General features: G+C 41.0%; 6 protein-coding genes across 16 annotated transcripts in view; 1 reads left to right on the top strand and 5 right to left on the bottom strand.

Moving 5' to 3' along the window:
- Nucleotides 1–18,132: 18,132 nt before the first annotated feature.
- Nucleotides 18,133–36,476, bottom strand: ints4 (integrator complex subunit 4). The gene is made up of 24 exons (XM_079677257.1): nt 36,127–36,476; nt 34,802–34,996; nt 34,281–34,398; nt 33,673–33,779; nt 33,328–33,442; nt 32,605–32,690; nt 32,469–32,519; nt 32,132–32,220; nt 31,465–31,585; nt 30,903–30,974; nt 30,622–30,796; nt 29,940–30,145; nt 29,563–29,705; nt 26,863–26,978; nt 26,348–26,481; nt 26,109–26,263; nt 25,403–25,496; nt 25,046–25,126; nt 22,861–22,991; nt 22,688–22,747; nt 20,229–20,388; nt 20,003–20,146; nt 19,300–19,420; nt 18,133–18,776 (listed from the first exon to the last, which is right to left on the bottom strand). Exons 1-24 carry the CDS (start codon nt 36,178–36,180, stop codon nt 18,562–18,564), a joined length of 2,943 nt encoding a protein of 980 aa, XP_079533383.1. The 5' UTR covers nt 36,181–36,476; the 3' UTR covers nt 18,133–18,561.
- Nucleotides 36,477–39,901: 3,425 nt separating this feature from the next.
- kctd14 (potassium channel tetramerization domain containing 14) lies at nt 39,902–64,830 on the bottom strand. Its single transcript, XM_079673616.1, has 4 exons — nt 64,717–64,830; nt 43,496–43,720; nt 43,087–43,221; nt 39,902–41,473 (listed from the first exon to the last, which is right to left on the bottom strand). Exons 1-4 carry the CDS (start codon nt 64,768–64,770, stop codon nt 41,159–41,161), a joined length of 729 nt encoding a protein of 242 aa, XP_079529742.1. The 5' UTR covers nt 64,771–64,830; the 3' UTR covers nt 39,902–41,158.
- Nucleotides 64,831–65,723: 893 nt separating this feature from the next.
- rps3 (ribosomal protein S3) lies at nt 65,724–71,817 on the bottom strand. The gene is made up of 7 exons (XM_079673615.1): nt 71,660–71,817; nt 70,598–70,728; nt 69,608–69,701; nt 68,462–68,556; nt 67,132–67,319; nt 66,377–66,580; nt 65,724–65,797 (listed from the first exon to the last, which is right to left on the bottom strand). The coding sequence occupies exons 1-6, from the start codon at nt 71,687–71,689 to the stop codon at nt 66,381–66,383; spliced, it is 738 nt and encodes a 245-aa protein (XP_079529741.1). The 5' UTR covers nt 71,690–71,817; the 3' UTR covers nt 65,724–65,797; nt 66,377–66,380.
- Nucleotides 71,818–78,867: 7,050 nt separating this feature from the next.
- Nucleotides 78,868–81,389, bottom strand: LOC307037246 (uncharacterized protein). 2 transcript variants are annotated; one of them, XR_013807639.1, is made up of 4 exons: nt 81,288–81,382; nt 80,556–80,680; nt 80,319–80,455; nt 78,868–79,432 (listed from the first exon to the last, which is right to left on the bottom strand). XR_013807639.1 is itself a non-coding variant. In XM_079678028.1 (3 exons), the coding sequence occupies exons 1-3, from the start codon at nt 81,345–81,347 to the stop codon at nt 79,054–79,056; spliced, it is 576 nt and encodes a 191-aa protein (XP_079534154.1). In that variant the 5' UTR covers nt 81,348–81,389; the 3' UTR covers nt 78,871–79,053. The 2 variants fall into 2 exon arrangements, 1 of the variants encoding a protein (XP_079534154.1); XM_079678028.1 differs by lacking the exon at nt 80,556–80,680 and having other exon boundaries at nt 78,871–79,432; nt 81,288–81,389.
- Nucleotides 81,390–84,639: 3,250 nt separating this feature from the next.
- Nucleotides 84,640–106,893, top strand: LOC307037928 (uncharacterized protein). 10 transcript variants are annotated; one of them, XM_079679148.1, is made up of 8 exons: nt 84,640–84,790; nt 92,447–92,512; nt 96,843–96,924; nt 98,214–99,063; nt 104,566–104,895; nt 105,071–105,164; nt 105,295–105,413; nt 105,760–106,893. In XM_079679148.1, exons 5-8 carry the CDS (start codon nt 104,703–104,705, stop codon nt 105,966–105,968), a joined length of 615 nt encoding a protein of 204 aa, XP_079535274.1. In that variant the 5' UTR covers nt 84,640–84,790; nt 92,447–92,512; nt 96,843–96,924; nt 98,214–99,063; nt 104,566–104,702; the 3' UTR covers nt 105,969–106,893. The 10 variants fall into 10 exon arrangements, 5 of the variants coding, with proteins under 5 accessions (XP_079535274.1, XP_079535277.1, XP_079535273.1 ...); XM_079679151.1 differs by lacking the exon at nt 104,566–104,895 and having other exon boundaries at nt 98,214–98,358; XM_079679147.1 differs by lacking the exon at nt 96,843–96,924.
- A 36,209-nt stretch (nt 106,894–143,102) lies between these two features.
- Nucleotides 143,103–144,179, bottom strand: part of LOC307036844 (E3 SUMO-protein ligase ZBED1-like) — a 2,091-nt gene continuing 1,014 nt past the window's right edge. Inside the window, exons 1-2 of the mRNA XM_079677463.1 lie at nt 143,996–144,179; nt 143,103–143,827 (exon numbers count right to left, since the gene is read on the bottom strand). The exon at nt 143,996–144,179 is cut by the window's right edge and continues 1,014 nt beyond it. Of these exons, the coding sequence (XP_079533589.1) occupies nt 143,423–143,827; nt 143,996–144,179 (589 nt within the window). The 3' untranslated portion in view covers nt 143,103–143,422. The remainder of the gene's footprint in view (nt 143,828–143,995) is intronic.

The raw sequence follows: 144,179 nt of genomic DNA on the forward strand, positions 1-144,179 counted from the left end.
GAGAAAGAAAATATTGTAATTGAATCACACTAGGACCACAGCACACTAAATATGTAATGACACATAAACAATATTATCCAGAATAAGAAGTCTACCTGGTTTGCAGTTTTTATAAGGCTCCAAGCATCCACGGCAGACGTCAATGGTGTACATGACGTGGAAATCCTGCTTGTATGAAGCAGAGAACCAACTCCATGTAGCAACACCTGTGTAAAACAAGCATTTCAATAGAGCCAGAAAAAATATGCATAGACACCACAGCTGTCGTATACTGCTGCACCTTCACTGAATCACTTACTCTCAAGCCAGCGAAAGTGGGCCCCTCTTCTGAAAGACACAGTGGACATTGTGTCTCTGAAGGTGGTACACACTAGAGCGAGTGTTGAGTACGCTTTGTCACCTTCCTGGAGAACCATTTCCATCAGAATGTCCGAAAGAAGACAGTTTGGCAGCTGTGAAGTATTGGTCAGACTAGATCAAACATATTTAACAACACATTGACTAGACTGTTGCCAGCACAATCGAAATACCAAGATTCTTTGGGCTTCAGGTAGCAAAAATACACATTTTTAATATTAATGTTGAATATATCACACACATTTTTCTTATGTTTTTTTATTCTTCTCCTTGAGGTAAAAAACAGCTATCAATAAAGTTTAAAAAAGCAGTGAGACATAATAGTTGGAAATTCTGCCGTGATCACAGGTCGTTTTTTAAACAAAAAACAGTTACTGCTTAGCTGAAAAGATATTACCTCCAATATGAAGCACATGTTGGACTTTTGAGACTGGACCTTTGAAGGAAAATATAAGGTGTGGGTCATGTCATTGTTTAATTACATGTGCATACAATTATCAATATTGATATGTATGCATGTGTTAAATAATCTGGATTGTTACATTTGTTTATCACAAACAGGAGTGTGCCTATCGGCCTCATGCTCACCTCATCTTTCGTTTCTTTGGGACCCTGTACACTGGCTCCAGTGCCCCTTTGAGCAGCTCTCTGGCCTCATTGGTCCAGTAAGAAAACCTCTGTCCGTGGCTATAAAAATCACATAATATCAGGATGAAAATGTAAATCAGTGTCAAAGAAACTGTTGTCTATAAAGTAACATTTAAAAGGTAAGATTTACCCTTCAATCTGGTACCGTTCCATCAGCATAATGCACCACCATTTCCGGATCTGTGCTACGTCCCGCTACAAGACAATGTAACAATAATAAAGTTGAAAATGAATGGAACCTCATCATTTGTCTACTCAATGTTAGCCCCCTCTTCCCCCTGAAATACTAACTCAGAGGATAAATACTGACCTCGGTAAACCAAAGTGGAGCATCTGTGCTGAGGTTGAGTGCATACTGTGAAAGGATAAAGATCTGTTAAGTTATGTGTTTCAAAAATTAACAAAACCCCTTAAAAAAAAAGTGTCAAGAGAGGAATTTACCATCAGTATGAAGACACCAGAGTCATTGCCCGTGGTTTGGTGAGGCAAACCCTGTAAGAATTGGGAATATAACAGTGATGTGCATGGTCAAAGGGAAAATAAAGACATGTGAAAGCAGGTGTATGAGATGGTGGAGAAATGTACCTCGACGTCGATGCCAAACTTTACTGTCCACTGACCTGGAGCAATGCGGTGCGCTAGGTCACTGTCAAAATAAATTATAAGACATGGGAATTGATTTGTTGAAGGAACGCTATACTCAATATAATTCCTGTTTTTGGAAAAGCCACTGAACGGGGCTAAAATAAAACAAACAAAAAGACGTTTACCAGCCTCTGAACAAAGCTGAACTTTAAAACAACCTTTGAACAAGGCTTATAACAAAATGAACATTATAATTCATAGCATCCTGTTGCAGACTTTTTTTTTTGGTTCCACTAAGGACACACCAGACTTTGTGGAAATGGAGATATATTGTAAATGAATTTGATCAGATTCAGATCCCTGGTCTACAAGATGGTTACTGCAGTATTAGAATACTATAAACTATTTAGAATTCCCATACAAGCCACAGAACGGGGCTGGGTAATCATGTTACAAAAACCTAAAGATGTCCTTGTAGGAACTGTCACCAAAGCCATCTGGCTTAAGAGGGTCGAGCAAATACAACTCTCTCTTTGCTGGCTTGATCACCTGTCAACCATTCACAAAACAGCTGAAATTAGACATAATCCAACACCACAAGAAAACCACACAGCACAACTTGTGTTCATTTTGTACCAGCTGGTGAGATCATTTGGAACAGACTCACGCAAAGCAAATAGTGATCTGCCTCTCCTTGCCGTCGACTCCAGGCAGGGATTAAAACCATGTCCTTGGTGGCCATTTTGTCAGCCTAGTATTATAAACAAGGGATTTTAAGTTGCTGTATATCAATGTCAAGCAACATAGAAGGTCTCAAGCAACAGGAACTTACTGGAAAACTGGCCAACGCGTCAGCTGTTTTGGACTTCCAGGTAGGAACCACATACATGTCCACGATGTGTATATGTTTGCCCTATATTGATAGTTTTCCAAAAAAAATGAAATCTTCATAGAAGTATGTTCAACAACAAGAGAAAACCACACTTCACGAGATTGGAGTTTCACCACTAAACAGCTATTTAGAAAATATGTGTTATTCAAAAGAAAAAGCTGGCCAATGATGTCTGTTGAAAACCGTACATGTCTTTGGCTGGCTTCTTGTACCATCTTCAGGCACGTGTTTCCAATCTGAAACAGTAACAACAGTAAGTTACCTGTGCCATTTATTTGAGACAAGATAAAGTTGGCAGGAAAGCTCTAGTATACCTACATTTGACTCCATGCACTGAGGAAGACCCAGGCTCCAAAAGTCCTCTCTGGTCAGGCACACATCCCCTTCCTTCACAATGACCTCTGCTCCAGGCCTATCGTGGTCTAGCACATAGCTGAGCTGCATATAACAGATTGCAAAACATACTTCAAGCCAATAGAAAACATAGAAAAATTAAAATCAAAACAATGCACCTCCATCACTGTGCATGAAGTAAACATATATCTACCAGCTTGGATTGAATCGGATGTAGATCCTTTGCGTATTTCGCACCAGAGAGGGCATACTGGTGGTCAGCAACCGATCCCTCCGAATCCAACTTCGGTTCAGCTCTTATTAGATAGATAGACAAAAAATAAACAGTATTATTCAAGTACCACACATGAAGTATACCTAAAATGTGTCCTTGTATTGATAATCGAAATACCTCTCAACGTAGGCTGGATAAAGGGCTTCAGCTGAGACACATTCACACCCTGTCTCAGCTGAGCTCCTGTTGAGCCCAACAGGGTTGCCACACCCTTGTTGGTGATTGAGGAAACCACATAAGGCCCAAACCAGTTGCACTCCAGTTTTCCACCTTTTCGGCCCTCCTTCCTCTTATTCGCTCTTAGGACCTCATCTCCAACATTAATCAGGAAAGATTTTACATTCTTTCGCTTGATTGTTTCAGAACGGATTTTTTGTCTCTGTTGTGCAGTTTGAATGTTCTGGTAAATCTGAGAAAGATATGTAACAGTTATCATTTACAGTCTTTAACATACGCTTGCATTTTTTAGGAGTTATTATGTTTTAAATATTGCCATTTTATTCTCACCTTCGAGTGCAAATCTGCAACGGTTGCAGCCTTTGCCTCAAGCTGCTGTTCTGCCTCATCAGCAGGCACCAAAACAGAGGTATCATCCCCGTCATTGTGTGTTGCATTTATTGAACCCGGGAGGCGAGGGTGCCTCCCAAACTGGGCAAAATAGGGCGTGCACTTGGTTGACCTCTGAAAACATAAAAATTCCTTTTACAGGGTATATGCAGAAATCCTTGGGTCAAATGTAATACCTTTTAAGACCTTTTTTAAGACCCTTTCCATACATTTTAAGACCTCATCGCAACTTTGAGTTCTAACCGGTTACATTGGCGACACACTTTACCTCACATTGACTATATTGATTGTAAGACAGCAAAACTAAACAGAGTGCAGACAGACTACTGAAGCCTCCTCTCCACATGAACTTCAACCTCTCTGTGAAGGTCAGGTTTAATGCAGTATGCTGCTTTGTTGCTTCTGTACTCTGTGCTCTTTCATTCCAGTAAAACTCCTCAGAAAACATTAGAAACCAGTATTTGACCAATAAATGAAACAATTGACAAAACTTTGAACTATGAATTATATTAAACTTTGGTGAGCTTCAGCGGGGTAATGCCATATAGGAGATCCCTCACAAATACCCAGGGGTTAAATTGGGCTGGGGCTGTCCGGGGCTAAGCCCTGGCACATAGGACGATGCTCTGACGTCATCACCCTCACACATTTGTCATATGTTTACAAAAAACGATATACAGGACTGTCTCAGAAAATTAGAATATTCTGATAAAGTTCTTTATTTTCTGTAATGCAATTAAAAAAACAAAAATGTCATACATTCTGGATTCATTACAAATCAACTGAAATATTGCAAGCCTTTTATTATTTTAATATTGCTGATTATGGCATACAGCTTAAGAAAACTCAAATATCCTATCTCTAAATATTAGAATATCATGAAAAAGTATACTAGTAGGGTGTTCAACGAATCACTTGAATCGTCTAATTAACTCGAAACACCTGCAAGGGTTTCCTGAGCCTTGAAACACACTCAGCTTGGTTCAGTAAACTAAATCACAAGTATGGGGAAGACTGCTGATCTGACTGCTGTCCAGAGGACCGTCATTGACACCCTCCATCAGGAGGGTAAGACACAAAAAGAAATTTCTCAAAGAGCAAGCTGTTCACAGAGTGCAGTTTCAAAGCACATCCACAAAAAGTCTGTTGGAAGGGGGAAATGTGGCAGGAAACGCTGCACAACCAAGAGAGATGACCGCAGCCTTAACAGCATTGTGAAGAAGAGTCGCTTCCAGAATTTGGGGGAGCTTCAAAGACAGTGGACTGAAGCTGGAGTCCAGGTATCAAAAGTCACTGTTCACAGACGTGTCCAGGAAATGGGCTACAATAGCCGTATTCCCATGGTCAAGCCACTTCTGAACTCAAGACAACGGAAGAGGCGTCTGACTTGGGCTAAGGAAAAGAAGCACTGGACAGTTGCACAGTGGTCCAAAGTCCTCTTTTCAGACGAAAGCAAGTTTTGTATTTCATTTGGAAGTCAAGGCGCCAGAGTCTGGAGAAAGGCTGGAGAGGAGCAAAATCCAAGTTGCTTGAAATCCAGTGTGAAGTTCCCACAGTCAGCGATGGTTTGGGGAGCCATGTCAGCTGCTGGTGTTGGTCCACTGTGTTTCATCAAGCCCAGAGTAAATGCAGCTGTGTACCAAGAGATTTTAGAGCACTACATGCTTCCGTCTGCTGAAAAGCTCTATGGAGATGAGGAATTCATTTTCCAGCATGATCTGGCACCTGCCCACAGTGCCAAAACCACCAGTAACTGGTGTACTGACCATGGCATTACTGTCCTCGATTGGCCTGCAAATTCCCCTGACCTGAACCCCATAGAGAATATGTGGGGTATTGTGAAGAAGAAGCTGAAAGACACCAGACCCAACAATGCTAATGAGCTAAAGGCCGCTATTGAAGCATCCTGGGCATCCATAACACCTCAGCAATGCCACAGGCTGATTGCCTCCATGCCACGCCGCATTGATGCAGTAATCCGTGCAAAAGGATTCCCAACCAAGTACTGAGTGCATTAATGGACATTTTCAAATGTTTGATTGTGTTTTGCTGTTATAAATCTTTTTTTTTTACTTGGTCTGAGGAACTATTCTAATTTTTTGAGATAGGATTTTTGAGTTTTCTTAAGCTGTATGCCATAATCAGCAATATTAAAATAATAAAAGGCTTGCAATATTTCAGTTGATTTGTAATGAATCCAGAATGTATAACATTTTTGTTTTTTTAATTGCATTACAGAAAATAAAGAACTTTATCACAATATTCTAATTTTCTGAGACAGTCCTGTATATGTTAAGACTTTTCTCGTTCTTAATATAAACTATATTTAGGGTCTATATGTGTTGACTTTACTTTAAAATAGCAGATCTCTGTGACCGTATATAGTTTGGCTTAGACCCCGGCCCCACGAGGACGCATACAGTAAAACGCATACGCAAACGCAAAAAAGTTTTCCGTTCATACGCATTTGATTCATTAATGTGTCCGTTCACACTAGACCGCTGGAAATGCTGGAAACGCTGTAGTACATATGTCAGGCCTGTAAGTGGCGCTGCTGCCGCCACAAAATACATCAAAGCAGTGAAGAAGACCCCGGAGCATGGTTGCCCTTCTGTTTATTCTCCGTGGTGGACGACGTGTTCTCCTGCTGTATATCTCTCAGGTAGTCCACCAGCAGATGAAAAACACCCACCTCTCCGCCTCTTCCAAGGGACGAGGGAACCGTGCGGCAGTTTCCGTTAAAAAAAATGTTCCGCCGGTCAACATGTCCGTTAAAGTTTAAATCTTCCGTACAAAATTAGAAAAGTGCAGATCAGAGGTCTTCTTTGTTATTTATTGAGCTTTAAAACAAATTGATAACGACTCTGTTCTCTGTATAATAATATTTAATAAACGGTGCCTGCCTCTCTTTTCCTCCCCCTCTTCTGACAGCCCAGCAGCAGCAGGAGACGTTGGGAGAGGGAGGCGGGCTATTTCATCGTAATCAGAAAATGATCATATAGGGCTTACACACGGAGCCGTTGGACCCCCAGAGCGTTGCGTGGGCCGGTCTACCCACCTTGGGACCCCCCCCCCCCCCCCCCCCCACAGAGCGGAGCAAGGCAACGAAACTTAAAATAAGAAGCAGCATTTTACGGCGCACTATGCATGGGGCCGCCTTGAGGGGGTTTCCCGACATGTCATTTCAGTAAATTAAAGGGTGTTTCATGTTGTCGTTGCTGTGGGACTTCTTAATACCTTGGAAAATGCCGTTTAATACTTTTAAATACTTTTTTAAAGCCTTAAATTTCGCTAAATGGATTTATCAACTTTTAATACTTTTTAAGACCCCGCGGACACCCTGTTTTAGTATCTCTGTTGAGCATTGTTTCCATCTGCATTTGTTACAACATTGTACCTGCTTTGAGGTGTTAATGCTGGCCACAATGCCCCTCAAGTGTTCATCCCACTCATTCTGGTCCTCTCCGCAGTACTTGGAAAGTGCTTTTTTGATGGTTTGGTTGGTACGCTCATCTTGGCCATTGCACTGGGGATGGTAGGCTGAAGTGATGCAGTGTTTTACACCCAGTGCATCGAAAACACCACGGTTGACCTGCAGGTGGTTTAGTGTACACCAATTACCCTGATCGTATTACATTGTTACACATAACACATACACTGTATTAGATAGATTATTGTACCTCATTCACAAATTCCCGTCCTTGGTCGGTAATGATCTTCTCGAAAAGCCCGAAATCGAGAAGAATGTTGATGATCTTTTTTGAGACCTCAGCAGCTGTTTTCTGGTAGAGAGTTTTTGCTACCACCCACTTGGTGAATAAATCGGTCGCTGTTAGAATGTATCTGCAATATGAAATGCAGAATGTTGTAAATACATACAGAATAACTGTCAATTATTTCCTTTCTTTTTAAACCAGAATCTTCACGTTTAGAACCTTTAAAGGAGGTTACACATACTTCAGCCCATCATGATAGTACCTTTTGCCCTTAGCAGTGGTGGGAAGTGGGCCAATGAGATCCACACCAAGGACAGTCCATGCCTCGGGAACATGAATCGGATGCAGTACGGGTGCAACCGTTTTAATGGCCTCGTGTTGCTGGCAGCGGGGACACTCATCAACCTTCGCAAATATCATACATTTTCAATCAGCAAAACAAAAAACTTTAGGTATAAAAATGATAGAACAGAGAAAACTTTCAGAGGAGACAGAATTAAACTGTTCAAGTTCTGAAATATGTTTTTAGACAGCTCTGATGTCTCACTCTGTTTCAATGTACACATACAACACATTTCTATTGATCAATAATCAGTCAGTCAAAAACTCCCACCCATTTCTTCACGTCTTCCCGCATAGTGGACCAGTGGTACGTTGCCAAAACCTTCTCGGTGGTGCGCCTTCTCCCTGCATGACCTCCGGAACACAGGTTATCATGGCACTCCTTCAGGACATCGATAATTTGGTCCTTGGTGCACACAACCATCCTCTCATTGTCCTTGTACGTGTAGTACAAATCTCCAGCTGGCACATCAGGAACAAAAAACAATCATTTAGACATGGGTAGAGATGACATTATGACTAAAAGCTGTTCAAGAAATCCAGTGGCAAATGGGGTTTAGACGTAACAACTACAGTAATAGTGTGTATACTAATAAAAAGAAAAAGGAGAAACAAGCTGTGGAGTCCTTGCGATTTACTGAAACATTTTGGAATTGCAATATGATAAACCATTAGAGGTATGATCACTTTTGCACCAAAAAACACCATTAGATAAATAGATATATACTTTATTGATCCCTAAAAGTAAAGGGATGTGATGATGTCACATGGACAGGGGGTTTATACCTCATAATAAAAACGTATGTTCATGACTTAACCATGGCCTTATTCTGTTACTTACCTTTGATCAGGTATTGTTTGGATGCCCTCCGAATTAACGCCTTCCTTGTATCAGGCTTTTCAGCGGCGATGGTGAGATCGTGGTAACCACCATTGAGCACGTAGTGCTTTATCTCAATATAAAAGCTCTCCATTTCTGTCATGAAACTTAAGAACAAAAGAAAATATGACATACTACCTATGGCGCGAAAATGTCGCGGTCATTATGGGGAAGCGGAGGGATTGAGATCGGCATGAAGGTGTTATTTTCACCATAATGACCAAGTCGCTGCACATTATCCCGCTTATTACATGGACACATTCTCAACAAAGTAACGATATGACTCCCAATATTAATTGAAATGCTTTTGTGGATTTAGAAAATGATTTAAAAATAGTTGTATGTATTGATTGAAATGTACATGCATCCGCTAAGAAAAATAGTCCGTTGTTACTGTTTGAACTAACGTACCAACGGCAACATAACAAAAGAACATATTACATATTACCTATGGCGTGAAAATGTTGTATATATACATATTTCAAAACCCTCTATACTCTATACAGCGTGGGTAAATTACCGTACAGCCAATCACAATGCGTGACATCATTGACGTCATTACGTCGTACGTCGTGACGTCACTGGTAAGAGACGGACCCCGAACACATCTGGTACCGACACCGGCTCTTCCACAGAGTTTGCCACTTGGGTACAACAAGGGATGTTACTAAACGTCATTTGTTATTTAAAAGTAGGGAATATGGAGGCCTGGGAGCCATAGACCTGGGCATTAAACAAACAAATTACCTTTATAAAAAACATCTCAGCTGCAATCAATAGGAAAGCACCTTGAGTTGAGGATGGAGAAATGGGATGGAAGAAAAGAAGAGGCAGAGCTAGAAATTGTCCATATTACAAGTTAATTTATGGTGACCTCACAACTGAAGTTCAACATTTAGGGATTGATTGGATCGGACTACCGAAGAGTAATTTTTAAAATGATAAACGATTTCAACGTTATAACATACAAAAACCTAACACCTGACGAAGGTAACAAAGTCTTAAAATTAGTAAAAAGTAAACAGTTATCGGAGAGCATGAGAGACGTGAGGTGGCTGATATCAGTCAACAGACTTGCGGTCAGAGCTGTGGTTTCATGGAGCTGCTATGTGAAAACTAGAACATGCCCCATGATTAACTGTGAGGAGGACAAGACTTTACAGCACCTCCTCATGGACTGCTACAGAGCCCAGGAGGTGTGGTTGCTCCTACGGGGCATCGGTTTAGAGTTCAATGTAAATTATGTCTCAATCATGTATTGTATTCTGGATGAGGGGATGGACAATAAACACAGGGAACCTTTTCAGCTGGTAATTTGTATAACATGTATGAACATCAGGAAGACAAGGTGCAAGATGATACTAAATCAGACGATCATAAACAGTGGCACCATCGTGAAACAAATACTTAATGAACTAAGGAGAAGAAAAACCCTGGACAAATCCCAGACTCAGCCATGGGGCGTTTTGAGTCTGTGACCGAACTGAGTCTCATTGGAATATAAACGTGCTCTCTTTATGTTATTTATATATTTATGAATTGTGCATTTTTCCTTATATTAAATATAGTCTTAATCACAACTAAAGTATAGCTTATAGGTAACTTATTTTCATGAAAGAGGGAAAAGCCTAATGGGAATGTTATAACAAGTCTGAAAATAGTCAACTATTGGTTTACATGCAACACAACGTTTGCTGTTGAGATGTATCAACGTACAATGAAAGTTGTTGCCATGCAAGTGATAGCTAATTGTTTCATAAAATATTAATACAAGCCGGGTCAACCCTTTTTTACAAATCAGTTTTTGCTACACAGCTATGAAAAAAAGCAGAACATTAAGTAAATAAACACGCTCATGGCATATGTAACAACTTTCCCTTCTTAATAAAAATTGCATTTTAAAAACATGAATTGAAGTTCCATTGGCTTCTTTAATTTGTTGAACATCCAGCCAAACAGGTTATCGTCAACTAGTCACTGCAGGTGCTTTTTCATTCAGCGATGTCATAAGCTGCCTCACAATTAAATCAAAAGAAGTGAATATTTCCCCTTAACCACTTTAAAGATTGGATTTGTCATATCAGAGGCCAACTTACGAAAATCTGATAACCAAGAGTCCTATTTTAACTATTACAAGATCAATAAAATCTAATAAAAATGAAATAATGCTCCCCTTCCTCCTTAGTTGGAGAATTTGGAGTAAAGTTTATAGTCTTATTTAAACATGACATTTAAAGGTAGGGTAGATAAGTTTGAGAAACCGGCTCGAGATACGCTTTTTGTTATATTCCATGGAATGCTCTTAACATCCCGATAGCAATGAATACATTAAATGCTTTGACAATAAATACATACAAAAAATGTCGTCTGTGGAAGCCGTAGTACTGTAAAAAGCACGACCAATCATCTGAGCCGGCCCGGCTAAAGTAACTGGATGGCCCACCTGCCTGTCAGCCTTCCATCTGTGCACAAACTTATCTCGTGCCCTCATTGGTCATGTGCGCGTTCGTGTGTTGGTGGAGGTGCTCTGTGAGGAAGTGTCAGATTTTCTCCGGTTGTGTATTTTCAAATTCTAGTGATCTCTAGCTGGTTTCTCCAACTTACACAACCTACCTTTAATGTGAAGATGCTTGAATACCAAAACGACAAACAAAAACGATTTTGTAAAAATCAACTTTAAAAATCAAATGTATTTAAGGTTACATTTAAGCTTTCATTTCATTCAACAGAGATGGGGAGGTTTTTTCAACTGTCACAAGATGGACGAGCTATCTGACTATTTAAGGTCACGACATGTGCCTGAGGAAGACATACAGCGAATGGAACAGGAGAAGGTAGTTTATACTGTATATATTTTGTTTTTATATTTCTGAACATTTCTTGTTATTGTAGTAAAGTGTCTTTATTACATGTACAGCACTTTGGCTCAACCAAAAATCGTTTTTAAATTTGCTCTATAAATAAAACTTGATTTGATTTGATATAGGAAATATGTGACAATTCACAAATAAACATAAAAAAACCCAAAGTTTGGAAGAGCTTTGAAAATAATACCTGGTGCTGTGTATGCAGGTTTTTAATTGTTGTAATTTAATTCACTTGACCTAAGAATTCTTGATATATTTCTTCATTTTAGATGGATTCCAGTGTCATAACTCTCATGACAGATGACCAGCTGAGAGAGTATCTGCCATCCTATGGTGATCGACTGGCTGTTTTTGGATACTGTAGACGGAAGGAAAAAGAACCCACGAGTCGCAAGTCAAAGTTCTTTGATCGACTTAGAGGAAAGCTCTCAAGAAACAAAGGTGATCATGTGTCTGAGACAGACCATCAAACCGCTCCAAAGAATGCTCAGAAGAATGCTCAGAAGAATCAAAGAAAGATTGAAATTGGATGGGTGCATTTCAGAGAAGGGTAATTTGTGCAGGTACGCACCAAAAAGGGTGGAGGGACCAGAAAAGAGAGTGTCATGAAGGACAGTACAAAACAGAACCTAATTGAAAAGGCCGTGCAGTTGTTTTTTCCAGATGGAAAAAATGCAGAGGGGAGCCTTACTGATTTTGACATTGATTTAACGGACTTTCAGCGGCATTCATTAGAGGATAGTATCACAGTCAAGGAACTGTATGAAAAGACAAAATTACCTCTCTTACGTTTCTATTTAACAACCAAGAAGAGAGACATTGCCAGTGACATAAATCTGGTGGAAAACAATAGTGATGCAACTGCTCAAGAAGGTGAAAACACACATGCCAGACCTAATATCTATCACCTCTCTACAGACACAACTGCAACAGATCCGGTGGAGATAAGTACTTCAGATGTCATTTTTGTTGGAAGCAGCACAGTTTTTGCAAATGAAAACATTGATAGTGTTTCCCTTCTTTACACCACAGTCAACCCAACTGATGCATCCAGTTTGCAAGAACATGAAACACTGTTTCATGTCGGTGCTTTAGATGATAGTGGCAACTTACCGCACAGACAGCATCTCTCTGATGGAGTACTCCAGTCTTGATGATACATTGCCTCTCTCTACGGAACTGTCTATTGAATCATCCATGCCTCCTTCAATGGATATGTTTCAGGAACAAGCCAATCAGAGACAAAGAGTGAAGAAAATTATTGTTCTTCATCGTGGACAGATTCTCAGAGAACTTATTCTAGTGTTTTCTGAGGAAAATATCATGGAGAATGACTTTCACTTCCAAGTTATTCTTCCCGATGGAAAGCTTGAAAAAGCTGTGGATGATGGAGGTGTTATGAGGGATATACTGTCCGAATTTTGGAATGACTTTTATGAGCAGTGCACTATGGGAAATGGCTTCAAAGTGCGATACCTGCGTCATGATTTTGGTAAACAAGAATGTGAAAGTGTAGGCCGAATAATCACATTTAGCTGGCAAAAAGAGAAGTACCTTCCTGTTAAACTTTCACCTGTAATTCTGGAGCAAGCTCTTTTGGGCTTTGTTGAGAGTGATCTTGTGGACAGCTTTCTCAAGTATGTGTCAGAGTCTGAGCGGGTAATCTTTGAATCTTGTCGTTCAGATTTTGAAGGTGTGGACCAAGAAGAATTGTTGGAAATCATGGATATCCACAACTGCCGGCGGCTTCCAACAGCAGATAACTTTGAGCAAATCTTGAAGGAGATTGCTCACCAAAAACTGATTCAAGAGCCTGCTTTTGTGATTGAACAGTGGAACAACACACTTGCACCTCTTAGATCAGAGCTGAAAGGGATTGCAGCAGTCTATGAAGAGCTACAACCAACATCAAGAAAGATCATGAGATCAATGACTTACCCCAGTACACAGAATGCCCAGGAGAAACAAATGGTCAAGTATGTTAGTGCATATCTTAGAGAGTCAGACACCCAGCACCGCTCCCTTTTCCTCAGATTTTGCACAGGATCAGATTTGTTCACAGGAAAGAGCATCACTGTCAGCTTCACACAACTTCAGGGATTTCAAAGAAGACCTGTTGCTCATACATGTGGCTGTTACTTGGAGTTGCCAGTCAGTTACGACCACTACCCAGATTTCCGACATGAAATGAACAAAGTCTTAGATAGCAACGTGTGGGTAATGGATATTGTCTAAGATACAAAGATTTCAGCTTACAGCAACTAGACTGCAATCAGAGGTTCACGTTTAGAATTTTTAGGTTTTCCAGATTATTGTGAAGGAAGTAATACAGCTTGTTTAACCTTACTGAGTGCCACCGCATCAACATCTTGTCAATATTTCTTTACGGCTTTTAGCAACTTTTGTTGAACATTGTTTTCAGTTTAAGAACATGTTTACGTTTCAATGCAGATAACTTTCTGTGAATACCTCAGTTAAGGAAGTAGTTTAAGATTGATGGTTTATATTGCTAGACTTCACTAATAACCTGAGTCTAAATCAGTTATTTCAGACAACAATGTATATCTTCCTTTGTTAAGCACTATTCTATTCAGGTGCTGTTCTTGTTATTTACCAAAAGACAGTTTGGCATTTAAACCACTCATAAACGTATCGATGGATTACGATTAAAGGCTGCTGATGCTGTAGCAAGTTAGATTAAAATGCAGTCAAAATGAAAACAGCAATTTTGGTTTCAGAGGTTTATTGAAGTCTGCCAGCTTATTGGTTGGATTCAGATAAATGGAAGGGGAGAAAGGAGCGAGGAGAGAGGAGTGTTTGAGGAAGTCACTCGCTCTGTCTCACTCTCTGCTGCCTGCTCTTCCCTGGCTTAGCACACCATTGTGAAAGCAGTGGGAGGATGGAGGGATGCAGAAGGAGAGAGGATGAAAAGGGAAACAGCTGCTGCCTTTAAACTGATGTTCTTCTTATGATACAGGACATGCTCAGTGACTCAGCCATCAAAGAGCTGCTTGGAAACAATTATATCCAGTCAAAATGAAAACAGCAATTTTGTATGCTACCTGTTTAAATAATTGAATAAATAATTATATTAATACATGTGTGTATTTTGCATTGTATCCTGTTTTTACACATAGTCAATCAAAGGGCAACACATGACTTTGTTTGTGTGTACATAAAAATATATGTACTGAGAATATTTGGTACATCTTTGACGTGTCTCAAACAGCTAAAATTATATATTCATTCATCACAGGTTAAAGTATATTATAATTCTGACAATTGCAATCAGTATATATATTTCAATTTGTCCTGGAATGAAACAGGAAACACATTTCTGAAATATAAATTGGGACACTGCCCCAGAAAAGTTAATGATCCAGTTCATTGTTCATCAGTTGTCTGAGTGTGATATACAGGTTAACAGTTTCAAATACATCATTTGTTAATTTCAGATTATACTCTGACATTAGATCCACACAGATATGCAACACATCTTCATCACATGGGAAGTCCTTGAACACACACTCATCAAGGCAGACTTGAACTTTCTCCAGGTCCACGTGGTGCAAACAATCTCTGCCTCCATACAGGTGAGGGACTGCATGCAATATGGAGGGACGTCCATGGGGTGATCGTGAGTTATGGACTTGACGGACTCTGTGATTGTTCCAAGTCAATACAACCTCATTAAGTTCTTCCTAGGAGGCAAATCATATTCAGTCAAATAGAAAATAGAAAAATACTGGGCAGTGGTGATTACTGCCTTAGTCAAGTATAGTCCTGACCCATGGTTTGTTATATTTGTGAGATTTGTCTAAAATGTAAATTGCAGCAGTGCAACTAATGTTATATCTTAACAGCTATACAAATGTGGTGGATAAACCCGAAAATAAAAATTCTTAAATACCTACTTATTTGACACAGCTACTCTGAATACCCACATATTTTTGTTAGCCAGAAACAATAACTTATTATTCATTCTATCCACGGAAAACAGGCAATTTCAATTTTACACATGGTCATTTGTGGCTATTTTAAATATATTCACCACATTCAACATTTATTTATTTCATAATGTGACAAGTACCTGTATTATTTGTAGAAAGCAGAACTGGATCAAGGACTTGTCCAAGAAGTTGTCTGAGAAGTAGCCATCTACACTCAGTTTGTCAAAAAGGTCCATCCAAAACTGGACACACTCACTTCGCAAGGTCAGCCACCATCGTTCAATATGCTGGTTTCCAGTGCTTGGACCAAAGGTTACATTGTCTGTTTCAGCTTGGTTCTCAGAAAAATGCAAAAACTGCTGCATTTCAGCCATATGGCCATTTTCTGTTCCTAAATCAAGTCTGAGTCTGGCAGGGCACCCACCAGCATTGATAACAGCATCAATAAAGTAGCCAGCGATGATCTTCGGGTCTTTGTTTGTTTTGTAAGCTTCAAGCCATATCATCTTTCTTGAAAACCCGTCAATGCATCCACTGATTGCAATTCCAAATGGCTTAAGCTTGTCGTAACCATCAATGTGCCATACATAGTTTGGACCACAGCTGTGGTAGATGCGCCTTCGTTGTCTGTTTCTTGACCTCAGATCAACACCTTCACTATCCAATAACTGTAGCAGTATTCGCACTGTTTCTCTGTCAGTCACAATTCCATGTAACCAACATTTTTGGTGCATCCATCTGTAACCATGACACTGACCAGATGTTTCCAGTTGCTGTTCAATGAAGATTGCCACCTCAGCCACATCGGTTTTATTCTTTCGACGCCAGAGCTGCTTCTTGCTTAAAATCCTTTCAAGGGTGCGTTTGCTTAGTACAACTCCATGTGAATCAGCAAGCAAATTAAGTATTTCATCTGTTGTAAATCCACGTTTAAAGTAGTCCTCAATGTACTCACAATCCATTTCCGTGTCAAGATAAATAGGAGAACTCGAGCCAAAGAGCTGCTTTATCTCATAATGGCTTTTTATCTCATAATGGCTTTTTATCTCATTATGGCTTTTTATCTCATAATGGCTTTTTATCTCATTATTTCGACTTTTTATCTCATAATTTCGACTTTTTATCTCATTATGACTTTTTATCTCATTATTTCGACTTTTTATCTCATTATTTCGACTTTTTTATCTCATTATTTCGACTTTTTATCTCATTATTTCGACTTTTTATCTCATAATGACTTTTTATCTCATAATGACTTTTCATGGGGATTTTATTTTTTTCAAGTGGCGGAAATGGTCTTCCATAACTTTCTGTATTTGTATGCTGTAGTTTAGTAGATATCTACAAACAAAGAGTCGCTATTTTTTTAAGACCATTTAGTGCTTCACATAATAAAATACAGAACGGCTGTAGCCTGATTATGCTTTAGGAGCAGTAGGTGTGTGTGGTAGTGTGTAGGTGTGTGTGGTAGTGTGTAGGTGTGTGTGTGTGTGTGTGTGTGTTGTACAATGCGTAGATGCGGCGGACAGACGGGTCTCAGTTGGTTTGGTGTCCGATGCTTACTTTTAATACTTGTACAACTTTTGGCCCGTAATTTCAATTCCCCATTTCAGCGACCAGAGAGGGGGGGGGGGGGGGGGGGATATATCCAGTCTCTGATTGTGTTACGTTATTATGAGAGTGCTCTCATACTTGTTTGATTCTGAAATTGTATATTTATATAAATATATGTGTGTGTGTATATGTCCGCATCTGTAGCCTATTATTGTCTCATTATACCGCACTTTCAATGAATTAAAAGTAAATATATATAAGTCGTCATGAACACATCTGTCCATCAGAGTGCTGCTGTGCCTCCTGTCGTCATTAATGGAAGTCTCTTTAAAATGACCGCTCAGAGGAGAGGAGTTCTCATTTCTCTAACCGCCTGCTGCTTCCCCTCCTCTCTCCTCGGTTCCTCTCCTCAGTCCTCCGCTCGCATCTCCTTTGGGCGGCACCAAGTCTCGAGTCGAGGATAGGAGTCGAGGAGGGGAAATTTGAGTATTGACAAACCTCTAGGAAGTCAGCCAGCAGCCACTAGAAGAGAGGAAGCCCACACAGGAGAGCTGTGATTGTACATCAAGAATTAATTACTGTGGTTTAAAAATGAAAATCTATTTGTCTTCTTTGCATTAGGCCTAAAAACACAGCCTCTCTTTTGTTGGTTTGACCAGTTGTCTTTAAAAAAAAGAAAAAAAAGAAAAAACCTATAAATTGTAAAAGCAGAAAAACGGATCATTATGCAGTAGTCTTTCTCAAGAGCACACACACACACACACACACACACACACACACACACACACACACACACACACACACACACACACACACACACACACACACACACACACACACACACACACACACACACACACACACACACACACACACACACACACACACACACACACACACACACACACACACACACACACACACACACCTTAACAACAGACTGATTGAGACAAATAAATGTCCAATGTAGTCTTTTAGATCAAATTGAAGATGTAATATATATTATCGTAAAGGCTAAATGTATTGAATATATTACATATAAGTATAAAGGGCACTTTTTGAACTGTCATGTAAAGGACCGATCATAAGGCGGTGTTGGTGGTGAAAGAGGACTAAATGCAACACAACATTCAATCAAAACATGAATCATCTCCAACACAGGTCTTTGTCTTTATCAGAAACAATTGTTAAGTACAAAAATATTTCCAAAACAAATGACACACCATTACTACTCTTGTGCTTCCTCATACTTCATCAGGAATTCTTTTTAAAAGTGCACAAATTCTAAAAGAAGCCAAAAGATGTTCTGGAACAGGTTTGAATTTAGTAAGTGAAGCAGCTAGAATCCTCTTGTCAGGTGCCTCTTGCTCGCGAAGTCTGAAAAGAGTTGAAGCTGTGTGTGTGTGTTCTCTCTGTGTGTGTTCTCTCTGTGTGTGTGTGTGTGTGTGTGTGTGTGTGTGTGTGTGTGTGTGTGTGTGTGTTCTGTTTGTGTGCGTGTGCGTGTGCGTGCGTGTGTGTGTGTGTGTGTGTGTGTGTGTGTGTGTGTGTGTTCTGTGTGTTCTCAGTTTACTCGTGTCAGCGCCGGGCTGGTTTGGGCATGATGAGGACTTTGACGGGCTTGCTGAACGGAATGGTTCCCTCTACGGCGAGCTCTGGGGGGGGGAAGCCGTCGATGCTGTCGCTCCATCCCAGCCTGGAGGCCGGAGAGGAGGAGAGGGAGCTGGAGGAGGAGAGAGAGGTGGAGGAGGAGCTGTAGGCCAGCAGGAGGCGCACCTCGATCTGAGACGGCTCTGAGGGAGAGGAGGACAAGATGACGTCACACTGAACACGCTGATGAAGAATAGCAATTTCAAACATTATACTCTGGAGAATCACTGTTTTTAACAAAAGTTACTTTATATGTTTTGCTTTTAGCTAGGTGAAAGTAGCATTGCTGCCAGGTTGGAAAGTAACTAAGTACATTTACTCAAGTACTGTACTTAAGTACACTTTTGAGATCTACATTTTTTGTTACTTTTACTCCACTTGAGTAACATTTTATAGGACTTTTACTTATTTTTTACTTAGATGCAATACTAGAGACATGTTCCACCTCTGATTTCTGCTAATGCGCGGAGAGAGTATCCAGCAGTTAGAGGCTTCACACAACATTTAGGACAGCACATTTATAAGCAACATTTGAGTAGGATCAATGGCTGTGCTTTGATGCAGACATATGCCTGATTCATGAGGCAGTCTTAATGTTAACACACCTATTGAAGGTAAGAAACTCTTTAAATGCCAGGTGAACGGAGGCTGAGCTGTGTGTCTGACCTGTCCAGGCGCTGTGGGACAGGTACACCTGAGTGATCAGTCTGTGTCTGTCGGGGCCCGGCTTCCTGAAGTCTCCAGGTTTAGGATGGATCACATGACTCTGGCCGTCTGGATACAGAACCTGCAGACACAAGCAGTTCATCCAACCAGCAGTTATACGTCTGTCATGTGACCAGGAACCACCAATCCCAGGCGGCTCTAAATTTCAGATCCTTTAACCAACAGAGCTGTACACCATTGGTTCTAAATCACTGTTACAAACTCAGAAGCAATGACCCACTGCCATTTCCCCTGATCGCTAAATACTTCTTAGACACCTCCAATATCTAACAGCTTGTTACAGTCTATAAAAGGCAAGATAAGATGGAGCTTTATTGATCCCCAAAGGAAATGCAGGTGTTATAGCAGCAACAGAATAAAGAGAAACACAGAGTACACATGAGAATACACACAGGGATATTAAGAATAAAATAAAGATAAATAGAGCAATAAACATGTATTAACAGTACGAAGAGTAACAACAACATTGAATTGTGTTCAACTCTGATCAGGTGAATGTTCATATATACAGATATATGAGAAAGGTTAAATATATTGTACATTTAAAGGTGCAGGTACCAGAAAGTGCTCGTTAAGATCACTGAAGACCAGATTTTTGAAGATGACAAAAGCCCACAAACTCAAGTGAGAACTATGAACTGACCTGCACTTTCACTGTGTTCTGGGGGTCCTGGACGTGCTCCAGAGTTGCATCGATGTCCAGGGCCACCACCAGGCCGGTGGTGAACTTCAGCGGGTTGTCAGACTCTCCCGTTGGCTCAATGATGGTGGCTGTCGCCCGGTGGATCTGTCGGCCAGCGGGGGGGGGATTTCATTAATAGGAAAAAGCTATTTGCTTATCAAACTTCATGACAGACTGCTCAGTGTACCTGCTCCGGCAGGGGGAGCTGCAGCAGGCCGCTCTGCCTCAGGGTGCTCTGCAGGATCCTCACCAGCTCCACCGGCTTACAGGACGACAGCCGGGGCAGCAGCTCCAACAGCTGATCCACAAAACTGTCCTGCAGGTAGGGCAGCTCTGCCAGAAACAGCCTGATCAACACAGAACACAGGAGAAACAGTAAGAGACAAAGGAGGATCATATTCAAATCTATATTGGCCGGTGAAATCCAGTCAGGAGTAGTGAATTCTTCCACAAAACAAGTTCAACTCTTTATAAAACAGGGTATATGCAGGAATCCTGAAGTCAAATTTAATACCTTTTAAGACCTTTTTTAAGACCCTTTCCATACATTTTAAGACCTCATCGCAACTTTGAGTTCTAACCGGTTACATTGGCAACACACTTTACCTCACATTTACTATATTGATTGTAAGATAGCAAAACTAAACAGAGTGCAGATAGACTACTGAAGCCTCCTTTCCACATGAACTTCAACCTCTCTGTGAAGGTCAGGTTTAATGCAGTATGCTGCTTTGTTGCTTCTGTACTCTGTTCTCTTTCATTCCAGTAAAACTCCTCAGAAAACATTAGAAACCAGTATTTGACCAATAAACAAAACAATTGACAAAACTTTGAACTATGAAATATGTTAAACTTTGGTGAGCTTCAGCGGGGTAATGCCATAGGAGCTCCCTCACAAATACCCAGGGGTTAAATTGGGCTGGGGCTGTCCGGGGCTAAGCCCTGGCACATAGGACGATGCTCTGACGTCATCACCCTCACACATTTGTCATATGTTTACAAAAAAGGATATATATGTTAAGACTTTTCTCGTTCTGAATATAGACTATATTTAGGGTCTATATGTGTTGACTTTACTTTAAAATAGCAGATCTCTGTGACCGTATATAGTTTGGCTTAGACCCCGGCCCCACACGGTAAAACGCATACGCAAGCGCAAAAAAGGCTTCCTTTCAAACGCATTCGATTCATTAACGTGTCCGTTCACACTAGACCGCTGCAAATGCTGGAAACGATGTAGTACTATGTCATGCCTGTAAGTGGCGCTGCTGCCGCCCGAAATACACCAAAAGCAGCGAAGAAGAACCCGGAGCATGGTTGCCATGGTTGCCCTTCTGTTTATTCTCCTCGGTGGACGGCGTGTTCTCCTGCTGTATCTCTCAGGTAGTCCACCAGCAGATGAAAAACACCCACCTCTCCGCCTTTTCCAAGGAACGAGGGGACCGTGCGGCAGTTTCCGTAAAAAAAATGTTCCGCCGGTCAACATGTCCCTTAAAGTTTAAATCTTCCGTACAAAATTAGGAAAGTGCCGGTCAGAGGTCTTCTTTGTTATTTATTGAGCTTTAAAACAAATTGATAACGACTCTGTTCTCTGTATAATAATATAAGAATATTTAATAAACGGTGACTGCCTCTCTTTTCCTCCCCCTCTTCTGACAGCCCAGCAGCAGCAGGAGACGTGGGGAGAGGGAGGCGGGCTCTTTCATCGTTATCAGAAAATGATCATATAGATATAGGGCACACACGGAGCCGTTGGACCCCCAGAGCGTTGCGTATGCCGGTCTTCCCACCTTGGGACCCGTTACCGTAGTCGTTTATTCCCCCCCCCCCCCCCCCCACACACACACACACAGAGCGGAGCAAGGCAACGAAACTTAAAATAATAAGCAGCATTTTACGGCGCGCTATGCATGGGGCCGCCTTGTGGGGTTTCCCGACATGTCGTTTCAGTAAATTAAAGGGTGTTTCATGTTGTCGTTGCTGTGGGACTTCTTAATACCTTGGAAAATGCCATTTAATACTTTTTAATACTTTTTAAAAGCCTTAATTTTCGCTAAATTGATTTATCAACTTTTAATACTTTTTAAGACCCCGCGGACACCCTGTAAAACATAAAGCGGTAGTAGAGAAGCCCATCTAGTCCAAATCTATTTTCAGTAAATTCAACTAATTAATATTGTAGTTTCTCTCTTAAGTAAGACAGTTATCTTAGCCCATTCAGGTTTCAACTAATATGTCAGATCATTCCTCGAGAGGCAGATTGAAAGAGAGGACTGAGGAAGAAATCACATTTCTCAGACACAAAAGTAAGGCAAAGGACCGACAGTGAAGACAGAAGACGGAGCTGTCCTTTCAAGAGACTCGTTTTCAGGTAATTCACACAGACTCACCGACATCTCCTTCTCCAACTCATTACTTCTTTTGAATGAACGCTTCTGTCTGTGTGATATTTGAAAATGTTCATTCCTATCTTGCACTTTAGTTGTGCTATAACTTGACGTGTTTTATTGGATCTTTGGCTTTTCTTTCCTATTTTACTGTGTATATTTACTGGGATATAAGATAATACCGGGACTGTTTAAATTCAAATCTCAAATGTCCTAGTTAAGAGTTTGAAAGACAAACCCAGATATATGAAGATCTTACCTCTGAAATGACTCAATGTCCTGCAGAAACTTCTCACAGCTGCTGATGAGAGGATCCAACCTGAAGAGAAATGATCAAATAAGATTGATATGAATATGCATGTGGTCCACATTAAGTATTACATTGATGTGATGAGTGTGTGTGTGCGTGTGTGTGTGTGTGTGTGTACTGACCCCTGCCTGGAGCGAGCAGTGAGGATGAGCTGCAGAGCTTTGGCCTGCAGGCGGACATGATGGATGGTGGCCACCTGCCTGCTCTCCAGACCGCTGTACAGGAACTCCAGCTTGTAGGTTTCCTCTAAGATCTGAAACACAAACACACATTCAAACACTCAAGCATCTCAGGTGATGTGAGTGAGTGAGTGAGTGAGTGAGTGAGTGAGTGAGTGAGTGAGTGAGTGAGTGAGTGAGTGAGTGAGTGAGTGAGTGAGTGAGTGTGTGTGTGTGTGAGCGTGAGCGTGAGTGTGTGTGCGAGTGTGAGTGCGAGTGTGAGTGTGAAACTTGATTTTGACAGAATAACAACTGGTGACTTCTAGAAAGGTGTGAGTAACATTCTGTTTTTAGACTTCTCTGTTTCAGTGTGTGTACTCTGTATAAATGCTCTGTAGTTGATCTGACTGAAATTGTGATTTTAAATCTCAAAACCGCTACAGTATCTGTCAGGCAGAAACTTGGGACAAGTAATTTGACTGAAACCTTAAAACTGAACTAACTGACTGCTAAGGTTAAACTTTGATTTAAACATTTGTAGAATACTAAGAGCTTTATTGAGTAGGTGTAACTGTATTAAGGGTTAAACTCATAACTTTATAACTTAGGGTTTAATGTAATTGGAAAACCATTGTGACACTGTCACACTGTACGCACGCACGCACGTTATCTCCATCAGAACTACCTTCTGGATCCGCACCAGTCTGGTTTCAAGGCAGGTCACTCCACAGAAACTGCCCTCCTTGCTGTCACTGAGGAACTGCACACGGCTAAAGCAGCCTCCCTCTCCTCTGTCATCATCCTTCTGGACCTGTCTGCTGCATTCAACACGGTGAATCATCAGATCCTCCTTCGCACTCTCCAAGAACTTTCCAAGAACTTTCCCTCCTCAACTCATACCTCAAAGACCGCACCTACAGGGTAACTTGGAGAGGGTCCAAGTCCGACCCTTGTCAATTAACTCTTCTCCTTGTACACAAACTCGCTCGGATTAGTCATTAGCCCGCATGGTTTTTCATACCACGGCTACGCTGACGACACCCAATTAATTCTGTCCTTTCCCCGCTCAGAGACCCAGGTCGTCGCACGCATCTCTGCTTGCCTAGCAGACATCTCTCAGTGGATGTCTGCTCACCACCTCAAGCTCAACCTTGACAAGACTGAACCGCTTTTCCTTCCGGGAAAATTGTGTCCCACTCTTGACCTAACAATCAACATCGGCACCTCTATTGTTTCCCCGACTCAGACTGCAAGGAATCTAGGTGTGACCCTAGATAACAAACTGTCCTTCACTGCAAATATAGCTGCTACAACCCGCTGCTGCAGATACACTCTTTACAACATCAGGATACATCCCAAGCTGACCCAGAAAGCGCCGCGGGTTCTGGTCCAGGCTCTCGTCATCTCACGCCTAGACTACTGCAACTCCCTCCTGGCTGGTCTACCTGCATGTGCCATCCGACCTCTGCAGCTCATCCAGAATGCAGCGGCTCGTCTGGTCTTCAACCTTCCTAAATTCTCCCACACCACGCCGCTCCTCCGCTCCCTTCACTGGCTTCCAGTAACTGCTAGAATCCACTTCAAGACACTGGTACTTGCGTACCATGCTGCGAATGGATCCGGCCCTTCCTACATCCAGGACATGGTTAAACCGTACACCCGCACTGCGAGGGGGACCCAAGTTCCCATGAGCAAAAACACGTGGGTTTGCTATCCTGGCTCCAAAATGGTGGAATGAGCTCCCCATGGACATCAGGACAGCAGAAAGCTTACACATCTTCCGGCGCAGACTGAAAACTCATCTCTTTCGACTCCACTTCGAGCGATAGAACTATTAACACTTATATACTAATAAAGGACTGGCTTATCTAAAGCCAGTTGAGTAGCACTTGAAATGTTTGGCTCTATGAAACCTGATGTACTTATATGATTCTGTTTTCTTCAAGTTTCTATTTTGTTGGTCGAACGCACTTATTGTAAGTCGCTTTGGATAAAAGCGTCAGCTAAATGTAATGTAATGTGTGTGTGTGTCTGTGTCTGTGTCTGTGTGTGTGTGTGTGTGTGTGTGTGTGTGTGTGTGTGTGTGTGTGTGTGTGTGTGCGCGCGCGTGCGTGCGTGCGTGCGTGCGTGCGTGTGTGTGTGTGTTGACCTGTTGAGCTGCAGCGGTGGCTGTGACGTTCTGTTTGAGGCAGAGAGGGACAGCCATGTTCCACAGCTTCTCCTGCAGAGCCTGGTCACATAAAGCACAGACATCAAGGTCCTGAAAGCAGCATCCTGTTTCCCACGGCAACATCACCAAACGGTTCAGAGCCGGGAGAATGCTCGCAGAGAGTAGACAGCATGGACACAATGGCAGATGGACTGGTTGGTAATATGAGCTGTGTATTTCTTTGTCAAAGCTGTTGGCTCATAATGTTGCATTAAATTGATGTTATGACCCCCCAATTTAAAGTAGCATCAGTCTTCACAAATGGAATTATAGTGTAATAGACATAACCACACACACCTTCATGAGCAGCAGCTGGCAGCGTAGGTATGTGGCGCAGAAGTCGGCCGCTCCAACGAGCTCCGTCTGCAGCTCCCCCAGCCGCTGCAGGTCCCTGACATACACAACACAAATTCACCAAACATTTAGCATTTTTCTAAATAAACACATCTTACATGGGACAAAACAAATGCCAAACTTTGTTTAAAGGGCTGTTTTTTTTTCTTGTGGTGGGCAGAATACATACATGGAATTAAATATCAATCACATTTAGTACAATTTACAATTTAAACAACAAGGGGAAATAGCATTAAACACAGGACTTGATTATTGAGAATGTCTTGGAAGGACAACATAAAACGTGAGATAGCTCTGTAGCTGCTCCATAAGGAAATGTTACAAAGTGAAAATGATGGGGAGCAATGGGGAGTGTCCGGGGCCTTGCTCAAGGGCACCACTTGGGACCTCTCCAAATACCAGTCCACACTCCATATTTAGGTCTTTTTGGGGACTTGAACCGGCGACCCTACGACTCACAGTCCAAGCACCTACTGACTGAGCCACTACCGGACCATGTGTGGGTGTGTGTGTGTGTGTGTGTGTGTGTGTGTGTGTGTGTGTGTGTGTGTGTGTGTGTGTGTGTGTGTGTGTGTGTGTGTGTGTGTGTGTGTGTGTGTGTGTGTGTGTGTGTGTGTGTGTGTGTGTGTGTGTGTGTGTGTGTGTGTACCTTATGGTAAAGTTGAGCAGGTCCTGGGCTCCGGGGGCTTCCAGGTTCTGGATGGTGCTGACCCTGTTCAGACTCTGTTGAAGGAAGAGCTGAGCTGACTCCACAGAACCTGAACCACAGCGCGAGTCCACCAAGTCCAGGCCGTTGCCTGGCAACTGAAAGACAGTTACAGGAGAGACGTGAGTGTGTATTTTCTTGTTGACCTGGACAATAGTAATACCATTTGTTTCAGTTCTCACCCGCAGGGGGGGTACTAGGTGAGACAAACTGTCCCTCAGGTAGGCGTAGTGTCTGAAGGTGTGGTCGGAGAACAGCGCGGGCATGGTGGGACACGACTTGGCCGCGTTGAAAACCAACACCAGCACAGCGATGTCTGAGAACAGCTAGAGTTAGGAAAGAAAACAGCTCACAGGTCAGCTTGCTGTTCGAAAGAACAAATGTCAGCAGTTTGAGGAAAAGTGTGTTGTGTTAATGCCACACAACTCATGTCAAGGTTTGTTTTTTTTCTGCATATTTAAATGGAAGTCTTGGTAAAGTCCCATGTGTGTTTGATCACAGTTTATCTTGTTCTATTCTGTTGATAAAACACAGCAGGAGACAGTTAATGTAATAACTCGCTGACACTCTTAGTTTTGTCCATGTGTTTCTTATTATAGTACTGATACATTTCTCTGAGAGTTGAGTGTCGGCAGCAGAGTGTCGATGACACGTTCTCGTCCTCATGCTGGGAGAGCTTCAGGTGTGTGAAGGATACAGGCCGGGTCATCCATGTCTGGCTCGGGGGTGTCAAAGTACGGATGTGTGCTGAGCAGTTCAGGGACCAGCGGCAACACCAGCGTTGGGTGGCGGGAACCCAGGAACTTCAGACACCTGAGGGGAAAAAAAGAAAAGAAAAGAAGAATAGTCAGTCTCAGTCATCAGTTCATAAATTAACATTTTCTATAAGAAAAAAAAATAAGTAACAATCATAGCCTCTCTCTTAAGTACCATTTGTGATGAAAATCTTAAACCAACTGTTCCCAAGACGTTTGAATGTATGACATTGTTTCATAACGTTACATAAGTGCCGTGGTAGCGGTATTTGGGTGCTAATGGTCAACCCTTATTAACATTTATTTTTGCTTTGTGTACAGTTACTTCTCTGCCAGAAAATGCAGCCCTAAACATTCGTGTCACCAATCTGCAGCAAACGGGAATATTTACCAGGGTTTTATAATGTTGACATCAATGTTTATTGTCGTTTCTTTTTTACAATAATAATTTGTATAATATGTCTGAGCTGTCTGCTTTACATGAGTGCCTCTGACCGGTGTCTGGATACTGTGAACCACCGTGTATTACGTTTTGTTACTGGATGTGGATATCGTGTACACCACTGCACTTTGCATGCTGCTGCTAATTGGCCATCTTCGTCTGCACACAGACTTTCCCATTGGTTGGGTTTTATATAGAAATCTTTTCTTGGGCTGGTTCCCTCTTATATTTGCACATATATGTGTGAAAAACAAAGTTTACATGGCTTCATGCTGCCCTCTTAGATAGGTCGCTCTTAAGAAAGAGATTTTAATCTCAATGAGACTTTTACCTGGTTAAACAAAGGATATACAGGACTGTCTCAGAAAATTAGAATATTGTGATAAAGTTCTTTATTTTCTGTAATGCAATTAAAAAAACTAAAATGTCATACATTCTGGATTCATTACAAATCAAATGAAATATTGCAAGCCTTTTATTATTTTAATATTGCTGATTATGGCATACAGCTTAAGAAAACTCAAATATCCTATCTCTAAATATTAGAATATCATGAAAAAGTATACTAGTAGGGTGTTCAACGAATCACTTGAATCGTCTAATTAACTCGAAACACCTGCAAGGGTTTCCTGAGCCTTGAAAAACACTCAGCTTGGTTCAGTAAACTAAATCACAAGTATGGGGAAGACTGCTGATCTGACTGCTGTCCAGAGGACCGTCATTGACACCCTCCATCAGGAGGGTAAGACACAAAAAGAAATTTCTCAAAGAGCAAGCTGTTCACAGAGTGCAGTTTCAAAGCACATCCACAAAAAGTCTGTTGGAAGGGGGAAATGTGGCAGGAAACGCTGCACAACCAAGAGAGATGACCGCAGCCTTAACAGCATTGTGAAGAAGAGTCGCTTCCAGAATTTGGGGGAGCTTCAAAGACAGTGGACTGAAGCTGGAGTCCAGGTATCAAAAGTCACTGTTCACAGACGTGTCCGGGAAATGGGCTACAATAGCCGTATTCCCATGGTCAAGCCACTTCTGAACTCAAGACAACGGAAGAGGCGTCTGACTTGGGCTAAGGAAAAGAAGCACTGGACAGTTGCACAGTGGTCCAAAGTCCTCTTTTCAGACGAAAGCAAGTTTTGTATTTCATTTGGAAGTCAAGGCGCCAGAGTCTGGAGAAAGGCTGGAGAGGAGCAAAATCCAAGTTGCTTGAAATCCAGTGTGAAGTTCCCACAGTCAGCGATGGTTTGGGGAGCCATGTCAGCTGCTGGTGTTGGTCCACTGTGTTTCATCAAGCCCAGAGTAAATGCAGCTGTGTACCAAGAGATTTTAGAGCACTACATGCTTCCGTCTGCTGAAAAGCTCTATGGAGATGAGGAATTCATTTTCCAGCATGATCTGGCACCTGCCCACAGTGCCAAAACCACCAGTAACTGGTGTACTGACCATGGCATTACTGTCCTCGATTGGCCTGCAAATTCCCCTGACCTGAACCCCATAGAGAATATGTGGGGTATTGTGAAGAAGAAGCTGAAAGACACCAGACCCAACAATGCTAATGAGCTAAAGGCCGCTATTGAAGCATCCTGGGCATCCATAACACCTCAGCAATGCCACAGGCTGATTGCCTCCATGCCACGCCGCATTGATGCAGTAATCCGTGCAAAAGGATTCCCAACCAAGTACTGAGTGCATTAATGGACATTTTCAAATGTTTGATTGTGTTTTGCTGTTATAAATCTTTTTTTTTTACTTGGTCTGAGGAACTATTCTAATTTTTTGAGATAGGATTTTTGAGTTTTCTTAAGCTGTATGCCATAATCAGCAATATTAAAATAATAAAAGGCTTGCAATATTTCAGTTGATTTGTAATGAATCCAGAATGTATGACATTTTTGTTTTTTTAAATTGCATTACAGAAAATAAAGAACTTTATCACAATATTCTAATTTTCTGAGACAGTCCTGTATATATGAACTTCAATGTAAACTGAAGTGTAAATGGACAGTTTTAAAATTATACAATGACATAATAAATCTAAATCTATCTAAACCCTCGGCCTGTCCCCTAAGGCCACCAGGGTCCCGCAGGATGCACCTAGGTATAATCCTGAACATGAACATCCATAATGTTTTATTTTCAGAGACCGTTAACAACCATCACTGCTCATAATGATTGCAGAAGACACACACAGACACACACTTACTTCCAGACAGAGTTGCGGTCAGTGGGATACTTGTTGAGGTTCTTGAGCAGCTCCAGCAGAGCCAGCTGAACACACTCTTTGGTGGAGACGTTGGTGTAACAGATTAATTCATGCAGAGCCTCTCTGATGTCACGAGACGAGTCCTGCACATACAGTGACCTCATCAATACGTGACTATATCAGGCATGCATAACAAGTGTTGCTCATAACTCCCCACAAAATACTTGATTAAGAGAAAAACATATTTCAGGGCTGGGCGATGGATTGTCTGACCAGTGTGTGTGTGTGTGTGTGTGTGTGTGTGTGTGTGTGTGTGTGTGTGTGTGTGTGTGTGTGTGTGTGTGTGTGTGTGTGTGTGTGTGTGTGTGTTGTGTTACCTCCAACACAGCTAGTACAGTGTCCAGCTGGTCCTCTCTGAGGGTGATGTGGGTGGAGATCTCTCTCAGCACGTGGATGGACTGCAGCCTCACTTCCTCGATCTCGTCGTTGAACATGTCCACCAGGAAGTCCAGACACTTTTCTGCAAAGCTGGCAGAAGAGCGAGCCAGCTGACTCAACGCTTCCACCGCCGCAATACGCACCTCTGAAGGAATATGAAGATGGAGAAAACACGGTGGAAAAAGCAAAGGGCTTTACATGAACATCTACAAGAGAACAAAACTAATCCTGAGTAGAAGAGAGGAAGGATAGCAAAAAGGAAAGATGGAGAAGATATGATTTGACTTTCTTACACGTTACACTGTTAAATCATGCCAAACATACCATGTGATAAAATGCCTTAAACACCTTAACCAAAAGTCTCTCTTTCAGGGGTACATGACAACATATTTAGAGTTGGAATTCTAAATGATTTAAAGAAAATAACTTAAGCGGATTGAGATAACTCCATCTTGTGTTACTTACTTGACAATAATTCAAAGTAATCATGATTAAATATCAGCATTGGTCATGAGTAGCATCCTGAGTTGGAGCGGGCTGAAAACCTTTTGTTCAGGCTCTGTTTCAGCTCTGATATTCTTTGTTGAGAAACACAGAAATGCTGCGCCATGTTTTACGTACCAAACATCTCGTCTTCCAGGCCGTGGACGAAGGCCCCGCAGGCCCCCGAGGCGATCAGGTTCACAGTGTTTGTGTCCAGTCTCTCCTTGGGGGCGTCGTCGGCCCACTTCCTGCCAGAGGAGAACTCTCCAGAAGTAAAGAGCTCTTTGGCTCGTTCATGGGCCGTACGCTTCCTCTGGACACAGGAAAGAAGAGTGAGGGGAGGTGTGCTAATTAACAATATTAGAAGTCTTTATCCTACTCACAGGCAGATATATTGTAGATTTTTTTTGTATTCTCACCCTTAGATCTGACATCAGCTTCTTATCCAAAGTCTGCTCCAGAAAGTGAGGACTAACTTGCAGCATCGAGCCCTGAGACACAAGACATTTCCCTTTACAGATATGGTACCTTACATAAGTTAAAGCATGGGTCTTCAACATAAGGTCCAAGAATAAATTGCGTTCCTCAGAGTTCCATATTCTTAGATAATATGTATTTGTATTTCTTTTAAACATTTTAATATTTTGAGGGCCACTTGCAACCCATTTTATAACCCTAAGTTTTAAAATGTGACCGTGTACTTAATGTTGTGCTGCGGTAGCTGTGATTCACTTGAAGTGTTAGGAAAACGTTATGAATGTCTGTCTATAATGACCTTTATGTTAAGGGGCGGTTCTGATATGACTTCACTATAATAAAGTGCAACTCTTAATTGGACCCTCTTGACAAACTGCTTTAAAATGAGCCAGACATGCTAGAACGTAAAATCAGTCATTTTTTGTGTCCATTTCTCTCTCAGCAGCTGTGGGCTAGATGTTCTGGAGGTGGAAACAGCTGTGAAGACTCTCTGATCCCTCTCACCAGTGTTTTGGCGGCCTGCACCCGGACCATCCAGGAGCCGTCGCTGACCATGTGACTGATCTTTCCAAACGCATCATCAACAAGTCGGATCTCCTCATTGGATGAAGGGATAGGAACAATGCTGATTGGGAAGAAAACAAACGGTGAACTAGAAGTCAGGCAAGGCCACTATAACGGGTATAGCAAATTAAAAAAGTAAAGACACTTATTTTCGCTACCCTTCAGGGTTCAAGTAGCTAGCTAACTAAATCAAAATACCAGCCATCACCATAACAAAACAGTGGCATCATGGGAAATGTCAGGTAATGGAATATGAAGAATGTCACACAATTGATTTATCTTTCAATAGACGCTCTGAGTTTCTGACTTCTGATTAAAGGGGCACATGCTATGCTAATATTCAGGTTACATTACATTACATTTAGCTGACGCTTTTATCCAAAGCGACTTACAATAGGTTCATACAATTATTTCAAATTTCTACTAGAACATTTGTACACCTTTATACGTGTATCACCCTCTTCCTGAATATCTCTGTGGGGGGGGGGGGGCAGTGTATTGTAGTGAACCTGCATGTGACTTAAGAAGGGAGCAAAATCTAAATGGTTTGTTGAATCTCATTCATGCCATTTTTTTTCTTAAAGGATGAGTATCAGCATCTTCTCACCTTTCTGGGAACAGTTGGCTGAGCACCCAAACTATCTGCACCGCTGCAGAGCGCACCTGCTCATAATCATCTGACAGCAACCTGCAAGCCTACACACACACACACACACACACACACACACACACACACACACACACACACACACACACACACACACACACACACACACACACACACACACACACACACACACACACACACACACACACACACACACACACACACACACACACACACACACACACACACACACACACACACACACACACACACACACACGTGAGGAAGGTGTTCTTTTCGTTATTCTTGCCGGTTTGAGTACATGTGGGGCTGTTACCTGGTCATAAATGATCTCATGAATCTTTATTCCTCTCTCGTGCAGCTGCAGCTGGAGAGCAAACACACAGTGCTTTGTTACTGCTGATTCTATTTGCATTGTGTGTGTTAAGGCTCTGGTGTTGGCAGTGTCCTACCATAGCTTTGAGGGCTGCCGTGCGGACTCTGGGGTCCTGGTCTCCAAAGTAATCACTGATGATACTCTGGACGTCCCTCGCTCCTCCTGGAGCAAACATGTACAATCACACAGCAGGAACATCCTAACACATCACACAAAAACTCACACAGAACAATCATGCCCGACAAATGTGAATTTAACACCATGGTAAATTGGAGGCACTGTTTCAAAAACAGTTAAAGTTTAGGGAGATAAACTTTGCAAAAGCCACCAAGAGTAAACTTGATTTTGAAAATTATCCAACTGAAAAAAAACAGCCTAATATTGCAAACCCAATTCCAATTAAAGTAGCTAGCTGCACCAGCTCCAAACATTAGTGCTTATAACTGATAAGTTAGCAGCTTGTGAAAGACTCCTGTCACGTGCACTGAACAGGCAGAGTGCATGCAGATAGGTGGGCCAGCATATTATTAATGCGGGCCGGGACATTGGTATTGATACATTGGGCTTTGTTTTAGGTGGATATCCTACACTGTGCGGCTGCCCCCCTCCACAGCAGCACATCACTTTGCTTCTGTGCGCTAACTTGTGTCCACTTTTCCAAAAGTAGACCTTGCTGCCTGCAGTTATGTAGACTACCTACACTGCCTATGATAAGTTTGATAAGTAAAACACGACATCACTTTATAACGTCCAACAGTGACAGCCAAGTCGTCTAGATATACTGAGCGACAGCACAAACCTGATGATGTGCCCTGTCCCTCGCTGTCTTTGGTCAGTGAAGTGTCCATCATGCCGAGACATCCAAGGAGCTTTAGACACTTGTTCCTGACCCCGAAATACGTATCAGACAGGTGCTGAGAGGAGGACAGAGAAAAAAAACATAAAGAGTTTTGCTGCCTTCTCCAGAAGGTCCTGTTGAGTCGGTAAGGAAGACTTCATTGTAAGTACTGTAGTAAACTCTGTGTGTATGTGTGTGTGTGTGTGTGTGTGTGTGTGTGTGTGTGTGTGTGTGTGTGTGTGTGTGTGTGTGTGTGTATGTGTCTGTGTGTGTGTGTCTGTGTGTGTGTGTGTGTGTGGGTGTCACCTTGCAAGCCATCTCTATGAGCCTCTGTCTGACTGCAGGACTCTCAGGCAGCTGTGTTCCAATGAGCAGCAGAGTGTCCAGCAGCTGGGCGAGGACCTGATGGGACTCTGCACACAGAGAAACAGATGGAGCACACACGCACCTTATTAACTACTCACAGTTATGTTTTTCAATGGGGAGGCCAAAGATTCCTAATCAAATGTAAGTTATTTTAGATGTTAAAAGATGCTATTCCGCATATTGAGTTTCTTATTCTAAGAGAAGTCATTAAAAACGTAACTCATTTATTCTTTTTTTAAAGTTGTATTATCATCGTTAATTACACATTTTAAAGGGGAAAATATTAGAGCTGTTCTCAAAAATATGAGATTATTCTGTGAAAACACAAAGCCCTGTCCAGTGTATAGAAACAATATCGCCTTTTCTTAACAAATACTGTTTATTCAGTGATGGGCGAAAAAGAGGAAAATCAGAGAATATATTTCAAGCAACTCTTTCCAAAATACACATTTTAATAATGTGTAAATATGGCTTGTTGAAGGGAAGAATTGCATTTGTGTAATTATGTACCAAATCCAAGGTTCGGACAGAGTGTATAAATATCTTACTCTCATTGTTGAGTGTGTTAATGGCATCGTCCACGATGCAGTCAGGGCTGAAGCCCTGTGTTTTGGACAGCAGACCCAGCAGAGAGGCGATCTTCAGCCTCACAGAGTTGTCCGCCTCCTGGGGAGGGACATCAGAATCAGAATTCCTTTATTAGTCCCGCAGCGGGGAAATTTAGCATATAAAAAAACGACATCCAATAAAGAAAGAAATATTTAACTTATTATATACAGAGAAGAAAACCAGACATTAGCAATACGATCTAAATGAAGACAAATAAGTACACAACCATGGCTAAAAAAAGCAGCAATTAAATAAAAAAGAAGTGACACAAGTAACTAAGATATCAGCAGCATCAGGTGTTTTCTTTATACAACTTAGCTTAGACTTATTGAGAATTTAACAGTCAGAACTTGTTAACTGTGCTACTTTATTACCCATTTGCAGAGATTTTATTTACAAAGCTCTCCATAAAGTAATGCATTATTCAAACATGCCCCTGGTTATCAGCCCAGTTCTTTACCTTGTAGTAGTGCTCCAACAGGATCCGGACCACACCCTCCACGCTCTCAACCTCCACAGGCTTGCGTGCAAACTGCAGCAGGGACTGCAGGGCGTCGGTGGAGTTGGTGGCCTTACACAGGTCGATGTGCAGCGCTGCAGACTTACTGGGTTTGGACAGACGCAGCTTCTTCGCCGGCGCCTCTTCATGGGGAATCTGTTAACATCAAACAACACAAATATATCTAACCCTAATGTCTACAAAAGCATGGGGATATTGTTTTACCTCATGGTGTGGGATCTCTTTCTTTTTCAGACAAAACCTTCAAGCTGATCTAATTGTTCAGAATTATTCCGTCATATATGTGAACATTTAACAAACATGGAGGTTTGATCCCCAACAGTGACTTTATTTATTTTCGTAGACTGTATTGAGTGCAACCCACACTGAATTGTGGCTTTATTCTTTATTGATTGTAGAGAGGATGATGACAACACATTCACAGGTTCAAATCACAGGGAGCTCTTTAAAGTCAAAACTGAAACCACTGAAACCATTCCAACCAAAGAAAATATTTCTTCAGCATTAAACTGTTGCTATCTTAACATTATCATGCCAAATAAACTGTAAAGTATCAAGCTGAAAAACGATATAATACTTCAGTGATACATAGAAGCTGAATAACCTAAAAGCAGTAAGTGCAAAGAGTGAAACTGGTGAATACTCTACTTCTGTATTTTAGAACAAACTCGAGGTAGTAAAATAATTCCATTTTATGCAATTTTGTTCTTCTTTTCCGGTACATCTCAGAGGGGTGTGTTGTACTGTTTATAACATCATGTTTATCTGACACTTTAGTTACCTTGCAGATTAGAATCGTTCATACCCTTACTGTCTATTTAAAAACGTGCATCTCCGAATGTACTGATTATGAAATAGTCCAACCATTAACATATACACCAGTTAAATACAACATGTAGATTAATGCAGGACTATCATTAATTGTAAGCCATAATTTATAGAATAGCGAATATTTTTACTGCATCACTACTCTTACTTGTGATGCTTAAAAACATTTTTGCTAACAGCTGCTATCGTAACTCAGTAGAGTACAGGTTGATATAGTTATACCAACGTTACCCGACTAACTGTCTCATCAAACAACCATGTATAATTCGTGTATAAATAATATTTATTTTGTACAAACATTACACAGATGACCTGCGTTGTTGTGTTAGCGGCTGTTAGCATTTAGCATTAGCTAACAGGCTAACTGGCTCTCAGGAAGCTGTCTCTGGGATAAGAGACTACAGAGGGGGGGGGGGGGGGGGGGTTGTTGTGCTCACCTGTACGACATGGGAAAACTCCTCATAAACTCGCTTCTTCAGGTGTGCTGCCATGTTCGGCGAAATATTGTTCGCTAAGCTATGCTTCAGCTGGCTACATACATTTGTCCCTTTTCACTTTCCGTAGCTACGGTCAAAAGGTAGAACCAAAACGCGGTTTTTTCTTTTTTTAAATGTAGGCTAACCCAGCGCTGGGCTAAACTATTACTTTTTTCCTTGTAGTTGATGTTGAAATGGATCCTAGTTTGTTTGGATACTCGTTTAAGAAAAACACAGACTTGTTAAAAAAAAACATCATGGAATCCTGATGTTATCATCACCGTGGATGGATGTGATGTGTCAGTCGCGAACGAGTGAACGACGGAGGCCGGCTCGCGCCCGCGAACGAGCCGGTTTTGTGTGTGTTTTGTTGTTGTTAAGTGAATACAAGACATAATCATATGATGATCTCCGGCCTACAGCTGTCTCGAGCATGCATGCATGCATGCATGCAGTGACATGTAATATCCAAGGATTAGAGACTTTTGGATGCTGCTGTTTTGCACATTGGCATTCCAATACATTTATTTGTGTTGGAGCTATATATCTCTTTATATTATTTACTAGTTTAACATTTATTTTCTTGCTGTTTTATAGTGTTTATTGTAAATGTATTCTTAGTTAGTCTCATAAGTTAAAGTCGTTTCTATGCTTTTATTTTGAAGGCATGTTTTGGGCACTGGGTGATTAGAGCACCTGGTGTAATTGTATATATTGGAGACAGGTGGAAGTGGAAGCCAGAGCACTAGTAGGCAAACGGTTTTTTTACCAGGGTGTTTCGAGCCACAGGAAAGGAAAGCCATAGGAAAGGTTTAAGGAACAAACCATAGGAAACCTGTTCATTGTCAATGATATTGGATCATAATAAATGTACAACGGAGAATCTTGTCTGGACCTGGATCATTGCCCTGCGTAAGATCTGCTAACTAGTGCCTCAGCGGCTGTATTATTTTAAGTTAATTGTCTGTTTTATTTCTATATGATTTTGGCCGCTACAAAGTAAAAAACCATGCCATCAAAGCGGACTTGTTTTTTGAAGTTCTTTTTTGTGGATTTTTGGATTGCCTGCGCTTGAAGTGGAGTATTGGATTTCACTTTAAAAGACACACCGGGCCCTGGACGGACTTCAACAACGGCACAGGAACATGGGCGGTATTTGAACATTTTCTCCAGTGGCTGTATAGGAAAACGGCCTCACTATTGGAGTGCTGGAGTCATTGTTTCGCCGCATATAAATGAACAGTGGAACAAGTTTAAAGAATAGTCGGACCGTGGGAACAGGTGCACACAGTGATTACGCACTCTGACGCGCAGGCATGCGCATGCAACAGCGTTTTCTCCTGTGGATAATAACATATTTGGATATTTAAATAACGCCAATCATAGAAATTATGCAAGACGCCACATCACAGGACAGAAGTGGATCTTCTGACGAGGTAAATCCTAAGGACATTGCACCACACATGTTAGGTTTAAAGAACAATGATTCCAGACCACAGAAATCGTTCAGATTATCATACCGCTCATCTGCAATAATCAAAGTTGAAGCACATTTAGCAGTCCTTAAAGAAAGCATGGCTGCATTGAAGAGGAAGCATGCATTGGAAGCCCAAGAGGAGGAGCTTAGAAAAGAAAAGACAAAACTTGCTTTTGAACTAAAACTGTCTGCACTCAATGCCAAAATTGACATAGTGAAAATCCACTCGAGGCGTGGATCGAAAGGATCTGTGGAAAATGGTAAACAGGAATCTGAAAAGATAAAGTTTCCTTCTGCCCCAAACAAGAACTGTTTTTCTCTCCAACACAACCATCACTCACAGGATACATGTTCAAGCTTCAATATGAAAATAGAAAATGAGGAAACAAATTCCATAAAGGTGGATGGATCTAGTTTTGTTTGCCCAGCTGGTCACATAATCAAAGACTATTGGAGATTTTTGAAGTGCAGTGTGTGTGTCACCAGAAGCAACTGTCAGCCCTTCACATTGAAGATGAGGAGACAGATACATCCTTAATTAAAGCACAACTTTCACCTGGACAGTCAGAGACAAGTGTTCATACTGGGGCCAGTGGACCTGGAGAGGACAATGGATTCAGCTCTGGCTGCCCTGTTACCTCTCAGCTTGCATTGGAACAACAAGAAAATATGTCCATCAAACATCAGACCCATCAGGATTTACAAGAAAAACATCAACAGTGCAATGTGAAAAGCACACAGAGTGAGGAGCAGGAAATAGATCACAAAGAAGAGACCAGCTCCAAAACATCACAGCCTCACCAAAGTCATAAACCTCAGACTGAAACACAGGATGAAGAAATTGAATCCGACCTCCAGATAGATGGTGTGAACAGTGATGGAGACACAGAGGAGCCTCCTTATGAAGAGGATTGGGATGACGGAGCGAATGGAAAAGGCCCAGAAAAGAATTTCCAACAGGAGATATTTTCTTTATCGCAAATACAAGTGGACCCTGGATGAGTGAAAGGACGGACAATGATTGGTCAGCTCTGCGAGCCCCAAATGAAGACCAGTGTCATGGAGAGACCTGTTTGAAGATCTGCCTGCTCCTGGATGCAGCAGCGTAGCATCATGAACATTTATTCTTTCTGTTTCTCTAGACTATTTTTCTTTCTCTCTATTTCTTTTCCAGGAAGCTGTTGCCTGAAGACTATAGACGATTATTTGTATGGTTAGGATAAAGATAGAGTATAGCTCCATTTATATATATTTAAGTAATTGTGTGTTTACACTGGCACAATTAGGGGCCGGAATGTTGGAGCTATATATCTCTTTATATTATTTACTAGTTTAACATTTATTTTCTTGCTGTTTTATAGTGTTTATTGTAAATGTATTCTTAGTTAGTCTCATAAGTTAAAGTCGTTTCTATGCTTTTATTTTGAAGGCATGTTTTGAGCACTGGGTGATTAGAGCACCTGGTGTAATTGTATATATTGGAGACAGGTGGAAGTGGAAGCCAGAGCACTAGTAGGCAAACGGTTTTTTACCAGGGTGTTTCGAGCCACAGGGTTTTCCAACCACAGGAAAGGAAAGCCATAGGAAAGGCTTAAGGAACAAACCATAGGAAACCTGTTCATTGTCAATGATATTGGATCATAATAAATGTACAACGGAGAATCTTGTCTGGACCTGGATCATTGCCCTGCGTAAGATCTGCTAACTAGTACCTGAGCGGCTGTATTATTTTAAGTTAATTGTCTGTTTTATTTCTATATGATTTTGGCCGCTACAATTTGTATTATGTTTTTTTATTATTAGAGACGGTTGGATTCTGATGTTTTGAGCATAATATATTTATTTTCACGACCTTATTTATTTATGATTATCTTTAGGCTCAGCAAAGATTTGATGTCAGCTGTTGCTGTCTTTACTGTACTCTTGCTTCATTTGATCTACTGTATATTCACAAGTTATGTTTTAAGTTAAGATCTGCCAAACCAAACATGAACCATTGTTACAAACTAGACTACAAAAGAGATGCAGCTCCACCTCGATCAACTACTGCAATATGTTTGAAGCTTCATGTTGTTAGCAATTCTTCTGCAGTTGTACTTCAGTTAATGGTTTGGACACTTTTTCACCACTGCACTAAAGTCGTTCCTTTTGCAGTGCTGTTACTTTTAATTGTATTTTTCAGGTGTGTGTGTGTGTTTGTGTGTGTGTGTCTAACCCCTGTAGATGGTCAATGCACAAAATAAACAACCAGATTTAAAGTTTGAGTGAAAAAGAAATATAACTGGGTAGTTTTATTTCAGTTCAAAATACAAAACATTACAATAATAAAGCAGCTAAAATGAAGTGTTTGTTTTAACAAAAAGACAGCACTAAATGTGCAACAGATACATTCATAAGATATTCTGCCAGTTGATCTCGTACTTTTCAACATGGCTCTCGCTAACAGCTTGGCTAACGATACTGAAGAACTAGAAACCCGAATCCTGTGCTGATTAAATTGGTTTTGTTTATAAGTAGTCAGGTTTGTTAGATTTATGCAATCAGAAATAATGTTTTATCTATTTGCCTTCTTTTTCCTCAACAGGGCTCTGTTTATTTTCCACAGCTAATATTACTCCGTTTTTTCTGCTACCTGAGGATAAGCAGTGAGTAGCCTCTCAGCGAACTACTCTTTGGGAGCATTGATGCAGTGTATGAGTGTAGGAGTTTTGATGTGAATGGAAGAGCGTAACGCAGAGGCAGACAGAATTACAAAGCGAAACCAATCAAAAAGGTCAAAGTGTCATTATTTTATACCCATTACATTGTGCAATCAACATTTACTACATAATGATAATAGTGACTATATAAACGTGCTTGAGCGACCCTTTCTCATGGAGGCTTAAACACGCTCCCAGACTTTAAAAGTATTTAGGAACTGTGGGGGAAACGTCTGAAGCAATAGGGAGTCAGGACTCAAAGAGACACAAGCTGGAGCTTTGATGGCGAACACTGACGGTTTATTTGGAGCTTCGGCCGGAGAATTCACAAGACATATCACGGGCCACGAGTTGACCACACGGTTGAGATGCCACAATCAATTCTGAAGAACCCTCCTGTAGCTCCAGGTTTTAACGAGTTCAGAGTGTAATAATCAACATTCTTTAATAGATATACTAAACAGCTGAGGACACTGAATCACATTTGTTGTCGCTTATGGCTCGGGGTCATCTACCCCGAGAAGGATGTGTTCCAGGTGTCCCATAACAATAACTATCTCTGAAAGAGAGCTGCCCGGTCATAAACTGGTAACAACAACAACAACTTGCTAGGGCAGCCCCTCCTTAAGGGAGATATAGCATGCTGCTCAAGGCTGGGCATCTGCGTTAGAGGGCGAAAGGTAAACATGTTTGGAAATTATTCCCTGACAGGAACGACTTGGATTAACTTGGTCTATTCCAAATTGTAAAATATCAAATTGCTGTCTGTTGTTTTTAATCTAGTTTCTTAAGAAGCAGGTAAAAGCAGCCCCTGTCATCACCACCAGGTGAAGATGAGTTTGTGGAAGTAGTCGTAGCTCCTGGTGGACAGGAAGCTCCTCTCCACTGAGTGGCGCTGGATGCTCACACTGTAGCCCTGACTCTCGATGTCCAGCTTCACACAGTCCAGCAGGTCTTTGACGGATAGCGCGGCCTTCCAGGGTCCGAACGTCACCACCGACTCCTTATTTGACTCCAGGCTGTTGATGGCGTTGTCATAGAGACCCAAGTCCTCCTCTGTGCGCAGCACGCATATCATGATGGTGGACTGTCGGGCGGCTATGGCCTCGGCTCTGGCGATACGAATCAGCACCTGGAAGGAAACAGTGACGATATGTTTATCATTCGTCAAATACATTTCTATTATGATTACATGTTTCTACTTCCTAGTAAGAGTTTGACGTAATGATGCACACATTTTTGCAAGGCTCAACTGAGAAGAAATGCGCCATCATGGATAAAATAAATGGGAACGTTCGAGGCATAATTCCCTCTGATCACAGAATAGCTTGTTTGGTAACAATCTCACATATTTTTAGGCAAATTTCAACCAACACACTTTCCCAGAAAACAAATCTAATAGCCTATAAGACTGAATAATGTCAAGGCTATCATGAGCTCTCATTTATTTTCTTTACCACTCTTTCACATCCACTAAAAGGCAGTTGCGTTTTCTCCTGGAGGTCAAGGGAAGCCAGGCTTCCCCTGTTTTTTCGGATTGTAGTTATAATTTTAATAAATAAATAAAAACACTTCGTTTAGTTTCGGAAATTCTTTGTTGTGTGTTGCTGCCGGCCCGTCTCTCCCCCATTCTCATTGAGTATTCTACAAAGAGTGAAACAGCGCCCCTCTAGATGTTATGGTGAAACAGTAGATTGCACTCTCTGTTGCGAGAGGAGGCCAGCCGAAATTTGCTTCCCTTGGTGAAAAAAAATGGAGGGATTGACCAATCAGATGAGGCTTACGTCATGCCCCTGCCAACCTGTGATTGGTCAGGGCCATGCCAAGGGAAGCCAGAGGCGGCTGGCTTCCCTTGCCTCACAATCCAATCAAATCGCATCAACTTAGTGGTGCAGTGACGCGTCCCAAAAAGCGGAAGTAAGCTGCGCTCGGTTTCCCTCGACAAAATAGCAATGGGATTTCTCCATAGGATTTTGGAAAATAGCTCGAAAAAAGGTCAGTGGAAAACGAACCTGTTAGATAAATGCACGTTTTGTTCAGTCGGATAATATCCACATGTCTACCCTACTTTTATAATTTTTGAATCATAAATCTAATCGATAAAAGATAGATAGCGTCACTGCACCACTCTCACCGCCGTTAGAAAGTAGCAAGCAACTGAAGCAAGTGCAATTATGGAGGGTGGAGATTTGGAGTATTTAATCAAAAATAATTGTACTAAACTTCCGCTGCTTCCCGCGCCACGCTACTGCTAAAAGGTGGGGTAGATCATTTTGGAGAAACCAGCTCGAGTGCGCTAGAATTTGAAAATACACAGCCGGAAAAAATCTGCCACTTCCTTACAGAGCCCCTCCTCCAACACACACGAACGTGCACATGACCAATGAGGGCACGAGATAAGTATGTGCACAGACTAGGGGAGGCTGACAGGCAGGTAGGCCATCCAGTTACTTTAGCCGGGCCGGCCGATGATTGGTCGTGCTTTTTACAGACCTACGGCTTCCACAGATGACATTTTTTTATGGATTTTTTATCAAAGCACTTAAGATATTCATTGCTATCGGGATGTTAAGAGCATTCCATGGAATATAACAAAAAGTGTATCTCGAGCCGGTTTCTCAAACTTACCTACCCCACCTTTAATGTGTAGTTTAAGGTACCTGCAGTAATTAAAGTACTCACAAAAAAGTGCACACACAAAAGAACAATGCATTACAATGTACAAGATGAGCAGGAGTGTCTGACCTCGATGTTCTCCCTGTAGTGGGGGACTCTGGAAAGGAACTGCTGCCGGCCCACCAGCTCTCCAAACAGAGGAGGGCTCTCCTCCAGGAGCTTCACCAGGGTTCTGATGTTGTAGTACACCGCCTCCCTGTGAACCTGCACACACACACACACACACACACACACACACACACACACACACACACACACACACACACACACACACACACACACACACACACACACACACACACACACACACACACACACACACACACACACCCACACCCACACCCACACCCACACACACACACACACACACACACACACACACACACACACACACACACACACACACACACACACACAGTGATGAGTCAGTGGCAGGGTTCATACAGAAAGCAGCCCACTGAATGGAACACCCCCCAACCTCCTGGGTGCTGTGTGTTGGCAGGCAGTCGGATCTCAGGAAGTCGAGGACGGCTCCGAAGTGCGACCCTTCGCGGTCGATGAAGTAGCGTCCCAGAGGGTCGGAGCGTAGTTTGGGCGGAGAGCTGAACAGCTCAGCCAGCCTGGAGTCGGGGTGTTTACGGAGCGTGCTCAGAGCGGTGCTGAACAGGTGCCCCCCCACGTTCAGCTGCACCACAGGAGAGTGCTGAGGGAAACAACAGAACATGTAAACTGTAATAATTAACTTTTAAATAATGTGAATAACATTAAAATTCAGTTTTATTTTGTCCTATCATGTTCATGTTGGAGTCAGAGGGAAAACATTTGCAAGTGAGTAAATAGATTACACCGGCAAATTTACAGTTATGTGGATCGATTTGCATTGTCCCTGACAATAAATAAACACAATATACCATAAACAGTCATTGTAACTACATATAAATTATAGCTGTGAAATACACAGATGGATAAAAATAAAAATAGATGTGAAAGAAAGGAATCGTATATTAAAAAATACCTTAATCTAAATACATACAAAGTCAAACTGCGTAACTGGGAATAGACAATAGTAAATACAATGAAATCCAGACTAATAGGGAATGTGTGTTTTAAGAACTGTGTTCTATCAGCTATACGCTTCAACAGAGTTCCCATATGGCCATTTTCCACTCACACCTATCATTAACACTATTTCTTTTTGCCAGTTCCATTAAGTTGTATTGGCCTTGTGACCATCCACCTCTATTGTTGGAGACAGTTGAGCAGGGCATTGTTAGAAATAATCTGTAGATAGAATATGTATTATAATACAGGTGAGTTACTTTAAAACAAAGCAATATATTGTGTTGTATTTTATTATCAAATCATAGGAGAACTGTTATTGTTGTGCATGACATTATTTTTTTGTAGGCCTATGCCACCAGAAAAGTGGTATCTGAATGTATTAACTCATTACACACAAACACTGAGGACAAATTAAATGAAGTATTGACTGAGTTCATCTTTGCATGGAAACTAAAAATCAGTACAGTGTTTTAATTACAGAAATTGCAGGAAATGCTGCTTTCAGCCTCTAAAAAGGAGATACTTCTCTGTCATTATGGATCAATCGAAAAATGAAGTTTTCAATAAAAATTGTTAGTTTTAGCGCTACATAAAAGCCAAACATTCATATCTAGCCATTTTTTAAAACATTCTTTCTTTTATGTCAAGCTGAAATGAATAGTTTGGGTTTAATGTAGATTCTGACCAGAAGAAAATGTTGGCTATGTTACATTATTTTTAAATAAAAACAGAGAACATAACTGATACTGCAGATCAAATTCCAGTGAAGAAGAAGATGAACCTTTATTTATCCCCCTAAATGGTATCTATAATAATAATAATAATAATAATAATAATAATACATGGGACTTGTATAGCGCTTTTCAAGAAACTCAAAGACGCTTTGACAGAGAATAAAAACAAAAACAAAAAAACAAAAACAAAGAAATACAAAAAGAGATAAACAAAACAAAAAATAGGGGGGTCAGTGGTTGAATGCAGTGTTGAACAGGTGGGTTTTGAGTGATGTTTTTGAATGCTGTGAGGGAGAAAGAATCTCTGATGGATTGGGGTAGTGAGTTCCAGAGGGTGGGTGCAGCAACGGAGAATGCTCTCTTTAGAGCTGAATAAAACAGTTTAGTGCCGGATGTAAAAAGATATTAATAGGAGGATGTGCAAAACAGACAAACTAATTAGGCTTTATTTAAACATTAAATAATACTTTAGGTTAAGGTCTTCTTTTAAATACATGTAAGCAAAAAGCTTTGGGGGTATCTATATTAAGCCTGACAAAGTACTTAACGTTTAATATATTGCATGGTTTGTTTTGGGACTTGACAATCCAACCCCGTCTCACAAAAAACACGTTTAATCACAACGTAGGACGTAGTTTCTAAAAAATTGTAGGATCCCTAAGTTTTTTTTCACCATTCATTCCAATGGCTGGCGTCTATGTCACGTGATCTTCAAATTTCTCCCTGCAGAAAAAAAAACATGGCCGAACTTCGTTTTATTCTCGGTGGAAAATGCATATTTTAAAGTTAGTTTGGCAATTAAAATGCGTTTTGATGTCATTTGATGCGAGAAATTTGAGTTGTTATTTCAGATTATGTGTGCAGTGGATGTACATGATCTTTACTTTGCTAGTTATTACGAAGATTACTTCAGGAAATTGTGTCCATACAACGTTTTCATTGTTACCAATGTGGTTGCTAGGGACGCTGCTATCGATATTATTTCTGTTATGTTGTGTAACTGTTTAATGGTGTTATCTTTATTGCTACCCCCTTCCCCGTCAATGTATAGTGTTGGTCCACAGCGCAAACGTATTAGTTTAACAAAATCCGCATCTAAAATGGTGGCATATACGTTATTTTCCCCTGTGCAATTCCAGTCTCACATCTCACATCACATCGTCATTAACAAATACCGGAAACAGACTGAAAACATGAAACAACAAGAAAAAGTCATTTTAAACAGTCATTATAAACTAGCAACACAATCTACCTGCATTGCATTACTCTAAACGTGTAATAACGTGATTTAACCAGTAGGTGGTTTGGGTTAAAAAGCTCTCAAGTTTACAGTGTTAACAAAATAAAATATACTGCTGTTTCTAGTTTAGTTTACGACGGATATATTTAGTTATTGTTTTGATATTGTAACACAAAAGCGATGGAAAAAACCCCCAGCAACACAGAAAAGATGGTCTTAACATGACCCAGCGGTCTAGTAGTTAATAAAAAACAATAATATCAAAACAAAATATTACTACTAAGTTTATTGTGAAATTGAAACTGAACGGTAAAAGAATAGTTTCCGGTCTATTCTGAGCCCGATCTCTGTAGATAAATAAAAATAAAGAACTACGACAGATGTGTAATATTTAATGCAGCCGAACCATTTATTACAATGCATTCATGTGATGACTTTCAAAGAGTAAAGCAAGCACTGCTTTTACGAAACGTTTTTTTTCATATGGAATGCAGTTGAAGGTCAACCAATCACAGAGCTTTAGAACTAATAACGGGGTTTGTCAAACAGAGCTCATGGTGTAGTCCTAGCGATAGCTGGGGATTCTGGGTAGTGTAGTGTCTTCTGCCATCCTTTACTCCGAAAAAAATTTTTTTCTCCAAATCGAAGGGGAAAAATACAAAAGCATTGCACACAATTTAAACCAATCAATGTTGTGTAATTAACAAGGATAATCTGGTGTTTTTTAGTCGATGAGTAGTGCAGATATCACTGTAAAATCAATCGACATTAAGGGGAATACTTACTTCCGGGTGTACAATTCTCCGTTATCCAATGGGAATGGACGCTCACATTGCCTTTAAGGGCAGCCGACACAAACGAATGCCGTGCTTCCATGAGCGTCAAATCCCGCCGCAGATGGGAATACATTGCAATCAGTTGAAAGCTATTTGCGTCCCTTTATGAAGCTGAAGGAGCCTAGGAGCGTCCCAACCATGCTTGCCAACCTTTAGACCTCAGAAATCAGGAGCATTTCAAAATGCAAAATTGCTGGGGGGGGGGGGGGGGGGGGGGTGCTATTGGATCGCCGAAGCTGTATTAGATTAACATTAACATGCTTATTGTAGTTGTAAGTGCACTGCCTTGCGGCCTGTAGCACCGTCCTTGATGGAGCATATGTGTGGGCTGAACCTGTATTTTACAGGAAAGGAGTGAGCAGAGAGTAGAGTAGTTGTCGATTCTTGTTCTGTTTTCTGTGAATATCTGCCTCACCCTCTCAGACTTTGAGTTGCGCGCTACTAAAGAGACGTCTTACCATGGAAACCAAACAATGGTGTAGCTGTATTAAAGTCAGAGTGGAAACAGTCGTGTGTAAATCTGATTTTGTCCGAAATCGGGAGAAATGCGGGAGAAATATGACCCCGGGAGGAAACCGGGAGAGGGCAATGAAATCGGGAGTCTCCCGCGAAAATTGGGAGGGTTGACAAGTATGGTCACAACTGCACGCCTCGGGGAATCTGACCAAGCTTCGCTCCTGGACGTTTATGGAGTGAGAGTGTGTTGTTGAATCACAACGATCGGTGATACCCAGGGAGAGGCATCTATTTTTTCAATGTCAGCATCAAGAAGGCGCTTTAACTCTGCAGAAACAGCATCTCTGACTGCAAACGGAAGCCTTCTCAATTTCTGCTGCACAGGCTTCACATCATCTTTCACTTTTACTTTGTGTACAACGTTCCTAACACAGCCCGTAAAGCTGTATTAACAGGTGCAGATGAAGTAGGTGTTGGTGTAGTAGGAGTTGCAGGTGGGGTTGTTATCTCTCTGACTGTCTGCTCTGACTTCAGTACCACTCTGTTTCTCATGATGACCATTTCCAGTGCCTCAAACAGGTCCAGGCCCAGAAGTATTGAACCTGACTTCACAATGAAAAGGGTAGCTGAGGCAGTATTTCCGTCATGGAGTGCTCGTAAATGCAGTTTCCCTAGTACTGGGATTCTCTGTCTTGAGTATGTGACTAGAGGAACCTTTGCAGGTTGCAGTGGTATGTGACTGAAGTGCAGACAGCAGTGACACTGAAGAACCAGTATCTACTATCATCTCAAATGACTGGTTAGCAGGAGAAAGTCCCAAATCTACGGTGCACATTATTTTCTTCTCTTTTGGGGCAGTATTATTCAGCAATAAAACAGTCAGTTCTGGAATAACGAAATCCCTCACTTCACGTTTTTGTTCTGAACGACACACTTTAGCAAAATGCCCAGTTTTTCCACAGGATTTGCATATTTTGTTTGTAGCAGGACATTAGCCGCATTCACACCGCTGGACTTTCCCTGGTACTTTGGTTCTTTAGTTCCGTTAGTAACAATAATGTCGCGTTCACACCGCCGGGACTACTCATTGCTGGGAACTCTTTTGGCCATTTTCAGTCCCTGCTAGAGAGGTGGTACGAACCTGGTGATAAAAGAGTGCCAATTTCTATTCTATTTGTATTGGCAGGACGAATTGCAAACCACGCGCCGTCAGTCTCTGAATTTTTTTTGTTAGGCAGCCATTTTTTTCCTCGCTACAAAACCACATCCACACCTGAGCGAGTAGATTTTTTTTGTACTTTAAAGCAGTTATGACCACATGTACTACAATACCGGAGCGGTGGAATGATGAGGAAGTGTCGGCGCTTCTGGCAATTTACTCTGAGGACGGGATGCAGCAGCTTCTACAGAAAGCAGTTCCCAACTCCAAATGTTTTGAGCAATGTTCGCAAAAGCTACTTGAGCGGCGTGATGCCGTTATTGTTATGTCTTGACTGTGCAATAAAACAAACAAACTGGCGAAGCTTTATTTATTGTGTCCCACCTTGGTGATGTTGATGCTGAATTCACTATTTAGTAGATAATCATGTGACACTTTATCTTTGCACTACGGTCTGTCTGCTGAGCCTACTTATTATATATATATATATATCATGTACAGCGGGTGGGCTTTATACCCCCTCCCCCGTGTAGTTCTTCTTCTCTCGTTTTTTTTTGTACTCGCCGTGAAGTGGTTTTGCGGCCTGCCAGTAAACCCAGAGAAGAAGAAGACGAAGTGACGTCAGCGTAATCTTGCCTCAGGGAAAGTACTGCGGTGTGAATGCGATTGGCACTAGCCCCCTGGCGGATTCAGTGCTATGGTACTTTAGTGCCGGCACTAAAGTACGGCAAGTCCTGCGGTGTGAAAGCGGCTATTGTGTGGAATTGGCCATATATTTATCTGAATCACATCTGTAATCTTCGTGCTTGCTCAGACTTTCTCTCACCTTTCCTTTGTTTACTTGCCGCGGGAAGTTTTTGTTCCCATTTTGGCACCCTGATCTCTCTCACAGGCACTTCACTGTTGGAGAACTCGGCCACGTTGCACGCCGCCGTTTCCACCTGATTTGCAATCTGAATGGCTTTATCCAGTGTCAGTTTGTCTTCTAGCAGCAAGCGTTCACGTATGCCTCCACTGTAGGCTTTTTCCACAATCTGATCACGCAGCATATCCTGTCCTGCATTTCCAAATTCACACAAAACGATCATTTCACATAGAGCAGAGACGTACTGTGCAATTGTTTCATCATGTCTCTGGGCTCGTTGGCGGAACTTGTGTCTCTACGTTTACCTTCGGCACGAAATGCGCCCGTAGTGCAGTCACGGCATGGTTGTATGTAGTTCCCGTTTCAGCCAATGTGTAGAAAATCCTCTGTGCTTCGGTTCCGACGCTGTGTAGCAGCGTAGCACGTATACGGGTATCCGGCCACTTGGCTCCTTCCACGTTGATCACTAGCAGAGTTTTCGAATTTTTTTAGCCATGTTCCAAATGGCATAGTAGGTTCTCCCAGACACTGAAGAAAGGTGTGAGGTAAATGAGTAGAAGCCACGGCCATCCTCGTCGCCAATTCGTTGTGTATTAGTAAAAAGACATTAATGAAGCAATGGACAGAGGATACGGGTACTAAGCTCTTTACTGTTGTTCATGCTTCTTCCCGCCACAGCATCAACCCCCGGGCATACACTTATTCTCTCAACATTGTATGTTACTCTGGTTACACTGCGCCCCCTATTGGCAGGAGTATATCAGAACACAACACAAGTATTAAAAGTAAGCAGAGGACACCAAACCAACCGAGACCCGTCTGTCCGCCGCATCTACGCACTGTACAACACACCCACCTACACACTGTTTACCACACACACACCTACACACTGTACCACACACACCTACAGCTCCTAAAGCATAATCAGGCTACAGCCATTTTATTATGTGAAGCACTAAATTGTTTTAGAAAAATATCAACTCATTGTTTGTAGATATCTACTTAACTACAGCATACAAATACAGAGAGTAATGTAGGCCTGTTATACTGAGTGATATATATTATACACACTGCTCTGCTTTCTGCATGGACCTCACAGCTGTTCTCACTGTAAACATCGCGTCGCGATGAAAGCAGTTACTAAAATAATATCCAGGGGATGCATGCAGAGCTGTCATTGGCTGAGATAAGTCCGGCCGTGCGTCACGCCTCCACCGTTCCCGGAAATGCGGCCGTGGAGGACCCATCAGTGTCTCCTCGGTTAGAGCTTCTCCAGAGAGCCTGCTCGATGCTCGATGCTCGTTCCTCGATGTGCATTTAGAGAAATGAGATGTCCTTCAACATGGTGCGCTGAAATCCATTTCCGGGTCACTACCGGACATGGCCGCGGGAAGGGGGGTGCTGAGGGTGCTGCGGCACCCCCTAGCGGCAGGCAGGGGGTGAGGAGCTCCCCTGTCTGAATTATTATTTGACGGTTATTGCTGCTCCCGCTGTGCATAATCTGTGTAATATGTAGCCAATAAATTCCACATTGTTGGTAAAATAATATTTTGGCCTGCCCCGAATGTTTTTTCTGTAGCCCCGGACAATTCTACCTCAATAATATAATACATTAACTGTGCTTTGCGTCAACCTCATCATGACATTAGAGAGGACGGTATGACTGTAATTTCCCGTGTTCAGTGAATGCAACAGAGGCAAGACACCAGACCAATCAGAGCGTTGCATGGAAATAAAAGTGTGCTTGTGTCATTCAAGCTTGGCTCTGTGTGTGTGTGTGTGTGTGTGTGTGTGTGTGTGTGTGTGTGTGTGTGTGTGTGTGTGTGTGTGTGTGTGTGTGTGTGTTTGTGTATGCAGGGCCGTGGGAAGTAGGGGTGCTGAGGGTGCTGCAGCACCCCCTGGTGGAGGACAGGGGATCTGCACTTCCACAAGATTAAATACAAATATAATTTAAAAAAAATGAATTTTCAGCCTTGACGTAACAACATTCATAATTAAGTAAAGATAACACCCTTTTCACCCCGGTTACATTTTCCATTTGCCCTGTACGATGGGCGCTTTAAGTGATGAAAGTGGGGGATGCTGGCTTATCAGGCGCCCGCAGCTCACAGCCAGCGAGAGAGAAAGAGAGAGAGACAGAGGGGGGGGGGGGGTGCACCTGTACCGGCGGGGAATGTTGTTAGCTTCTGCTGCGCTAACGGATATAAGAAGCTCTTTCTACAATAATGTGGAGGGAGAGTTCTGTCCTGTCAGACTGAGAGGCTCAGTGAGGTAAAGGACTGAGTGTTTAGATAGTTCACTTTAGTCTAAGTTATCTCAGTGGGTCTCAAACGTTTTGATCACAATTTATGTAAACAAATATTTCCAAGGCACTCCTTTATAATTATTAGGATAAAAAAAACAGGTTTGAAATCATTCCAATGTATACTATAGGACAGTAAACCAAAAATATCGTTTAAAACTGGAGAGATTTAAAAATATGCATAAATAAATAAATGTTATCTGATTAGATATAAGATATATATATTGGCTATGGTAGGTTATCGGTTATGTTCACATACTTATTTGATTATTAAAATGCAAACCGATCTTTTTCATATGGGTGTTTAGAGTTGTATCCCCTAGATCAGTCTCTAGTAATTGGGCGCTCAAAGTGCACCAGATTGAAGCATTTTACTTTAAAATGTTAAAAACAATCTTCCCGGGGGGGCACCCCTGGACCCCCCTAGAGGATGTGAAGTCCACCCCAAAATTAAAACATGTTCAATGTTCATGCAATACTAAATAGTATACATCTGAAGCCTTTTTATATAAGCTGTCCACCATGTCAATATGTTTCTCTGTTTGTAGTGTCTTTTGTAGAGGTTTTTCATTGCCAGCTAAAATCTTGCCTATAGGGCAGCAAATTGGTCAAAACCGGCCCTGGTGTCATCCCCACAGCACCCCCCATTTGAAACATGTTCCCACGGCTATGTGTGTATGTGTATGTGTATGTGTGTGTGTGTGTGTGTGTGTGTGTGTGTGTGTGTGTGTGTGTGTGTGTGTGTGTGTGTGTGTGTGTGTGTGTGTGTGTGTGTGTGTGTGTGTGTGTGTGTGTGTGTGTGCGGAAATAGCGCAATGTGAGGTGAGCTAAAGGACTCTCTGATTGTTTAAAATAGTTAACTTTAGTCTAAGTTATCTCAGTGGGTCTCAAACGGTTTGGTCACAAATTATTCAAAAGATTATTTCCGCGGCACACCTTCATATGATCATTATAGTTATAAAAAAAATAAGAGAATAAAGGAAAAATTGTTATGAAATACTATATGGCAGTAAAACAAGAATACAGTTTGAAAGGGGAGTGATTTGTAAAATATCCATAAAGAAAAAGAACATAGCTTACAGTTGTTTTTCATCTGGGTGTTGAGAGATGTATCCATAGATCTCTTAATGTTGCTCTCAAAGTGCACCAGATTGATGCTTTTAACTTCAATATTTTAAAAAAATCTTCCCGGGGGAGCATCCCCACTAGAGGAGGTGAGGTCCGCTCCCCACTCGTAAAAAATAGCACTTTACCCCTGCCTATATGCCGTGAGCTGATTATCGAGCCTTCATTGTAACAGGGTGTACTGTGTGTTTGCGTGTGGGGAGTGCTTTTGTGCGTGCTCTATAGTACCCGTAATAGTGTTCACTGGAGTCCAGCACCTCAGCACCCCCACTCAAAATACCTTCCTCTGCTACCGGAGGACCGAGGAGTCGAGGAGGGGAAATTAGAGTTTTGAGAAACCTCTGTGGTTTATGTTTTTTTTAACTGGGTGGGAAGGTCCTTAGTGATTTCTCGATGTCCATTAGTCATTTCAGACCATCATGGCTGCCGGCCGAGATTTCCTTGACGGACACACGAATCCACCAAACCCACACAGTGTAAAGTCAAGCTGCTTTGAGCCGCCATATTGGCTGCTGTGCCCTGAGAGGTTTCTCAATACTCTAATTTCCCCTCCTCGACTCCTATCCTCAAGATTTAGTCCCGCCCACAGGAGATGCGAGCGGAGGACTGAGGAGGGGAACCGAGGAGAGAGGAGGGGAAGCAGCAGGCGGTTAGAGAAATGAGAACTCCTCTCCTCTGAGCGGTCATTTTAAAGATACGTCCATTAATGATGACAGGAGGCACATCAGCCCTCTAGCTGATGGACAGATGTGTTCATGACGACTTATATATTTACTTAATTAATTCACAGTGCAGTATAATGAGACAATAACAGATGCGGACATATTGATGGAGATAGAAGATGTTTAAAACCAACCTCGGCTCCGCGTGTCGTTTTAGTGAGCTGGGTAAAATCATAAAAGAAGGGATTAAGAAACACCAGGATACAAGTTAAACAATAATCTGCTTTAATGATAACAGGTAACAATACAATTACAAAGGAAGTACTTCCTGCTCTTTCTTCTGTCCTACTCTCTGGTCAGCCTGAAGAAAAAGAGACCGGTCTAAAGAGAACACAGGCTTACATCCAAAAAAAAACAGGAGGAGCTAGGCTGCTCCTCCCCGAGGGGTCCTCCATTGGAAAAGACAGCCAATCAGTGCGAGCCAGAGGCGACCCTTAAATTTGAGATAAAAAACCCCTCCTTGCAAGTTTCACATACTTTTGGCATTTATAAAGATAGGTTTAAGATATAGTTATAGTTGGATTATACAAATAACACATGTGAGTTACCTTAATATCAAATAATAATAACGTGAGGAAAACATTCGCTCTGCTCTCAAGCAGCGAAAAAGTACCGCACACTCATTTGGCCTGCAGCCTTTCCAGACACTTGAGCTATTGTTCCTTAAGAATATTCCCTGCAGAATCTTTATTTCAGATAAAAGGTTTCACTTTGCATATTTCCAGCTTCTTGTTACACATATTGCTATTATTGATACGAAGTAATCAAACACACACCTATATTTCAAGATATATAGACTTCCCTGATATTTTCACATGCTGTATCTAATGGGGAATGTCTCCTCCCCCAGCTCTTCTAGTCTACTGCCAGGCAGAACTGCTCTCTCTTCATACAGAGTAATAAAACATGTTTAAGCTAATTTCTCCACAATGTTTGTAGCAATTTAGTACCCACACATGAAAGAATAAACAGAGAAATCAAATAAAACACACACAGTTATAATTTGAGCAGCATTCCCCTTCTAGCTGCTGCAACAGCCCTAAAGCATCTTTCACGCACACACATGGCAATAGGAACAAAAGCAAACTGTGTGGCCTAATTCCCAAGGCCTCTTTATGGGTCTACAGGAAACTAATAATTAACTTTAACAAGACTTTAACTACATTATCTGAAAATGTATCTGGGAATTCCCCTGTTAATTGCACAGTCTATTGATAATTAACAGAGAGACTCAAGGAGCCTCTTTCGATATCTGGAAATTGCAATAGGACTTTCTGAAGAATACTTAAGGGTAATCTTTTCACTCAAGGCAGAAGTCCGGTTATAATAAAAATGGGACATTCGTTTGAAGAGTATATATAAAAAAACCTCTCTATATCTGAGAGGAAAAATTTACTTTGTCCCTTCAAATTTAACACACACAAATATATAAGGTGACATTAAAATAAATATATCACAATATACACACACATATATTTATATAAATATATACAATTTCAGAATCAAACAAGTATGAGAGCACTCTCATAATAACGTAACACAACCAGAGATTGGATATATCCCCCCCCCCTCTCTCTGGTCGCTGAAATGGGGAATTTAAATTACGGGCCAAAAGTTGTATTTGCAAGTATTAAAAGTAAGCATAGGACACCAAACCAACTGAGACCCGTCTGTCCGCCGCATCTGTACAACACACACACCTACACACTGTACAACACACACACCTACACACTGTACCACACGCATGCTGTACCACACACACACCTACACACTGTACCACACACACACCTACAGCTCCTAAAGCATAATCAGGCTACAGCCGTTGTGTATTTTATTATGTGAAGCACTAAATTGTCTTAGAAAAATGTTGACTCATTGTTTTTAGTTATCTACTAAACTAAAGCAAATAAAGAGAGTAGGCCTGTTATACTGAGTGATATATATATTATACACACTGCTCTGCTTTCTGCACGGACCTCACAGCTGTTCTCACTGGAAACATCGCCTCGCCATTCAAGCAGTTACTAAAATAATATCCAGGGGATGCATGCAGAGCCGTGATAAGTCCTGCCGGGCGTCACGCCTCCACCGTTCCCGGAAATATGTCCGCGGAGGAGCCGTGGAGGACCCATCAATAGAGGCTTCTCAATACTCAAATTACCCCTCCTCAACTCCTCCGGTAGTGACCCGGAAATGAATTTCAGCGTGCCATGTTGAAGGAAATCTCATTTCTCTAAATGCACATCGAGGACCGAGCATCGAGGAGGCTCACTGGAGAAGCTCTAACCGAGGATACACTGATGGTTCCTCCACGGCCATTTCCGGGAACGGTGGAGGCATGATGCACGGCCGAACTTATCTCAGCCAATGACAGCTCTGCATGCATTCCCTGGATATTATTTTAGAAACTGCTTTCATCGCATTGCAATGTTTCCAGAGAGAACAGCTGTGAGGGCCATGCAGAAAGCAGAGCAGTGTGTATAATATATATATCACTCAGTATAACAGGCCTACTCTCTTTATTTGCTTTAGTTTAGTAGATATCTACAAACAAAGAGTCAATATTTTTCTAAGACCATTTAGTGCTTCACATAATAAAATACACAACGGCTGTAGCCTGATTATGCTTTAGGAGCTGTAGGTGTGTGTGGTACAGTGTGTAGGTGTGTGGTACAGTGTGTAGGTGTGTGTGTGGTACAGTGTGTAGGTGTGTGTGTTGTACAGTGCGTAGATGCGGCGGACAGACAGGTCTCAGTTGGTTTGGTGTCCTCTGCTTACTTTTAATACTTGTAAATACAACTTTTGGCCTGTAATTTCAATTCCCCATTTCAGCGACCAGAGAGAGGGGGGGATATATACATTCTCTGATTGTCTTACGTTATTATGAGAGTGCTCTCATACTTTAAATTGTATATATTTATATAAATATATTTGTAAATATATTTGTGTGTGTGTGTTGTGTGATGTGCATATCTGTAGCCTGTTATTGTCTCATTATACCGCACTGTGAATGAATTAAAGTGAATATATAAGTCGTCATGAACACATCTGTCCATCAGACAGAGGGCTGCTGTGCCTCCTGTCATCATTAATGGACGTCTCTTTAAAATGACCGCTCAGAGGAGAGGAGTTCTAATTTCTCTAACTGCCTGCTGCTTCCCCGTAGAGAGATAGAGAGAATAAAAGACCAATCATCCCTGTCCCCAAAGGTCTTTTATTTTGAAACTGTACATCAGAATGTCCTGATTTTTTCTGAGTGACTAGATGGGATGTCCTGCTATCACCCTGAAGTGAAATTAGTCTTTGATACTGGACAGTTTTTGTTTTATTCTCATCTAAACACAGAGGGAGGATTTTTTTGGACTCTACCGTAATGCATAGGATATTCGCGCACCGCAAGATCACGTGAGGGCTGGCTTGACTAGGTTTTTCCGAGTGGAGGCTGGCTTGACCGCAGTCTAAACTAGAGAGAGAATCGCTGTCAAGGGGGCTACAACTACAAAAAGATGAACATATTTGACCGTGATTTAATTGTAATAGACGTTTCAAAATGATGCCGAAGTAACAACATACTGATACCGGATAGTAAAAACCATGAATTAAGGCTTTGACAAGTCTGCAGACAGACGGCAGGCGAAAAACCTTTTAAAATGCGTATTTTCTAATGGAGATTTGGCTAAGCTAACATTGTAAATGCTCCGACCGTCCACACTCACAACAACGGCCTATACAGTAGGGATGTGCATCTCCATCACTGAGGCCGATGCGATGCGCATCTCGATACGTTGCCACGATACGATACATTAACGATACCTTTGAAACACCAGGCGATGCGATACGATACGATTCACCCCTGTTGCGATACAGTTCGATACGATTTGATTCAACATTATGCGATTCGGGGCGATACGATGCGATCCAACACGATGCAAAAATAATGATACTTCAATATGGTACGACAGAGGATTTTTGTTTTATTCCTTATATGCAGCAAATCATACATTAACAAAAAAGTGCTTTACATATTTGGTACTGCACATCCCATCATGCCGTTTATTTTTTTACCTTTAAAAGCTCTCCAGAGTACAATTGTATAACACCTCACAGTTAAACAATGTAAGGATGCATTGCTCATGATTAACAATGTGCAAATAACAGCTACCATAGAGCAATGCCCATATAGCTGCCAGCCTGATGTGCTTAACACTCAGAGGCTAACTCACCAGTGAGCAGAAAGCAGTGGTTTCTATCTGAACAATAAAGAAAACAAATAACCTTTCACAAACAGGTATTTCATAACTGCTTACAGTAAGGAAGACATTTAAATTATTATTGGCCGTCACAGGCTGCTGTAAGCTAAACACCTCTCTCTGACAGAACACCTCACTGAGTGATTTAACTCATATGTCTCACTTTCAGGTTTCTCTTTTCAGCCGCAGACCCCATGTCGCCTCTTTATGTGCGTCGCTAAGTTCCTCGTACTACTTGTGTACTTTAAAGCGGCTCGGCATCGTTAACAATTTGCGAGTGATTTTTCAAGTTGACCGTCTGTAGTAATAGTGCCGCGCACATATACCATCAGGACGTTACTGATGGGGTGCGGCTGCGGAGTGATACTGTGTGTATGCAAGTCCGCATCTAGGACGGATCTATGTATCATGGCTGTAGACCTGTTAAGTAATAAAGATACCTCATACAAAGGTCTACGGATACCTTATTACTCTCCATGACCTGCGGTCAACTATGTAGCATAAATGACTATTACACCGTCTTTCTTGAACAATCCGAAGTGTTGCCAAACGTTTGATTTGTAGGTATTTTTCGGTGCGCTGTGTTTCTCTTTCTCCTCAACTTCCGTGTGTGTTGATAACTGAGACTCTCGTTCTCCGTAGTGGCGAAGCAAATATCAAAGATCGTCTCTGCTGAACGTTGACAAGATAAAGGGATTTTATATGAATGAATCGGTCTTTTACCGATGCAAAGACGCTACGCAATCGATGCATCGCGAGTTCAACCCAAACTGTAGCCGATGTGCACTCTTTCAACCGGTGCACTCGCATCTTGAACGTTTATGCCGGTGCACCGATGCGAATCTGTGAATCTTAACATCTCTACTATACAGACATAAATAAACCAGCGACTGTATTCGCCATGACACAGACAGTATGTGGTTTGTACTTGTTTAACTTTTGTCTAGTTTCTGAACAGATATGAAGAGCTGTGAGCTCTGAGTGCTAAGAGCTAAAGGCTGTGTTGTTTTTCTGGGGAGCTCATTGAAGATGACGTCACGGCTCCGCCTACACTGCGTTACTATAGATATTGTTGTCTGTTCATTTGCACAGTTATGGCTTGACGTGATGATCAACATTTTGCTTTTTGTACTTGTTTGAGCAGTGACTGAATCTTTCTCTGCAGGCATACAGTCCAATTGCAATGACCACCGGACAGATCAAGTGGAGGTTCATCAATCATCTCAATGATGTGCAAAAAAAAGACGGACTGCATGCTGCCAATAAAATCACAGACTACTTTGTCTACTTTGAGAACCACAAGATGAGGGTGTCCCTGGCTGCACAAACACTGAGTCGCTCCGTGTCAGTTGCTCTCCGCACAATGAGGGATCTTAGGTACTCTCAGTTTAAAGACTGTGAGGCAACGGCAGAATTCATTGAGGTAAACAGTTAGTGATTATAGAACCAAGTACGTGTTTTAAAAAAAATTATTGATCAAAATGTGATTTGAGCATCAGGAACAATTTGTTGATAATTCTCTAAGTTCAACATGCAAATATTTTCATGAACCGTGATATTGCATATTCATAAATACAAAAGTTTGTATATAACCTTACACATACCTTCACACATTTTAGAGTGGTAAAGCTCTGTGTGAAATTTGCTGTAGCACAAAACAGGCCTATGGAGAGAAGGAAGTCAAGCAAATACTAAGTTTGCATGTTGCACGTTGAACATACAGTTTAGAAATAAGTACTCTGTTCTCTTTATATCTTGAATAGATGAGTATTGATTACAACTATCTGATACCTAATGAAACACTGTAATGATAGTGATTTAGATGCCGATATTTCTTTATAGATTATTGACAGGCTGTTTGACACAATGAATGGACGCAATCCTCGTGCCAAAGGATTCAAATCTCCCTTGGGTGCTTTGAATTGGATAGAGAGGAAAGCATTTTTGTCAAGAGCCAGGGGGTACTTGCTCACTTTGGTGAAAAAAGATGGAACACCACTTCACCGATCTAAGAGGTCTATTAAAATAGTGCTTGTTATTCATGCATGAAAAGTTCACGACATGAGTTCAACGATACTCTGTTCCGTTGTGCATCGAGTTCATAAGATGCTCTGTTCTCTACATCAGGTTCATATGATGCTACTGTTACAATGTTTTTTCCTTTAGTTTTGTCTGCTAACATGATGCTCTTTTATTTCACTGTTTTTCTGTGTTCAGTTTTGTTTGTTGGAATTATCTTGTATTCATTGTTTTTGAGGTCCCAGATGCTTCTAAATAGTATGTATTACACAACATCAAGTTTTGCAGGTGTCAGAAGGAGGGTATGCATGTTGAAATGATGTTCTCTTGTTTCAATGTTTTTCAATCTGCAGTTTTGTTTCCATTTGAATTATCTTGTATTCAGTGTTTTTGAGGTCCCAGATGCTTCTAATGGTACGTATTACACAACATCAAGCACATGTAGGTGTCAAAATGGTAAGTATTGCATGTGTTCTTGCATGTGTTCTTGTTCTCAAGTTATCCCAGTTCTGCAATTACATTGTTCCTAGTTAGCTAAGTGTCCTACAAGTATACTGTATATGTTTTTCCATGATCAGAGTAATAAAATGTTTTTCTTTTGCAGGTACTTGTCAGTCATCGGATTTGTCATTAACATTGACACGTTGATGCTGATGATTCCTGAACTGCTTCCAGTTCAGCGGTATGTCCTCACATACAGGTTCAGCCAGGATCACTTGGAGCTCCTATTTAATTCCATCAGAGCGTCAGGTAGGGTTGATGTTCTTTTAATTGCAATAAATTCTGAAAATGACTTTTAAGTAATGTATGTATTGTGTGCCTGTTTTCCATACAAGGTGGCTGGAATAACAATCCATCTGCACGCGAGTTCCAGGCCATCTTCCGCCGTCTGATGGTTCGGTATGGTGTTTCACCTAGTGAGGCAATGTGGCAGCCCAAGATCACACTGTGTCCCTGTCTGCGGTAGAGACGTCCTCTGCTGAAACTGCTGAAGAGCACCCATCTCCATTCGCCAACATTTCGGCTGTTGTGAGTGACCACAGCTATCTTCCCACTCGGTTTGGTGGTCTGGTGGAAAATGTGCTGCTCTACATCGCAGGATTTGTAGTCCGGCAGATTCTGCGAAAGCTGTCCTGTGATGTGTGCCATGCAAGCTTGGTCAGAGATGCTGTACCTTCATCATTTGATGAGAGCTACCACCTTCTAGCCCTGAAAAACAACGGTGGCCTAGTGATTCCACCACAAGGCACAGTGAAGGTGCTGAGAGCTGCAGAGAGGGTGATTCGCCAAGCTTCAAAGGTGTCGACAGTCACCTACATCGTCCGGGAGGAGATTGGAACGGAGGATGTTTTTCAGCTTGGAGAACAAATTGAGGAGACGCAGTTTGGCATTGACAACCATTATTCCAACTTGTTGTCATTGGTTGCGTCTGTGTTTCTGAAAATAAGACTACACCACATTGCCAAACTCACCTCTCTTGACCAGCATAAAGGGAGCACGAGAAAGAAGCTCTGCAAAACAGTCCTCTTTCAGGGCTTTTAGCTCATTTAAACATTCATGAGCAACTTTCTGTAAATGTGGTTTGGGGCGGGGTGGTGTCATGTTCTTGTGTTTAACTTGAACATTTACATTTTTTATATAGATATAGATTTTCATTTTTTCTGACATAGATATAGATATTCATTTTTACTGATATATAACTTCTGTCTATGTATAATGTATTATTGTTTCTTCATTTTTCAACTTATTAAAATAGCTGAGTAGTAGGCCTACACAATCTGCTTCTGCTTCTCTATCATATAGACCAGCGGTTTTCAAAGTGTGGGGCGCGCCTCCCCTGGAGCTTTAGGGGAGGAGCAGCGTGAGACACAAAAGAACGAGAAAAAGACGAGTAAAGTGACACTTTTGTCTGTCTGTGGAGACCGAGTTCCCCCACCTCGCCAAAAAGGCTGTACAAGTGCTCATTCCCTTCACCTCCACCTACCTGTGTGAGTGCAGGTTTTCCGCATTGACTTTGATCAAAAGCAAGTAACGGTCAAGGCTGAAGCCAGAGGATGATCTGCGTTTATTCCTCTGTGCATCAAAGACGCAGACTCATTGTTCCCACTAAAGTAGGGGTGAGTGTAATAAGGAGGCAAAGTTAACGTTCAGTGTGTTACCGGGAGCATATAAGGATTTATCCACCATGTTGAAAATGTAAAAAAAAAGATGTCTTGAGAACACGGTGTGCGGAAATATACGGGTCGTGCTGCAGCTAGATGTGCCTGTCCTCTGTAACCACGCATGTTCCACAACACACAAACTGAACAACACTCAATTTTCAGCACGATAGATTCAAACACACACAGAGACACGACAAGAGGAGAGAAACAGTCGGAGTAATTTCAAATGGCGGAAGGTAGACAGCGAAAACAGAGCATTTAATTACATTTTCTCTTACTGGACCTCTTTGAAATGCAATTGAATATCCCTGCATTATAGCAACAACAACAATAATAATAATAATAACAGCAATAATAATTGGGAGGGGGGGCGCGGCTGTTCTTATGTTTTCTGAGGGGAGGCTCACCTACCCACACTTTGAAAACCCCTGATATAGACCATTAGTGTTTTTTTTATGTGTGTGTGTATATATTAGCCTATATTAGGCCTATATATCGTGTGTCTTTTGCAAAATACCTATCATACATAACATATAGGCTATCAAATACCAGAATATTCTATTGCTGTTAAGCCTACTATGAATATTAAAATACGCCGAATCATGTGTCCGGTATCATGCCTACATATATGACGTTTGCAGAACCCCCCCCCCCCGTGAAAATCAGTTTTGTATTCAGCGAGTTATGATTGATTAAATGCGCTGACACTTCATTGCACCAGCCAGACAGATTACAGTACTAAGTGGAGCGGGTGACCGGTCCAAGATGGCGGCCCCACGGCTCGTCAGCGCCAGTAGCGGCGTCTACTCTCTTTATATGTCTATGACAACAACAACAAGAAGAACAAGAAAAAGAAGAAGCCGACTCCGAGCTGTCCGACTTCAGGCGAGCTTTTTGAGACCTCCCCCGGCTGCGATCGTCTATTCTCGTCTACTTTCGAGGCGAGCCTCAGCTCATCTCAAACAAGCCTAGTACAAATACGCAGGTGAACACATTCACATGCCAGACATCTGCACTTCACTCTGTAACTACACACATCTAAAATATGTATCACTGACTTCTAATTTGTATTACTTTCTATCACTGCATAAAAACAATAAAAAAATGTACTGTTGAACTATCAAATACTTAAATGGAGTAATTGCTTTTTATATTACTTTAATTTTCTATATCCCCAAAATTAAAAAAATATATATTTTCACCCAAATGCATTTATTTTAAAAATACACGTACGTTTCTGTCTACTCTATAGACAAGTTTACGCGCCAAACCACGGGTAGCGCCATAACCCTACACAAATGCACTTCATTTCCGCCGGAAGTCTTTTGCACAGCGTCTGTCGGTGTAAACCGGTGTAAACAGTCAGACGGGCACTGGTGTAAACACAGCGATTTCGATGCTAACAGTGATGCTAGCTTGGGAACACGATTCTACTTCTTTGACTGGAGATGGCGTTACTCTCCCCCACCCGAATTCAGTGCAAAACTGGGAGGATAACATGACGACGTGGCCCAGCATAACGTACAGCAAAATTTGCTCCTACTTCGTTCAATCCATGGCAATAGATGGAAAAGCAATGGACAGTCTGAAGGCATATCATAAGGCTGCGCACATTCTACTTTGCCCACATGCTCCCGAAAATTGTTGACGATTTTGTTGAGGGAAGGTTACAGTTCTGCAGTAAATATCTCAGCATTTTAAAACCAAAATAAACTGCCTTATTTAGGTCATGCCCACAGGAGCCAACAGTTGTCTGTTGTTTACATAATGCACAATTTACATGATCTCTTTATGCTGTGCAATATATCATATGTGCCTGTACTGTTTGAGTGAAAATAAAGTTTGATGTAATTTAATTTCATTATTGCACTGTTATTGCATTATTGCATTTCATATGTTCCTTAGAGTGCTACAATTTCTTTTAACACAGTTCATCATTCATATTAAGCTCATACTGTACATAAATAACACTGAATTAATTAATTGTTGAGAGGAAACTAAAGAAATGGCTTCAACAAGAAAGATCACATGTTTAATCCTAACAGGTATTACAAATTAAAATATAAAAGCAGCCCACACAATTACATCACTATGAAAATATTCATATATAATATTAAAAAATACAATGCATGCAGTATTTGTTGTGTTTATCTGTATTTAATGAACAACATGGCTGGGTGCTGGTTTGTGGTCGTAGCACTCTATCTAACCACTCGTTCAGGTGCTTTCTCGAGTGATTGCAACCAACTACCGCACACGTAGTTCCCGAACCACTTTTCTTCATGTTGTAATTGTTATATCCTCTTTGTCTCTGCGATATCAGTGCTTTGTCGGCACAACGGAGCTAGCTAGCAAAACAAACCCAGTCCGCCAAAACGGAAGTGCATTGCATCGAAGGGAGGAGTTCAGGATGTAGAGCGGAAACGGCTCAATAACTTGTGTATACGATTTAGGAGTTCACGTTTTTTTTAGCACGAGACAAAAGCTTCTCTGGTCTCAGCAGTTCACTGTATGTTCTCTGTCAGAGCGGCCGTAAACCATGGATGTATAATTAGAACCCGCCTTAAACAAACTCTCCCCTAGTGTCACGCCAAGGACCGACACTGGAGACATCGAAAGCAGTCCGGGAGAAACTGCACGCTCAAGGAAGTTTCCTATCCTTAAAACCGTGTAGGGCGCATCCACCTGCTCACTCAGAAGGAACAAAGTTCCCTTGAGCGCTCACTGGTAGACTAAACACTGGGGAATCAAAAGTATATTTTCTTACCGGGAGGGTTGGTAGAGACTGTTTCTCTGAGGGTTTGTAGTCCGGCAGACTCATCCTGACGTGTCCAGCTGCTAACTGCTCTGCAGGTGGGAGGCAGGGGGCGTGGCCTAAGCCGGACACAATGCTTTATTGCAGAGAAGATGAGTCACTCGGTAATCAAATCTTCGACTACTTTTATAGCCTTTTCTGAGTCACGTTTGATTTTTGCTTATTAGACCTGGTTAACGCTACGCTATTAATGTGCCGACTCATAACATTCACTCAACTCTTTTTACACTATGGGTGTTGTTTTTAAGTTTGACCACTCAGTGGGAATTCAATGTTGTACATCATGGTTTCACATGTATGGATGCTCTTAACTGTTGTTATAAACATACAGATGCTGTACTTAAAATATACACTAGAACGATTACTTCCGCTGGTTGTATGCCTTATTACCCAAGAGGCAATACTTCATTTGATCTTTATAGACATTTGTGAAAATGGTCATTTTGATTCTCGATTTAGTGACAGAACAGAACTATGGCCTACGAAAATCTAAGCAGTAACTAAGCTTGAAGCTAATCTGACATTGTGGCACATTTCAAGCCATTCCTGAGAAATCCAACCGGATAAGATACATGGAAATGTATGAATAATAATTGTCCTTGTGCGCTGCAAACGTCTAAAGGACAGAGGGGTTCCAGCACTACAGTATGTCATGCCCCCTTCGACAATGTTTTTCATTTCAAACCTTTATTTAACGAGACTGGTCCAATGAGATCATAGATCTCTTTTTCACGGGAGACCTGCAATGGGTAACTTGTTATTATTTTAAAATGTCTTTGATCATGACAATGCTTCTCTCCGGGATCTACTGCACAGATTGAATGCATTTTGAAAATAGTAAAAATGTTTTTCCATAGTGGTTCAAAAGGAGCTTAACCTAGCATTAAAAACATTTGAGGAACCAGACAATTTTAGATGCAATTCACCAATGTGTGTGTAGTAAAAGTGACAACTATAAGTGTATTTTCCATATTTTATTGTTTTGGTACACAAAAAACAGATCTTGCTTCCATCTTGTAGAACACTCCAAAACCTGAAAAAGATAAGATGATGCATAATGAATAATGGTGCATTCATTTCTGCATGACTGTACAATGAAAAGTCAAGCCCTCTGATGATTGGGCCCAAAAGTATAACTCTATGTGAACAGGTTCAGCTTTTCATGGTAAAAACCGATTTTGTTGAGCTTAATTTATAATTTTAGTTTCTTTTTAAACATGGATACACCTTGCTCTGGTCAGTAGGTTATTTTAAGGCAATTATTTAGGAGGCACTAGATTCACTTTTCCTAAATCATTTCAACCGGGTTTGTGTGCGCCTTCTCAGACAAATGCCTCGATGTCTTCACTTGAAAAAGACCCCCTGCTCTGAGGAACTGCAGCAGAACCACAGAACGTGACTCTGAAGCAGTAACCACCAGAACAGATGAAGGCCTGCTCCGACTCGTCATCGTCTCATCACTGAAGGGTCAAGAACTGAGGATCATTCTTGTCTTTATTGCTAGTATATCTTCAAAATAAGTGGACACCCAATTATTCTCCCATCCTCTGAAGCCTGCAGTATGTTAACTGGACAAACCGTGCTTGGATAAAAGGCTCAGGTATGTGCTCACCCTCTCATGCAGTGGGTACAGGTGTTCCCTGGGGCATGGCCGGCGCCTCTGGCTTGGCTCCCTTCTGCTCTGACATGGGTGTAGTGGGCAGGTGCTCATCCTTGGGCTCCACAATGCTGACGTGGTCGGGCAGGGGCTTCTTGGGGCCGATCTTACCGCTGGGGTCCCAGGGCAGCATGATCTTGACCTTGATGCCAAGCACACCTGAGGATGAGAAGCACATCAATAAAGATTAGCACTAACAAAAACTAAATCTACAAAGCACAGAGGACAAACCAAACGCCTTAATGAGATAAAGCACTTTTTGCCATTTCTTGTAAATACAATTCCAAGATGACTCTTTGACCCTTCTCAGACAAATGCCTCGATGTCTTCACTTGAAAAAGACTCCCTGCTTTGAGGAACTGCAGCAGAACCACAGAACGTGACTCTGAAGCAGTAACCACCAAAACAGAGTGAGTCCTGCTCCGACTCGTCATCGTCTCATCACTGAAGGGGGGGGTCAACCAAGGTTTTCAAGCTTTGTACATGCACACCTTTTATTCTTAAACATATGCATGAGTCTAACAAACCATCAAAAGGTAATTTTCCTGTTTATGATTAATTAAGTATATCTTCTCTACCAAAGTTCATTTTCATTGGTTTCAGTAACAGTCGGGTTTTAAAATGGCAAATGTGTAGAAATATTTCCAAAGCGATCTAGTGAGTGAGTGCTTCTTTAGCATTGTGTTGGTGTCTGCTGGAGCGTTCCTCACCCTGCCTCAGCAGGACGTGGCGGACTGCTGTGTCCACGTAGTAGTTGACAGGGTCTCCGCTGTGGATCATCAGACCATCCACAAACTTCATGGACTTTGCCCTCTGACCCCTCAGCTTGCCAGACACCACAACCTCACAGCCCTTAGCACCGCTCTCCATGATGAACCTCAGAACACCATAGCACGCCCTGAAGGGGGAGAACAAATAAAATGTCATTAAATGCAGTTTTCACTGTCTCTTTTTTGAGCATGCCATTTGAAATGACTCCGACTGTTTCTCTCCTCTTGTCTCGTCTCTCTGTGTGTTTGAATCTATCGTGCTGACTCACTGACTGCACCGATTTGATTGGCTGATCCTTAAAACATTAAACAATAACTTTTTAAAACATTTTTATCTTTTAAACATTTTCAACATCGTGGATGAATCCTTATATGCTCCCGACAACACACTAAACATCAACTTTGCCTCCTCATTACACTCACCAGTACTTTAGTGAGACCTGAGTCTGCGTCTTTGATGCGCACAGGCAGATGATGCAGGGATGCAATGTAGACAGGAATAAACGCAGATCATCCTCTGGCTGCAGCCTTGACCGGTACTTGCTTTTGATCAAAGTCAATGTGGAAAACCCGCACTCACACAGGTAGGTGGAGGTGAAGGGAATGAGCACTTTTACAGCCTTTGTGGTGAGGTGGGGGAACTCGGTCTCCACAGACAGCCAAAAGTGTGCAAGTGACACACTTTCTGCCAGACGCTGTCTTCTCTCTCACTTTAGGTAACCCAACTAAAAATCGATCCATGTTGCCGCTCGCATAAAGTTAGCTGAAGTTAACTTGCTAGATTTCACTGTTTCTCGTTTTTTTTTTTTCAAGCTGCACCTCCCCTGAAGCTCTCTGGCGACCACCCCCCGGGGAGGCGCGCCTCACTTTGAAAACCGCTGATCTATACTAAACAATTGTAATCAGTTTTCTTTCCACTTGTTTTACCACTATGTTATGTTCATTTACACTTTGACCCTTCTCAGACAAATGCCTCGATGTCTTCACTTGAAAAAGACTCCCTGCTCTGAGGAACTGCAGCAGAACCACAGAACGGGACTCTGAAGCAGTAACCACCAAAACAGAGTGAGTCCTGCTCCGACTCGTCATCTTCTCATCACTGAAGGACACAAACTGACTGAAAAAGGTGTGTTGATGTCTGCATATGTTTTTGTAAAATTGTGGACGGCAACCATTATTTGTTTAATTTGTACCACTATCCCAAGCAGATGTTTTTAGAATAGAGAAGGTAGACATGTTGAACAGTTATGGAAGAGACGGCACTTGTTACCTGCGGACAGCCAGGCCTCCCAGCAGCTTGTAGCGCAGAGACTCTGCCTGGGCGATGGCGCACAGCCCACGGGTGGCAACCTTCTCAGCATACAGCTAACAGGTGGAGAGAGGCACAGGTTAAAGGTCAGACATCCTGACAATGTAAAACTGCGGGTAAGGGCCCAAATATCTCTTGGACCCATAGGCGAGTGAGTACCAGTGTTTTAATGTCATTAAAAAACAGACATGAATTTGCAATGTTTTTCAGACTTGATAGCATCCTTCGCCCAAAAATACAAAATCTTAACATTACTGTGAGATTATACACTTTCTTAGCAATTTATTGTAAATACAATTCCAGCTTTGACCCTTCTCAGACAAATGCCTCGATGTCTTCACTTGAAAAAGACTCCCTGCTCTGAGGAACTGCAGCAGAACCACAGAACGTGACTGAAGCAGTAACCACCAGAACAGAGTGAGTCCTGCTCCGACTCGTCATCGTCTCATCACTGAAGGGGGGGGTCAACCAAGGTTCTCAAGCCTTGTACATGCATACATTTTATTCTCCAAAAATGTGCATAAGTCTCAATATTTAATTGCTTTAACTATCAATTGTAGAAGTGTTTAGTGTGACATGTTGGATTGCTCAGCAAAAATAGGCCAATGGAATCCAGTTCAGTGTGGGCTGACTCTGGGCTCCACTCTGACGTGTTAAAAGTAAGGGGTTTAGCAGAAAAGTAAACATTTATTTTTGCTAGCCACAAGTTTGCTGCATGTACTAATTTGCAATAAATCAATGACTGCATTATGAATATATTTTCCTTTACTAAACCATATAACCATGTCACCGAAAAGCCTGTTACCTTAGTGTAATTATGTGCAATACTCACATTTTTAAATGTAAGATTGTCATTACTGGCTGTATTTTGCACTACTAAATACTGTAACATTATTTGTAAAACAGCACAATATATACATTTTACCATTTACTAATGGCTGCTAGTTTTCTTTAATTAGTACTGCTCATCTTTTTAACCTGAATGTGTACTTACTAATTTGTTTGAAGTATGTACTCTTGGACAAATAAAGGATTTCTGTTTGTCATTAAGCCTTCTGTGTTTAAATATTTAAGTGGGCACTTGACTTGTAACTGCATTTCCCTTACCTCCACGCTGCCTTCTGGGAAGCCGAACCTCTTCTGGACCACAGCGGTCAGCTCTCTGATACGACGACCCTTCTCACCCAGAACATTCTGGGTCCTGAAGACAAGTTAAACACTCATTATTACACTCTAGTCCTATGCATATCTTTAGCAGACAAAAGCATCAAGTCTAACATTTGGTCTTATTAAAAGTTTGGTTTAGAATTGCTGAATATCATTATCAGGCCATTGTCATGCTGTTTTCTGAGCACATGTTACAATGCATTCTCTTGTCAAAAAATGCACAGGAATATTTACTTGAACTAAAATGTATTTTAAAAATCATACTACAGCGTAGTGTACAACTACTGCTTAGCTGTTGTGGTACTGCACAACAGAAGCGAACACATACACAGGTATTGTGTTCCTGTCAAGTTTGTCAAGAATCCAACAATGGCAACATTTTCTGTGGTGATATTGACAGTTAAAGAGGTCAAACGCAAGAAATTACTAGCGGTGCATGTACCTTTTTTAAAATTTGAACAAGGTTGAAGTAAATCCCGTAAAAGCATGTTCTAAGCTTATATTTGGGAAGCCTCATCCATCTATTCAACACATTATGGTCAGTTTCTCAGCTTTCACTTTAAAACTTGGTTACATTTAGCAGGCAAAAGCGCCCACACACCCATGTGCTGCTATAACCCTTCTCAGACAAATGCCTCGATGTCTTCACACAAGAGGACCCCCTGCTCTGAGGAACTGCAGCAGAACCACAGAACGTGACTCTGAAGCCGTAACCACCAGAACAGATGAAGTCCTGCTCCGACTCGTCATCGTCTCATCACTGAAGGACACAAACTGACCCTGAACAAACACGTCTACCAGAGAGAAACCGAAAGCTCTGTACAACAAATGGCAGTTTCTATTGTGAACAATTGTGGCATGCATGTCTGTTTTTCTATTGTTAACCATATAGGTCAATTGTAAAAACGATTAAAAAAAAACTGCACTCACCTTGTGGCCAGGATGATGATCTCAGTCCTGGTTGGGGTCACACGCACCTCCACACCAGAGTAGCCATCCTCAGCAAGCTCACGAGTCAGGAACTCGTTCAGCTCTGCCTTGAAGATACCGTCTGCCACGAACTGAGGAGAGGAAAGGGTCAGCTTACACATGATAAAGAATGATTACACAGAGGTAAAACATTCGTCTTAATAGTGGCTCGAGCCAAGGAGCGAATGGGAAGAGGTGCTCGTGTAAAGACTTTAAAAAAATAAAAGGGGGGACATCTGAGGCCCAAACACTGCACATGCAGCGATTACGTTTGAGTTAGCTACAGTCAAGGGAAATAAACTACACATTTTACAGAGAAGTCACGGACGCAATGATAACATTTATTGCACAGATGTGTTGATATCAAATAAACCCCCAGCATTTATTATTATACTCCAACTCTAGTCAGCTGCGAATACCCCTTTATGTTTTACATTAACTTATCAAAATATTGAAACCACATGTCAGATCCGTAGAGGTGCAACTCCGTGACACTGGAATACGTTGCTACGGTCAGTCATTAGTATCATAATGTGCATTGTGCTGTTGATATAAATCAAACTTTGTTACTTTAAATATGCAATGATTACAATTTTAAAAAACGACGATCTATTTGGAGTTTCTAAACTTCTTTCTATCTCATTTGACTATGAAGCTAACTCATCAAGCTAACCCCATTCAAAGACTTCAAACACATGACCGTTTCGAGTAAGCAGATATATAAGGTTGTAGAGTGTTGCAATTGCTCTGAAAATATCCCCGTTGTGTTTTAATAAGAGGAATCGTATCTGGAGGTACCGGTTTGTGACTCGTCGCAGGCCGCGGCGGACGAAGCCATGCTAGCTAGCCAAATGAGAAGGACGCAGCACCAGCAGTATCTGGATCAATCCTCTCCTGACCGGGGGTGGACCGGTACCACACACACCAGTATGTAGCGTAGAGAACTGTATCCACACCTACATTACACAATTTTTATGTAAAATGTCTGACTGAGGGTGTAAAACAGGATAAAATTGAGCTAACCTTCCTCTTCTTGGAGATTTGCACCGCCATCTTCGGAAAGGCCGTTGACAGGAAAGGACCTTAACAATAAGCGGAAATGAATTTATACCTAAACGACTGGTTTCCGGTGACGCCATGCCCAGTGTGCTGCTAGGACTTGTAGTTTTTCTTTTTATGAAGCAACCCTCTTCATTTCTTTGCTGGTAGGTAGCTAGATACCCCCAAACTAAATCTTAAATTGTCTTTGCAACGTGTTCACTTTCGGTAACCTTTATTTGCAAACATTGCAATGGACAGAGAATGAGCAAAAAAAACACAACCGAAAACTTCCTGTCGCCTTTAAGTAGGCTTGTTTGAGACAATCGAGACCTTCGCAGACCTGCGCAATTTCGATCAACGTCTTGCTCGTGCGTTGCATGATGGTTAGTCATTTTGTCCGACTTGCTCTGGAGTATCGCTCACATGAGATGTTGAAATCTCGCGGGACAAAGACGCCCGCAGCCTTGAGAGTGAGGCGCGGCGAGGCGGCGCAGTTCCTCTCCACGGGCTGCGGAGGCGAAATGCTTGATGGGAAACGACTCGCTGGTATCTCGAGCTGAGCGCTCATTGGTGGTTTTTACCCCGTGCTGCTGATGAAACTCTCCAATTGGCTCGGCAAAAGTTGTTGTTTGGTGTCAGTTTTACGTCGCCACTTCCATTCACATTTTTCATCATTGTTCCACAATGTTTATCATCATGAAATTAATATCTATATATGTTATACTATACTTGCACTGCTTACCGTTTTTATACTCTATATATCTTAGCATATTCATACACACTGTTCATACTGCTCACAGGCTGCTGTGTATATCTAGTGTATTCATACCCCTCACTGTTTATCATACAGTCTATGCTGTTTATTCATCATTCACTTCATTCTATATTTTATTCTGTAGATTGTGTACATTGCTTTTCTCTTTACTGCTTGTTGCACTCCTGGTTAGAAGCTAAACTGCATTTCGTTGTCTCAGTACCTGTAATCTGTGCAATAACAATAGAGTTGAATCTAATCCTGAGCAGGAACAAATGTATTTACTTAGTATATCTGACATTAACAATTAAACACATGTGTGCATTCTTTATAAATGCAAACCGAGTCAAGCCGACTCCGGAGAAGGAGGCCGCCGAAAGAGGAGCTTGGACGAGGAGTGTGAAAAACACCGAGAAAAGCTGCAGAAGAGAAAGAAGAGGAATAAGGAAGAAGAAGAAGAAGAAGAAGAAGAAGAAGAAGAAGAAGAAGAAGTAGTAGTAGTAGTAGAAGATTGGTCACATTCCTGGTTGCGTGGCGAACACGGAAGTGGCAGCTCACGACTGGAGAGTCTGCTGTCACGAGGAGCTGTTGACGGAGGGAGGGAGAAACGGACGGAGGAAGCCGGAAGAAGAAGGTGAAGTTGGAGACACGCTGCAGAAAGTTCAGAGAGAGTCGGAAATCATCTAAACATACAGAAACGGTAGCATTGGACTGGTTAGCATAAACTGTACATTGACTGTATCATCATGTCAACCAGCTCAGATGGGACCCAAAGAGCTGATATGGAATGGGAGGAAACCAAAGCTGTGAGGAAGAAAAGGGCTTTGAGGGAAAAAGTTAGCAGACCAAGAACACAAAGTTGGTCGGATTGGTCGAGTGGAGCAGGCTTAAACAAAAAAACAAAAGGCAGTCAAAATGAAAAACAAGCAATTTCGAATACAGAACTAGAGCAGGAGTGGAAAGTTATAATAGAATTCAACCGGGATGGTGGGCATTACCACCCGATTCAACTGACAAAATCAATTGAGAAAGAAATGGGTAAAATCAAATTTGCCAAGTTTATGAACAACAAACGAGTTTTGATACAAGCAACCAGCAAGCAACAGCAGGGAAAAATACTTAAAATGACGACACTCAGTGGGGAAAAAATAAAGGCTCATATCCCAGGAGCAATGGCAATGTTGAGAGGAGTCATATCTGGAGTTCCACTTAATATGTCTATGGATGATGTTAAAAAGGAGATTAAAGGAGGAAAAGTTATTGAGGCAAACAGACTTATGAGCAAAAGAGATGGCACATTGAAGGAAACACTTTCAGTAGTTATTCAGTTTGAGAAAAATATACCGAAATCTGTGCAAATAGGATACATGAACTACAGTGTGAGGGAATTCATCCCAAAACCACTTAGATGCTATGCATGCCAAAGAATGGGACACACAGCAATGCAGTGTAAAGGAAAACTAAGGTGTGCGAGATGTGGAGGCCAACATGAGTATGGGAAATGTGAAAAAGAGGCAAAGATGAAATGCTGTAATTGTGGAGGAGAGCACAGTGCGGCGTTTGGTGGATGTGTAGTGCAGAGAGAAGCCAGAGAAGCTCAGAGGGTCAAAGTACTCAGTAAAGTCTCATATGCAGAAGCTCTAAAGAAGGTTAGGGAAACGGAAGCAAAAAATCAGGCTTCTAGTGGAAGGGTTCAAAGAAACTTAGTACAGAGTGGTAGCAACATTTCAGAAAGGCAGGTTACAAATCAAAGCCAAGTACCTGTGGAAATTAAAGAAGATGATAGCATTCTCGTGGTAAAGAAAGTCAACTTTATGACATTCATCTGCCATACCATTAATGTTGCAGCACAGATGAAGAAGAAAAGTGACAGAATCAAAACCATCGTGCAGGCAGCGGAGAAATTCCTTAACATTAGAGATATAAAAGCAGACCAGATACATGAATTACTAGCAACAAAAGATGTGGGAGAAACGGACAACCAGGATGAGGGTTAGCACGTTGTTAATGGTAATTCACATACTCCAGTGGAATGCTAGAAGCCTCATAGCTAATGGACAGGAGTTTAAAAAATATGTCTATGAGTTACAAACATTGCCAGATGTAATTTGAATAGGGGGACACAATCATGGTTGGACCTCACACTGGTGACGGATAGGTTAGTTAAATCATGTGAATGGTATGTTAAAAGTGATTCTACCATAGGAAGTGATCATTACCCAGTTTTCACAATCATCAATACAAAGGTATGTAGACAGGAAGGGAGTGTATTTACCAGGTGGTGCTTTGGTAAAGCTGACTGGGAAACATTTAGGCTTTACTGTAAGGAGTCAGCGCAATTGTTAACATTAGAAGGAAGTATAGAGGAGTGCTCAAATCAAGTCACAATGCACATTAAAGAAGCAGCAAATAAAACTATACCTAAAAGAACAACAGAGGGTAGGAAGAAAGTGGTTCCGTGGTGGAATGAGGAATGTAGCAGAGCTATTAAAGAACGAAACAAGGCATTTAGGTCTTTAAAGAAAAACTTGTCACAAGACAATATTTCAGATTATCAAAGGAAAAGGGCAGTAGCCCGTAAAACAGTAAAATACACAAAAAAGACGTCATGGAGAGAGTATTGTTCCACCATTGGAAGAGGAGTAAAGTTAGGGGATGTATGGTCGATGTTTAAACGGATGAATGGGAAAAGGAAGTCGGTTAAAATTCCCGCTTTGATTGATGGGGAGAAAGTGGCAGTGTCAAATGAAGAGAAGGCAGAATGTTTAGGTAGGGCATTTGCTGCGGTGCATAGTGGGGAACACCTTGATGACAAACATAGACAGCAAAAAGAGTGTGTATTAAGAGAAAATGAAAATGTGAGGGAAAAGAGACGGGATGATAATTCAGCTCTTGATGTAGACTTCTCAATAGCAGAACTTAAAATAGCTTTGCAAGGTACAGGATACTCAGCACCAGGACAAGACCAGCTATGCCATGTTCCGGCAGCTACCAGAGGAAACATTCAAATTAGTCCTGAGACTATTTAATCAAATCTGGAGAAACGGAGTCTTACCAATGAGTTGGAAAACGGCAGTTATATTGCCATTTAATAAGCCAGGGAAGGATCCAGCTAATCCCAATAATTACAGACCCATAGCATTAACATCACACTTATGTAAATGGATGGAGAAGATGATAGTGCATAGACTATCACACGTCTTAGAACAGAGAGGGTTAATAAGTCATTTTCAGAGTGGTTTTCGTAAAGGAAGATCCACAATAGATGCTTTGATTAGAGTAAGCAATGAGGTGGAAAAGACAGTGAAAATGAAAGAGGTTATGGCAATAGTATATTTTGATATTGAAAAGGCTTATGATTCTATGTGGAGGGATGGGTTGCTCATCAAATTGAGTAGAATGGGTGTTGGAGGGAGAATGTATAACTGGATCATGGCTTTTTTATCAGACAGAACATTCAGAGTTAAAGTAGGGGCAGAGGTTTCAAAAGAGTGCAGTATAGAAAATGGTATTCCTCAAGGGAGTTCAATCAGCCCGATATTATTTAATGTTATGATAAATGACATTTTTAGTAATTTGGATGGATGCATAAAATCTGCACTATATGCAGATGACGGGGCCATATGGATACGGGGAAGAAATGTTCCATATGTGTTTGAAAAAATAGGGAAAGCTATAAAGAAAGTGGAGAAGTGGTCATACAACTGGGGTTTCAAGCTGTCAGCAAGCAAATCTTGCTTTATGAAATTTACGAATAAACGCAAGATGGAGACTGAGAAGCTTACATTATATGGAAAGCCGATGAGTGAGGTCAATGAATTTAAATATCTGGGGCTATGGTTAGATAGTAAATATACATGGAAAACTCATTAAACATTTGGAAACAAAATCCAAAAAAGTGTTGAACCTATTAAGAGCAGTGGCTGGATGTGACTGGGGGGCAGACAAACAGGCATTAATCGACATCTATCGGGCAATTATGAGGACAACACTGGATTATGGGTGTTTAATATATGCAGCAGCAGCACAAACGTCATTACTAAAAATTGATAGGTTACAATATAAAGCGTTACGGTTGTGTATAGGTGCAATTAAGTCAACCCCTACTAATGCAATATTAGTTGAAGCAGGAGAGACTCCATTGGAGCTAAGAAGAGAGAAAATTGCTCTTGCTTATTGGGTCAGGTTAAAAGGAAGTGGGGAAGGAAATATCACAAACAAAATACTACAGGAGTGCTGGGAATATTCTAAGTTTCAGGGGCGTGGGTTTGGATGGACAAATAAAGAAAAAATAAGGACATACGGCATGCATGAGTTAGAGTTTTCACCATCAAATCCATTCAGTAGTGTACCCCCATGGCTCTTTCCAATAGTAAATATAGATGTGAGTATTGTAGAAAAGAAAAGAGAGTGGCAAATAAATGAAGTAGGACTCAAAACAAGTTTGTACCTCAGGAATAATTATCACAATTACCTCAAAATATATACAGATGGTTCTAAAAACAAAGAAGAGTGTGTCGGAATTGGTATATATATCCCAGAATTTAAAGTGTCAATATCAAAAAGAGCATCAGACCAACTTTCAGTGTATACAGCAGAAATGCTGGCAGTAGTAATAGGATTACAGTGGGTGGAAGAGGTCAGACCAGACAGGGTGGTGATATGCACAGATTCATTATCCAGTTTACAAAGCATACAGTCAACAACAACTGCCAGAGAAGACATACTCATAGAAATCAATCACAGCCTGTTAAGACTTCACAGAAGCGGCATAGATCTGCAGTTCTGCTGGGTGCCTGCGCATGAGGGGGTGAAAGGGAACGAGTGTGCTGATAGATTAGCAAAAAGTGCACTACAAAAGGAAATCACATTACCAGTTCAACTTGGAAAAGGAGAAGGAAAAGCAGTTATTAAGAAGAAAGGGATGGAGACCTGGCAGAAAAGGTGGGAGAAAGACCAGAAAGGCAAAGAATACCATCAAGTGCAAAAGACAATTACAATTAATATTTATAAAGAAAGAAACAGAAGGGAGGAAGTAATGATAGCTAGGCTCAGACTAAATCACACTGCATTAAATGGTACGCTGTATGTCATGGGGAAAAGTGACAGTGACAAGTGTGGGAACTGTGGAGTTAGGGAAAATGTGGAACATATTTTATTACATTGTGTCACCTATAGAGTTGAAAGAGGGAAATTAAGGGATACAGTTTTAGAGGCAAAGAGGGAGTGGAATGTAGCGGGTATTCTGGGAACAGAAGGAGAAGGAGTAAGAGCTATCAGAAAAGCACTGTTCACCTTTTTGAGGGAAACTGGGATAGGGAAAAGAATTTAACAGTAGACCATGGATGATTTGTTTTTTGTTTTGTTTTGTTTATTTTATTTTATTTTATGGTTTTCTTTTTGATATGCTGGTTTATTAGAGGACTGACATGATGATATACACTCGTGTACAGTAGGTGGCGGTATGCAACCAAAAGCTGTTTGCGACCCGCCATTAAAAAAGAGAAGAAGAAGAAGAAGAAGAAGAAGAAGAAGAAGAAGAAAGAAGAAGAAGAAGAAGAAGAAGAAGAAGAAGCCGAAGCCGTCCGAGTTCAGGCGAGCTTTTTGAGACCTCCCCCGGCTGCGATCGGCTCTTCTCGTCTACGTTCGAGGCGAGCCGCAACGCGTCTCGCGGGACAAAGACGCCCGCAGCCTTGAGAGCGAGGCACGGCGATATCGAATATGGAAAGCCTAAAATGCCACCATTCGCCCGTTTAAATTATTACGCGCGAAAAACGCCCGTTTCACGCGCGGGCCCCTCCTTCTGACTTCCATAGCCACTAAGTTTAAAGTGTCTGTAACCAATCAGTGAAGAGTAAAGCCAGACCAAAGCAATCTGTCGATGAAAAGTTCCTGAAATGTTTAGGCTTTGCTGTAAATTGTATATTATTCCAGATTCAGGGGACCAAGTATTAATTTTCTTTTGAATATAATCAATAAATCAAACAATATAAAATATATATATATAAAAAATACAATTGCCGTACGCTTTTCCTTAACCCTCTGGAGTATAAGGATATTTTCTCGATATGTAGACGTCTCCTTAAATCACCTTTTAAAATGTACTTCTTATAACATGGCACCCCATATGTTACTTATCGAAATATTCAGGACACTCTCTGGTCTTGCTAGAGATGCAAGTCACTCACCTTAGAGCACTGTCTTATGAGATACTTAGCTGAAAATGAGAAATCCGATTTTTGGAAAACCTAAACTCTTGTGAAAACACATTTACTCATCTCGTCTATTTTTTTGGGGCGTTTTAGATTTGGTTTACAAAAGTAGTGAAATAATTATATGAATTACACTATAGGCCTATATAGATGAAATGAAATGTTATTCATGTGTAAAATATTTCCATCCCTCTGCTTTCACCACAGAAAAGTTACATCAGGACTGATTCGTGACTTCATATTCCATACCAAGGTTCATGTGATGTGTACAAATACAAATTGAGCATTAGAACTTTTTTTTCAACCAACAATTTATTTTAACATAAGAAACTGTAAAATCTCAATATTTACAATATCAGAACTTTTTCAACCAACTATTCATTATAAATGTAAAGACAGGGGGAGCAGTGTCATGGTCTTTGTCTGTCTTCAAGGACAGGGGGTCTGGCTGCTGTGTAGGTGATGGTGCATGGGCTGCTGGTGGCTGTGTCGGAGGGAGGTAGGTGTGATTGTCCCAGGTTGATGCTGGTGCCCGTGTGGGAGGTACGTCTGCTAGGCGAGACTTCTTTGCTGGCTGGGTTGATCGTGATGGCTGTGATGGAGGCCTTTGTACCGAGGTGTATCTTAATCTTGTGGCAGATGGAGATGGAAGCCACTGTAGTGATGATGGTCCTCTGGTCCTTGGTGGTGATGGCTCTGGTGAAGGCCCTTGAGCCACGGTAGATCTTGACCTGGGGGCAGGGACAAATGGAGGTTCTTGTTACTGCTAGGCCCAGGCAGCTGTGAAATCTGAAAAAAAAATATAGGACAATAATTACTACTAAGTTTGTTAAAATAAAGTTCAAGTGGAATGTTTCTCAAGCACAAATAACAATGCACAACTCAAAATAAAATGCTCTCTCTCTCTGGAGGAGGAGGAGGAGGAGCGTGTGAGAGATAGAAAGAGAGACGTTGTTAGTATTTGGTGCTAGCTCGGAGCTAACGGAGATTAGAAGCTGTTTCAACAATAAGGAGAGGGAGAGCCCTCTCCTGTGGGACTGAGAGAGGTAAGGTCAGCTCAGGGAGGTAAAGGACTATTAGATTGTAATCTTTAGTCTACGTTATCTCAGTGGCTCTCAAACGGTTTGGTCATCTTGGTAAACAAATATTTCCATATATGTAATATCAGTTGTATATAAAATGAGTTAATAAATCATTCCACTGTGTGCAATAGGTCAGTACAAAATTAACAACACAGTTTGAAAGGGGAGTGATTAGTAAAATATGCATAAATAAAAAGAAAGAAGGCAGACTAGGTAAAATAAAGATAGGAGAGAGGAGTTGATCAAATATGTGTTATTGCTTTTGAGCATATTCTAATGGATTTTTGATGATTGAAATATATACTAGTAGCCCCCCTAGAGGATGTGAGGTCATCACAAATAAAACAGGTATACATGGATAGGATACTAGATAAGTGTGCACACTCATTATATACACACTACACATTTTCCTTGGATTTGTTAACACTATAATCCCTAATATATTTGTAGAAAGGCAGGAAATGGAATTAAATTGAGAAAATGTTTAATTGCGGAGGACCCCCTGTTTTGTGTCCCCCCCACTTCTCAAACCAAAGTTACACCCTTACACCCACACAATGCAAGTACACTATTACTGTAATATTTACATTTACCTATCTTCAAATGGATCCTTGTTGCTGTATTCTTCTTCTTCAGAAGAGTAGAAGCCTCCAGGTTCTGATGCTGCTCCATCTCCACTGCTGCTAGTGTTACAAGTCCGCTGTGCAGAGCTGGTAATCAGATAATAAGCCTGTTGATCAGGAGAAAAGAATGAAGCAGAGGGAAAGTTACTGCCGTTTGTGTGGTCGTTCTAGCCAGAATGTATTAAACACATTAATAAACTCACTTACAAATGATATCTGTTTTCTCTATTTATCTAATAATTCTTTGTGTAACCGGTCTGGATTGACGCCAGATGTATCTCTGCGTTGTGTTGAATGAAAACGACTTCCTTCTTGCCAACCAGGTTTATTATCTGTCCAAACAGAATATGGTGACGGCAGGAAATGGCTTCACCAGCTTTCTACCTCAATACTTCGCCTCAGTGAGGCCTGAAGCTAACTGAGAATGTAATCATACATTTAGCAAATCAAAATAACCGTATGACATATTTGTCTCTAAACAAAAATGGACATAAATCCACATGCCATATGACTTTCATGAAGGATTAAAGCCTTTTTTATTGACAGTATATAATACAGTGATAACAGATAACACACACAACCCGGTTGACTGTACTCACTTTAACATGGCTATGTTGTAAAGGCACAATATTAGCATAGCATAAGCGCTTTAGCATTTAAATAATATGAACAATTATGACCTCAGACCAGCATTTCACATATTTATACAAACAGAATAAACTTGAAATGTAAGCCAAACTAGTGCACGGGAGTCATACACATGGTAAGTAGAGCCCTACGTTATTCAGGGAGCAACAGCCTGTGCTAAAGAAGCTAGCGGACGCCATTAGCCACACGCTAGTGGCGTAGCTCACAGAATGACATTAAACTACACATAAAACAGTTTCAAACACACTTCTCAGATCGAAATATGACATAATCTGTGGACACACTACTAACCCGTTGAACAGGAGAAATAAATGAAGCAGAGGGAAAGTTGCTGCCATGTGTCTGGTCCATGGTCTGGTCGTTCCATGGATGTATAATCGTTCTTCTTCTTCTTCTTCTCTCGGTTTTTGGGCGGATTGCAAACAACTTTAAGGTGCATACCGCCCCCTACTGTGAAAGAGTGTGTATCATCATATCATCCTATCACCACTTGTGGAATTATACCACTGTGTTTACGGTGTTTTAAATTATTCCAATCAATCCTTTTTCACTCAAATACTTAAGAATGGCCTTCCCGATAGCTCTTAGCTCTTACCCCCTCACCTTCTGTTCCCAGTATCCCCATCAGGCTCCACTCCCTTCCTGCCCCTCTGACCCTGTCTCTTAGTTTTTCCCTCTCTGTTTTGTACATGTTGCAGTGTAATATGATATGTTCCACATTTTCTTTAACTCCACAGTTCCTACACTTGTCACTGTTACTTACTGTTACTTTTCCCCATGACATAGAGTAATATTCAATGCTGTGTGATCCAGTCTGAGTCTATCATGATTTCCTCCATTCCGTTTCTTTCTTTATAAATATTAATTGTGATTGTCTTTTGAACTGCCTTTCTGGTCTTTCTCCCACCTTTTCTGCCAGATCTCCATCCCTTTTTTCTTAATTAGTGCTTACTTCTCCTTTTCCAAGTTGAACTGGTAATGTTATTTCCTTTTGTAGTGCACGTTTTGCTCATTTGTCAGCACACTCGTTCCCTTTCACCCCCTCATGTGCAGGCACCCAGCAGAACTGAAGATCTATACCGCCTCTGTGAAGACTTAACAATTGCTATGATTAAGTTCTATGAGTAATTCTTCTCTGACAGTTGTTGTTGACTGTATGCTTTTTAAAATGCATAATGAATCTGTGCATATCAACACCCTATCTGGTCTGACCTCTTCAACCCACTGCAATCTTATTATTACAGCCAGCATTTCTGCAGTATACACTGATAATTGATCAGACGCTCTTTTTGAAATCGATATTTTAAAGTCTGGGATATATATACCAACTCCAAACCACTCTTCCTTGTTCTTAGAACCATCTGTGCATATTTTGAGGTATTTGTGATAATTATTGACTTAATTGCACCTATACACAACCGTAACGCTTTATATTGTAATCTATCCATTTTTAGTAATGACGTTTTTGCTGCTGCTGCATATATTATACACTCGTAATCCAGAGTTGTCCTCATAATTGCCCCATAGATGTCAATTAGTGCCTGTTTGTCTGCCCCCCAGTCACATCTTGCCATCGCTCTTAATAGGTTCAAAACTTTTGGGGATTTTGTTTCCAAATGTTTAATATGGGTTTTCCATGTACATTTACGATCTAACCATAGCCCCAGATATTTAAATTCATTGACCTCATTCATCGGCTTTCCATATGATGTAAGCTTCTCAGTCTCCATCTTGCGTTTATTTGTAAATGTCATGAAGCAAGATGTGCTTGCTGACAGTTTGAAACCCCAGTTGTATGACCACTTCTCCACTTCCTTTATAGCTTTGCCTATCTTCTCAAACACATATGGAACATTTCTTCCCTTTATCCATATGTCCCCGTCATCGGCATACAACGCAGATTTGATGCATCCGTCCAACTTAGTCAATTTGTCATTTATCATAATGTTAAATAATATCGGGCTGATTGAACTCCCTTGGGGAATACCATTTTATATATTGAACTCTTTCGAAACCTCTGCCCCTACTTGAACTCTGAATTTCCTGTCTGAGCCATGATCCTGTTACTGCCACTGTTACTGTTACCTGTCACTTAATTTGATGAGTAACCCATCCCTCCACATAGAGTCATAAGCCTGTTCAATGTCAAAATATACTATTGCCATAACCTCTTTCATTTTCATTGTCTTTACACTGTATTCCCACCTCATTGCTCACTCTAACCAAAGCATATTGTGGATCTTCCTTTGCGAAACCCCTCTTTGTTCTAAGACATGTGATAGTCTATATGTGATCTTCTCCATCCATTCACACAAGTGTGATGTTAATGCTATGGGTCTATAGTTACTGAATACCTTGTTTTGTTCTTTAATAGCTCTGCTACATTCCTCATTCCACCACGGCACCCCTTTCCTCCTACCGTCTGTTGTTATTTTTGATATAGTTGTATTTGCTGCTTCTTTAATGTGCATTGTGATTTGATTTGAGCACTCCTCTATACTTCCTTCTAATGCTAACAATTGTGCTGACTCCTTACAGCAAAGTCTACATTTCTGTTTGCTTTACCAAAGCACCACCTGGTAAATACACTCCCTTCCTGTCTACATACGTTTGTGTTGATGATAGTGAAAACTGGGTTATGATCACTTCCTATGGTACAGTCACTTTTACATTCCATTCACACGATTTAACTAAACTATCCGTCACAAGTGTGAGTTCCAAACATGATTGTGTCCCCCTATTCACGTCTATTCTTGTTTTTTGTCCATCATTAAGGCAAAACAGTGATCTTTCCTCTAACATTTGTTCTACAACATCCCCATTACTGTCTGTTTGAATGCTTCCCCATAGGCTGTTGTGAGCATTGAAATCACCACACCACACTTCCCTTCTATGACTCGTCCCTGCTATTGTCTGTAAAGTTTCAATGTGAAGATTTTTACACGGGTTATAGAAATGTACAAGCTTTATGCTTCCTTCTTTCATTGGGCTGCAAATTTCTACTATGACACATTCCTTGTCTTCAGGGGATGGAACTATGCTATTGGGTAGTACATGTGTTTATAGGTCCTGCCCTCTGGCCATACACACCAGGGATTTTGGGCCCCATGAAAATATATCACATTGGGCCCCACTACCAGGCCCAGGCCACGCCAACCAAGCACAATTGCTTTAACCACACCTCCAGAACCCAATCGACTCATTTATGCTTCAAATAACTACCTGTACAGGCTTGCATCTATCTTGTAGTCCAAAACTAACTGCACAATATTTACTGACACTGAGCTGTGAAAATATAACATTTATGGGGGAACAGGGCTGCTGAGCCTAGAGATGGATCTATTTGTCCTGGCACCAGGAGGAGGGACAACTGATTCAGCATGATAGCTGTCTAACAGAAGTTAAATCCATTTCTCACTTATTCTGAAAATCTACTTAACCCAAAAGAAAAGAACCCAATAAAAAGAGTTGTTAAATAATAGAGAAGTCACGTGGTAATATGAAGTCACGTTGTAATAACAATAACTAATCTAACTAACTATTAACTAACCTCTCTCGTTCAGATTAATATTGTCGGGTGTTCTTTTGCTGCTTTGCCAAAGGCCATTGTGTCAAGTGTCCCATTTGGGTTGCCGTGTGTAGTTGTCCATCTCGCACATGCGCAGTACAGATCGGGCAGGGGGCCAGATCATGTGGGCAGATCGGTTAGTGAAAGAGGTAACCGTCGTAACCAGCAGACTTCATCCGCTTCTATCCAGCCTTTGACACTTGGAAAACGAGCACATGTGATACTGGTAAGGATAAACTCATGTTAATATATATATATATAATATAATTTCACATACCGAAACGTTAACGCTTGTCTGAGTATATCTTCCGTTTACTCTGGCTGTGACTCTTACCGGCTGTTGATAGCCCTTATAAGCTAACGCTAGCATGCTTTATTCAGACATTAGCTTTAGCCTTTAGCCCGCTTGGAGTTATGGGTGGCTAACGTTACTACAGTCCGGTAGCTCAGTTAAGAAAATGTAACGTTATTTATGGGAAACGTTAGCCTACGTGTGTCTGGCCGTGACTCTGACTGAGTAGGCCGTAAAAGCTTGCGCTAACGTTTAGCATGCTTTATTCAGACCACGCATTATCCAGTGAAGAACACTCAGCAGAGCATATATTTCTCAACACAACATTAACTGTAACGTTAAATGTTCTTAACTGAGCCAGTGGACTGTAAAAACACTACCCACCCATGACTCCAATTCGACTAAAGCAGTGGTCGCCAACCAGTCGATCGGGAGTGTGGTGCGGGTTGATCGCGGACCGTTAAAAAAAAAAAGTAACAAAAGAAAAATTAAATTAAAATAATATTTGAAAAATATATTTTTAGATGTAAACCTATCATCCACCACCCCGTTAGCAGGTGCCACTTGATTAACGTATATTTGAGACACCTCAATAATATAATACATTAACCGTGCTTTACGTGAACCTCATCATGACACAAGAGACAACGGCAAGAATGTAATTTCCCGTGTTCACTGAACGCAACAAAGGCAAGACACCACACCAATCAGAGAGTTGCATGGAAATACACGTGTGCTTGTGTCATTCAAGCTCGGCTCTGTGTGTGTGTGTGTGTGTGTGGCAATAGAGAACCGCAGTGACGCGTCTTAAAACCCGGAAGTAAGTTAGCATTTTTAGCACTTCCGGTTCCTTCCTCAAAAAGCAATGCATTTTTTCCATAGGGTTTTGGAAAATAGCTCGAAATAAGGTCTGTGGTTGACACAAATTTTAGAGGTAATTGACGTTTTGTTCTACGACATTAAATACATCAGCAGTGGGGATTTTTGAAGAGTTTGCGTGTCTGAAAAACGATGGTTGTTACCGAATGGCTGAATAGGACTACAGAAATTGTCGAGGCCGTTGTACGTCATTACGCCGAACACGTAAACACTCCCGCTAAGTTTGTTTTCCCCTGTGTTGTGCTTGAAAGCAAGTACCTGCCTATCTTTAGTATCTGTATATCTATATCTGACCATTAGAATCTGTATTTTTGAAATTGTCGTTTTTAACACCGTAGTTTTACAAATTATAGAATAATTAATTACCAGTGTTTTCCAATTTTACTTGGCAGTTCGTTTCGTTGGCTAACGTTAGCTAAAGCTAGCGCTACTAGTTAGCTATGCAATGGTTTGTTGCTTTGCTCCGGGTTGCAGCCACAGGTCTTCGCATGAAACGTGCTTGTTCTATCGTTTCCCGGCCAATGTTTTCCAAAGGAGAGTCTGGATTCGTGCCATGAGGTAAGCTGACGTTACATTTTTGTCCATGTCACGGTGAAATGTAAATAATGGGTAGTGACTGTATCGCCGTTATAGAGATGGCAAAGCTGAAAAGACCGCAACATAAGTAAAGATAATGAATACATCCTATTAAAACCTGTGTGGCTTATATGATAAGTCTTATTAGTACAAGCAGCATAACGTTTCACCATGTAACTAAAGATTGTAGTCAGGGAAATCAGTTTGACATATTGAACTAATAACAAATCACCTCTGGCTGGCAGAGAACTCTCTGCTCCATAGCTTCTCTTGGACGTAAAATCACATGTACATTTATATTCAATTTAATATTCCATCCTTCACATACTTTTGTATATATAATAACTTATATTTTGTTTTTCTTGTTATGCTGCTGCAACACAAACATTTCCCAAATTGGGATCAATACAGTAATATCTTATCTTAATTAATTAAGAAATATAACTATTATACAGGACTGTCTCAGAAAATTAGAATATTGTGATAAAGTTCTTTATTTTCTGTAATGCAATTTAAAAAAAAAAAAAATGTCATACATTCTGGATTCATTACAAATCAACTGAAATATTGCAAGCCTTTTATTATTTTAATATTGCTGATTATGGCATACAGCTTAAGAAAACTCAAATATCCTACCTCTAAATATTAGAATATCATGAAAAAGTATACTAGTAGGGTGTTCAACGAATCACTTGAATCGTCTAATTAACTCGAAACACCTGCAAGGGTTTCCTGAGCCTTGAAAAACACTCAGCTTGGTTCAGTAAACTAAATCACAAGTATGGGGAAGACTGCTGATCTGACTGCTGTCCAGAGGACCGTCATTGACACCCTCCATCAGGAGGGTAAGACACAAAAAGAAATTTCTCAAAGAGCAAGCTGTTCACAGAGTGCAGTTTCAAAGCACATCCACAAAAAGTCTGTTGGAAGGGGTAAATGTGGCAGGAAACGCTGCACAACCAAGAGAGATGACCGCAGCCTTAACAGCATTGTGAAGAAGAGTCGCTTCCAGAATTTGGGGGAGCTTCAAAGACAGTGGACTGAAGCTGGAGTCCAGGTATCAAAAGTCACTGTTCACAGACGTGTCCGGGAAATGGGCTACAATAGCCGTATTCCCATGGTCAAGCCACTTCTGAACTCAAGACAACGGAAGAGGCGTCTGACTTGGGCTAAGGAAAAGAAGCACTGGACAGTTGCACAGTGGTCCAAAGTCCTCTTTTCAGACGAAAGCAAGTTTTGTATTTCATTTGGAAGTCAAGGCGCCAGAGTCTGGAGAAAGGCTGGAGAGGAGCAAAATCCAAGTTGCTTGAAATCCAGTGTGAAGTTCCCACAGTCAGCGATGGTTTGGGGAGCCATGTCAGCTGCTGGTGTTGGTCCACTGTGTTTCATCAAGCCCAGAGTAAATGCAGCTGTGTACCAAGAGATTTTAGAGCACTACATGCTTCCGTCTGCTGAAAAGCTCTATGGAGATGAGGAATTCATTTTCCAGCATGATCTGGCACCTGCCCACAGTGCCAAAACCACCAGTAACTGGTGTACTGACCATGGCATTACTGTCCTCGATTGGCCTGCAAATTCCCCTGACCTGAACCCCATAGAGAATATGTGGGGTATTGTGAAGAAGAAGCTGAAAGACACCAGACCCAACAATGCTAATGAGCTAAAGGCCGCTATTGAAGCATCCTGGGCATCCATAACACCTCAGCAATGCCACAGGCTGATTGCCTCCATGCCACGCCGCATTGATGCAGTAATCCGTGCAAAAGGATTCCCAACCAAGTACTGAGTGCATTAATGGACATTTTCAAATGTTTGATTGTGTTTTGCTGTTATAAATCTTTTTTTTTTACTTGGTCTGAGGAACTATTCTAATTTTTTGAGATAGGATTTTTGAGTTTTTTTAAGCTGTATGCCATAATCAGCAATATTAAAATAATAAAAGGCTTGCAATATTTCAGTTGATTTGTAATGAATCCAGAATGTATGACATTTTTGTTTTTTTAATTGCATTACAGAAAATAAAGAACTTTATCACAATATTCTAATTTTCTGAGACAGTCCTGTAATTAGTGTAGCAGCTGACACCTATTTTCAATATGGATTAATCTACCATTTATTTCTTTAGTTCAATTTTCATCTATAAAAATGTCAAAATAGTGAAAATGTTCACGAGACTTATCAAAGTGCAAGGTTATATCTTTAGATGTTTTGTTTTAGCCTATGTACTGTATGTCTTAATGCTCTTACAGTATATGTGACGGTGTGACTTCCATGAAACTATATTTTATATCTTCCCAACAGATGAGCTGACAGGAAACCTAACACTCTAACAACCACAACATTGCAAAGGCGAGTAAATGTAAATTAAAAACAATTCACAATTTTTTTATTTCTTCTTCCTTGCAGTGAGGTGAAGCTGACCTTGCACTTGGTGCCAGTAAGGATGTTCCTAACGCAGGCTGAATGTTTCTCCTTCCTTACTGACACAGAAGCCCTTGATTTGCAATGCTTCACTAATTGTCATATCCCTGGCTCCGTAGGGACACTTTACCTCCAGCACAGCGGAAGACCCTACCTGACCATCCGGAGATGTCCCCAACAATCCTGATAGGGAGAGCCACAAATCTGACTCATGGACCTGCATCTGAGTTGCAGTGGTGAATGCCCTGACGCCCTCACATTCATTCATAGTCCCCCACTGTACAGACAAAACACCATCAAGGGCCTGTTGTTGCCCTAGCACCCTGGCAATAAAGGAAGCAGTCACACGCTTTGACCTCAGGACAGCTCCAAAGTTGCTGGCAGTCAACCTTCCTTTCCTGAACAAATGCCAGTTTGGGTTGGTTCGCTGACCAGTGGTAGCCACCTGAATTGCCCTCTGTTGCTCTTCAGACAATGCCATGCTTGCCACAATTGCCTCAGGTCCCTGATGCCCAACAGATTTGATAATTTCAGGAACAGTAAGTGTTTCCAAGCTGTAGTGTTCCTCTTCTGGCTCGGGGGAGAGAAGCCAAGAAATTCCTGAGAACCTGCCCCCGAGTCTGTCCCTCAGCCAGTCACGATCTTCGGAGTTGGGCTCTCTTGTCAGTGGGTTAAATTTGTTATTGGTTTCAACAGTCACATTAAAACAGTTACTAAATCAGCTTACTATCACCTAAAGAACATATCTAGTTTTAAAAGACTAATGTCACTGCAGGATTTGGAAAAATGTGTCCATGCTTTTATCTTCAGTAGACTGGACTACTGCAATGGTGTCTTCACAGGTCTCACTAAAAAATCTATTAGAAAGCTGCAGCTGATTCAGAACACCGCTGCTCGAGTCCTCACTAACACTAAGAAAGAGGATCACATCACTCCTGTTCTGAAGTCTTTACACTGGTTCCTCACTGACACTAAGAAAGTGGATCAGATCGCTCCAGTTCTGAAGTCTTTACACTGGCTTCCTGTGTGTCAAAGAATAGATATCAAAATACTGCTGCTGTTTATAAAGCACTGAATGGTTTAGGACCAAAATGCATTTCTGACCTCCTGCTAAATTATGAACCATCCAGATCTCTCAGGTCTTCAGGGACGGGTCAGCTTTCTGTCCCCAGAGTCAGAACTAAACATGGTAAAGCAGCGTACAGTTATTATGCTCCAAATATCTGGAGCAAACTCCCAGAAACCTGCAGGTCCGCTGCAACTTACTACTTTTAAATCCAGGCTGAGGACTTTTCTTTTTGTCGCTGCTTTTAATTGAACTATTCATATCTTAGACTGCACTGTAACTTTTATCCATGTATTTTTTCTTTTAATGTTTATTTTATTAGCTTTTCTTTTTAATGACTGATTTTAAATGCCATTTTCTTAATGTCTTTCATTTTTTGTAAAGCACTTTGAATTGCCTTGTGTTGAAAAGTGCTATATAAATAAACTTGCCTTGCCTTGCCTAATAAAGATTTCATGTGACACATACAATTGATTTGTTGATGGGAATTAATGTGAATAAATTAACTCGGTCTTAAAAGGTTAACGGTACTCTTGCTATCACTACTCACCGACACTATAAACCTTGTCCCTCATGCTAGCCCTGACAACACCGGTAAGCACACCTTCATCTAGGCTGCACTGTTACGTGTCCTGACTTGTAGTGGTTCTCTCCTCTATCTACACTCTTCTTGTCATCTTTGTAAAACGATATCAGACTGGTAATTGACACAGCCATGACTTCTAGTTAAATTCAGTGAAAAGCTCTGTTAAAATATGCAAGCATGCGAAAGTCAAATTCAGCTTTATTGTCAAATTCTACATGTGTTATACATCAGGAAATATCGAAATATCGTTTCCCACAGTGTGACATGTATACATAAAACAAAAAGGGCCTAGATAAACGTGGTATACATTAAACAAAACGGGCCTAGATAACCAGGGTATACAGTTTAAAATGTTAATATATTTAAAGTGTTCAAAGTGCAGTTTCAGTGCAAGTCAGTTGAAACGATCTTAAGTTGGGGTGACGTTGAAGTCGTGCGACCCTGCTGCTGTACTGGCTTGTAGTTTGTTTATAGCATAACGTTAGCATTTCGCTTTTGGCGACTAGATTTATGATTCAAAAATTATAAAAGTAGGGTTGACATGTGGAGATTATCCGGTTGAACAAAACGTGATCCCTCTCTTAAATGTGTGTCAACCACAGACCTTATTTCGAGCTATTTTCCCAAATCCTATGGAGAATTTGCATTGTTTTTTTGCGAAGGAACCGGAAGAAGTTTACTTCCGGGTTTTACGACGCGTCAATGCGGTTCTCTATAGCGCATTTAGTGTGATAGAGAGGGAGAGAGGGACGGAGAGAGGGAGAGAGAGGGACCGGTGCTAGCGGGGACCGTGATGTTAGCATCTGGTTAGCTAGCTGCACTAACTAACTAACGGACATAAGGAGCTGTTACCACAACAAGCTGGAGGAGAGTCCTCTCCTGTCAGACTGAGGGGCTAAGGTGAGCTAAAGGACTCTCTGAGTGTTTAGAACGGTTTTGTCACAAATTATTCAAAAGATTATTTCCGCGGCACACCTTCATATGATCATTATAGTCATACAAACAATAAGAGAATAAATGAAAAACAGATATGAAATAGCCTACTATACAGTATGTCAGTAAAACAAGAATACAGTTTAAAAGGGGAGTGATTTGTAAAATATCCATAAAGAAAAAGAAAATCTGTTTACAGTTCTGTTTCATATGGGTGCTGAGAGAGGTATCCATAGATCTCTTCATGTTGCTCTCAAAGTGCACCAGATTGATGCTTTCAACTTCAATATTTAAAAAAGAATATTCCCGGGAGCATCCCCCCGGACCCCCCTAGAGGAGGTGAGGACCCCCCTAGAGGAGGTGAGGTCCGCCCCCCAATAGCACTTTACCCCTGCCTATATGCCGTGAGCTGATTATGGAGCCTTCATTGTAACTGTAATTCAGATGCAATTAGCCTATATAAAAAGCCTCAAATTGGAAGCATTGCCTGGGCCGTCTTTTTCACTCAATTCTGCAATAGATAGATCTCGCCTTTCACCTAGGCCGAGGTCTGCGATCTTGGGCTTAAAAAGGTTGGTGACCACTGGACTAAAGGCTTAAGTCAATGTCTGAATAAAGCATGCTAGCGTTAGCGGCCTACCAGCATGAGTCATGGCCAGATTCAAAGGTAGATATACTCAGACAAACATTAAGTATCAACTTTACCTTTTCTTAACTGAGGCTTGGTGGCCTGTAAACAGTATGAACAGGCGGGCTGCATGTTTTCTATTGTTAATAAATAGATAAGACTGAATTTGTATTTATTACCAGGGTAGAAATTCTGGTGTTAAACGTCAATTTAAGGACAGAGTAAGTGGGCTTCTATCATATTGACGAGCGACTTATATTTTAATTTTCGAGTTCAATTGATAAAGATATTGTAAATGTAACTTTAGTTTACAACATTGTGTCTTTATATTTTTACATCACCAAAATGTTGACCACTGTCCTAAAATAAAGTATAGGCTTTGAGTAACGAATTTAAGTTTAATGTTTGATATATTTTGAATATGTCAGTGATCTTCTTGTAGCTTTGTCACTTTGAGGGCTAATTAAATACTAATGAAAGTTTTTCTCTTTTAAACTTCAGGGAATCAGCCATCTATTCCTACTGTTCTACCCATGTGGATGATCCTGTGAATGGGCATTGCTTGTGGTAAGTTTAAAAAAATAAATAAAAATGTCATGAGGGTATGAATTTGTAAATTGTATGTTTTCTGGTTGCTCATAAAAAACAAATCATTACGGAGCTTTCAATACTCACAAATGGAGAAAGCATACCTCACATACACTTACGGCCCGTCTACACTACAGGCATGAAAAAATCTTGAAGCTGGGCGTGTCTGAAGCTTGGCGATTTTTTGCGAGCAACCAATCACATGAATCTCCCGCCCCCGACATACAAAGCAATAGCAATGTTAAAACGAAGTAAACTGGATATAAACTCTCCAAACAGGCGAAAAAACTATCAGTTTCACCCACTATCTCTGCCACCTCCCTCCATGCCTGGTTCCTCCGGTTTGTATCCCGGTAAATAGTTCCGGTCGTAAAGAACCGGGTGATTTGCTACCGTAATATCTCGTTTGGAATATGAGGAAATGAACTGCGGTCTGGCTCTCCCAGCTTGCACGCGGTTTGATTGGCTGCGCTTGCACTGGCGGGATTTGCATAAACGGGATTTGATTGGCTGATGCCAAGCATCGAGCCTCAAAAGTTGAACATTGTTCAACTTTTGATGCCGATAGATGCTCGTGATGCTTGCAAAGCCATGCCATGCTCCCCACAATGCAGTTCGGCGAAAAATTAAAAATCTTCTACGTCACCCCATTCAAGTGAATGGGCGAAGCGTTGAAAGCATTTTTTGATGCCTGTAGTGTAGACGTACCGTTAATGGTTTAAAGCCTGGAATTGTTGATGGGTATGATGTTTTAGAATAATTTGAAATGGGTACTACTGATCAGTCGAATGATGATTTGCCATCTGAAGAACTTCCTGATGAAGAATCAACAGTTTCAACAGATTTTTAATTAAAACTTGCCTCAGTCCTACTTAAATTAGAAAATGATTTTCTTGTATCAAGTGCAGCTGTGAATGAGCTTCTAGAAGAGCTGCAATATTTAATTGGTACTGCCTGTGTGCCAGTTACCCAAAAGACTATAATCCACTTCTTACAAGATCGCAATTGCCAAGTTGATGAATCAGTTGTGAAAGAGTTGGCCACTGAACTTTGCACTTCAAATCCCATTCAAGCTGCAATAGGAAACCGTGGAATTCACGGAAAAAATCCAGATGATTGTTATCAAGAATAAGCTGCTTTTCATCGTCAGAAAGCTGAGTGCATGGTATAGGGAACATTGCAGAGCCTATGAACTGAAACTGTGTCCTACAAAGAAGGTAGAACTTCTTGAGTCAAATGAACTGACTGATCCATACCTATTGGCTGACTATACAGTTGGGGGAATGCGGCTAATAACCAGGGCTCGACATTAAGGGCTGCCCGATGGCCCGGGGCCATCTAGTATTTAGCTCGGGCTATGAAGCCTCACCTGCTGGTTGGCCGATCGGGCAATCTATTATGCCAGTATCATGCAGCTCGCGGATCCAGTAATGAGTGACCCGACAGTAAAACTAAACATATCTATAACTAGTTACGGTAGTTTGAGAGGTAATTAAAATAGCTACGTGTGATATTCTAACCTGAGGTGTGTGTTTTGTCCGCTCACCGCTGCATGTGAGCATGCAGAGCTGCGTGTCGACTCTTCTTCTTCTTCTCTTGCTTTTGGCGGATTGCAAACAACTTAAAAGGTGCATACCGCCACCTACTGTACATGAGTATGCATCATCACATCATTCCAACTCATTAACCTATGTTCTAATCAAAATTAAATTAAAATAAATAAATAAATAAATAAAACCATTAAGTAAATAAAACAAAACAAAAAACAAAACAAATCTATGTTCTTTCCTGACCTAATGTTAAATTCTTTTTCCTACCCCAGTTTCACTCAAGAATTTAAACAGTGCCTTTCTGGTAGCTTTTACTCCCTCTCCTTTTGTTCCCAAAACACCAACCACACTCCACTCCCTCTCTGCCACTAAGACTTTAGCCTTTAATTGTTCTCTTTCCGCTTTATAGATGTCACAATGTAACAATATATGTTCTACATCTTCTTTTACTGCAGAGTTCCCATGCGTGTCGACTCATCAGCAGCAGTTGATCTCTCTCTCCCGTCAGATTAGACTTCACTCGCGTTTATGTCCATATTGATCAGATCTAGCTAGTTCTAGCTAATGATAGGACTACCTGCTTATTAAAAGACACCTAAACAATAAGTGTCGCTATGCAACTGGGTGAGGCCACAAAGTATAGCCTTATGCATTTGTTTACATGCCCACCGGAACCCCGAGGCATTACCAACAGATCAACGCACAATCAACCCATACAGGACATCTCTTTCTCCACATTAAGTGTTAGACATTAGAATTGACTATTCTTGTCTGTCACATACTCTTGTCTGTCACATAAGTGGCGCAACTGAAGCGGTATTGTGCTAAAGGGAAATTATTGTGACCGAAGAGATTTAGATTTTGCCGGCCAACGAGAACTCAGTTATGGCTAGAAAGGATCCGTCTTGTGTAAAACTCTCGCGAGAGTTTGGCTGAATGTCACGTGGCTGAATGTTTACGTTTGGCAGGCAGCCTTTCAGTTACGATCGTTAACATCAGTTGGCCACAGCAAATTATGGTGAGAAGCTAAACTATCTATTAATTATGTCAATGACAGGGAGTGTGATTATTAGGGATGTAACGATACCAAAAACTCACGGTACGATAATATCGCGATAACAAGTCCACGGTACGGTATTTATCGCGATATTGAATAATAAAGGGAAGAAAAAAAAATCATAATTTTTTTTTTTTCAATAAAACATTTTTTTACTCGGAAAATGTTTCTTTATTACATAATAAATCTGATTTTTACAGCCTTTTTGTAGGATAGCAGTATTTTAAAGTGTCAAAAACAAAGTGACAGTAACAGACTGGAACAAGAAAACCAGTGTTTTTGTACCTACTGGTACTACCAAACAAAGTAAGCATTTTCTTTTTGCCACTGCATCTCACAAATAAACAAGGACATTTAATAATCAGACCCTGCAATAAAATAAATCAAGTTTCACTTTAGTTTTTCAAGTAACTCAACTCAAACTCACTAGTCACTCACTCAGCATCATCAGACAGGTTTTTAGGAATATGAGAATGTCCACATTTCCAGGTAAGCTGGGGTGTTTGGGCATTTACAATATCCCCTGCTCTGGAAACAACTCTCTCGCTTGGTACTGATGTTGCTGGGACACCAGTGGTCGCGTTAACCGAATATTTTATTTAACAATGACGGAAAAATCTGAAAGCAGTCTGTCATGTTGACAGATCAGAACAAACTCGGAACAGCGCCAACGTTTCCCCACAGCAAGGCTCTGGTGTTATGCCGTGTTATGCATGCCCTCCAAAAGGAAATGATATAGTTCCCAAACCGTAATTTGCCGTACAGATCAATACATGTATGGGAGGTTTTGCTTCACGCTGTGCGCGTCCCGCGAGGTGCATGCACACACGGCATAACACCGCCCCCCCCCCCGTTGACAGTTCACGAGCATGCTCTATCGTGAACTGTTCAGACCCGACAGGTAATAAGGGATTATGACGGATATTTTACGATCCTGTCCGTCAAAATGACGGACAGCGAAAAAGTCTAACGCCAGGCTTATTGACATGGCGAGATATAAATATATGGTTGGTACTTGTCAATGTCTCTAGGTGTGTAAATTTAGCCCTGTAAATACGATGTCCTTTTGTGTTATCTGTTGTTTTATTTTCATGTTGTAACCTACTTGCTGCCATGTTGGACAGGTCTCTCTTGATAAAGAGATCGATGATCTCAATGGGACCACCTGGTTAAATAAAGGTTTAGAAAAAAAGAAGTGTTTAAAAAAAAAAATATATATTTTTTAAATTATTATTTTTTTAAAATCGCGGTAGATTTTGTCAGTCTCACGACGGTATTGGGAAGTTTATTTACCGCGATACCGCGATATTCGGTATATCGTTACATCCCTAGTGATTATTGAAATAGGGTGTTAGCAGTCTTGTTGGTGTTCAAAGAAGAATGACAACACTGTAGATCACCAACACTATGGTTTATTTTTTATTCACAGGCAAGTCAACGTTGTCGCAGTAAAAGTCCCAAGATAGCTCCTGGTGCAATAAAATGTTCCCTTCCAGTGTTTTACTATTAAGTCTGATGTTTCTCTATTAATATTGCTGCTGCATTAATGTGTATGTTGCATCATGTTACTGCTGTAGATGAGTTTTCGAGCCGCTCCGATTACAACGAGAGTTACAACGAGAATGTGACGTCATATTTACAGACGGATCCTTTCTAGCCATAACCCGGGAACTCTGACGTCGCCATTTTCTATGCTTCGCAGATGCGCTCGGCTCTTCTCGACTGCTGCTCGGGTCTGCTCGGTCAGCTTCCGGATGAGGAAGCATTCATTCGACCAACTTACAGTAGATAACATTACAAACATTTTTAACAGGGGCCATAATAGTGTAAATAATGTTTGTTTTGGCAGTTACAACTGAATGTAATGTTTTCTACTTTTTTACAAAGGAAAGTGTCTTGACCAACAACTTAAGTATTTCTTATAGCTATGCAGGACATGCAAGCGAGAAAACACAAACAAGAAAAAACAAATAAGTGAAATTAAGAATAAAATTGAAATTGTACAATATAATATTGTGCTGGTTCATCTTATAATTCAGTCTAGAGAATGCACCAGACAGCATAGATCTAAGACCTGCAAAAATCTAAATGTTCTAGGGGGAGGCCCCCCAAACCCTTCGTGGCATTTCGTCCGCACGCATTTTAAAGGGCAATCTCTATTGGGCTCAAGGCCATCTGTAAATTAGCTTAGATGGCCCACAGGGCCATCTCCCAAAATCCCAAACTCGCGTTAACGGCGGTAATTAATTTTTTGAATTAACTGCGTTAAAATATTTAACGCATTTAACGCATGTGCAGAATGGCCCGCCCCATACATCCCACCAGTGGCAGCGCTGGGGTAGGCTACAGCCATACCAAGAAATGGCTTAGTTCCACCATGAAAAATTATGTTAAAGTAAGCAAAATAAAGTCCGCCGAGTAAATTGCACAGACAACAGTTAGTAAGATTGATTTCAGTAGCCACTTGTCTGGAAATACCGAAGACCAGAAACGGTTTTGAAAACTTTTGTCACGTGGTGATCGTCTTCTCAATAGAACATCTTTGATAATGTCTTCTGGCCAATCAGAATCAAGATAACGGCGTGGTGTTGTTGCAGGAAGTCCTGACGGAGAATACTTTTGCTCTAGTACATCTCTATATACATCGATACAACATTACGTGTTGATAGAAATCAACACGTAATGAATTAAGACTCCACGGTTTGATGATTGATAGGTGTGTGGGCTGTCTTTCATTTTGACACACAGAACAATGTTATAATAAAAATACATACTGTATGTTAAATGGATATACCCGCCTTCTTTCATTTATCTTTCCATTCCCACAACAATATACATAAAGAAATGGCATATTTTGGACATAGTTCAAATGGTGATTAATTAATAATTAATTTTTAAGCTGTGATTAATCTGATTACAAATTGTAATCGTTTGACAGCCCTTATATATATATATATGAATTTTGTATGTAATACTTTGTAAAGTACAACACAATGCAATTTGAAAAGAAAGAATGTATTGAGTGTACACCTGCATTTCATTAATTCCCTCTTCACATCTCTCTTTCTCTTAGAGCGCCGTGGCTGATATTGGACCACCTGTTCGATCGTTGATCATCTTGAGCGACCACAACAGCGTCAAACTGGAGCTTCGAAATGGGATTCCCTACTCAATGGAAGAGCTCATTGAGGAGGTCAAGAGTTCATGTGGATTAGAAGGTTACATAAGGCTACAGTACAAATACACTGATTTTGGGAACACATTTGTTAATCTTACATCTACACATGCGATTAAAGATTTAACAGTGATCAAAGTTGTCGAATTAGACCCGGATTCTACAACTGTGGTCTTGTACCCAGTTGAGATACCATTAAATAGTACCCCTACAAGTGGACTGTACAGTGAAGACTCCTCCTCTGGATCTCTGAATACAGATGACACAGTACTACTTAGCGGCTCTTCCTCGGAATCATTAAGAACACAGCGGTGGCCTAAAGTGTTTCCAATCCCGGTCTTCTCATATGAGACAGAATGTCAATTACAGAGAGGAAATGCAGAGTACACAAAGAACCAATCTAGACTGACACCGAGCTCAAATCATCTGCAGAGCTTGCTGTGAACTCGTTGAAGACCAAGTCTCAAGAAGAGTCCTACCCTGCGAAGAATTTAAAGAGAGCCAGGCGAGCTGAGGCCAACCATTTTCCATCCTTGCCGATTGGTGAGAATCAAGAAAGCATGGAGCAAGAGACAATTTCCCTTTTGGCAGAGCAACAGAAAAGAAACAACTGGCAATCAATAAAAGAAAAGATGGCAAAGCCGTTTGGATACCGAAGACAAGAAATAGTGCATCAGAGGCCAAGCATTGAAGGCCTCTTGGAGCGGTTGCCTGCACTTTTTCACATGGAAGAGGTCATTATTTTGATGTAAGCCTAACTAACAACTATAGACAGCCAAGGCAAATATGTTGGCGTTTTATTTTTACAATATCAATATCACAATATAAGCTTTACATCTATTACTCTTTGTCTTTATTTGGTGGTGGTTTTCAATAAATATGTGGATTAATTTAAATATTACATTCATACAAGCTGACTTGGAGTACTTTTAATCAAACCGTTGGCTCTTTATAAAAAAATGTGTATTATAAATTCTCATTGTTTTTTGTTTCCGATGCTGCTATATTTTCTAGGTAAATGCTGAGTTCACAACAACAACTCCATTGGAGACAAAGTTCTTGGCGCAGTTGGACAAACACTCCACCAAACTGCTGCAGGTCATCAGGAGCAGAGGAGGAGTTGTGAAACAGAAGAACACCGGTATCTTGCAGGTTTTGGATGAGGTATCTATGAATGAGTTTATCTGTGGGATCAGTGGCTGAATCGTCCTTTTTTTTGTGTTTGATTTATAATATATATATATATATATATATATATATATATATATATATATATATATATATATATATATATTAGGGCCGGGACTCGATCCAAAAAATTAATCTAATTAATTGCAGGCTTTGTAATTAATTAATCGCAATTAATCGCATTTTTAATCACATATAAATATTTGACCTGAGAACAGTGAGAAGCAATTTTTTCCACATGGATTTTAGTATAACATTGAATAATGACTGAATACATAAGCTTAAGCAACAAAACATTGTTTATTTTTTTCAAGGTGGTACTTAACCAAGACCAACAGAAAAGTGCAATTTTTGCCATAAAGTGTAGCAATAGCATATTTAGGAATATAGTACATTTCAGAGATTCAGGTAGCCTATAGGTAGGTAGACCTTCTGTAAACTATAACACTTTGTTTTTTAAGTAAAACACAATACTTTCAAGTACATTCAGAACATTGGAAACCCTGACTATTAGAAAATATCTCTCTGTTGCTTCAGAGGCCATAACAGACTTTGTTGATTTACCAACAGTTGATTTAAAAAATCTAATACTTTTCAGTCCAACTCTCTCAATAACCTTGGCCAAAACAATAAACAGTTCAACATAAAGTGCCAGTTGCACCAACAACATAATAAATAGTTCAACATAAAGTGTACTGTACCATTTAAAATAAAATAAAAAAGTGCCAGTGATTGACCTCAATCCCTCCTATTCTTCCAATATCCTGATGAAAAATAAAATCTCTCTGTTGCACAGGCCACTGTTTGATCAACGCGAATTGGGTGTGGGTCCTTGTACTCCGAGTCGGGCTAACGTCCACGCTAGCTTCCAGGCTAGCTACTATATGTTTTGCATTGAGGTGATACTTGAGGCTTGATGTGCTGTGGTGATATGCAAATTCCTTTTTGCATAATTTTGCAAACAACCGTGCTCTTATCGATGCTTCCATCCGTTCGTTTTTTAAAACAAAATGTCCCATCCACGGGGCCAACCAAAGCGGTCTCATCAGCTTGTTCGTTCATGTTTGACTATTGTTCACTGTGGTTTGTTGTTGTTTGAAGTCATGAACGTTAGTTGGTGCTCCAGTATAATCGGTACCCCTGAAACTCATCCAGTGAGAAACGTTCCGCGGTGCAAAAATAAGTGCGATTAAAATGCGTTAATTTTTGTGTAATTAATTCATCTTAATTAACGCGTTAAAGTCCCGGCCCTAATATATATATATCAAAATAAATAAAACTGTTCTTACTCAGACTGTGGACATCGCCATCAGAAGAGAATGCATCCTCAAATCTAATGATCTACCTGGGTGAACCTGTTGACCATCTCATCAAAGAATTCCAAGTAAGACCTCCTACTCACTCACAAGAAGTTTGTTCATAAAAGAAAAATAACATATTTGTACTGCATGCAAATAACTGCTTGGTTAGAAAGCTAGTCATTTGTGATGACCTCCTGAGCTTTCCTCTTGGGTCGACTGAACTGAGAACTTTCCTTTTTTCATCTATCCACTATAATCTTGTATTTTTAAAAGGTAGCTGCAAACTTGGGGAAACCTTTGCGCCTCAGGCCTGTTGAACTACACTATGTGGTCCTCATCCATTTCCCTTTTGGTTGCATGATATGCAGGACGCTTAGGCTGGAGAACTGGAGCAGGCAACAATGGCAATCTTTGTCATTGGGAAAGAGGATCAGTTTAATCGACACAAAGACGTCAAGGTTCTCATCGAAGGAACAGAGGTCCTCAGCGGCTTGCCCTTGGTTGCGACAGCTTTTGCCATGCTCTTCGGGCTCATATTCGCACTGAAGTTAAGATATCCGAAATAACTGCAATCCACTTTTGAAGTTGTGGAAAAAAGTCCTGATGGAACTTGAGGGGAAAAAGATGAGCCCAAAAGTGAATAGACTGAGAACCCAGCTGTTCATCCCAGAGTAGACACTTTGTTGCACTCACTCACAGTTACCGTTGTTACATGGTAAGGTTTCTAAAACCAAGGTTTTATAATAATTATGCATTGTAAAACATTTGCGAAAAAGTGTTGTGTTCAGAAGTTGCACTTACAGTATGACCGATTTTCACCGTAGAAGTTATGCATGTCTAATCATTTTCAGAGATTAAATGTCTCACAGGCGCAAGTTGTCAGTGTTGCTTTAAAAAAAAGTGCGCAGTGGATAATAAGGACAAGTCTTTTTTCTAAGAGTTTGATGTTTGGAAGCGGCACATATTACTGCAACTAATAACTGTGGTACTTATTAACATGTCTAAGATCAGGTAATGGCTGCCTCAGAGGCCAAAGCTGGTTGTGTGAACCACTTGTTTTTCTTTCAAATAAATGTGCTCTGGAATTAAAATATACAGATTGATCTGAAGAAATTGACTGTTTTACTTTTATTAGTGTACCTTTCAGTTGCATTGCACTCCTTAAATGTGTTTGAGACACTTTAGGTAACAATGTGGCTGTCATTTGATTAACTCTGAAAATACAGTTTTTAATGAATAAATCACATGAAATGAGTTACAGGTGTCCCCTCAGCTGTGCAGACTTATTTAATAGTACGGTAGGAAATTGTGGAGTAAAATTAATATCTATCTTGTGTACACATTTTTCCTCTACTGATGATAGGAAGACAGAGGGGACTAAAGTATTTCTTATTTTTCTACATTGACCTGAATGTATTCTTTATTCTGTGTATTTGTGGACTGAAATACAAGTTTTAATAAAGTTTGTGATACATATTTGCAGTCACTTTATTATACTTTAAATACATTTAATTCAAGCTAAGATACATTAGCTAGTTAGTGTTTTTTCCTGTGTGCCTCCTTCAAACAGCATTATAACCAGACTTCAACCAGTCTTCAAACGATAAGTACCAGTTATAGCTACTTGATTTTAGATAAACATTTAGAAAGACAAAATTAACCAGCTAATGTATTGAAAGACCAATCTTTATTTTAAGTTGCCTTTTCTTTAAACCTTCAGATGTGAGATATTAGTTATGCAGTAATAGTATTGACAATACAAAAATACTGAGCAACTTTAGTTGAGTTAACTTTATATTTCTTATTGTCTAAAAAGCATTTATTACACATTTTTCCCACTCATATTCACAGTGTGTACCAATTGACTGTATTTCCCGTCAGGTGTCATCTCTCTAACCGGAGTACTGTTTTGGATGAAGCGGCTCCGGCACAAACATTACAACATACATCAGATTCCCCAATAGTAGGTGTAGCAGTACGTACAGCAAGTTGCATTACATAGATTGTTTTGAACACACCCTCAAAATAGCATTGTGATTATATTACTGGATGGAAACTGAAAGCACGGGAACATTAATAAACTACATAACAGAAAGTATGAATAACAATAATGAAATTGTGACTGTAGATATGTTTATACTTTATATTATTTTCTGTACATGTTTGATTTAGATTTAATTATTGTGATTATTCTTTATATCTATCTATCTAAATATCACAATGGGGTAGGTTACAGGAACTTTTCATCAACAGATTGCTTTAGTCTGGCTTAACTCTTCACTGATTGGTTGCACACACTTTAAATGTACTGGCTATGCAAAACAGAAGGTGGGGCTCATTATCATATTAAAAAACGTGCGTTTTTCACGCGTGAGACACATCTCTGAAAACGATTAGACATGCATAACTTCTACAGTGAAAATCGGTCATACTGTAAGTGCAACTTCTGAACACAAACACTTTTCCGCAAATGTTTTACAATGCATAATTATTATAAAACCTTTGTTTTAGAAACCTTACCAACAACGGTAACTGAGTGAGTGCAACAAAGTGTCTACTCTGGGATGAACAGTTGGGTTCTCAGTCTATTCACTTTTGGGCTCATCTTTTTCCCCTCAAGTTCCATCAGGACTTTTTCCACAACTTCAAAAGTGGATTGCAGTTATTTCGGATATCTTAACTTCAGTGCGTGTATGAGCCCGAAGAGCATGGCAAAAGCTGTCGCAACCAAGGGCAAGCCGCTGAGGACCTCTGTTCCTTCGATGAGAACCTTGACGCCTTTGTGTCGATTAAACTGATCCTCTTTCCCAATGACAAAGATTGCCATTGTTGCCTGCTCCAGTTCTCCAGCCTAAGCGTCCTGCATATCATGCAAACAAAAGGGAAATGGATGAGGACCACAGAGTGTAGTTCAACAGTCCTGAGGCGCAAAGGTTTCCCCAAGTTTGCAGCTACCTTTTAAAAATACAAGATTATAGTGGATAGATGAAAAAAGGAAAGTTCTCAGTTCAGTCGACTCAAGAGGAAAGCTCAGGAGGTCATCACAAATGACTAGCTTTCTAACCAAGCAGTTATTTGCATGCAGTACAAATATGTTATTTTTCTTTTATGAACAAACTTCTTGTGAGTGAGTAGGAGGTCTTACTTGGAATTCTTTGATGAGATGGTCAACAGGTTCACCCAGGTAGATCATTAGATTTGAGGATGCATTCTCTTCTGATGGAGATGTCCACAGTCTGAGTAAGAACAGTTTTATTTATTTTATATATATATATATATATATATATTATAAATCAAAATCAAACGCAAAAAAAAGGACGATTCAGCCACTGATCCCACAGATAAACTCATTCATAGATACCTCATCCAAAACCTGCAAGATCCCGGTGGTCTTCTGTTTCACAACTCCTCCCCTGCTCCTGATGACCTGCAGCAGTTTGGTGGAGTGTTTGTCCAACTGCGCCAAGAACTTTGTCTCCAATGGAGTTGTTGTTATGAACTCAACATTTACCTAGAAAATATAAGCAGCATAGGAAACAAAAAACACTGAGAATTTATAATACACATATTTTTTATAAAGAGCCAACGGTTTGATTAAAAGTACTCCAAGTCAGCTTGTATGAATGTAATATTTAAATTAATCCACATATTTATTGAAAACCACCACCAAATAAAGACAAAGAGTAATCGATGTAAAGCTTATATTGTGATATTGATATTGTAAAAATAAAACGCCAACATATTTGCCTTGCTGTCTATAGACCCTTTTACAGCCGACGTCATCAAAAAGTTGCGCGCGCATGTGGGCAACGGAAGTGGTGTTTTCAAGCAGTTCTGAATGACAAAGACGAGGTAGCAACTGGTTAGCAAGCATTTACAAACTGTACCAAGCATCAACATGTCTGGTTGTTGCGTATACGGTTGTACGAATCGCTATTCCACCGGCGGACTAAAGTTTTATAGGATTCCGAGAGGACCACGACCATTTCAGAGCAACCGGCGGCGTCTGTGGCTGCAGGCGATTAAACGTGTGGACTGGAATGAGGACATAATCAAAAATGCTCGCGTCTGCAGCGCCCACTTTATATCAGGTAATGAGGTTATCTAGCCTACTCTTTGATTTTACGGGAAAGCCTTGTTTACATTAGTGATTGTCTGTATGATGTAGAATAATAATCAAATGCAGCTAAAGTTTGATAAGCTGGCGTTAGATTTGCCTAGTAGCTTGATAGGCTAAACAAATGTGTTTGTGTTTTATTTTTGCAGGCGAGGCATCATTGGACTCTAGTAGTCCTGATTTTGTGCCATCTGTGTTCATGTACACAAAACAAAGCCAGAACCCAAATGCAAAGATGGACAGGTAAGATTAGAGTTGACATCCTCTCAGTCGTTTTTTGTTTTGTTTTCCTCTCTTGCATAAGCTTTGGTGCCTACAGCTGTTGTTTTGAGATATGGATTAGTCTAACTATGAATTTCTGCTGTTACTGTAGGTACCATAGGAAAAGGAGGAGAGCTGACACTGCAGCAAATCAACGTGTTACTTCTGAAACTCCAGAACAAGAATGCAGCATGGATCCAGAACAAGAATGCAGCATGGACCATTGTCCTGGTATGAATATATTTATGAATATATGAATATATAATCTTACAATTAACTGATTGATTGTCAGGGTTCCCACCCTCACTGAAAGAGTCAATGTGCTCCTAGTGTGTGTGTGCTCCTGCCAGGCCCACTGCTCCAATTGCTATGTATGTCTGTGTGTGACGTGTACACTGGCCCCTGGATGGGTCAAATGCAGAGGAAAAATCTCCCCCTGGGATCGATAATGTATCTTCTCTCCTTTCATGGAAAAGTTTTGAAAATTCATTGGTAAAAATGTGTGAGAACCCCTGAATTGTGAACTTGTTTGCATTGGTTGCAGCACATGCTAATTTTTCACTTTTCTATATTAAAGCTGAAGAGGATATCCCAGTTCCAAAAAGAGAGTACGATGATCTGAACCTGAGATACAGTCAACTTCAGGAGGAATATGTCAACCTGCGACAGGAGTTTGACACACTACGAGCAGAAAATGTAAAGCTGAAAGAGGAGCTGCAAAAATCTACATTCTCCTACACCACTGTTAAGTGCAACATTGGAAAATACATTTTCTCACAGGACTGACCTCTGTGGTCTTTGAGTGGCTGATTACAAAAATGATGGGCAGCGTAGAAAGAATTCACAACAAACTTACAGTAGAGGACCACCTATTGATTATATTGATGAAATTAAGGTTGGGCCTATGTAATACTGACTTGGCTTATAGATTTCAGGTATCAAAAACCACCTTATCAAATATTTTGCGGAGCTAGGTCCCTGCTATGGCCTTGGTCTTCAAGCCACTCATTAAATGGCCAAGTAAGGGTCCAGTACTTAAAAATATGGCAAAAATATTCAAGCGCAACTTTAGAAGATGCTGGTGCATAATAGATTGCACAGAAATGTTCATAGCTAGACCCAGTAATCTGACTTCCAGGGCCCAGACATGGTCAAACTATAAACACAACAACACCATTAAATATTTGATCGGCATCACTCCAGCTGGTGCAATTTCCTTTCTGTCTCCTGGGTGGGGTGGACGGGTTTCAGACAAGCAGATCACTAAGGAGTCAGGTTTCCTCAAACTTTTGGAGCCTAGGGATGAGGTTTTAGCAGACAGAGGATTTCTCATCAGAGATGAGCTTGCGGCCTATGGTGCAACCCTTCGTATCCCTCATTTCACAAAAGGAAAGAAGCAGCTTTCTGCACAGGAAGTGGACACATCTAGACAACTTTCTCGTGTGAGGATCCATGTAGAGCGAGTTATTGGTCGGTGGAAAAACTTTAAGATTTTACAAACAGTTATTCCTTTGTCGCAGGTTGACATACTAGATGATGTTGTTATTGTATGTGGTGCCCTCACAAACCTCTGTAAGAGTGTTGTTCCCAAATGAGTTACACATAACCATGTATGACTTATAAAGTGATTTTACATTTGTAAAACATGTATATAGGCCTACTGTACTTAAAACTTAATGCATTTTAATAAACCTCCCCACATTGGCTGCCACTGGTGTGTCTAATGGTCCTTTCCCCCCCAGATTATCTCAACAATTCAGAGTGCAGTATCACATTTATTTGTAATGTTGTTACTAACAGAGTTTCATTCCATTCAGGTGCCATTAAAGTGCCACTAAACATTAACAACATAAAAATTAGGAGTATGTACAATATATTAGAATCAAACTGGTTCTGTATGTTGTAAACAGTAAATAATAATTTTAGGTTGCAAATTATCTCTATGGATACATATATAGCATTACAGAATACAATTTAAAATTAGGGCCGGGACTCGATTAAAAAAATTAATCTAATTAATTAGAGGTTTTGTAATTAATTAATCGAAATTAATCGCATTTTTAATCACATATAAATATTTGACCTGAAAACAGTGAGAAGATGTCAATAAAGTGTGCCGTCACACAGAGGTAATTTGAATTGCTTACCGAGGTCCAATGATCCCCAGTCAGGGCAACACATTCGGCTTTCTCCAATAAATTCTCTTTATCTTCCTTTTCATTGTCATAAAGCTGCTGGATTCTTTTTGTCACTGTCTTTCTGCATGGCAGCTCATATGTTGTGTCAGACGATGCAATCTGTAGTACCTTTTGCAGCCCCTTATCTTCTACCACTCCAAGTGGTCTACAGTCGAGTGCAATCCAGTGAGCTGGTTATTTTTTCAGACGTGGACTTAGTTATCCTGGCCCTGAAACCAGTCATCTGGTTGAGTGTGGGTTGGGTGTGGGTCATACTTGTCAACCCTCCCGATTTCGCGGGAGACTCCCGATTTCATTGCCCTCTCCCGGTTTTCTCCTGGGGTCATATTTCTCCCGCATTTCTCCCGCATTTCTCCCGCATTTCTCCCGATTTCTGACAAAATCAGATTTACACACGACTGTTTCCACTCGGACTTTAATACAGCTACACCATTTTTTGGTTTCCATGGTAACACGTCTCTTTAGTAGCGCGCGCAACTCAAAGTCTGAGAGGGTGAGGCAGATATTCACAGAAAACAGAACGAGAATCGACAACTACTCTACTCTCTGCTCACTCCTTTCCTGTAAAATGCAAATCAAGCCCACACATATGCTCCATCAAGGACGGTGCTACAGGCCGCAAGGCAGTGCACTTACAACTACAATAAGCATGTTAATCTAACAGCTCCGGCGATCCACTAGCACCCCCCCCCCCCCAATTTTGCATTTTGAAATGCTCCCGATTTCTGAGGGCAAGTATGGTGTGGGTCCTTGTACTCGGAGTCGGGCTAACGTCCACGCTAGCTTCCACGCTAGCTGCTATATGTTTTGCATTGAGGTGATACTTGAGGCTTGATGTGCTGCGGTTATATGCGAATTCCTTTTTGCCTAATTTGCAAACAACCGTGCTCTTATCGACGCTTCGATTCGTGCGTTTTCTAAAACAACATTTCCCATCCACGGGGCCAACCAAAGCGGTCTCATCAGCTTCTTCGTTCATGTTTGACTATTGTTCACTGTGGTTTGTTGTTGTCTGAAGTCATGAACATTAGTTGGTGCTCCAGTATAATCGGTACGCCTGAAACTCATCCAGTGAGAAACGTTCCGCAGGGCAAAAATAAGTGCGATTAAAATGCGTTAATGTTTGTGTAATTAATTAATCTTAATTAACGCGTTAAAGTCCCGGCCCTACTTAAAATATCTTGTTGCACTGAAGTGCATCTAGACACAGCTGTCAATAACAACATCAAATGTAAAGAAAAGGCTGATGATGAATTCATTGTTTCAACTGTAATGCAACTTTAACAACCAGGGAAAGACAATCCATAACCGACATCTAACACCATATCTGGTCTCCTATCACAATACAATACATTATATTGCCCACTCCTACATGAAGGCATTCAAGCCTCAACTCTCAGACATTTCCTACATAACCATGTTGCTGGCTTCCTTTTTATTTGTGCACAACTGTAGTGAATGTGGTTGTTGCATTTGACACAGATGATCATTTTACCAAAATCTGGTCTTTCACAGTATTCGCAGGCTCTCTGTGACACCAAGACAGGATCATGTCTTCTTGTCAGTAATTCAGGCAACACACTCGAGCTAAAGAACTCATGTGCTTTTGGCAAAGCCTCCCGCAGAAACTCTTAATTTCTTAGGATACGTTGCACAATGAACTTCTCCTTAGTCCACAACACAAAGTCACAGTAGCTAACACCACACACAAACATGTGAAGTTGAGTTTGATAGTAGTATGTGTGTGAATGTTTCAAAGAGAATGACTTGTCCAGACAAAACTGCTTGTCTTCTGTATATCCTTGAAGGCTATTCCTGTATTTGTAGGGACATTTTATCTCTACCACCCCTTTGCCACAGCAGGTACATCTTGCTATCCCAAGGATGATCCAAGGTGTGGCTCAGAAGGTTGCACTACTAAGCCACATGAGCTGATGCTGAAATCTGGATGGCTTTGGGACATAAATGCAGTGTAGGCTTGTCTTGCCGTTTCCTCCATGTTTTGACGCCAGAGCACAGATGGGACATTTAACTCTGTTTTGTTGTACTGCATTATATCATTTAGGTATGTTTTGCTGATCTTGTCAGTTGTGGCTGCATGGTGAAATTTGGTGCTTGTGATCCGACCTGCCCTATAGGTGTACCACTCAGTGTCACAAATTCCAGTTTCTCACATTGTTGAGGTTGTAGTGTAGTTTTTAGTTTGTGAAATGTATCCTCACATTTCACCTTCATTTCCTGTGGTGAGAGTTCCCGGAGTGTTGCATCAAATAAAGCAGTCAAGGGCTCAGGTAAGTCTGGATGCTCCTCTGAATCAGTGTCAGACGATGCAGTGTCCGTGTCACTGTTTTCCAGGCTCGTCAGCACTGCAGCACCTGGGTTCACATCCCGCAGTTCCCGGATGTCATCATCTGTCAACACTGATAATAGAGCAACAAAAAGACACAATTAGTGTGGTGCATAATGTTCACATTTTAAGAATAATGACTGAATTATTCTAAAACCAGACCATTTAAGCTGTAGATAACAAACAATCGAATTTCTAGAATCAGTAATCTGAAGACAAAAGGACAGACATATTCAAACTAACATAACAAATGATACTGAAACTATTCAAACTGAGCGTGTATGTTTACAAAAAGTCATGATGCCACGTTGGTCTGTAGGCCTTTTCATCGCTGCATCAGTGTAACACCTTTCTCAGGCTACATTATGGTGTCAAAACACTGAGGAGCAATCCTGAGAATTAATTAAATGCACTATGGCAAAAGGAAACTTATCTAGGCTCTGTCAACTATTACATGCCTCTGGGTGTGATACTATTCTTCCGAGCAGATGTTGAAGCTGCTGGAAGTTGCCTGCCAAGCCTCTTTTGTTTGTGGAAGCTGATTTCCCTCAATGGAGCTGGTCTGACTTCTTTCCTGCTGATGTCTTTCCACATGCACACTCCAGAAGTAACCGCTGCTTTCTCTGTCCTTCCCATCCTAACATAGAGCTCAACTTTGAATAATATTGCAGCTGCATGGCTGCAGCATGACCCAAGCCTGACATTTCACAAAATCATAATAAAAATACTGGGCTTGAAAGTAACATTTGCTCTCAGACAAATCTCGGCTCTGGCTATGAAGTAGGTAAACATCTAACTTACTAGACATGTGAGTATCCTAAGCTTAATTAGGTTTTGAATGTAACTGAAGGATATTGGCTGCTGACATTTTGAACCCTGTTGTCACTGTTGTTGTTCATGAAAATGTTAGTTTCAAACCCTGGTTATGATGAGAAAGTTACAGGGCAAGGCATACGATTTTTGATATGGAAAGGAGCGTAATAGCCAGCTGAAAGGACAGTAACACACCCCTGAACTGTTACCTAGCCCACAACACCAAATAATAGGCTACTTACCCCGCCATACAGGTGCAATTCGCTGTGAGGACGTAGTTTTCTCGTTGGTTGATTATGACCCAAGCCTCATACATCGTTGTCTTGTGTCCTTGTCTTTGACTAGGGAGAATTTCTGATCTCAAAATACAAAACTCTGAGTCTATGTCATGGTATTTGACGTTCTGTACATGACCACAGACAACGTATTCGTAAGCATCCACTGACTTATAGGCTCGTAATTTCTCTCTGGTGTACACGCTCGGTTTCTCAATTAAATAGGTATATATATCTGGCCACTGTATATTCGGCCGCTTGCTAACGTCTTCAACCCACTCATCAATAGAACACGGATCTGGAAGTCGGACACCATTTGTCAAAGTCAACTTGTTAAGGTAACATTCACGATCTTTAGTTGATAATCCCCTTGCGTAGCTTGACAAGCTGTTTATCTCTGCCATCCTTCTGTTGCCACCATGCGCGCGCATACGTTCTACGTCATCATTGTGTACAAACACAAAAAGGGTCTATAGGAAGATATTTAAACAACGGATGTGTGTTTTCTCGGCCCTTTCATTCGCTCTCGAGAGCCCGAGAAGACAGCTGTTTTTCTCACCTGAACAATATTCTGCTTATAACATTACCGCGCCTTTTTTAATTAAAGTACCCATTTGAACCTTCTCTGAGACTCCATTAGTCTCCCTTTTTAAAGCTTCTCTCCTGGACGCGAGAATAACGAACATAAGCTAATATCCTCCATCAGAAGAAGTGAGGCCTGCTGAGCCAGCTACAGTGCATGGTGCTCAGAGCAGGAACCAGCGAATCAGAAAGCAGCCTGCTTGGATTTAGGACTATGTCACTTAAACTGTGGTTGAATTAATGTTTGAAAATGTTCTGCATATTGTGATATGTGAAGTTATTATTATTACAGATGGTTACTACAGAAGTGTCTGTTTAAAATGCTAATGTTATGCATACTGTTCAAGTGGAGAATAACTATTTTAAGAAGGGGGGAAATGTTGTGTTCTGATATACCCCTGCCAATACGGGACGCAGTGTAACCAGAGTAACATACAATGTTGAGAGAATAAATGTATGCCCGGGAGTTGATGCTGTGGCTGGAAGAAGCATGAACAACAGTAAAGAGTTTAGTACAGGGTTCCCGCGGGGTCTTAAAAAGTCTTAAATTTGATAATCTGAATTTAAGGCCTTAAAAAGGTCTTAAATATGACAAAAAAATAAGAAAGGTCTTAAAAATGATTTAGAAGGTCTTAAAAATGATCGGATTTGAAAGGTACTTCTGTGTTGCGATCGCGTCTAAATGTGTTTTGGGGAAAATGTCCGGGCTGCAAAGTAACCATTACAGTAAGAGCCTTTCAGTTCCCCCCAACAATTTGTATTGAAATAAATCAACATGGAACCAGTAATCACTAACTTTGTTTCCCCCGGCCCCTTATCGGAGAACACCCAGCTAGTAACCTAGCAACCAAGCTTCAGCTACCGGCAGTCAGAAACTCATGTCTCTTCGAGTCTACTTACAAATAAATATGGGGAAGTGTAAGTTCAACCGTATTTGGTTGGAAAACATCAAATTTAGTGCTTGGTTGAAACCAGTGGTTTGAAATCGACTGCACCTTTTGAAAAATAAATCAGCGTTTGTTTTGCTAATGTAGGGTTAGCTAGTGCAGCAGCTCCCGCAACAACACCGGGGGAGCTCCGGGCGACGTTTGGGTCTACGTCAACCCTAAAAGCGGAGGTGCTGTAGATGCTAAATAACGTAGTTAACACCCATCATACAACAGCAATGATGAAAGATTGTAGCCAAGGCAGCAGAGCTCTGAATATAGATCTTTTTACTCTCTCACACACACACACACACACACACACACACACACACACACACACACACACACACACACACACACACACACACACACACACTAGGGCTGCTCGATTATGGCAAAAATCATAATCACGATTATTTTTGGTCAATAATTGATATCACGATTATTAAATATGATTATTCATTGACTTTGAAAACATCCATTTATTGAACTTTAAAACAAATAATAATTTGAACATTATCTTTTTAACTGTTGATTACCCTGAACATATAATTAAACTGAAAAAAGCAATACAAAAATTAATTAAATAAATGATATATTTAAATAAATAATATCAAAATAATAAATACCAATAAACAAGATCAACAAATATTTTGGAGCGCACTTCCACAAGCTACTAAACATATATAAATATGATAAATAAAAATAAATTAGACTCAAATAAATTAGATTAAATATGTTGTCACTGTCACAGCCTAGCAAAGCTAAATAATTGTTTTTTTTTCGATTATGTTGTTTTTGTAATTGTGGCAAGCCAAAATCGTAGTTGCGATTAAAATACGATTAATTGCACAGCCCGAACACACACTCAAGCACACAGAGACACACACACATACACACTTTTCGGCTAACACAGTTCTGTACTGTTATGCTGTTATGTTCAGTCATTGTTCTTATGTTGAACATGAATACAATTACTTTGTAAGTAATTATGGGACGTATTTATTATTTCATAGCAATTTTCCTTCATACTTTCTTGCCGTGAAATAGGTCTTAAATTCTATTCAAAGTGGTCTTAAAAAGGTCTTAAAAAGTCTTAAATTTGAGTTGGCGAAACTTGCAGGAACCCTGTTAGTACCTGTATCCTCTGTCCCTTGCTTCATTAATGTCTTTTTAATAATACACAACAACTTGTAAATACAACTTTTGGCCCGTAATTTCAATTCTCCATTTCAGCGACCAGAGAGAGGGGGGGGGGATATATCCAGTCTCTGATTGTGTTACGTTATTATGAGAGTGCTCTCATACTTGTTTGATTCTGAAATTGTATATATTTATATAAATATTATGGCCGGGACTTTAACGCGTTAATTAAGATTAATTAATTACACAAACATTAACGTGTTAAAAAAATTAACGCATTTTAATCGCACTTATTTTTGCACTGCATAACGTTTCTCACTGGATGAGTTTCAGGCTTACCGATTATACTGGAGCACCAACTAACGTTCATGACTTCAGACAACAACAAACCACAGTGAACAATAGTCAAACATGAACGAAGAAGCTGATGAGACCGCTTTGGTTGGCCCCGTGGATGGGACATTTTGTTTTAAAAAAAACGCACGGATAGAAGCGTCGATAAGAGCACGGTTGTATGCAAATTATGCAAAAAGTAATTCGCATATCACCGCCACCACAAGCCTCAAGTATCACCTCAATGCAAAACATATAGCAGCTAGCGTGGAAGCTAGCGTGGACGTTAGCCCGACTCCGAGTACAAGGACCCACACCATACTTGCCCTCAGAAATCGGGAGCATTTCAAAATGTAAAATTGGGGGGTGGGGGTGCTAGTGGATCGCCGGAGCTGTTAGATTAACATTAACATGCTTATTGCAGTTGTAAGTGCACTGCCTTGCGGCCTGTAGCACCGTCCTTGATGGAGCATATGTGTGGACTGGACTTGCATTTTACAGGAAAGGAGTGAGCAGAGAGTAGAGTAGTTGTCGATTCTCGTTCTTTTTTCTGTGAATATCTGCCTCATCCTCTCAGACTTTGAGTTGCGCGCTACTAAAGAGACCTGTTACCATGGAAACCAAACAATGGTGTAGCTGTATTAAAGTCAGAGTGGAAACAGTCGTGTGTAAATCTGATTTTGTCAGAAATCGGGAGAAATGCGGGAGAAATATGACCCCGGGAAGAAACCGGGAGAGGGCAATGAAATCGGGAGTCTCCCGCGAAAATCGGGAGGGTTGACAAGTATGACCCACACCCAACCCACACTCAACCAGATGACTGGTTTCAGGGCCAGGATAACTAAGTCCACGTCTGAAAAAATAACCAGCTCACTGGATTGCACTCGACTGTAGACCACTTGGAGTGGTAGAAGATAAGGGGCTGCAAAAGGTACTACAGATTGCATCGTCTGACACAACATATGAGCTGCCATGCAGAAAGACAGTGACAAAAAGAATCCAGCAGCTTTATGACAATGAAAAGGAAGATAAAGAGAATTTATTGGAGAAAGCCGAATGTGTTGCCCTGACTGGGGATCATTGGACCTCGGTAAGCAATTCAAATTACCTCTGTGTGACAGCACACTTTATTGACATCTTCTCACTGTTCTCAGGTCAAATATTTATATGTGATTAAAAATGCGATTAATTTAGATTAATTAATTACAAAACCTCTAATTAATTAGATTAATTTTTTTAATCGAGTCCCGGCCCTAATAAATATATGTGTGTGTATATGTCCGCATCTGTAGCCTGTTATTGTCTCATTATACCGCAATGTCAATGAATCAAAGTAAATATATAAGTCGTCATGAACACAGCCAGGACATTTTCAGTGGGGTGGCCAGGATGGAACCAGTGATCATTTTGGTTTGGAATTGAAATCACTATTATATGAACATAAAAATACATCTCACTATAAAATAAGGGGTTATTTAAGGCACCTACAACACACCTCTACATTATTTGGGATTAAGTGGTGGAATAGATCAAATAATATTCAGTTTATCTAACTATTTTTTTCGTATTCCCGCAGGCAAAATATCAATGAAGCTTACATTATATTACATTACATTACATTGCATTTAGCTGACGCTTTTATCCAAAGCGACTGACAATAAGTACATTCGACCAGGAAGATACAACCTTGAAGAAAACAGAATCATATAAGTACATCAGGTTGCATAGAGCCAAACATTTCAAGTGCTACTCAACTGGCTATAGATAAGCCAGTCCTTTATTAGTATATAAGTGCTCTGTTAGCAGTTCTTTGTTAGTAATTCTATCGCTCGAAGTGGAGTCGAAAGAGATGAGTTTTCAGTCTGCGCCGGAAGATGTGCAAGCTATTTGCTGTCCTGATTTCAATGGGGAGCTCATTCCACCATTTTGGAGCCAGGATAGCAAACCCACGTGTTTTTGCTGATGGGAACTTGGATCCCCCTCGCAGTGCGGGTGCTGCGAGCTGTTTGGCTGATGCAGAGCGGAGTGCACGTGCTGGGGTGTACGGTTTAACCATGTCCTGGATGTAGGAAGGGCCAGATCCATTCGCAGCATGGTACGCAAGTACCAGTGTCTTGAAGTGGATTCTAGCAGTTACCGGAAGCCAGTGAAGGGAGCGGAGGAGCGGCGTGGTGTGGGAGAATTTTGGAAGGTTGATGACCAGACGAGCCGCTGCATTCTGGATGAGCTCCAGAGATCGGATGGCACATGCAGGTAAACCAGCCAGGAGGGAGTTGCAGTAGTCTAGGCGTGAGATGACGAGAGCCTGGACCAGAACCTGCGCTGTTTTCTGGGTCAGCTGGGGACGTATCCTCCTGATGTTGTAAAGCGTGTATCTGCAACAGCGGGTTATATTTATACAAATGTAGTGTAATATACAGACTGTTTAGCTTATGGTGATCAGCAGCACTATGAGCTCATTCTCTCAGTGTATCATCAGGAATACAGAGACACACACACATCATTTAAATAAGAGTTTTAAAATTAAATTATAGGTTAAGAATAAACATCTTAAAGTAAATAACAATAAACAATAGCCCTTAACCCTGTAAGGCCCCAGGTTGTAATTTTACAACATTACTTAAGTTTAAGCTGTCCTAAAAAAGTCAGTAAATGTTTTTGTTTTTTAAAAAGACTACATTTACATAGTCGAAAGTTCCTTTTGTTCAGCCTCACAATAGCCGCTTTCACACCGCAGGACTTGCCGTACTTTAGTGCCGGCACTAAAGTACCACGGCACTGAATCCGCCAGGGGGCTAGTGCCAATCGCATTCACACCGCAGTACTTTCCCTGAGGCAAGATTATGCTGACGTCACTTCGTCTTCTGCTTCTCTGGGTTTACTGGCAGGCCGCAAAACCACTTCAAGGCGAGTACAAAAAAAAACGAGAGAAGAAGAACTACACGGGGGAGGGGTCATAAAGCCCACCCGCTGTACATGAGGCGTTTGTTTACTTTCCGACCTCAGACATAATGGAGTTCACTGAGCTTGTTGTCTTTGTGATGTTATACAGCTTTGTAACTGGGTTATTGCAGCCAACTAGGGATTTGACCCACTCGTCGGATGCTGTAAGTGCAATGCTGGTTCGGAATCAGAGTCTAACGGGGCGTGGTTTGCAATTCGCCCAGCCAATGGAAATAGAATAGAATTTGGCACTCTTTTATCACCAGGTTCGTACCACCTCTCTAGCAGGGACTGAAAATGGCCAAAAGATTCTTTGGTGTGAATCCGGCTAATGCTATTGGGTAGTAAATGTGTTTATAGGTCCTGCCCTCTGGCCATACACTCACACAACCAGGGGCGCCACCAGGGATTTTGGGCCCCATGAAAAGATATCACATTGGGCCCCACCACCAGGCACAGGCCACGCCAACCAAGCACAATTGCTGTAACCACACCTCCAGAACCCAACCGACTCATTTATGCTTTAAATAACTCTACCTGTACAGGCTTGCATCTATCTTGTAGTCCAATACTAACTGAACAGTATTTACTGACACTGAGCTGTGAAAATATAACACTTATTGGGGGACAGGACTGCTAAGTCTAGAGATGGATCTGTTGGTCCTGGTAGCAGGGGGAGGGACAACTGATTTAGTATGAATAGCTGCTAAAAATGTACCTGCATTTACTAAATGTCAGCTAAAAGAGGAGTGAAATTAAAAACCTGTATAGATATTAACAGTACTTAATGTCAGCTTAGTAAAATAAAAAACATAACAATGATGATCAAACCTCCCCTCACATCCGGAACCTAGGCATCATATTTGACCAAACCCTCTCCTACAACAGATACATCAAACAGATCACAAAGACAGCCTTCTTCCACCTCAAAAACATCGCCCGTCTACGTCCATCCCTCTCTCCCACTGCTGCCGAAACCCTCATCCACGCCTTCATCACCTCCCGTCTGGACTATTGCAATAGCCTCCTCTATGGTTCACCTGCAAAAATCCTCAACAAACTTCAATATATCCAGAACTCCGCCGCCCGTCTACTCACCCACACCCGAATCCGTGAACACATTACACCCGTCCTCATCAAGCTCCACTGGCTCCCCATCCCCCAGAGAATTCAGTACAAGATCCTCCTGATGACGTACAAAGCCCTCCATAACCTGGCCCCATCCTACCTGACTGACCTCCTCCACAGACACACTCCCACTCGCTCCCTCCGCTCTGCCACTGCCAACCTCCTGTCCCTCCCCACCCGGACCAACCTCAAGTCTTGGGGCGACAGAGCCTTCTCCGTTGCTGCACCCACCCTCTGGAACTTACTACCCCAATCCATCAGAGATTCTTCCTCCCTCACAGCATTCAAAACATCACTCAAAACCCACCTGTTCAACACTGCATTCAACCACTGACCACCCCACTCCCCCCGTATTTTTTCTGTTTTGTTTATCTCTTTTTGTATTTCTTTGTCTTTTTTTTGTTGTGTTTTCTTAAATTCTCTGTCAAAGCGTCTTTGAGCTTCATGAAAAGCGCTATAAAAGTCCCATGTATTATTATTATTATTATTATTATTTACAATGGACTACGCTTAGCTAACAGACACATTTCCACCACTCATAGACCACACCCACCTTTTCTTTGAAAAACTGAAAAAAAAGCTTTTTATTATCACCGGTCAATTATGAGGAAATGCCTCTAAATTCTATCGGGAGATTTAAAAATCACAACTGAATTGGGCAATTGAAATTAGAATTTTGGTAATAAATGTAAAGCTGCGAATTATATTAGAACATGATCACAGCATGATAGGTTTAGTATGATTAAAATCTTGTAAAGAGAGGAGGTAAAAAACCTGTATAAGTCTGGACCTATTTTTCTTCAAATAAACTGATCCCACCTTTTGGATTGGGACAACTTAAAAGACATATGTGCTCTCCACTCCTGCTTCAAAGGTAAGATTGCACCCTGCCACACTCACACTTAGGTAGGGCCACACCTCATTTACTGATATCAAAATCCTTCGGGATCGCTTAAACAGATTTAAGAGAGTTGTCTGAATTGAAACAGCAGTTAATTGAACCTGGTTCTTCGAGGAGTTAATAGAGGTGAGATCTTGCTGACGTTGGTGGATCTGAGCCAAGCAGTAAACTTACATAGACTCAATAACTTCGGTGAGGTCAATTAGTAGGTCTGAGTAATTTCCCGGAATAAATTATCAGCCCTCACCAACTCTTACAAGAGAGAATAATCAACAATTTGCATAGATAGAAGCATAACACCTCTATCAGCTGACGCCAACAGGCAGGAACAGGGAGACAGAACACTGAGAGCACAGCAGCCAAGGTTACAGGTGCGTGTGCTCAGTCAGGACAGTTTGAACTGATAAACTGGGTCAAAGTTATGGACCTTGGAGAATATTTCCCCAACAGTCACCAAGATGGCCGTCACTACTGCCAAACAAGGGATTAACTACCCTCACTATCAACACAATGAAACACGTCCAGAAGAATGTCATGCAAAGCTGCCTGCCTGCCTGCCTTCCTTTGATTCTCTCTGAACTGCCTGATCTTTTTAATGTTTAATGTCAACCATTTGTGCAGATAGCATGAAGTAGAACAGATCGCCGATGCTAATGTAGCGTTAGCGTTAGCATTTCTCCCCCGGGCTTAAATTGTATATTATAGAATGATCACACCGGTGTGACAGTACTCTTCAAAGGGTTCACGAAATATGACTACTACTCTTACTGTTTAACATTTTGGGTTACTTAATGTTACTTCATGTTAAGGCTAATAAAAATGACAAGGCTAAGCCGGCTGTAATGCTAACTAACGTGCTTGCTACTAGCTAGGTAGGTAACTTGATCCAGCCACTCCTGCGCTGTTTCCCAATCTCGAGGATGCTGGCTTGGTAGTCGCGTACTTCCAAGTCACTTCCTTCAGAAACGAAGCAAGCAACGGCTTCGGAAAACGAAGAAGAATGGAACAGGCTAACAAGTCTGCCACTCTTTCTTAATGGTTTCGACATAAACTGTACCGAAAATAAATACCTCACGATGTCTATCTAATTATGAACTTACTTTACTTTCACGGAACACATTTTTGGTGATAACAAAGTCACATATTTACCAACACATATTTACCAACACATGTTCTACACCACTACATACTTACATTTAAATGTGTGCTGCGTCGGTTCAGCCATTCTCCGCAAGGGTTTTTGAAATTGGTCCGTGCGCAAAGCATTGTGGGGATTTTAAGGACGCGAAGTCTACCCATGTGCAGCCTCGAAATATCCCCCAAACCAAGGACGCGGCCTCTGTGGAATTCCAAGTATGCTGGACATTGGAACGGTCCTGCTGCGCCACTTGATGACATAGTATCCTTGAAATATTGGCTTGGAAGGCAGTATCCTCGAGATTGAAAAACGGCCATCGTCCTTTCATCAGATGGGAAGTGAAAGAACGAGCAAGACCCATTGCTGGTATGATAACAACCTGGTACTAAGCACACAGGCATCTTCTTAAAGTTATCTTATCTAAGCTATCTCTATTTTAGTGGAGGAAAACAATTGTGACATCACTTACGCGACTCTGGGATTTGTAGTCTTTCTAGTTGCGTATTGTTCATAGTCTTATATTTCAACAGTTTTACGACAAACTGTGACTTTTTTGACATGGAAATTATTTTTTAAGATTGTCAAACATCATATGTGTAATTCATGGCACAATTCAAACGGGATCGAAAGATAAGTTTTTCTCTCTCCATTGACTTCAATACATAATTTTTCCGAAATAAGGTCCCATGGACCGGAAGTAGATGGGCGAATACCCTCCCCTTCCGGTGGACCTCCATGGGACCTTATTTCGGAAAAATTATGTATTGAAGTACATTGACAATCACCTTCCCTGACTTTGACTCAGGTGTAACTAAAGTCTGATTTAAGTGTTGTTTATATTTCACATCATTAATCAGAATCTGCAAAGTAACTCAAATAAATGTAGTGGAGTGGACCCGTCCAATTCCAGTTTTGGAAAGTCTGCCGTGATTCCATTCCATTTCATAGAGCTGTTTGACGCTCAGCGTAACCTTGTCGCACTGCCACGCTAACATCCAATCACAGGGCTTGATGACTAATTACAGGGTTTGTGAAGCAAGGCGGATGTTGTAGTCCCAAACGATAGCTGGGGATTCTGGGTAGTGTAGTGTCTAAACTTCTAAAAAACTATTTGTTTCTCTGAATCGAAGGTTAAAAACACAAAAGCATTGTACACAATTTAAACCAATCTATATTGTGTAATTAACAAGGATAAACTGATGTTTTTTAGTGGATAAGTAATGCAGATATCACTGTGTAATCATTTGTTAGTGAGGGGAATATATCCGGTTTTAATATGAAAACTTAGAGACCGGAAAAACTGTTTTCACCCACGCTAACTTTACATGGAAGCTGCATACACGTTCTCCTGGCGAGACCTCAAATCATCTTCGAAACTAACTAACAAACTATAGATCCTACACATTGACTGGACGTGGATTCTAAGAGTACAATATACACTTCTCGCCAGAAATCGAATCAAAAAGCATTTTAATGGCCAAACTATTCCACAATTTAGGATTTTCCATTTTTTTATTTGTGAATAAACGTCTCTCCGGAGCGTTTGCAATGAACGGGCCGGGAGCATGTTGTTTCTTACACGACCACTAGAGCACCTCTAGTGGTCGTGGAAGAAACAACATACACTTTAAAACGTGTCTCTGGGTCGTAAAAAGGGCATGAACAATCGGGCTATATGGTCGTTTTTTGTACGAGGACAGGCATGAGGACATGTGCTATAATGGTCGTCATGGTGACGAGCCACGCCATTGCCCTCGCCGCCGCTGCCCGTGAGGCGAAAGGGCTGCGAGGAAGCCTCCACACGCTGCGTTTCACTCCGGCTGTCATCATGAGGCGTGTACACGCTCAGGGGATGAGTGGAGGTGTGTGCAGTGCTGTCCACATGAGGCGTTATAACGGCGCTCATGGGTTATTATGACCGTGTGTAGGAGGCGTATCTCGGTGAGAGAAATGCCGCGAGCTCTGCAGGTTATTAAACGATAGGTTAAAACCAGAGCAGGCTTCTGCGGAGCCCTGCTGTCTACTTAATCAACAAATTAGTGGCAGCCGGCTTAATTACCGGCTCCACTTCCTCGGAGGCTCTCGCGGAGCATACCAGGAGCGGGGGAGCCTCACTCCCCTTTGACTCGCCGCCGGGAGACCCTATCTCTGGGGTGGCGGGGGAGCGGAGACGTGGGACGAAGCCCCTGCAGCCGCCAAAGGGTGAGTCTGATGCCGAGGCGGTTGCTGTGGGCGTCTCTCCGCTTGCGGCCTCCTGTGGCCGGCGTGGATGCCGCGGCTGCTGCGGCTGCTGCAGCTGCTGCAGCGTTGGTGCCGCTGTAGGCGCTCAGCAGGCTGGAGCCAGCTGACATGTTGTCGAATGCCGTCCGCCTGTTCCGCGGCCGTCTTCATGGACTCCACCATGGCGTGGAACTGGGGTCCGAACAGCCTGTACGGACTGATTGGAGCATCCAGTAGCGCTTTTCTGGCCGTCTCCGTAACAGACGCCTGCTGCAGCCCGAGGTGGCGCTGGATCTGTGTCGGCCACGCGGAAATCCTCGCCTGGGAGACAGCGACGGAAGCACACAGAGTGAGCGCCGTGCTGGCCGCCTTGCTGATTTCCTCTGCCTTGGTGGTGGACCGCTCTACCAGTGTCACCCCCGAGTTGGAGAGCAGCGCGATGATATTCGCCGCCGCCTGAAAGGCACACTGGTGCACCCGGTCGGCCTGGCGGGCGACATACTGGTCTCTGGGGGAGCTCAACGTAGGGCGCCGTCCTGTCGCGACGGAGAAGGGGACCGTGTGCTCGGCCGCCAAACCAGCCCCCTCCTCCGACTCTGTCTCCCCCGTCACGGTGAACCATGGAGGGAGACGGGGTAGGAGTAGTCCGACTCCTGCCCGGCACTTGGCTCCAAGGACATGCTGCCGTCCACGTGCTCCTGCACGGGCAAATCGTCCTCCTCGGCCGCAGCATCTAGAGCGTCCGCTCTTCGCTTGCTGTCGGCTGATGGGAGACGGGCACAATGTGAGCAAGCGACCTGCTGGCTGAGAGCCGCGTCCGCGTGCTCTGGCCCCAGGCAGGATTCGCACATTGCGTGCTGGTCATAGTTCATGATATATCCTGAGCCACATGAGGGACAATCTCGGACACAGTTGTTGCTCATGATGATTAATGGTTCTGTGCTTCAGTAACTGCCGTGGTTTGCTGAAGAAAAGAGGGAGCAGATTGTCGGGCCTCCTTCCTATTTATACCGGAAGGAAGCCCGAGGGTAGGGCCCACCTTGCGGGTGGGCGTGGACTACAAGTGTTAAAGTGCTGCGCGTGGGCGCAGGGGGATTACCCAATAGCGATAGTCTTAGAGGGCGAAGCCATATACGAAATAGAACGCAGTGTAGGCGGAGCCGTGACGTCATCTTCAATGCGAAACACAAAACCAACATCAGCCGTTAGCTGTTAGCCCTCAGAGCTCAGAGCTCCTCATATCTGTTAAGAAACTAGACAAAAGTTAAACAAGTACAAACCACAGACTGTCTGTGTCATGGCGAATACAGTCACTGCTTTATTTATGTCTGTATAGGCCGTTGTTGTGAGTGTGGACGGTTGGAGCATATATTGCGTTAGGTTAGCCAATCTCCATTCATAAAACACGCATTTTAAAAGGTTTTTTGCCTGCCGTCTGTCTGCAGACTTGTCAAAGCATTAATTCATGGTTTTTACTAACCGGTATCAGTATGTTGTTACTTCGGCATAATTTTGAAACGTGTATTACAATTAAATCACGATAAAATATGTTCATTTTGTTGTAGTTGCCAGCGATTCTTTCACTAGTTTAGCATACTCTGCCCGGTTGTTGGCCCGGAAAGAACCTCGATTTTGGAGAGCCAGACAACTGTGAAATAGTACCCGCTAGCCGAACTACGCCTAGTGGAAACGCAACCAAAAACGGGCTGGGCACGGCACGGCACGCTTAAACCGCGCTCCGTGCTGTAGTGGAAATGCGCCACAAGTGACCTAGGCTTCTGCAGTTATTGTTTGCGCATCCTAGGAACCTTCTTATCCAGACAAAGTCCAAAAGCAAAAGATCGAAAGAAGATCTGAGGGAGAAAAAGTGGTATGCATTGGAATAATGCATAATGGAATAATTTTAACGGAATTGACTCTTGCAACCAAAGATAAATTGAGTACCGACCAGCGTTCCTCTCATATTCTGGTCAACATGGGACCAAAGTTAGCCTTGTAAAGATCCTCAAGCACATGTGTAATATTGATACCCAGGTACGCAAAGCTATCTTGGGCCACTCTGAAGGGGAAGTTGTGCAAAGGATAATTCTTAGCAGCTGTATTAATAGGAAATATCTCACTTTTGCTCAAATTCAATTTGTACCCAGAGATTTGACCAAATGATTGAAGAGTGGTAAGGGCAGCAGGGATAGAAACGGGAAGGTTTACTATCGAAAGGGGCTCAATAGCGAACGCAAATAACAATGGACTCAAAGGACAACCCTGTCTAGTAGAACGATAAAGACGAAAGTATTCGGATTGAAGATTATTTGTCCTGACAGAGGCTCGTGGACAGGAGTACAACAGCTCAACCCAAGAAATAAGAAAATGTACCTAGGTGCTGAAAAAGCATATCTGGACACTGTATCAGCACTGTTGTGGGACAAACTAGCTTCAATAAAGGGGCTGACGGTTGCTCAATCTGCAGGGACTTGGCTCGGACCAAAACATATACAGAGAGTGGACTGCTAGCTGGAGAGATGCCAGTTCAACTGGGCCTTGCCGAGGTGTCTTTGAGCAAGCCACCAAATCCCTGCACCCTGGAAAACCGGAAACATGGCAGTCTTTTCACTCAAACACCGATCAATAAAAGATTGCAGGTGATTTGTGTATTCAGACCTAATGTGTGTGGTTCCTGTGAATGTGTGCATCTCGACTGTGTGTGTTTATAACAGAGGGAAAATGTGGCTTCAACCAATGTTTAAATAATAAAAGCTTCCACAAGATGGCGACCTCCCTCCCTCTATTTTTCCATGGCAGACGCTCAGCTCAGGGTCTTTTACTCTTCATTGCTGATGTGTGGTCATCAGTACTTGTACAACAATTAGTTATGTATTTATAGAAGCTCTATAATTATGCAGAAAACTAAAAATGTACCAGCAATAAAGTTATTGTCAGTTAAAACCTTAGGCAACATGCTAATACAGCTAAAGAGTAGGTTTATGCGCAGTTCAATAAAGTGTCTACTGTTTCTACAGATGCTCATGGGTTACAGGAGACATTTCTGTATTAGCAGGTACCGGATGTACTGAAACACTGCTGGTTGGAGAGGATATCAGCTAAAACACTGTGTTTGATTACAGTTTAATACAGTGCTTTGCAGTGGAGGGAGAGGTACTCACATCTTGTTGTTGAGTAAAAGTATATGATATGTATTGATTATAATGATTGATCATTAAAGTGTTCTCAAAGCTGGCAAAGGTGCAGCTAGTTTGAATGACTTTGTATACTGCAGGGTAGCTTGGGAATTTACTCCAGGTGGAACTAAAGTCTGATTTAACACTTGATTATATTTCACATCATTCATCCAGATCTTTAAAGTAACTCAAGGTATGAAATACCTGTAGTGGAGTAAAGGTACATAATTTACCTCGGAATTGTATTGAAGTAGAAGTACAAAGTAGCATTAATTTGGAAATACTCAAGTAAAATACAAGACTCTCAAAATTGTACTTAAGTAGTGTACTTGAGTAAATGTACTTAGTTACTTTACATCACTGGTGCTTTAAATTGAATCTGCAAAGATTGTGAAATGTAGAGTCTGCGTTCAACCCATGTAAGTATTAGAAGCACAGTAAAGTTATTAAATGTACAGGGGCTCCGTGGCCTTGCTCAGAGAATCTCAGGAGGGAAACTGGTTTCACTTCACATTTCGTACCTGTCCATGAGGGGACTTCAACTGTTGATTTTCTAGTTCCCTACAGACACTGTAGATACTGAGATGCGGTTCCTGGGCTATGTGCTGGGTTCTGTTGTGTGCGCAGGATGTGACAAACTGCTCATCTGCAGCAGGAGGTGCCATTGGGAATCAGAGTGGCACAATTCAGCAGTAAGTAGAATCAGAGAGACTGTAACATCAAACAATCAGACACACTGCAACCAAGGAGCGCAATCAGCCCACAATAAGCAGAAAATAACACAAGTAACACACTGTAAAAACGGTACCGATGGTGAAAAATGCAATTTATTTGCCCTAAATAGATTTTTTCCCAATGTGCGTTTAAATAAGTAACAATGAGTACATGTTTTAAGAACTCATTAATTAATAAATAATAATATAAAATTAATAGTCACATTTTCTGAACTTTCTTATAAATACGTTTTGGAAAATTTCATAAATATGCTTTTGTCAATGCCACGGTCATGACACGCCCTCAAACGAGAATACCGTGGTGTGAGACTTCCTGTTCCTCTTTACAGCTATTCTTCGGCAGCTGTACATGTGCTTGCTTCTGAACTACTTCAAATCATCGTAAAACAAGTAAGCATACCACCTGAGTTATTAATTACTGCTTTTTAACTAGCAAGTGTTATTTACTTTTTCTTGTATTCACTGTTTCGAACGGAACATCGACATTTTAATGCATGCCAGCACCAATACTGCTGTTAAAGTTAGACTCAGCCCTGTCCTGCTCATGTAGCAGCCGCGGCGCCAGGATTTCAATTTTGGGTGGGCCAATGTAATTCCGGCTGGGCCTGTTCTAATAGATGTTTCTCGTTAACAAAAATAAAATGAAAATAAATGCCTGCATATCATTGTAGGCAACTGTGTAATGCATATTTCCTATAGTAAAGACACTTTTTCTAAACCCTTCTCTTTTAAATATTTTCACTTATAAGAAGCTTAAATATTATTTAAATGATTAAGCGGCACGCCGCAATGAGTGAAATTAAATGTTAAACTACTGTATGTTATTTTTTTTTGTTTCACAATACATTTAGAAACAAAGAGCATACAACAGCAGAATATGTAATAATTACCGAGTACCTGATGTGTGTCTTTGTGGATAGACTGCAGCCTGCTGTCCTTTTTAGCGGATCTTGCGAAGTGAGCGGCCGTGCGCAAATGGCACTGGTTCTCTGACTGCAGATTTATCATTAAGCTACTTCCTTCTGATACTGCAGAGATTTCATGAGCTGAAGGTACGTTTTATACTAAAGCAGCTGGGCAGGAGATACTGTTGCTTCACACTCATAAGCTTTGCTGATTTGGGCTGGAGAATGCCTGCGTCTGGGTGAGCTCCAGTAGTTGCAAATGGTACATTTTAGCTCTACGTTTCTTAATAATTTTTCTAGATATTTAGTCTCAATATGAAATGAGGAATCTCTTGCTTTGCACATGTGATAATTATGTCCGGTAAAACTTTACGTGTTCCCGATTTTTCTCAATGATCTTTTCCTGTCAGCCCTCTCGATTGAGTAGCTGATGGAGGATGGTCAGACTTCTCGCACTGTCTGTAGTTTGTATTTATCTCCATAGCTATTACATGAGCTGCGCTGCATTCGTGTTTACTGAGAGCATAGTCGATATGTTTCCAGTCCCTGTAACCATGGCAACTGAATGTATCTTCTCCGCCGGCCCCGCCTCTCTCACTAAGAGGCGGGGCACATTTTATAAAACACACTGGCCCTGTCTCAATTCAGGGGCTGCACCCTTCGGAGGCTGTATTTGTAGACAGCATACGTCACTTCCGCCGAAAGAAGGCTGTCCCAATAAAAAGAAAAGACGAGACTCCTCCGAATGCGGCCCACGAATGCGGCCTACTTTTCCCGGATTTGGAGCTTACATCGGATGTATCCATGGATGTATAATAAGAACTGGATACAGCGTGGGAGGCAGGGCCTCATTCATTCCTATGAGAGTTGCTCATTGGCGCATGATGATAAAATGGCCCAACTTTTGAGAGAGCGAAACGTCACAGATTACCCGGCATGCCTGAGAAGTACCCGTATGTGCGCCCATAGCGCATGCGCAACTTTAACCGAAATGCTCCTTCACATCAAGTACGTGCATTTGCGTACACGTAACAGCACCGCGCGTTCATGACAGCATGGTAATGGATTGTTATTATGATGGATTTGATATGAACGAGGCGGCAGTTAGCAGCTAGTGGCTAGCTAGTAATCAAGCTAATGTACACATCAATCGTTATGTACTTATATTACGCTGTAACAGGATCTAGTGATATCCAAGCAACAGAGCTTCATTTAGCATGAAATAATTATTGAACTGTATATATGTATTATACAACTGTATATATATATATACACAGTGCAATAAGCTTCTTAGTGCAATAAGAAGCTACAGGGACGTTAATCTAACGTCGGTAACATTAACTTTATTTAATACAACATTTACGGTACAAGATTTAATCATACACATGTAGTATAATAATGAATTACAGCAAACATGTGCAATATATCCATTACAGCTCCGTGCGATGGCAGTAAGACAATATGGTTCCGTTCTTATTGTGCTTCCAATGGTAAAGATAAACGCAACTCACATTGGTTTCTCATACAGCATCTCTGTAAACTACGTGTATTCACTGAATTTCACTAGGCTTGTTTGAGACGCGTTGCGGCTCGCCTCGAAAGTAGACGAGAATAGCCGATCGCAGCCGGGGGAGGTCTCAAAAAGCTTGCCTGAAGTCGGACAGCTCCGAGTCGGCTTCTTCTTCTTCTTCTTCTTCTTCTTCTTCTTCTTCTTCTTCTTCTTCGCCTTCTTCTTCGCCTTCTTCTTCTTCTTCTCTCGGTTTTTTGGCGGATTGCAAACAACTTTAAGGTGCATACCGCCACCTCCGGAGTCGGCTTGACTCGGTTTGCATTTATAAAGAATGCACACATGTGTTTAATCGTTAATGATATGTACTAAGTAAATACATTTGTTCCTGCTCAAGATTAGATTCAACTTTATTGTTATTGCACAGATTACAGGTACTGAGACAACGAAATGCAGTTTAGCTTTGTAAACTGTGTTCGTTATTCTCCCGTCCAGGAGAGAAGCTTTAAAACAGGGGTGGGGAACCTTTTTCCTCTCAAGGGCCATTTCAATTTTTTCAACATCCTCCGAGGGCCGTACAAATTATTGACCTCTGCTTAAAAAAACTAAAATCACAGCCCATTCATTTCGCCTTTCTTTCATGCTGTGCAAAGAAAAAGCAACCTCTTAATCCAGATATCTTACCATGACTCGCGTGCATGCTCGTGCATGGTGTGGCATGACCACCACAACAGAAAGATATGGACACAAGATGTGTGCAAATGTATTTAGTTTCATATCCATGTGGACATGATTTAAGTGGGGGGGGGGTTACCTCACACCCTCTAGGGGGGTCTGGGGGGCATGCTCCCCGGGAAGATTTGTTTTTAAATATTGAAGTTAAAAGCATCAATCTGGTGCACTTTGAGAGCAACATGAAGAGATCTATGGCATCTCTCAACATCCATATGAAACAGAACTGTAAGCAGATTTTCTTTTTCTTTATGGATATTTTACAAATCACTCCCCTTTCAAACTGTATTGTTCTTTATTAATAACAACTTTGTTTTACTGTCATACAGTATTTTATACCTGTTTACTTTATTGTCTTATTTTTTTATAACTATTATGATCATGTCAATAATGATCATATCAATAATAATAATAATAATAATAATAATAATACATTACATTTATAAAGCGCTTTTCCTGGTGCTCAAAGCGCTTACAAGCAAGTAAAACAAAATAACAACAGATAAATAAAGATAAAATAAATAAAGATGATGATAAAGATGTGCCTTTACCTCACTGGTTGGAGAAAAAGCTTCTTATATTCGTTAGCATAGCTAGCTAACCAGATGCTAATAACAGCAAAGTTATTGACTGTATGATCAGTATGACAGATGCACAGATCACCACTGGGCTTTGAACTAAAGACACAGCCACGCAAAAACTGCGGCATGTGTACGGCTCCTTATGGGTACTGCAATTTCTCAAGTGCCGGACCGGCGTTCTGGCTTTCTGGTGCTCTCTGTCAAAACTGCACCCCTGTCAGACACGTTAGGTTCGTGTTGTGTTCAAGGACCCTAATCTCGGCCAGGAAAAACAGGCACTCGCTCTTTTTCTTCTTTTGCGGTCTATATTTCTTCAATTTTTTTCTTTTTTGCGTGTGTTTATAAATTACCTCGAGGGCCGTACCAAATGGTCTCGCGGGCCGTATACGGCCCGGAGGCCGGAGGTTCCCCACCCCTGCTTTAAAAGGAGACTAAATTGAGTCTCTGTGAAAGTTCAATTCGGTACTTTAATTAAAAAAGGCGCGGGTTGGTCACAAGCATGATATTGTTCAGTCAGACAAACAGCTGTGATCCGCTCCTCGTTAGGGAAGAGAAGAGACCCGATCCCTCGTCCGGTGCTGTTATATATATCCTCTGCTGGCTCCTCCCCGCCAGCCGGCTCGCCTCGTCTCGTCTCCAATGTCCGTTGTTGCATTTAAACCGAGGATTGGTTCTTTTCACATTCAATATATGCTTAACACGCCTTTTCTCCTCATATTCTCTTTCATCACTTTTCATGTAACACATTCTAAACGCTGTAATCAATACTCTAAAAAATACTTCTCGGCTGGTTTGGTTTCCGGTCATTCCGGATGTTGTCACATGCTACTCTCGTCTGTAAACAATAATGTATTCAAATAAACTGTACCTTCATTTAATATTCAGCATGGTAGTATCTCGACATCTATAGTTGTAGTGTTAAATCAGTAGGCTTCGGTTTGCACCACTCCATCTCATTTCGCTACTAAATTCACCTCTTTAGGAAATTGTAAATGTACCACATGCTAACTGCCAACCGGAGATGAAAGAGTTTCAGAATAAAGCTTAACAGCTGGTTTTGCACAAGAATTTCTGGTTTTTCAGTGTAAAACTGCATTAAAACTGACGGCATGTTTAAACTACATTTCCCCATTAAAACATTGATTTAAATTTCTAACAGTCCCTCCTTACACACCTAAAAGGTGTGTATAATACTGAAATCAATGAGTTCTTCATCTGAACTTTGCATATTACATATCTCATATTAACAAACATACAATCAAAATGGAATGGTTCAATAGGCTTAACTTTACAAAAATACAAAATAAATTCTTGTCTGTGTTCAAACATAAAAGTTTCCCCTTGTGCATAACTTCTAGTGTTTACATTCAATATCATTCTTCAAAATAGCAGCAATGGCTTGGTATCAGAACATTTCTTCCTCCCTCCTTTCACAGAAACTGTTCTCATACCACGCTCAGTGTTAAGGCACTTGTTTTTACAAAGTGAAAAGAAACAAACCATTTTAGAATAGCAATGATTTTTACAACATGAGATCCAACATATTAGAATAGTATAAAGTAATAAAGAATAAAATAAAATATCTTGGATTGGCAAAGTAAATTGAAAAATAAAAATAAACTATCTTGGAATAGTGTAAAGTAAATTGAAATGGATTCACTCCATTTTAGCATTTTATTTTGCTCACTTCTTCACATGATTTCATAATTTAAAGAATCACATCAGCTGGACATTCATTGATCAATCTCATCTCCGAACATCCATATCATTTAAACTAACTCATTGTCATCAACATCTGTATACGGGGGTTGGTCGTCTTGTTCTGCTAGCATTTGTAACTGTCTCCTCATGAGAAATTTACCCTCCCTCCTTTCATACCATTTAAGGTATGAAAGTAATATGTTCTCTAGAAGGGGCCGTTGTGCGTTCTACTCTGGGGTACGGCATTCTAGACAGTCATTTCTGGGAGAAGATTTTGGTCAGTTACAACAGGTGTAGAGTTTCATCACTTAAAAGTTCCTACTCAGTACCTTTGGGTGGTCTGTTCTAATGCAGTGATAAAGTCCCTGAAATGGTGTGAGAACCGGTGGAATATCAATAACGCATTATACTCATTTATTTTCAATTATGGTCTACTTAAATAGCTATGCTAACCCCTTTAACAGTGTGTGGAACCTTGGGTGCCCGAGCATGTGATAATTACTCCCTCCTTTAACAAGGACTTGAAAAAAAAAAGTCATTTCATTAATGGTTTGCAGTTCAATTCAGGAATTTACACTTATGGCAGATATGTTTCTGCTTTAAATAACATCTCTAAATGTCAGGTCATCACTGATTGAATGGATGACCTTTAGGAGCTGGTGGCGCTTGTCTTTTAAAACTCATACTCTGGTGCCGTGCGCTCCCTCTGAAGCTGCAAGTAAGATTTAAAACATCTGCAGGGTGGGTCGAGCGACCCCTTCTCCCTGAACGATATTTGTTGTAAAATATGCACCATCACAATGAGTGATCCAAGGCCCCGCATGTATTACTCCCAATTATATTAGTTTTTTTTAAATTAAAATGTGCAATCTCTCTTTGCCCAGTGTCTTTTTAAAACTCTACATCTTGGACGAAAAACAAATGTTATTTCCACCTTAATCTTCCCTCCTGAGGTAATAACCATGCTACAATGGAGAAATCAATACTCTAGATTGGAATACTATCTTTGGCTTGGTAGTAGCTCTACCTTTAACATTTTCCATACAAATAAAGATTTGTCTGCTTTTATAGAGTGGTTACTAAAACCATCCCTTTAAACTGTATGTCTATACTGTAACAAATTAAATCTTCCCCAAATTCACACATGAATAAAAAAACTCTGAAAGAATAATTTGTTCATATGATGAAAAGATTGAATAATATGTTCTACCCTCAGTGTGTTTTTAGGGTTATTTAATAGTTTCCTCTTTTTTTCTTTATAAATTCACCAATTGATTAATTCATGGCTAATAAATCTTTTTCTTTACGTATTTCTCGTTGGTGAATAAGTGTGTCTATGTGTAAACTCACTCACTCCCGTTTTCCTTCTCTCCCCCTCTGGTTGTCAAGCCACGACCCCCTCACGTTCTGCCGGACCATGCCAACTCCTCCGACCTGTCTTCTCCTCCGTCCACCTTCTCCTCAGTCCATTTGCTCTTGGATCCTTCCGCTGTAACTCTTTTGAGTGTCCCAACTGCTTTGCTTTTCATCTCCTCCTTTACAGTCTCTACTTTGTTGCATGGAGGGCGTATTCTACTCTCATGTCCTACACTCTGCTTTTGTGTCCAAATCTTGTGGCTCAGCTTGGAACTTCATGTCCTGTGGGGGACCGATGAGAGTGTGCCTTTTTATGTCACCTGTAGTTCTGGATTCCTCAGGTGGAGATGGTTCTGGATAAAGTCTTGTCATTGTTGGTTCAGCTCTGGTTTTCTGTCTGTTCGATGGAGAAGGAGGAGTCTTCCGTGGTGAGGTCTTTTGTCTGCTTGGAAGTTGGGGTCGTAGCGTTCTGACAGGCGGAGAGATAGAGAGAGAGAGATCTCGGGACGCATTATCTATAGTTAATTCTAACACACTGAGGTAAAATAAATCCAATCTTTCCCACTCTATTTTCCTAACCATACTATCTTTCTTTGATGTTAAATGTCATCTAAGCCCAGTTAATGTCTTCTAATAATTGTACCATATCCCTAAACATTGTTTTCACCCACTGTAACATGTTTACTCCAATTAACTCTTTCAGGAAACCACTTTCTTCCATTAATTTAAATACCTAGATGTTTCAAGCACCACATATTTCACACACTATAAAAGAACGTCTCCATATTTTCTCCATCACTTTAAATCTCACTATTATTTAGAACATAAGTAACTTTTGTGACTGGACATATCTGCAATGTCGCCACTATCTGCTGGGAAATTTTGTTCATAGAGTTTGTACGTACAAAGCTGTACTTGTGGGTTAGTAGCCTGTTTCAACTGTAATCATTTTCAATAATTCTACTCAGGTCACCGATCGGTTGTTCATAGCTTAACAGGGGGTGTTTCTGGTTCAGACTAAAACATGGATCCAGTGTATTTAGAGATTCCCCTAATCTGTTAATCCCCATCACTTACATATCCCGATCACTTAAACCCATCTCATCATTTGATACAAGAACTGCATATAAGGGGGGTGAATCATCTTGATTATAATCGCCTCACCTTTGGGAACGAGTATTTCTAACTCGTCCTTTTGTTACTCAGCTGACCTTTTGGCTCTGGGGATAAGTGAAAGTCTCTGAAACACAGCTGGAGTCTTGTTAGTGATGTGGGCATTCTTTATGAGTGAACTAATGGTTCCATGTTTTACTTGATATTGTACTCCCCTTCCAACCAGAAAGGTGCCAAGTGTAATGAGCACAATCAACAATGCTATTCTGCCTCTTATCCCTAGGGGACCCCACAATTGGTTTGGCTTTGTTCTTGTCATCATCTCTATTTTATCCCTGGTTGTGTCCGTTACAGAATTTAAATAATGAGTACAAAAATAACATATACAAAAAATTGGACTCTTTTTCAGATGTAAAACAAAAAATAGGTTTTCACATTAATGTACAATCTATAAAAATCTATAGACTATTTGTCTTTTGAGCTGTTTCTATCTTTATCTTATTTCTATTTATTGTTTTGTTCCAGCTCTGCCAAATCAGTCCTAACTCCCAATAATGTTCTGGAAGTTGCCAGTGAAGGGTGACAATGTGTGAGGTGGTGTCCATTTGCTCCTTTTTCTTTACCTTTAATCCGGAGCGCGTGTGAAGTTTGTTACAACTTTTCACGCTTCCGTCCACCGGGGATGAGCCCACTGTCTCTTGTGAACTTTCACCCTCACCCAATCACCTGGCCGTACAGGAGTCTCTTCTGGTGTCTCGTCTGGTATCTCTGTATTTTTCCTAGCCTGTGCAGACAAAACTTGCATAATATTACTCAGAGTTCTGACATAGTCATCCACTTCTATTTGTCTAATATCTAAAACTGGACCACTCCCTCCTTGGAGAAGGCCCAAGCTTCGGCATACCTCTTGTTGTTATGAGACCTATTGTTGACTACATGTTATTATTTATTAACTACAACGTTACTGAAATCAACATATCTGTATAATCATGACACTCCCTCCTTTGAGCATAAAATGCTCAATTAATATTGCAATGATTACCCTATTCTGAAAAGGACATGTAAAACCCATAACATTGCATCAAATAAATATAACTTCTCCGTGTACCCACAAGGGGTACAAAAATATAGTATGATGTATGTATGGCTTTCTGATGGTATAAATGCATATTCACTAAAACATCAGCCATTAGCACAAAAAATAGTTTACTTGTTTCAATAATGGCTTTTTTCATGGTATTATGCATCATCGTTGCTGCGAAAAGCAATACCCCTGGTGTCGCTAATGCGTCTCAATAATTATAGGATTAGAGGATTGGTTGACACTGCTGAACTAACATATGATAAAATAATCTTTCTCCAAACTGGAGGGGAAAATATGAACTATTCTCACAGAGAGTGACCTGCATGAAGGGCTGGTGCCCCTCACTCAAATGAGATATTGCCTTACGCACTACACTATAAATCAGTAAAGTTACTAAAGAATAAATAAATAAAGACTGATTCTTGAAACTGTTGTAAAAACCCTACAACTTCTTCATCCAAGCTCTCAATCAGTGTTATGTTATTTAATCTGCGGCTCATGCCTTAAAACAGATACTTCAGACTGATTATAAAATTGTGTTTTTGAGAAAAATGTAATCTGACTCCATAAATCACATAATTGTTTGATTAAAAACTACACTTCTGGCTAAGAATAAATGAAATTCCCCTTTAAACACAGCCACGGTCTTCTGACAGGGTCTATTTATATACTGGCTGGAAAATGTTGGGCCAGTCTCTGTCGCTCCGTCACAGTTCTCCCACTAACGGTCACTCTCTAGTTCTGCTGGGTTCTTGTTGACTTCTTCACTGGTTTGAGACAATCGACCCTATCGGACACCTCCCTTTGTAGCCAGACTTCACCACAGCAGAATCGAGTTTCTGTTTTCAGGTCTGGACAGCTTCACGTCAGGTGTATCGCCGCCCCTTGCATATTTTGGGTGGAAGCCTGTCGTCTTGACCTCACTAGTTGTGTGGACACAATAGTTTTCTGTGTGGGGGAACAACATCACTCGTAATGTCTTTTCCTTCTCATAATTACAAAAATAGTCTGCTAAATGTTCTACTCTGCTACTTCTAATCTGTGGATGCTCTGTGTAAATGCAATATTCTACTCACTATCTTTTAAATAACATTCAACCTCTCCCTCCTGTGGTGACATATGTGGCTCTATGTAGCTGGATTTCAAAATACTCTAGTGCTGAAGATGCATCACCTGATGGTCTGGTCCTCTAAGCTTCCTCATTGTTGTGATACCAGGCTGTCAGTGGCATTTGGTTCATGTTTGGAAATACTGTACGTCTTTGACATCTCTGGGACCCCCTGCCTCCATCGTCATCATGGAAACTGCATGGTGGGCCGTTGTTTGGTGCATGTGGTGGGTATTTCATTTGTTGTTGTGGACAATCTCTAGCCCAATGGCCCAGCTGATTGCATAATAGCATCCCTCGAACCGGAGAACTTTTCCTCTGCCTCTGCCTCCTAGGAAATCTCCTGGTTGTTGGTTCTCCATCTGATTCTCTGGCACTATCTGAGATTCAACTGTTTGAGATGTCTGCACTGCATTCTCTGGTTCTTCCTGAGCTTCAATTGTTGGAGGAATCTTCCCTGCCTTCTCTGATGTAGCTGACATTTGGCTTGCCGCTTGTTTGTTTTTATTAGCTTCGGTATCTTTCTCAGCCATTTGTTTCTTCAAGAGTCTTAGTTGTAATGTTTTAATTTCTTCGTCTTTTTCCCTCTGGGTTGCTTGGTATTTCATATCGTGGTAAATTAGATGTTGTCTCCATTCTTCAATGGGTATAGCGTCTAATGCCACCACATCTCCCAGGCTTGCCTGCACTGATTGGAGAAGGGCGTTAATGACCGCGTTCTTCCACAGCATTACGACAGACGGTGAAACGTCATGTCGTTCTCCAGTGCAGTCCTCCCACACTCCTTCACATCTCTTCAGGAAGGCATACATGTCTTCCCCCTGTTCTTTTCTCAGGTAGTTGAGGGCATGTAAACTCCGTGTTGTTGGGTAGATTTGACGAATGGCAGCCCAATACCTCGACCTGACTTTTTTTGAAGAAAATGTAATCTGGAGAGTTGGTGCATTTGGCCTTGGAATCCACTGCTCTTGCCTCTAGTCTTCCTTCTATCCGTCCAAGCAGTGCCCTCATGTCTCCCAAGCACAGGTGGTCTTGGACTGTGTATTTCTCCAGATCATTCACCCACTTCTGACCTCCTTGTGTAAGTGGAGGTAGTTTTGCCGCTAATGCTTCCATGTCTCTGTGAGTCCATGATTGGTATTTCAATCCTCCTTCTCCAGCCGCTATCACCGGTAGCGTGAGTTCTTTAGTCTTCCAGCTTCAGTTACGGTTGTGGTGTCTGGAGAACCTTCGCCTTCTCTTCTCTTGAGCTGTGCTTCCATACTTTTGCTGAGGTCTTCCATCTTTCTGTTGAGCTCCTCTTCCATTCTTATGCCTAGTTCTTCCAATCTTCTGTTGAGCTCAACAGATAGGAGTCTTACCTCATACTCCAAGTCTTTGACACGTGTAGCTGTGGGGAGACCGTCCAACTCCAATACTCCTCCTAAAACACCTAGAGTTGGAGCTTGTATTGGGGGTTGAAAGAAACTGTATTCTTCTGTCATGTAGGGAGGAGGCGCATCTGTCAGGCTTGGAAGGAGCTTTGAAGGTTGGATTACTGGAGCTTCGTCTGTCTTTTCTTTCTTATCTTCCTTTGCTGTGAGCTCTGCTCCTTGAGCCACATACATGCTGTTCGTTGATTCTTGGCTGACATATTTTAGATGGAGTACCAGACTTGTAACTCTAGATTTTCTTTTTTAAGCTCTGTTCATAGCAATGTTTTCAGGTCCATACCAAGAGGGTTGTCCGGCTTTGATCCATGCTTTTTCCTGTTGTAGGTATTCAGCATTCTCATGTTCAACTACAGCTTTTCTGTGGGCTTTCCTTGGTCCAGGCTGATCATCTGCTGGAAACAGTCGTTTGCCACTGTTCCAACAGTTTCTCCATGTGGTTCCATGTCTTTTGTCTAAGATTTGGAACTGTTATAGCATCTGATCTGATTTTTATCCTTCCCTTGATATCTGCTGTTGAGCCTGGCTCTGCGTCTCGTCTCAACTTAGTTTGTTTTGGTGACATGTTCTCTAATTATTTATTAACTTATCAAAGATGAAGATGAACTTTTTTTTTTTAGTTGCTCAAGGTTTTATTAATATATATATATATATTTTTTAAAGTTATAGATTTTTTTTTTTTTAAGTTTTAGGTAAAATATTAATAAAGTTAATTAATATATAAAAATTATGCAAAATTAAAATATGAAATGTTAAAATAAAGTTGTACCGTGTATGGTTTTGACTTTGAAATATGAATATGGTTCAAATCCAAATCTCCTGTGTACAGTGCATACCGAAATGTATGAAATTATGCAAATGTCTCAACTTGTGTTAGCTTCAATAAAGTGGTGTTTGAATATTCTACAGTCTAGGTTATGTTATTATGTAAAGTTTCTCATCTTATAATTAGAAACCACTTTGCAATTCTATTCTGGCGATCAAGCTTATGTTTATTTATAACACTTAAAATTATACTTCACAATGTTATGGTGTTTCTTCTATTTGTGTAATAATTCTGTACTACCACCAGAGTGCGCTATTTTAATTTCCTAGCTTAATCCACTAGGGAATAGCTGTTGCAAAACTGACTTGTCAAGGAGAAACTTATTTTCCTTAAAAATATCTTTAAAATAGGAAGAACATTACACTATGGTTAAACGACACAGCACGTAACCGCCAAAACACATTTGCAACCAGGAATATTTCAAAAACCGCCAAAACACATTTGCCAGCAGAATTACATCAATAATCCGCAATACACTTTTGCCAGCAGCAATACTTCAAAACTTTGAAAATACAACGATCCTTCCCTTTAATATCCAAAAATTGATTCAGCCTTCTAGTTCCAACTGTGACAAGAAGTATTATTCGTTCTTAAGAAGATGGAGGTCAGGAAAATGCCTCATTGGAGTGAAACCAGCTGCATAAGAACAAAGAAAGGAGTGCTCTTACTCGGCCCTTAACCGATTTGCTATGTCTCCAGATCTTAACAGAAATCGTCAAATGGGCTATATACCCTTACGTCATAGGCTAACTAACTACTAATGTAACAAGAGACGCCTACGTGAAAACAGCAAGGCACCTATCCGGAGTACAATGTCCACACACATTTATATTTAAAATTCAACACCCACACATGGTTAATAGCATGCAGGCTTAATGGAACAAAATAAAGTGTGAACTCACCCTGCTTGTGACAAAACAACGCCTCGTGGTTTTAGAGTGATTATTTTATCAATTTGGGTTGTTTTAACATTAAAATGCACAGCTATTTTCAGGATCCGCCGGCTGCCGTCAAACACACAAATCTAACATTGCCTAGTTTAACTCGTGAAGAATCTTTGTCATAACAGGCATCTTCGTACCGATTGATTTGAGCTCTTGTGTGTCGAATGGCTGCAAGCGTCTCCAGGAAACAGCCGGTTGGTTTTCTCTCCTCGGTCAGCGGGATCACGTCAGGGTCACCAGATTGTAAACTGTGTTCGTTATTCTCCCGTCCAGGAGAGAAGCTTTAAAAGGAGACTAAATGGAGTCTCTGTGAAAGTTCAATTGGGTACTTAAATTAAAAAAGGGGCGGGTTTGTCACAAGCATGATATTGTTCAGTCAGACAAACAGCTGTGATCCGCTCCTCGTTAGGGAAGAGAAGAGACCCGATCCCTCATCCGGTGCTGTTATATATACCCTCTGCTGGCTCCTCCCCGCCAGCCGGCTCGCCTCGTCTCGTCTCCAGTGTCTGTTGTTGCATTTAAACCGAGGATTGGTTCTTTTCACATTCAATATATGCTTAACACGCCTTTTCTCCTCATATTCTCTTTCATCACTTTTCATGTAACACATTCTAAACGCTGTAATCAATACTCTAAAAAATACTTCTCGGCTGGTTTGGTTTCCGGTCATTCCGGATGTTGTCACATGCTACTCTCGTCTGTAAACAATAATGTATTCAAATAAACTACCTTCATTTAATATTCAGCATGGTAGTATCTCGACATCTATAGTTGTAGTGTTAAATCAGTAGGCTTCAGTTTGCACCACTCCATATCATTTCGCTACTAAATTCACCTCTTTAGGAAATTGTAAATTTACCACATGCTACAGATGTAGCGATTCATTTCAGACAGTTTGAAACGCGAGGGCCGTGATTGGTACGTGATCTGCCCTCGCTCAAGGGAAAACCTCCAGCTTGACTTGAGACCGCCCCCGTGATAGATAAATGTAATTATAATGAAGCCAGCTGCAATGGATCATTGATCCACCAGGGGGTGCAGTGGGGTTCCACACAGCGGAACTTTGTTAAGATCCATATGTCACGGATATCATACTACTGTGCTAAATAAGAGACATGTAATCATTTACAAAACATCACCATGTTGTTATTTAACAAAATAATTTTGTTATTCGAAAAAAACGAACGGGAGGAAATGCAGCCCGGCTCTCGATTTTTAATCCTAATTTAATCATCATCTTCACCACGATCATTTATGTTTATGTTCGCCGAATTGACATGAAATCACTGACACATATGAATATACTGTATTCAACTTCATTAAAACGTTATTAACGTGCCTAAACTCAGTAATTCACCAAAAATATGTATATTTTAATGGAGTTTCGTCGGTCGATCAGGATCCCAAAGTGTAGCGGAGGGATCCTCATCTGGATGAAGGGTGTTATTTTCCCCATAAAGAACAAGTCGCTGCAAATTATCCCGCTTATTACATGGCCACATTCTCAACAAAGTAACGACATGACTCCCAATATTAATTGAAATGCTTTTATGGATTTAGAAAATGTTTTTATTGATTTAAAAAATAGTTGTATGTATTGATTTAAATTGACATGCATCCGCTAAGAAAAATAGTCCGTTGTTACAGTTTTTTAAACAGTCTGAATGAAACGGCAGCTCTCAGCTGTGTATTTACACAACTAATGGCCCATCAACCACAGCTCTCCCCCCCCCTCCCCCCCTGATCTTTCTTCTTCAGCAGCTAAATTAACAGTAGGTTACTCTGAGTGACCATAGACTGTATGTGACAAGCTTACAGTTAGTGACGTAACAACACCATAAAAGCTGGTGGGTTGAAAGCAATACGGGAGGTAAAAATAACTACAATAATTGTGACTTATTTATTGTGGCTTTTATGTTTTTAGGTATCAAATTTTATGTAATTCAGGCTTATAGTTCACCCTTCTCTAAAAGCCTTCAACAATGACAATATTCATTGTAATTTAATAAATCCTTCCAACACACATTGTAAAAAATAGCCTACTGTAAGTTAAGAAATCATTTCAATATGTACATCTTCTGATGTAACAACAATAACATTATAAATAGTAACATAGCTGAACATGGTATTGCACATTTAGCTTTGAGTGTTACTGACCTGAGATGTTTTTATTACATGAATTAAGGTGACTGAGGCTTTTTAACATACAGGGATGCAAACTCATCAGGTATGAAAAAGGTGACAAGGATCCGAGCCCCCGGCTCCCCCACCCCACGGAATGACAGAGGATTTTAGCAGTCAGAACAACTAAAGCAGCAGTGTTAATAATAACAGAAACGCCAAAGAGTCACATAATAGAAATATATAAAAGCATTTATTTTAAATTGTGGAGCAGTCAGTTTATAATTTTGGCAGCACTGTTGAGCATTTTGAAAATGTATTTTCATGCCTCTGTGTAGGGCTGAACGATTTTAAGAAAAAATTGAAATTGCGATTTTTCTGGCAGAGATTGCGGTTTCGATTTCAACCACGATTTATTTTCTTTAAATCAAGTTTCAGTGTAAATTAATTAAAACAATGAATTTCATTAAGATAATGCAAGAATGAAAACGGCTGGCAACAGATTTCAAATGCAAGACTGTTTATTAACAAAATATCAAGCATTAAAAAGATCAATGGCTCAGCAGCATCAAAATAATTGCACTTTTGTAAAATAACGTAGGCTACATACAAATTATAAATTATAACAACAAAGTGGAGCAAAAAAAGAAGTCTTACCTTAAAAGTAGTGCAAAATGGCTCAAAGGAGCTAGCTTATGAACATCAACATCAGCAGCAGTTACAGATATTCAACCTAGGGCTGCAACGATTAGTCGACATAATCGACGACGTCGATCATAAAAATTCGTCGACGCGGAATTTTAGTGTCGACGCGTCGTATAAAAACAATCAGAGAGCCGGTAACGTTAATTCAAAACTGCGCAAATGTTCATTTGTAACTGCAATGCACTACAGGAAGTGCTGGGGGCAGTATACTCTCCATTGTCTGCCATGACTGCATTCTGTACTAACAACAAAGAAGAAAGAATACGAACGATGGCGGAAAGGAGAGAGAATGAGGGTGATGAAGAGCTCAAAAAAGCGAGACCGAGAGTTTCGAAAGTGTGGGAGTATTTCACAGACGACAAGCCAAAGAAGTCAGTGAAATGCAGAATTTGTAAAGGGGAATTGGCATTCCACGGCAGCACTACAGTGATGCACGAGCATTTAAAACGCAAGCACCCTGGAACCGTGAGGACTGCTACTTTGGATCATGGGTAAGTTTGAGCAAGTTAGCCATAGTCATGTTTACGTTAGCTTAACAGAACGTCTCATGGTTAATGCTTGCTAAGCAAACGCTATTTCAGTTATGTTGAGGCTGCGTGTCCACCAACGAGCTGCTAAACAGCGCCAAGCTTACAGCGTAGTAGAGCACACTAGAGCTTTATGGACGCTGTAATTAATTCCAAACTTAAAATAATAATTAACAAGGGTCTGCGAAATGACAAGAATAAAATGCGATTGAATTGATCCTGGGAATGGACAACAGGGTGACATTCACAGGTGTGCAGACTTGAGGTAAAACATGCACTGGAGCCCGGAAAAGGAGCCGTGCCCACAGGAAGCAGAGATGGAGGGTGTGACAGAAATAATCGTTAGATTAGTCGACTAATCGAAAAAATAATCGACCGATTAGTCGACTACCAAAATAATCGTTAGTTGCAGCCCTAATTCAACCCGTGTATTCAGAAACCTGTGCTTCTTCTTCAAATAAAGTGGCAAGAGGAAGTGAAATGTAAAGGTAGTAAAAATAAATAATAATAATAATCATAATAATTTAAAAAGTTTAAATTACCCTACATTTTCCTCATCAAGAAAAGATGTCAAACTGGTTAAATTATTTTACATCTAGTCTGTATACAAAAGATAAGTAAAAAAGAGTGAACATCTTTTTTAATGGAACAAAGACATGTCAGGGTAAGGTGCCGATAAGAGATTTCAGGGCAAAGTGCAGAAGAACAACAACAAAAATCAATAAATCTTCCCCTTCATCCCTTCAGAGATTTTTGGCCAAGAAAACCAACATGTCAACCTTTGCTGGCTTCAGACATGCACGCTGACATGTGACAATATTGCCACTGGCACTGAACAGTCTCTCTGATGGTGCACTCGTTGCTGGTATGCAAAGGTACTTACGAGCCAACTTGCTAAGCCATGGGAAGTTGACATTGTGCACTCTCCACCAGGCCAGTGGATCTTGCTCTCCATCAATGGTAGGAGTTATGAGGTAGTTGTCCAGTTCTGCTTTAATGGTATCCTCCAACTGCACAGTAGAGGAAGCAGGGACCACCTTGGTCTTAAAAAAGATGCCCAGTGACCGCTTTCGTTTTGTAGAGGTGGATGGTGGTTCTTCTTCTGCACTCAAGGGCATGGTATGGGTTGTGACACAAGCCCTCTGCTCCTACAACACACAGTAATAAGAGGCATCAATGTTTTGCTATCAGTTGTGATTAAGACCAACGAGGCATTTTGTCTAAAAGTTTAAAATGTCAGTAGAGTATAGTTAAAAAAAACTAAAAATACAACTTTTTGTTTTATTTTGAAACAACAAAGAAAAAGGACAGCTTACCTTTTGTGCCACCTGTTCCATTTCCATCTTCACTCTGTCTTTGATGTATGGGACATTCTCTTCGCTTATGTAGCTTGTCTTGAATCTTGGATCAAGGAAGGATGTGATGTCCAAGAGCTCCTGTGTCACTGGGTCGCTGTATTTCTCTTCAATGTAGTGGAGAGCTCTTGATTTGATCTCCTTG

Source organism: Notothenia rossii (assembly GCF_949606895.1).
Source record: "Notothenia rossii genome assembly, chromosome: 4".
In the NCBI taxonomy this organism is placed as follows: Eukaryota; Metazoa; Chordata; class Actinopteri; order Perciformes; family Nototheniidae; genus Notothenia; species Notothenia rossii.

Coding starts and splice junctions, on each gene's coding strand:
- ints4 (XM_079677257.1), bottom strand. CDS start 36,180: ATGGCAGCACACCTGAAGAAGCGAGTTTATGAGGAGTTTTCCCATGTC. Junction 33,780..34,280: donor TAACACACTCAACAATGAGA/GTAAGATATTTA, acceptor CTCTGTGTGCAG/AGTCCCATCAGGTCCTCGCC. Junction 25,127..25,402: donor GCCAGCTGCTGCTCATGAAG/GTGTGTGTGGTT, acceptor TTATGTGACCAG/GCTCTGCAGGAGAAGCTGTG.
- kctd14 (XM_079673616.1), bottom strand. CDS start 64,770: ATGAGTCTGCCGGACTACAAACCCTCAGAGAAACAGTCTCTACCAACC. Junction 43,222..43,495: donor CAACACACAGCACCCAGGAG/GTTGGGGGGTGT, acceptor GTGTGTGTGCAG/GTTCACAGGGAGGCGGTGTA. Junction 41,474..43,086: donor ACTACAGGGAGAACATCGAG/GTCAGACACTCC, acceptor GTTTCCTTCCAG/GTGCTGATTCGTATCGCCAG.
- rps3 (XM_079673615.1), bottom strand. CDS start 71,689: ATGGCGGTGCAAATCTCCAAGAAGAGGAAG. Junction 69,702..70,597: donor ATCATCATCCTGGCCACAAG/GTGAGTGCAGTT, acceptor ACTTGTCTTCAG/GACCCAGAATGTTCTGGGTG. Junction 66,581..67,131: donor CCACGTCCTGCTGAGGCAGG/GTGAGGAACGCT, acceptor TCTCATCCTCAG/GTGTGCTTGGCATCAAGGTC.
- LOC307037246 (XM_079678028.1), bottom strand. CDS start 81,347: ATGGACCAGACACATGGCAGCAACTTTCCCTCTGCTTCATTTATTTCT. Junction 80,456..81,287: donor TTATTTCTCCTGTTCAACGG/GTTAGTAGTGTG, acceptor CCTGATCAACAG/GCTTATTATCTGATTACCAG. Junction 79,433..80,318: donor AAGGATCCATTTGAAGATAG/GTAAATGTAAAT, acceptor TTTTTTTTTCAG/ATTTCACAGCTGCCTGGGCC.
- LOC307037928 (XM_079679148.1), top strand. CDS start 104,703: ATGTCTGGTTGTTGCGTATACGGTTGTACGAATCGCTATTCCACCGGC. Junction 105,165..105,294: donor CCAAATGCAAAGATGGACAG/GTAAGATTAGAG, acceptor CTGTTACTGTAG/GTACCATAGGAAAAGGAGGA. Junction 105,414..105,759: donor CAGCATGGACCATTGTCCTG/GTATGAATATAT, acceptor TCTATATTAAAG/CTGAAGAGGATATCCCAGTT.